The following is a 144,179-nucleotide window of genomic DNA, read 5'->3' on the forward strand; positions in this document are numbered from 1 at the left end:
TTTTTAAAGAATTATTTATTTTATTTTATTTATAAAAGATTTTATTTATTTATTTGAGAGAGAGAGAGAGAGAGAGAGAGAGAATGAGAGAGAGAGCATGAGAGGAGAGAGGTCAGCAGGAGAAGCAGACTCCCTGCAGAGCAGGGAGCCTGATGTGGGACTCCATCCTGGGACTCCAGGATCAGGACCTGAGCTGAAGGCAGTCACTTAACCAATTGAGCCACTCAGGTGCCTGACATTTACATTTTTATCTTTTAGTGTGTTTGGTAATTTTGTTTAAGTTTATCAATATTGTTTTTCTTTTATTTATTATGTCATTTATATTGATTGAACTGATGATAATCCTGATAGAGGCAGAAAACTTGCTACAAAATGACTTTGGTAAAAAATAAATCAAGGCTAACATTTTAAACCTATTTGTCAATAAACATATGCAACTGAAAAACTTTCATTAGTATCAGAGAAAATTAATTCTAGGGAAGTGCAGTGTATTTACAAATGATAGCCATCTATACTTTATGAAGTTCATGCTGGGCCAATGGCCCATCAGGCTTTGCAGACCCTAAACATGTAGGACTGGATGAGAGAAAACCACTGAGCATGGATTCTTTGGGGCCATTTAATCATAATGAACTTCATTAAAAATGATAATTTATGAAACTCCTGCTGGATTTTTTTTTTCCTATTCAGTTCCATTTCTATTTTTTTTTTCTTTCTAGTTCCTTTTTCCATGAGCATGGTCATTGGAACAATGCATGTTGTTCTAGTTTCAGAGAAGTTATTTCTGATTTTCGAAACTAAAAGTCCAAAATTGCTATCCACTGGTCACCCTAGGCACTATAGATACAGAGAAAAAGGTAAGACAAAACCTCTGCTTTCAAGTGATTCTCAGCTTAAGCCCATTTGAGTCATTACCATGGACACAGACATTTGCATTAGGAATGTTTTATTGAGCAATGTCAACCAATGAGGGCCACTGGAAAATACCTACTTAGGAGAATACCTTGTGGACTATTTTAGCTCTTCTGTTCTTTGTAACACTTGAAGCAGAATAAGTTTATGTACTTACTATTTTGTCATTGTGTGATAGATAACAGTGAAGTAAAAGCCATGAAGAACTAGTCTAGGTTTTAGGCCCTGTAAACCACAATCAATTTGATTTAGCTCACAAAGTAGTTGTGAGTCATGGTTAAGTGATTGTGACATGTTTGAAAGGCAAACTATGTTACAGAATAGAACAGCCCTCTGAAAAGGTGGTTGCATACAGTTTTGTAAAGATATTTGGAAACTTTGGTCTGGAAAAGACCACATCACAGAGAAACTGTTATCTGAAAGTCACACTGGTGACAAAAAAAGCTTTCGGTACATATCTTAGCAAGATCTTGTATGTGCTCAAATAGCCACCTTCTTTTGTGACCACTGGAGTTAATAGTCTAATTATGTGCCTATGAAATATTATGACAGACTTAAGGGTAAGTAGAAATTTAGAAGTCTTGGCAAGGTTCATAATTCTCTGATATTTGATTTTTTAAAAAAGATTTTATTTATTTGAGAGAGAGAGAAAGTGAGAGCACATGTGAGAGAGCACAGGTGGGGGAGAGGGAGAAGCAGACTCTGGTCAGGAAGCCTGATGCAGAGGTTGATCCCAGGACCCTGGGATCATTATTTGAGCCCAAAGCAGATACTCAACTGACTGAGCCACTCAGGCATCCTTGTTTTTGTTTGTTTGTTTGTTTGTTTTAATTTGAGAGAGGGGAGAGAGAGAGCATGTGCGAGAGGGGGCGGAGGAGTAACAGAGGAAGAGAGAATCTCCAGCAGACTCCCGGCTGAGCACAGACCCCCAACACGGGGCTCGATCCCACTACTCTGAGATCATGACCTGAGATGAAATCAAGCGTCAGACACTTAACTGACTGAGCCGTTCAGGTGCCGCTCTGATATTTGATTTTATTTTCAACACATGATAATATCAATAAATTTCACTTTGGGTTCATGTTATAATTCTATTGTCTTCTCTTATGACTAAAAAAATAATGGAAGCCCTAAAAGGACATATTTAAGAAAGCTGAGAGGAAAGATGTTAATTTATTTGATATAAAATGCAGCATTCTCTATGGTCTAGCTCCTAACTTTCCAGTTTTAATTCTTGCCATGTCTCAATGTACACTTTTTTTCTTTTTTATTCATCTAAGCCAACCAGCTGGCAACAGTTCCCAATGTTCTAATTCCTCCTCATTGGTGTACATGTTTTCTTCTCATGGTGCTCCTTGTATACTTTTAAATAACTGCAACAGCCTAGAGGACATTACCAGAAAGATAATTACATTGCTCTTGGCCCAGTTGGTCTCATAGAGGCTGAATTTCTTTTTCCTTCTCGTCCTGTTCCTTTTCTCTTCTTTACTCACACTTCCCTGGGCCTTTTTGACTCACCTTCCTTGTGACCGTTGGATTCTCTGGGAAGAAGATATGGAGACTCAGTAGAAAGTGCAAAAGGGGAAGGAAAGGAGGAAGGAGGCAGAAAGGAGCTGTCAGACTGAGATGCTGACCCGATGAAGCTCAAGAGAAGTCTGGAGCAACAATTGCCCCGTAGAGGGTCCCACATTGGGATGAAAATAGCCAGCTTCCTATATCACTTTGTTGTTCAGTCACTGGCTATAGTGTCTTTCCCTGTCCTCAGATAAGAATGACTTCAGCTATAAGGCTGAGACAGACCCTGATATAGTTAATGATATATATCATTAATGGCTGGAGGCTGTCAGTCATATACTTCATAGCTTTCCGCTGAGCAGCCTGTCCTTTCTTGAAGAGGAATATCTCTCTTTGCCACACCCTGCTCCCAGGATCCCAGGCCTACATTCGAGATACAGCAAAGTCTTCAATATCTCCAATTTCTGTTTCCATCAAGAGGATATTTTCCTCTTCTAGGAAGAGGTCTTAGATTTTCAGGTTTAAGATAGTCAAAATAAATCCCCTTTATTCCAGCTGATTTTAAGAACTCCTTATAATGTGACCTTGTTGGCAAATTTGAAGGCTATCTTTACTGTGTCTCTTTGATCTTTAATATACTGTAAGAAAAAAAGAGTGAGGAAGAAGAACAATTTAGATCAAAGGTCACCTTCTTTGTGGAGGTTTTTCCAAAACTGTCCTCTAGGCTGAACTCACTATTTTTCAACTGACCTTGGATAGGCAGCTGTGAAGGCCTCAGGTACAGCACTTAGCATACCGTGTTCTAGTACTAGTTGACTTTCTTCTCTGTTTCTTCATTATATCGGATACTTTCTTAGGGTGAGAAAATTCCTTGTCCCTCTATCTGTCTCTCACTCTTGGATTTATAACAGATGCTTTGGATTTGAATTCTGTAGTGTGACAGCAGTATCAAACCCACTGTGATATAAAGCTGTATTATCATTAGAGATTTCCCAACTATTGAAAAAACATACTCACTGCTTAAACAATACTTTATAAAATGTTTACAGTATGTACATATTGCCAAATACAGGAAATAGTGAATACTTTTTAAAGAAAATAAAACTTTATATTATCTAAATATGAACATTTTGTTTCCTTTGTGTTTTCTAAGATTTGGAATTTTTTTTTTTAAGATTTCATTTATTTATTTGACAGAGATCACAAGTAGGCAGAGAGGCAGGCAGAGAGAGAGGAGGAAGCAGGCTCCCTGCTGAGCAGAAAGCCTCATGCAGGGCTGGATCCCAGGGTCCTGGGATCATGACCTGATCTGAAGCAGAGGCTTTAACCCACTGAGCCAACCAGGCGCCCCTGGAATTTTTTTAAGTTGGCATATATACTGTTGTATCTAATATTATCTTTAAGACATTTGACCATGTTATTTAATATTATTAAAATTATTTAATTATTTTTCTATTATTGGAAATAGGGTTGTTTCCAATGTTTGCTTTTATGTATAACCTGTCATGAACTTCCTTCAGTATAAATCTTTATTCTCATCTGTGACTTTTTCCTTTAGGAAAAAACAGCAATACACTTACTAATCTTTGTTCATGTTGTTGAATTACCTTCTGGTTCTTTGTGTTTTAACTGATATTTCTCTTAAGAGCTTGAATGTTTATTTTATATTTTATTAGTCATTTATATGCCAGCTTCTATAATTTTTATTCTCATATTATTTGTCCATTTTTAATAAAAGTTTTGGTGTCCTTTTTATGAGTCTGAGTAAGTTTTTAATATATTATTAATATTATTATTGTTATTTTAATATAGTAAGTATTACTAAATGTGTCATTGTTGATATAAACAGTTTTCTCAGTTTGGATTGTCTTACAATCTTAGGAGGTTTTGCTCTTCCAACATATATTCTAATGATCTGTTTGTTTCTAAATTTAGAAAGTGTTTATCTGTTCTGAGAGCAGTTAGTCATTATTCCCATCTGTTTTCTGCTTTTATTTTTAAATAAAATTTATTTTAATGGATGAAAGTTTAAGACCGTGATCCAACTTAATGTGTTCCTCAAAAGTGTAACTTCCCCAAAACCTTTGGGTAATTCATACATATTAGTTTCCAATGCTTCTTTTCCATCTATTATGATCTTTTTTATTTTATTTGTTTTTAAGGTAGTCTCTAATACTCTGTTGATTTGTTTGCCTGTTCTTGAAACAATATTTGCAAATGTTTTATGGATGCTTGAAAAGAAGGCATATTCACTGTTAATGAGAAATATACATATATGCATCTATATATTCAACATTTGTTTCAGGTACATTCAAACACCTTTAAAAATCAGATAAGTGATATGACTGTGCTGAACAGCCAAATGTAGTTCATTAGGAAGTGGTACCAATGAGGTTGGCAGGGAGAGCACATACCTAGCCTAGAGACAGAAAGTCAAATATTAAAATATATATAAATATATTATATTATATATTTAATATTATGTTTATATATTTTTATATATGAACTTATATAAATATTTGTATATGATATATTTAATATATATAATATATATATATATAGTACTGATATAATTCCTCAGCCTCAGGTATGTTTATAGAGTTACTTGGGCTTCTTATCTCTAATTTGCATAATCCAGTCTGACTAATTATTGGGAAGGAGAATTTTATTTAAAACAAAACAATTGTGGGGCACCTGGGTGGCTCAGCTGTTAAGCATCTGTCTTCAGCTCAGGTCATGATCCCAGGGTCCTGGGATCCAGCCCTGTGTTAGGCTCCCTGTTCAGTGGGAAGACTTTCTTCTCCCTTGCTTGTGTTCCCTCTCTCTCTCTCTGTCAAATAAAGAAATAAAATATTTAAAAACAAAACAATTGTAACAGCCTTTACTTTCTGAGAGGAGGTATGAATGATGTATATATTTTATGGGAAAGAGACTATAATGGGAGGAGAAAGGAAAGACTGAACTTTCAAGGCTTCTGTTAATTCTTCTATGTTTAACTCAAACCATTAGTTCATTTGCTTATCAGAACATATGATCTAATCTTTGGACTTTTGGAAGCTAAAGTACTGTGCAAATAAATGGTTGTGAGGCTTGGGATTGGCACTTAGGGGAGCAGAGAGAGAAATTAGACAGCTTATCTTTATTGAGAAGTAAAATGATGAGAAGTTTTTGCCAATATGTATTTAGGTCTAAATAATACTTTACAAATACATAGACTGCTATCTAAAGGGAAAAAAATTCCTTTGTTGCCAGATGAGATACCTTGGACAGCAAATCACTTACCATAACATAAAGACAAGCCAGGGAAAGAACCAAGAAGTGCTGGCTTGATCTATGCCAGAGAACAGCCACAGGTTAGCGTGAAGAACTCATGTAGGAGGGAAGTCCATGAGAAATCAACTCTTTTCAATGCCTTTCATTCGAAGAGACCACTGCCAGCTTCCAAAAGGGTAGCGTAAACTGGAATATACCAACAGGGAGCGAAAACTGAAGGGGATTTTTGGGTGGAGAGAAAAAAGGAAATAAAGGAAGAACATTTTATTTTATTTTATTTTATTTTTTTAAAAGATTTTATTTATTTATTTGACAGACAGAGATCACAGTAGGCAGAGAGAGAGGAGGAAGCAGGCTTCCTGCTGAGCAGAGAGCCAGATGTGGGACTCCATCCCAGGACCCTGAAATCATGACCTGAGCCGAAGGCAGAGGCTTTAACCCACTGAGCCACCCAGAAGCCCCAGGAAGAACATTTTAGTTTGTTTTTGTTTTGTATAAGTTCAAATAAGCACTGCTTATTAAAAGCTGGATCTTGACTGGGTGGAGTTAAAATGAAGTTCTGATTTTTCTCCAGTCAGTGTTTTTTCAATATTTATCAAATCTTTGACTTCATTCTTTAAAAGTTTTGTAGACAGATTCCATAACTTTTGGACACTCTCAGATTTAAAAACTCAATCAAATCAAGTTTAAAATAACCTTCATACTTGATCTAAAGTTTTACTTTCCCATTTGGGAAAATGGGAACTTCTTAAAATCATGATTCAAGGGTCTTTGCTTCTAGACAAGAGGAAAATAGATTGAAAGTTTAATGTTTTAACTGGGCATGTTGTCCTTCTTTCTTTGTTGGCTTGTGCTGGTTTTTGCTGCTCCCCTGGTTAACCCTGACAGGCTGCTGATGGTGGCCTTTCTTTGTGGAAGGCATTGAAAGAATTCATCTCCCATGGAGGGGCATGGGCTAGTTCTTCACACCATCCTGTGAGGTCTTCCTGTGGCTCCTTTCTCTGGCATGGGGCATCCTCTCTGGCACAAACACTTCTAATTTCTCCTGCTCAGTTCCCATCCACACTGGTATATACCATAGCTTCCCCTTTCTGGAGTCCCTTAGTCTGGAGTGTTGCCTTCTTTGATGAGGTATTCTCAGAAAGATCTCATGATCAGTTCCTCTTCTGGTGTCCCCTGGACCTATAAGAAATCTATACACGCTTGGAACAGCGAATGCTGTTGTGGCTGCTTTACTGTCATCATCTCTCTTTAATTCATAGGGACAAGTCATCAAGTCTTAGCAGAGAGCCATTCCCCCAGTGCAAGGCCACTTTTCTCTTTTTGGAGGAACTAAAAAAATTCTATTCAACAATCTCTGAGAGAATCCCCTCCTGCCGTCTTGGCTTGAGGGCTGGGACACTACATTTTCCAATGACTACTCCACATACTACAAGCCCACTGACTTCAACAACCTTCCCTTCTCTCCCTCCAGTCAACTCTTTATATAGGTGGTTGGTATGAGGTGGGGTGTGGTGGGGATAGGGCCTAGATGAGGGTGGTAGGCTGATGCTTCTACTTTTCATTAGATCTTGTGAGAGATATTGATGCCCCGAACCTCTTTAGAATATGGTATAATAGTTTGTTTTGTATTCAAGTTTGAACTCTAGTAAGGTTAGTGTACTTAACAAATTAAATTAATAAATTATACAGTTGCATAGCCACCTTGCCTGAATAGTTCTACTCAATATTGTTGCATGGAGAAAATCATGGAATAGAATAAGGCAGAATATCATATTCCTGTGGTCTGTGTAGAATCCAAGAAAAGGAATCATCTTGTTACTTAGTGTCCTTGCCCTATTCTTTCTTCTGCCCTGGAAGGTTAAGCTGGTTCTTGTGAGAGGGAGTCAAAACACTTGAATCTTTATTTGCAGATCAAACACAGAGCTTTCTAGAGTGTATGCTGTGTGGTGCTAATAAACTTGTCCTCCAAATACGCAAACAAACAAACAAACAAACAAAACACGCAAAAAACCCCCCAAAAACCCAACCCCCTTCCCTAAACCAAAAGAAAAATACTGGTGTTTGTAGTGTTTGCCACTTTCCAAGGTGTAAATACTTTCACCATGTGGATTTCGATCTACTTATGGATTCAGTCACTGAATAAGGAGTAGGAAAGAGGTTCACATAATTGTTTCTGTAAGCCAGTACAAGCTGGATGCAGGGCCTCACTGTTTAACAGGTATGACTCTATGAAGTTGGATGGAAATTATGGTGCTATTTGTAACCCTTCTGATATGTTCTACCCAGCTATTTGTTAGAGCTATCTCTGGGAAAGAGAGAGGAATAATTCTTTTCTGAGATGAGGCAAAATGAAGTAGACCTGAAAACAGAGCAACAAGGAAGTGTTAGGACAGTTTTCCTGGGAGAAGCAGAGATATGTAACAAGCCAAAAAGCTAGATTTACTAGAAAAATGGGTGAAATTCACGGTTGTGGACAGCCAAACACTAATGACTTTTAGGAACAAGTTGCCTAGTGTGTGTAAATAGTTTGTTTATCAGGGCTGTAATTCTACCTACTTAATTGCCCCAAACTTTCACTTAAGATGACTACACATGAAAATGGCCTTTGTGAGCTGTTGTTAGATCAATGGAGAAAAGGGTCTGTGTCCCATGTCTGGGCCAATGCACAGTGGATAAAGTAGAATGAAACAGAAGGCAAGAATCTAATCAGGTTCAGAGGGCAAGAATAAAGCTAGAGGGTTTTTTTAAAGATTTTATTTATTTATTTGACAGACAGAGATCGTAAGTAGGCAGAGAGGCAGGCAGAGAGAGGAGAAAGCAGGCTCCCTGCTGAGCAGAGAGCCCGATGATGTGGGGCTTGATCCCAGGAATCTGAGATCATGACCTGAGCTGAAGGCAGCAGCTTAACCACTGAGCCACCCAGGCACCCCAAAAGCTAGAGGGGTTTTTGAGGAGGAAAGACCTGGGAATTCCCAGAGGTGTTGGGGGGGGGGGCATTAAAACATTGCTTGATGTATAATGGGGGTGTTTACCAATTTTACTGACAGAAAGATAACCTTAACTGACATCTGAATATTATTTATGCTACTGTTAAAAATAATTATGACCTTATTTTTATTTATTTGATCTGCCCAAGTTTGTTGTTATTATAACTGTGTTTCTGTTATTTATGCATATACTTAATAGTCCTGTTTCATACATGTTTTTGTTATAGTATTTCAGGCACTAAAATTCAAGGCTATTACAACTTATTTGTGAATTATCAAGATACTTTTCTGGTTTACCCAAGAACTTGGTGTGCTTTTTCATTTGTTCAGATCTTTTGTATCTCTCAGTCAATATGAAAATCCTTCTTTGTAGATCTTATATTTTCTTCTTTAACATTCTGAAGTGTCCCCTAATATTATTTCTCCCCTTCTTTTGCTGAAGTGAAAGACCTGAATTTCAGCTGGAACATGTCTGCCCAGAATTAAGTCTTCATTTCACATTCTTCGTTGCAGGTAAGCTAGCTATTGACTAAGTTTGGGACAAAGGGATGTAAGTGGAAGGGGTATACACAACTTTGAGGAGTGTTCAAGGGAGAAAATATGTTCTCTTTTCTTTTTCTTGTGGTGAGAATGGGACCGTCTAGCTAGAGCTGAAACCAGGGAGGAGCCCAGGACTCCTAGGGGGTCTGTGAAACAGCTATTCTAGTCTTGGACCCCTGACCACTGGACTTTTCATATGAAACAATAACCACTTTTGTATCTAAGCTACTGTTTATTTGGGCTTTATGTTTCATGTAGTTGAACTTAATGGTAATTTCTTTACTAAGCATTGGTATTATAATATTGGTATTATACTGCATTGTAAATGCAATATTTTTCCCATTAGATCTTCTGATTGGTTATTTTTTTATATGTAAAATATATTGATATATTCACTTTGGACACCTTACTATGTGACTGAATTTTAACATTTAGCAATTAGGGAACAAGGACGGAATACAGAAGAAAGGGGAGGCACTGGCTTATGTGATAGCTTTAGCACTTAAAATATATGGGAGGGGGCAGTGTTTCTTATAACAATAGTGGAGATGATTTTCATTTGTTAACTGATACAAAAGTTTCACAGCACAAGAATGACAGGCTCAGAACAGTCAGCTACCAAGGTATATTATGAAGACCAAAAAGTTTACAGAGTAGCATTTAAAGAGAGCCACCTGAACTGAAAATTAGGTCTGAACTTTGATTATGAGAGTGGCAGATTTATAAGAGATTGAATTCATAGGCCCAGCTAGTATCCTATGTCTATGTCTCCTTAAAGACAAAGACATCAAATCTATTGAACTGAAATTAAGTGGAACTCAAGATGCTCTTGAGAACCACGAACCCACAGATTTCCATGAATCTCCCAGGAGGGAGTCTAGCTCATCTCCCTCTTGATAGAGGTCAGCAATGTCCCATTGCATGGAGGCAAAGATCTTATTTGATATAGATTTCTTGGAAAAAAACAAAAACAAAAACAAAAACAAAAAAAACACGTTTATTCTCCTCTGGATCTTTCACTACTTAACACTATTTTTCTTTTTCCCTCAAAGCCAGTAGAGCCAGCCCTCAGCATGGTCTTTCTAAGGAACTACTACCTCTTCAGGAGACATGTACTACGAGCTATGGATCATATTTATCAGCAGGAATCAGAGAAAAACAACAAACAAAAAACATGTGTGAGGATGGAGCGTGAAGATGCTCAACAAGAAGGGGCAGAATATAGAGCTGAGTAGGGGTAAGCTTTGCCTTTCATTTTTTCTTCTCTTTCCAGCAAACCTTTTTGTTAGGTGTGTTAATTGGTTTTACTTTTGGGATCTAGATCTTAGGTTTTGGAGACAGGTGTTCATGATGATTGGAATTTGCAAGGAGTGCTATACCTGGATGATCAGAACGTGAAGAAAGGAGATTACTTATGCATTGGAAGAGCTGTGGTAGATATGTGTTGGTAGTGTAACAAAGCCAAAGCACTGTTTGAGGGAAGAGGTAGAACAAGAGAGGTGGAAGGAGAAGCAGTTGTGGGGAGAAAGCAGGTTACTTGATTAAATATCTTTGAAGATGAAACAATTGTGGATTGTGGCGAGGACTGGCTACCAATCTGGTTGTGGGTATCCGAGTTGAAAATGGAAGAGAAGGTTACATGGAACCGGTAGGCCAGTAGGCTAGGAAACTTAAGGGCTGAGTTTGTTAAAACAGCAAAGTTTTTCAGGCAGATGAGAGGATTTAACACGGAAGGAAAACTGGGCCAGAAGACAAAGACCTTCGTTTCATTTGATGACAGTAAGAAGAATGGAATGGAGAGTATAATAAAATTGCATGAATCTTAAAGAGCAGGTTTATATGACAGGAGTGGAAGTAGGAATGGTCTGGAAACAAAGATACATGCTGTTGAGTTCTAAATCCATAGAAATATGGTGGAAGAGAAAAATATTTTCTTCCTGTGTTCTCTTGTATAGAAAAATATTTTTTTTTTCTGCATCCAGTCAGATCAATCTTATTGTTTGTAGAAATTACTTCAAAATTCCAGCAGTATCATTTCTGTCAGTATGAACACATTTCAGATGTAAAGTTGTGAGAGGCCAATTCATGGAGCTGCCAACCCTCTGCTATCTTAAATGGAAGTTTAAATAAAATCTTTATTATATATGTCAGTACATTTTATATATGTCAGTGGGAAGCCATATTCAGTTTATATAAATGTTAAGATTTTATAATGTTCTGTAGCTATTAATGGCTTAAAACAAAGTGATACCAATGTAACTGGACAATCTAATAAAAAAATTCAAAACCATTTTTTAAAAACAAATCTGGTTATTTAAGTTAACCAATCTGTTAATTTCAATACTAGTTTAAGAGCACAGTTTTTTGGCCTTTCAATGTTTTCCGTGACAGCTGTTTTCTTTTATTTGTTTCTATTTTTGCCCATTACTCCATAGAAAACAATAAACAGAAAATTCTGAAACAGATGGCTACTATTGTATTTTGTAGTTTATTTTTAAAATATGCTACCCCAAACATCTGCCATAATCTGGAACTAGTTTTCAGAAAATGAGTTTGGCTTGATGTTTGATGTGGACCCAATTGGAAATGATAATGATATATATAGTGACAAGACAAACACTAGGGTGAGCATTTTGCTTCTGTGGAAGCATCTGAAAAAGTTTCTGATGTTTTCTTTTATTTTTTAGTTAAATTCTACACTTGTATCAATAATCTATTGAACTGAAATTAAATCTTTGTACTTTCATTTGTTTCTTTCCATCAGACCTCTACATTTGTCTCCATTTTCTCACCACATCATACTTTATTTTATAGGTTTAGTTCATGTTAGAAGGCTAGGGTTTCTGTTATTTCTAAGTTAGCCTCACTGTCCTAAAATTTAACGTATAGACCTCAGTAAGATGATCGGGATGCACATTTAAATAAGTACTTGCTTCCAAGTTTACTTATTAACAATATGCATGCTTTTTCTAGGATTATCATGATAAATTTGATATATTCAGACATTACCTAGATCATCATTTTATCACCTTGAGATTTAAGGTTCTCTGTTGGTGTTCTAGAAAACAGAAAGAGCTTGCAAGTCAGAGAAGGTTGACTTGCTCATTCTTCTTAGAGAACATAGAAATACTAAAAAGATATTCATTTAGGATTTTAGCAAATATGCACTTATGTTAAATTAATACAGTTTACCTAACAAATATATGTATCACATGTTATATGTGCATGTTTTGATATATGTATTTGTTGATATTTGAAATTAATTGATTCTTTTAGGAAATACTGAGATCTTACTATGTTTCAGATACTAAATAGATGTGAAAAAAACAGACAAAATTGTATTCAAATGGGAAGACAGATAATAAATAAATAAATGTACAAATAGTATAATTTTAGAAAATCACAAATGCTGAGAAGAAACATGAGAGTAAGTGAATAAGGAAGACTAATAGAGATAAGAGCGTATTATATATATATTATTTATTCATTTCAGAAATTTAAATAAAATCAGATATTCACTGCACAAAAATATCTAGAGATTTTTAAAGATTTTAAAGCTTTGTCTCTGCAATTGATATAAAAATACTAGTACTTTTATTTTCTTTTTCCCACTCCAATCATTATTATTTGCAATCTTTGCCTAAAATTTTAAATTTGCAATTTATACATTAATTTTTCCCTTTGTAAGCCTTCATAGGGAGCTTTGTGTAAGGGGCAGACAGATAAAGAGTTGAAGTTGGTGCATGAAAAAGCATAATGGAAATAGAAATAAAGCCTAATGTATAGGTATTTAATATTATGGTACATAGATCTGTATGAGATCTGGACGTTAAATTCCACCTTCTATTTATTAATTTCCATTTAAAATGCATTGGTCTCATTTGCCTTATCTGCAAATAAAGATGGAACATTTTCTAAATTTGAAGATTAATGGTTGTATAATAAAACCAATTCAGAAAAACTTCAGATCTAATCATTTTGATTCTGTGAAAAATCAAATTTATAATTAATGTTCTAGATAATGCTATGTTTTGAGGTTTGTAAAAATACAATTTACAGATATTACTGTAGCAAATACTATCTCTAAGCAAGTATCTTTTTTTTTTTTTTTTTTGCCTAGATCACATGGTGAGCTTGTTTATGTCCTGTATCTAAACTATCAACAAATTTATCTTTTACTAATTTCAAACTTCTATTTCCTGTCAAAGAACCATCACCTTTAGTTTTCTTTACTTAATTAGCATTAGCATTTGATTTTTATGGGGATGCTTTTCCCAAAGAAAAGAAACTGCTTTTGTAACGCTGAAAGCAAAAGAAATGGGAGGACACCATGAATTCCTTTTATTGAATTCACTTGGCTTCTTGTGACCACCTCCTTTACAATGCTCAGAAACCCCTCACTGATAGCCTGTTTTACATGCTTAACTAGAATCAGTACAAAGCTGGCCTGTTTCAATTCATGTTTCTTATTTTCTTCTGTTTTCTTTTGTTGTCTTTGTACATCGAGACATTTCTCAATCTCTTAACTCAGGTCCATGGAGGGCTCTTTAAAAAAAGAGCCCAACTGGCTGGCCCATCTGCTGATGGAGTGTCCTGGGACAAAGATGAGGCCTTGCTGGCCTCCCGAGGCCATGTGTCCCAGAGCTCAGGGCCTCTCCAGAAAGCCTTGTGGAGGGAGGCCTCGCTTTGGGGTCCGCCTGCCCCAAGGTGGTGAGGAGAGCTCTGCCGCCTGCCCTCCTGGGGCCTCCGGGCACTGGCCATGTCTGAGGCTGCCTGGGTTCCGGCTGGACGCAGCAGGAGTGGGCCACCCACCTGGCCCAAGGGGCTGCGGGATAGGGGGTGGGTTCGGGAGGGTCCGGCCCCCACCACCTGTGCCCCAGCCTCACATGGACTCAAGGGTGTTGAGTGGGAACAGGTTGCGGTTGGTGGACGTGGAGAAGTAGAGCTGCTTGCTAAGGGTATGGTTGTCATATGGGCTGCTCAGCCCCAGCGTCTGCTCAAAATCTGGCAGCTGCCCCATGAAGCTGAAGTTGGGGGAGATGTTGGACTTCTTCCTCTTGACCAAGTCGTAGGCGTCATTAAGCGACAGTTTCATCTTCTGCACCAGGTAGACCACGGTGACCCTCACCGAGTGGCTGATAGAGATAGACATATTACCATCTTATTTGCAAGTTATTTCAATAATTTGGGTTGTAACATATTGGAGTCAAAAGTGTAGAAAAACTATTAGGCCCTGTTTGCTTACCTGCATTGTTGAAAGTAGGCATATTCTAGGGGAGAGGGTTATGTTTATACTTTGAATGTTGGAGTTTTCCCAAAAGTAAATAATCCATCCCTCTCTTTGGCCTATATTCTTTAGATGCGTTCAGTATAATTGTGAATAGTTCTTTTATTTGCACGAGAGGGGAGTGTGCACACAACCTCCTTTTAGCCACTGCTTAGGCTGTGGTCTTTGCTAATGCCAATTAACACTGGGCCCCGAAGTCTAGGAAACCAAGTAATGCAGTGAGTAATGATACTCACTAATTCTACATTCATGAAGCTTCTTTTGTTTATTTCCTAGTATAAAAGAAGGGCAATTCTGAGTTGAGGCTTGAAGTAGTAAATGTAAATGTAGTGTCTTGAAGAACAAGTTATAACCATACTTCACCTTAAATTCATGGGATAATTGATATCTATGTGTTAAATACAGTTCACAAAGGTATTATTCCTCTGCTTTGAAAGTAGTGTTATGGAAAATTTGGTGCACACTTCCTGTTTGTTGATCTCTTGCATTATCACATGAAGCAATACATTTGTTTGTATAATACCTTTTTGTAGAGTTAAATTTCTCTAATTGTCCCATAAAGTTAATTGATTCAGTGTTGCTACACTAATAGAAATAAATCGGTAATCTGCCTATCACTAATAGAATGCATTAACAAATTAATCTCAATAGAAGCATCGGCAAAGTAAAGTTGTCATCTCTCATTTTTTCATAATACTTTTGGTTTTAGTCCTCTTTTTGAGGTAATGCAGCGGCATTTGGTAATGATTGATTTGGGCCATTAATGACAAGTCCAACTAGGTTTTGGTTCATCCATTTTCCCTTAGTCCAGGCAAAAATGCTACTACAAATAAACATCAGGTCTGAGTGATTTTTGACAGAGAGAACTCCAAGGAGTCCTGGCTTGTTATATGTTTGTCTCTTCATCTACCTGACAGGAATGACATAGCTCCATGTGGGGCCTCTGGACCCTGAATTTAACATGTCCAAAAATCTAACTGTGAGATAACCCTTTTGGGGCACTAACTTGACACCTTGAAATTCTGGTACAGTTTCAGGGGTCCCTAAGGCTATCTGGGTGTTGGTGAAGAACGACACATAGAAACACAAACCCTTCCTATAATACCACACACAGACGCTTGTAAATGTGCATCTCTGCATGATGTCTCTGTGTGATGTGGAAAATGACAAAAATGGGAGAAGAAATTGTGCTGATGGGATACTACCTTCTCTGATGACAGTAGTTTTCAAAACTTCCTTTTCCTGGCTGTGACAAAAAATGATTTTTTTTTTTTTTTTTTTTTAGGTTTCTGTTTTTAGAGGGTGTGGGTATAAGTCATGGGTGAACTGGCATCACACCAACCGGAAGATTTTCCAGGGCACATGGCACTGATTGCCCCCTGTTTCTGCTTTTCATTTGATTCTCTTGAGGATTCTGTTTTTATCTCTGCAGGAAGGTATTAATTATCCTCCACTTGTACCTCCTATGTTTCTAAAAGCAAAAATATCCAAAGCAAGATTTTGAGTAATTTGAGAAACTCCTTCATAAAATAGAAACCCGGTGAATTTATTAGCATGACTAAAATCATTACAACAATCTGTGCATGTCTGCCATGTTTTTGAAGGATAAACTTTTTTTCTTTTGGGCCTTCTGTTAATTGTCATCATTGTGTAACATTTTTTTCTTCTTTTGTAACTCAATCAATTTGTTTTTAGATATTCATACAGACTAGGAACCAAACTTTTTTGGGCTCGAAGTTGTGAGATAAATTTAACCTGTGAAGAGTTCAATGTTAACATTCTTGTTGCATTTAAATATGATGAAATTACTACAAAAAGGGCAAGTTTCTGGATCTATTTTGGTACAAATGTCTGAAGCTTTCCTTGTGTCTCCCATTTTCTGAAATCTCCAAAAAGAGATCACTTCCAAGCTGCTTGTAAGTAGCTCATTACCTTAAATTCACATTTCATTCTATGCCATCCATTCTGCCAGAGTGTCTGTCTCCCTAAAGTATTATTTAGACCAGGTCCCTCTGCTGTTCAGTGTCCATTATCCATTTTCTAATGCAAATATCATAGCCTATCAGGGCTTTCTGTAATTTGGACCTATCAAGCGGTGATAACTGGTTAATTGCATTTTCAAGTCTAGTGACATTTCTGTTTTAATATTGGGAACTGTTCAGCAACAATCGTATCACTTGCTTCCATAAACATATGATTTTACTAGATCAGTTATATTTATCTGGGCTATATACTTATAAATGTAAAAAAAAAAATTAACTTTTTCAAAGTATACCAAAGTCTAATTCGTGAAACTGCTCCAAGATCCTGGCTCAGTAGATCTCTGTTCCACTCCTTAGACATTGTTCAGTTAAGTTGAATGTATATACCAACCTAAAAAGTTGTGCAAGAATATTCAAAGATGCATAATTTTAATAGTCCAAAGGCAAATTAGTTCCTGGTAACTACAGATAGAATTTATAGATTATAATTTTGCTAGATTAAATAAATCAATATACAAAAATCTATAGAAATGCTTTGAATTAGGGATACCTGGGTGGCTCAGTCGGTTACTTCTGCCTTTGTCTAGGGTCATGATCCCAGAGTCCTGGGATCAAGTCCCGTATCAGGTGCCTTGCTTGGTGGGAATCCTGCTTCTCCCTCTGCCTGCTGCTTCCCCTGCTTATGCTCACTCTCTGTCCCTCCCCCTCCTCTCTGACAAATGAATAAATAAAATCTTAAAAAAAAAAAATTGCTTCGCATTTGAAAGAACAATTTAAAAATTGAAACAGAAAGATACCTTATTTGAAGTAACAATAAAAGAAATTTAATAAGCAAGGTATTCCTATATGGAAAAAAATTACATTATTGGAGAACTTTATATAAAGTCTAAACAACTACAGAGTCATATTATGTTTCCCAGGGGAAAGAGTTAATACTATGAAAACACAAAATTTCATAAAATATTATTTCATTTGGAATTACAGTGGAGTGAAATTTTCACTTCCTAGAATGAGATAAACAAAGCCAAATTTCATATCAAAGTATTATTGTCTGAGAATAGCTATGCCATTTTGTAAAAGGGCCTAGAGTACTGATTTACTGGATATTAACTACTCCAGTAATCCTGTAATTCAGTTGCTTGTTCAGGGTAGTCTAATTGCTATAACCAGCAACCCTCAAATTTTAGTGGCCAAACACAATTATTTTCTATTCTTGTAATCGGTATTGTGAGGTGGGAGGCTTTTCCCCAACAGCCAGTCAGGGCCATGTTGTATCTGTCAAGAGATAGAAACTGTATCAGTAATTTGAACAGGGAAATTGTAAATTGGAGATTTGTGAACTAGAGGGATTAACTACTAAATTATAGGAATAGAGGATTGGCAGATATGGGAAGTAGTTTTTACCTCTAAGGCAGAGGCAGGGTACTCAGGAAGGAATAGACTTGGAGGAACCTCCCTTTCAGCCCCCAGATGCTGGGAGACCGAGCTCTTGGGAGAGGCTGTGGCTGTGGCCAGTTGAAAGGTGGGCAGGTTTGCTGAGTGCACAGGCTGGGGCTGGCAAGTACAGAACCTCCTGCTGTGCTGGTAAGACTTAGTAGGAAGCTTCCTGCTTGAGTCCCAGGGAAGCTTGCCGGGTGGGTGAGCGCCACTAGAGGTAGGGCACACTCTTTGTCACCATGTGCTGCAAGAATCAATAGGAAAAACAACCCCAGAATCAGGACCCATTCCCCTTAATGGGTCCCTCGAACACCTTCTGCTGACAAGGTGAGCCTTGTGCCCCCTGGCACAGGAGACATGTTTGTTTATAGGATCTGACTTAAATGTAACAAAGCAGGGCAAAGAGAGGGAGATTTGGTGCTGAGAAGCAAAATATTGTAGACCAGCAGACCTGAATTCCTTCTGTCTTGTGGCTTTTCCTTCCTTCTGAAAGTCTTCATTCTTCCAGAGATTAGTATAAAGATGGAGAAGTCTCACTTTTCCTAAACTTCCTTGGTGAGTAGTCACTAATCTCATGGGCTCACCTAAATGCAGGAGGAATGAGAAATATGGTCTAGTGGTGTACCCAGGAAGATGAGGAAAACACAGATACTGATGAGCAATTATCATCTCTACCACAACCTAATATCGAAACAATATGTTACCACCCTAGAAAAAGACAACTAAATCAGGGAAATAGAATAAAGGTCAATGTATAGTAAATAGTTCCAAAATTAAAAATAAATACATTCATTGGCTCTTTGAAAATCTTGCTTATAATAAGAAATAAAAGCGTTATTATGGAAAGATATTTATAGAGAGTTATTTATCACAGAATTTCTTTTGTAATGGTTTACAAACACATTTACAAGCAAAACAAACAAACACACCCATGAATGTCCAAGTTGAATCAGTTGTGGTATATCATACTAGAGAACATAATTCTATAATTTAAAGTAAGTTAGGTTCAAATTTATGAACTGGAGAAATGTTTATGTTAAATGAGTAATGCAATGTTTTAGGTAAAATTCCATTTTTATAAAAATACATAATCTTTAGAAGTCTATGTACATGTCTGCTTGAATATATTTGTATGGTCAAGGAGAAAAATGCTAACATTGATTACCCAATGCAGGGAGTGGAAAAAGAGGGAGGGAAATCATTAACTTTTATTTTAGCTTATTTCATTATAGACCATTAGCATGAATTTCTTTTCTAAGACAAAATAATAAAATGTGAAATGAAAAAATAAACCTTTATGGTACAAATAAATGTCTTAGGTCTAGAAATGCAGGCAAAAAACTTCCTCTACTGAAATGTTGAAAGATCCGAATTGGAACTAGTTACTTGGCTCTCTACCTGCCCGTCTGACTTTGAATACTTGAATGAGAGAAGTTCTCTTAATAGTTAGGTGACATTGCAGACATCCTAGCATTTGGGTGATAACTGTTTTCAGCTAAAATAATGTGTGGATATATTTATACTGAATATGTGAGAAGGCAGTTTGGATATAATGATAATGTAAGTTGCTATATATTTAGCATGCAACATTCAATTATGTTAATTTTAATATATATATAGATACATAAATATATGTGTATGTACACATATACATATATGTATATATTTATATTACCTTGTAGCAATCTTTCTTTTTAAAATTTTATTTATTTATTTATTTTTATCTTATAGCAGATTTTATAGTGGTCTTAAAAGGAAAAAGTTTTATAGATGGAAGAAACTAAGGGCTTAAGTACTTGCATAGTTTTCCATAGCTAACAAGTAGAGTTGGAATTTGAATTAATTCTTTCTGACTCTTAATTGCTGCATTAAAATAGGCTCCCTATGGCATTTCAAGTGAACAAATGCTGTTTTTATATTTTAATTTGCTATTAGTAACACTCAATGGGAAATTTGTTAGTGTAGGAGGACCAGGTGTGAATGGATTTTCTTATCAAGCTCTGGAATGTTGATTAAAACTATCCTCTGGGTAGAATCTGGTCAGAATCAGCTGGATCTTTGTAATTGATTTTGTTTATTGTGGTAAAATATACCAACATAAAAATTACTACCTTAACCATTTTTCAGAGTACTTTTCAGTGGCATTAAGTACATACATATTGTTGTGCAAACATCTCCTCCATCCATCTCCAGAACTTTTTTTCACCTTCCCAAAATGAAACTCCTTACCAACTTCTCTTCTCCCAACCCCTGGCAACCACTATTCCAATTTCTGTCGCTATAAATTTTGACTGCTCTACCAACTCTGTGGAATCATAGAGTATGTGTCCTTTTGTGACTGGCTTAAAGTATTATCTTCAAGGTCTATCCATTTTTTAGCATGTGTCAGATTCCCTTCTTTTTATATTTGCATAATATTCTATTGTATGCATACACCACATTTTGTTTCTCCATTCACCCATCAGTTGGTACTTGGGTTGCTTCCATCTTTTGTCTATTGTAAATAATGCTGTTATGAATATGGGTTTTACAAATACCTGCTCAAGTAGCTCCTTTCTTTCTTTCTTTTTTTTTTTTTTTAATTTAATTCCACTTAGCTACCATACAGTGTTATATTAGTTTCAGGTGTATAATATAGTGATTCGACACTTCCATTCATCACCCTGTGCTCATCAAGACAAGTACATTCCTTAATCTCCATCACTTAATTCACTCATTCTTCCATCCCCCTTCCCTCTAGTAACCATCAATTTGTTCTCTATAATTAAGAGTCCGTTTCTTGATTTGTCTCTCTCTTTTCCTTTTGCTTGTTTGATTTCTTAAATTCCACAGATGAGTGAAATCATATGTCTTTTTCTGACTTATTTCACTTAACATTATATTCTGCAGCTCCATCCATTTTGTTGCAAATGGGAAGATTTTGTTCTTTTTTATGGTTGAATAATATTCCATTGTATATATACCACATCATTATCCATTCATCAGTTGATAGATACTTGGGCTGCTTCCATATCTTGGGTATTGTATGTAATGCAGTTATAAATAAAAGTGTGCAAATACCTTTGAATTCGTGTTATTTTGTCTTTGAGTAAATTCCCAATAGTGCAATTCCTAGATGGTACAGTACTATTTTTAACTTTTGAGGAAACTTCATACTGTTTCCCATAGTAGTTGTATCAGTTTGCATTCCCACCAAGAGTGCATGAGTGCTCTTTTTTTTTTTCCACATCCTTACCAACACCTGTTGTTTCTTGTGTTGTTGATTTTGGCCATTCTGACAGCTGTGAGGTGATAACTCATTGTAGTTTTGATTTGCATTTCCCTGATGGTAAGTGATGACAAACACCTTTTTAAATTTTGAAATATTTTATGTATTCATTTGTTTGGGAGGGGGCAGAGAACAGAGGGAGAGTGATAAGCACGGAGTCTGATTCAAGGATTGATCCCACGACCCTGAGATTGTGACCTCAGCTGAAATCAAGAGGTGGATGCTCAACTGACTGAACCCCCCCAGGCACCCTGATGATAAACATCTTTAAATGTGTCTGTTGGCCATCTGTACGTCTTCTTTGGAGAAATGTATCTTAATGGCTTCTGCCCATTTTTTTAATTGGATTATTTGGTTTTTGGGTATGGGGTGTATAAGCTCTTTATAGCTTTCAGATACTAACCCTTTACCAGATAAGTCATTGGCAAATATCTTCTCCCATTCCATAGGTTGCCTTTTAGTTTTGTTGATTGTTTGCTGTGCAGAAGCTTTTTATTTTGATGAAGTCCCAATAATTTATTTTTGCGTTTGTTTCCCATGCTTTGGGAGACATATCAAATAGCTGCTTTCAGTTCTTTTGGGTATATGCCCAGAAGTAGAATTGCTAGATCATGTGGTTATTCTATTTTTAATTCTTTGAGGAACCACCATACTGTTTTCCATAGCAGCTGCACCATTTTACATTCCCACCAGCAGTGCACATTTCTCCACTTTCTTGCCAGCTCCTGTTTTTGTTTGTTTGTTTGCTTGCTTGCTTGTTTGTTTGTGTTTTTAATAATAGCCATCCTAATTAAAAAATGGTATCATTTTGGTTTTGATTTGCGTTTTCTCAATGTGTAGTGTTGTTGAACATCTTTTCATGTGCCTATTGATCATTTGTATATCTTTTTTAGAGAAATGTTTGTTCGGCTTGCTTGTTTTTTGTTTGAATTGTTTGGTTTTGGTTGTTGAGTTGTAGGAGTTAACTATAAATTCTGGTATTAACCCTTTGTTTTGTAAATATGTTCTTCCATATAATGTGTTGCCTTTTTGCTCTGTTGAAAATGTCCTTTAATGCAGAAAATGTCCTTTAATTTTGGTAAAATCCAGTTTATTTATTGTTTCTGTTTTTGTTGTTGTTGGTATCATATCCAAGAAATATTTTCCAGCTCCAATGTCATGAAGTTTTCCCACTGTTTTGTTCTAAGGGTTTTATTAGTTAGGTTTTACATTTAGATCTTTGATCCATTTAGAGTTTATTTTTGTATATGGTATAAGGGAAAGGTCAAACTTCATTTCTTTTGCGGTTATCCTATTTTCCCAAAACCATTTGTTAAAAAGACTGTACTTTCATAAATATAATGATGTCAGTCCATTTACAGGGGAAGAAAAATCAAAAGGAATAGTACTAAAATAATAAAAATCAAGTCACAGTTATTAGGGGATTTAAAAACAAGTTTACATGGATCATGTAAATATAATTTAAGTATTTTTTAGCCCTAATATTTTATGGCTAATGAAGAAGTAAGGACTAATATATTTTTTTATCACATGTCATATTCAAGACAGTTATATATACTTCTCCTTTAATCCTCATAATCCTAAAGCCAAAATAGAACTTGAACTCAGATGTAACTCCAAACTTCTGTTTGTCTCATATAGTGTTGGAGTCATTTTTAATATATATGTGAGTGTGTATGTATGTGTGTGTGTGTATATATATATGTATATATATGTGTGAATACATAACATATATATGGAGAAAACAAACCATTAAACTTACTTTATATACAAAATGTATATCTAAAATACCAGAAATTAGTTAATTTTGGGGGAAATAGCTATATAGTTCGTTGTGAGGCTTGAGGATTTCTGTGCTAGTCATCCTTTCCAAATGGCTGTAATATTTAGAATGCAGAGTCTTGTTTTTTTTTTTTTCTCCTTCTCAGATTACTTTGTGACCCTCTTTCTATTTCAATACATCACTGACCTGAAACTAATGGGAGAAAGAGAAGCTGAAAGTGTGGTGTTCCAAGTGAAAGGTGGATAAACACGGGCCTTTCGCTTGAAGTAGTTGATGGAGCTTCCCAAGTACAGTCGTCAGACCTGACAGCCGAGTGATCCACTCTCAGTGTACCCCTCAGTTTATCTTCAGCTCTTCAGGCACTAGGCAGTATTTACGGGCAAATCAAAACAAAATGAGTGTCCTTGATTTTTCAAGTATGGATACGTTTAGATGATTCTTTGAAATTTGTCCTTATCAGTTTGTATTGATAAAATTTTTTAGGAGAAAAAGCAACTTGAGTAAAGATTTGGGGATCCGTCTTTTTCCGAGTGAAGCATTTATGTCAATCGGAAGGGAAGAAAGTGTTCAGAGACTTGTCTTAAAAGGCTAGATAGGAACCCAGTGCCATTTGGTGCTAGGCCCCACTGACAGATTTACTGCCTGCTCGGAGCTGCGGCGGCAGCGTGATGGGAGTGGCAGGTGAGGGCTGCAGAGGAGAGGATTCCCATGCTCCGTGCACGTGTGTAACTGGCAGCATCCAGGGTCATGGAGGGGCAGGCCTGTGTTTACAGTCAGGATTTGTGGTGGAAAAAGAAAAAAAAGTTATTTTTCTTTTATCCCTTACAGCAAAGAACTCTCCACATTGCTTGCCTAGGAGACATTTCCGAATGACCGAAACAAAAGACAAGCAGGGGGCTTTAGAACTTGCCTTAGATGAGTTCTGCAGCATGGGAAGAAGTCAGAAATGCCAAAAATTAAATTAATCACCCCCGTCTTAAATAAAAGGCTCTTGATGTAAATCAATGGCAGTTAGGGCATGGATGTCTCCTTTCTGTAAGTAACAAACTATGCAGAATTTCGAACTTACTCAGTTCATAAGAATTAAACATCAGTCTAAAACCTATAGTGGATAATTGCTAGAGACCTACTGCTGAAGTGCAATAATGCTACCTAAATTTATTATAAATGGTAAATGCATCTAGTTCAGACAGAAGAGGAATTATTTCAGTAAGTGGAGTTGCAGATTCAAAATATCTTATGATCAGAGGTTGTGTGTAAGTGTAGATAGACCACCATTGGAGCTAACGTGCCAATGCAAAGAGAACTCTGCCCAGTGTTGGAAAGCACTCCTTCAGTATGTGTTAATATTCTTCTTTTTTATTTTTTATTTTTGGAGAGAAAAAGAGAGAGATTGAGTGTGAGTGAGCAGGGGGAGGTGGGAGGGACAGAGAGAGAAGCTTAAGTAAGCTTCACACTCAGAACGGAACTGGACTTGGGGTTCAGTCTCACAACCCGGAGATCATGACCTGAGCCAAAATCAAGAGTCCCACACTTAACCGACTGAACCACCGGGGCACCCCAGTACGTATTAACATTCTGAGATGCTCTATACACTACTCACTTTACTAAAAAAAGAAAAATTTGACCCAATTTATTAGGGAGCCTCTTCACCCCCCGATTCACTATTGAAGCACATCTTCGATATTTAAAATTGGTAATTTGGTAACTTAATTGATAGTTAAGTTTTGGAAGCTAAAAATACCTTCAGTACTTTAAATTGGTAGCTACTAAGGGAGCACATTTTTACAGAAATATACTGTGCGGTCAAATTTGCTGGTAACGATTCTGTTACCAATGCAAGATGTCTTAATCCCAGTTTCTTTATTTAAATTATCAATTGTTAGATTACTTGATCCCGTCCGGCAGTCACCAGGTCTCATTTCTTTCTGAATCCTTAGTCTCCAGCCTGAAGCCCGTCCCATAGGTGTTGGGTGAGTGCATATTGAATCTGTGTTTAGAAGGAAACTTCTCAGGCATTCATGTCACTGCTCTTGTTCTTTTGAGTCCTGGGCTCCTAAAGCCATCACACTCAGTGGCGCACTTAAAATGCTGACGATTGCTTTGATGTGCCTGGAGAAGCAGCCAAGCTGATTTTGCTTGCTATGGGTGGATATGTTTGTGGAATGGGGTAGTTTTTAAATCATTTGATAATAATAACAAACTGCTGCTAGCAATGGGAGTTTGCAGAGCAGCTGAGTTCAGCTTTAATTAACTTTTATACTTAACACGTGGAGCGTGTGGTTTGTGGTGATAGACGGGAATGGTATTACAAGTTAATGAGTTATGAGGAAACTCTTAGATGCAGAGGATAAAGACCTAGACCAAGAACTTTTAGGGAAACTCAATTGAGCTACCTCTTGCTTAGTATCTGTAGTACAATGAAAAAAAAAAAATCCAAACCCACAAATATGGCACTTTTCATGCTACATTGTAATTATCTGTTAATGAATGAAGTTTATTTTCTATTTTTTTCCAAATCTATCTCTCTTAATACAGTGTGTTTTTTTAAAAAAAGATTTTATTTATTTATTTGGCAGAGAGAGAGACAGCGAGAGAGGGAATACAAGCAGGGGGAGTGTGAGAGGGAGAAGTAGGCTTCCTGCTGAGCAGGGAGCCCTGTGCAGGGCTGGATCTCAGGACCCTGGGATCATGACTTCAGCCAAAGGCAGACACTTAACAGACTGAGCCCCCCAGGCGCCCCAGTGTGTGAGGTTTGCAGTCAGGTAACATATCTAATTTATCTTGAACATGTATAATTTATCTTTATCCAGTATCCAGGCCACATGACCTTAACAGATCCTCAATGATTATTTATTAAATTAATAAAACAAATGAGTGTGAACAGAATCTTATATAGTGTGTGTGTGTGTGTGTGTGTGTGTATACCTACATAGAATCTTATATAATATATAGATACTTACATAGTATCTATATACTCTATAGTGAGTATTGGAAAACTAAATAAATATGTGTATATGTGTGTATGGATTGACTTATATACTATGGATAATTTCATGTAATTATATATTTTTTAAATATAGTATACGTATATGATGGTGTGTTTTGTTTTGTTTTGGGCTTTTGTTCATAGTAAAATAACTTTCAGTGCAATGGGCTAGTTGAAAACTTAAATGAAGATAAATTCAAAATTAACTGTCTAAGAGCTTGAGAGTTTGCAAGACTGATACATAATAATGTGCCAAAAGTTTTGCATCCACTGATTTTAGCTTAGTAATCTTTGGAATGCTTATTCTTTAGGGACACATGTTGCTCCCATATTTTGAAAAAAGAATAAAAAGAAAAAATGCAAACAAGATCATGTAGAATGACTTCACTATTCATTAAGGAGGAATAGGACTAAAGCCATTTATATACTTTAATATGAAAAGAAGGCTGGGGCCATCTTAATTTTGTTGTTTATGGAAGCTAAACACATGGCATCACTGTATGAGGGCCACCCCTCTCCTCCATACAAATACAACTCAAAATTTGGGGCAGAATAAGAGTGTGTAGGTGATCTGATTAGGATAAACTCGCTCCTTAACAGGCTGCCTGTTCCTAAGGGGGAAAAAAAAAGCATTAAGCATTTTTAAGCATGTTTCTTTAAGAACCTGAGAAAACGGGATGGAGAAAGGCCATGGACCTTGAGGGCGTAGATGTCTCTTTTTTTTATGGTACTATGTCTATTTCAGCTGCTTTGATCCCTTTGTCCTGAACAAGCTTGTTACATATTTCCTAAGATGTATTTTTCTTATCACATCACATTTGGTCATTTTTAATTATCAAATAGTTTATTTGAGACTTCATCAGAGTGACAAGTTGCTTATTTTACCTCGGTACAGGATAAGTTGAGTGGAATGTCCAGAATGCATACAGTTGGAACCACAACATGTACTTTTTGCTGGAACTGTACATCATTTCTGCGTTTTAGCAATAAGCATGGGTGTGTGTTCAGGCCTGGAATTCAGTATAATAGCAGCTAGCAATGTAAAGTCTTGCCTTATTAATACTACATATAACACAAATTGTAGCCATATTGTATAGAAGGGAATATTGTGGGGATTTTGGAATTGAGAATTTAATTCTGTAATTAAGTTATTCATAGTGCCTCTGTCCCCCTTCCCCATGGAAGGACTGGTTCTTAAGTCCATTTATTGTCCTTAATTATGCCCATAGTCAATATTAATTTTGCAGTAAGTTATCAAACAAAGGTAAATGAGGTCTCTTCTCCAAGTCTGTTTGTTAGAAAGCTTTCAAGAGAGCTATTAAAGAGTTTATTGGAAAAGTCCTTAATGAATTTAGCCTCTAATTTAAGATACATTTATTTCAGCAAGCTTATATGCATCTACATTGTCAGCGCAAAGATACAGTATCACTTTAATTTTTCATCATGTTAGCTGGTGATGTCAGAAAGAATGCTCTTTAGTTCTCAATATTATCTGATTTATACTTTACTATGCACAAATATCCTGTTGCATTTTTCATTTTTTTTTAAGATTTTATTTATTTATTTGACAGACAGAGATCACAAGTAGGCAGAGAGGCAGGCAGAGAGAAAGGAGGAAGCAGACTCCCCGCTGAGCAGAGAGCCTGATGTGGGGCTTGATCCCAGGACCCTGGATCATGACCTGAGCCGAAGGCAGAGGCTTTAACCCACCGAACCACCCAGGTGCCCCTCCTGTTGCATTTTTCTAGTAAGCCAGAAATTAGTAAGAAAGCTGACTCAGGATCTGATACCAAGTTCTGGACTAGGGCAAGTTTCTAACTGCTTGGTTTTTACAAATACATCTGCCATAAAAATATACTGATACAGTACTGAGTCTTAATGGAGGAAAAGAGTAATTTTGTTCTGTTAATAAAATGCCTTGCAATTTTCCTGTTGCAGGGTAATAATTTGGGGTAAAAATGAGCAGGGTAAAGCAATTCTTTTTGATACAGACTTGAGCCTGAGGTATTTTAAAAAGACATGAGACACAGTCGCAAGTAGATCACTTTGACAGAATTTTTTTTGTCCAGGGTCCAGTTAGAAAAATAACGTGTTATTTTGAGGGACACTTGAAGAAAGTGGTAACTCCAACATTACCTTGGAGCACAGTATGTGTGTAAATTCTACAACTAATAATTCTTTTTCTTAAAACACCATATTTTCTGGCTTTCTTTAAAGGAAGTTAGATTCACAGAGCAATACGTTTCCACAGAGTCCTTGAAAGTTTTAAATTAAATTTTGAATTTTGTCCAGAGAGCAGTCTCAAGACTATAATTTTTGTATTTTTATATGTACTATCAGTAAACTAGATGAGAAGGAATGGGGTCACCATTTGTCCTCACTACCGTGGCTTGATGGGCTTTCATTTGTTTTGTGTAAAGTATATGACTGTTTATCAAATATTTCTATTAAATACCTAGTCCAGGTTGCTGTTGGTCAAAACTTGACTGAAGAAATCAGTTGATGAGGAGGAAATAAAAAGCGAAAACGAGAAGAAAGTCAAAATTCCAAACAGAGGAACTGATCTCTACTAGAAAGGCAGCCTTTTGAGGCTTGAAAAAGAACTGGGTGTTGGAGGCCCTCTCCTCTCTCAGATGGTTGAGCACAGCAGTGTCTGGTTGGAAAAAATCTCACCACAACACGTACATGGCTTGTGTGGTAATCCTTGCAGTGATCTGAGAAGTTTCTGCTTACTGCGGTAGCCTGCTGCGTTCAGCCTTGCTGTAGCCTAATGCAACAGGCTGTATTTTGTTTCAGAAAACTTGTTTCGGCTGCAGACTGTTTAAGAGCTACATTGGCGCTTACTACGATACTAATGTTACTCACTTATATTTGTATAGTATTTTAGGGCAGTTGTGCTCCAAGGGTGGCATCTGGTCCAGGAGCAGGAGCATCACCTGGGAACTTATCAAAATGCATGTTGCCAGGCCTCACCCATGACCTACTGATTTCGGGGCTCTCGGGGTGGGGCGCAGCCATCTGTGTGTTAACAAGCCTTTCAGCTGCGCGGAAGCATCCTAGACCTTGGCAGAAAAGGACTTGGAGGCTCCACAGTGCTCTCACTTTGGGATTAGGTGGTAGGACAGTGAGTTTGTTTTCAAGAGTTTAGGGAAGTTGATGGACGTGCTCGAGCTCACTCAAATCTAAGTGACAGAATTTGGACTTGAATCGTACTCCTTTTGCTCCAAATCTGATCATTCTTTCCATCCCCTGCTTGCCACGCGTAATTGTCAAAAAGACTCAAACTGTGGTGACTGGGAGTTTGGGGCACAGACTCAGGCTCTTGCCAAACAACTTCATGCTGGTGAGTGCGGTCGAGGCTCTGGGAGTAACTGGCTTAAAGGGGCAAGATTATTTTACTTCCCTTCAGCGGGTAGGCAGGAAATGTGAATCTTAGCATAGCTGTAATTCCTGTCAAATCCAGAGAATCACGTCATGGATCTGGAGATTCCGAACAGGGCATGCTTGTTCTCTGCTGAGATAGATGCCCACCACAAGGGTCCTGTGATTTATTGCCACGTCCACGATTTTCTCATTGCAGTGATGATACGTTGTAAGGGGCATTTATGGCTCCCTGCTGAAAGTATGAACCCACACTGGGCAATAAGGCATGGTGCAGAATTGTTAAATTAAATGACTTAATTTATGATCTACAACGTTTATTTGGAAAAACTGATCATGCTTTAGTTTCTGTACTGATGCCACTTCGAAAACAATCCTGAGGAATTCTATTTATTGCTAAGTTTCCCCAACCTTTTCTTTCTGTTTGCTTTTTTTTTTTTTTAAAGGAAAGAAAACCTTAACACAAAACCAAAAGATGATTATCAAGTTCCTCTCTTTGTAAAACATCAATTAGTATAAAGGGAAGAACCTACATTATACATAGGCGCCTGGGTGGTGTATGTATAATGTCAGTTAAGCATCTACCTTCAGATCAGGTCATGATCCAGGGGTCCTGGGATTGAGCCCAGGCTCCCTGCTCAGCAGGGAATCTGCTTCTCTCTCTCTTCCTTGGACCTTCCCCCCTGCTCCTTCTCTCTCTTTCTCAAATAAATAAATAAAATCTTAAAACAAAACAAAACAAAACAAAACAAAAAAACCCCAAGTCTACATTATACTGACAATTCCCTTACTATTTTGCCTCCATAATGTGTATATTGAAATGTGAAGTACCTGAGTTTCTGAAAGATGTTGTTTTGGAATGAAGCAGAGGACTAATTATACTAAATTTTAAAAATTAGTTATAAAAATACTTCAAAACTGGGTTTTGGTTAACATTTTAACAGGTAGTTTTCTCCAATCTCCCTTTTTGTAACTTCAAATCTAATTTCAAAAAAAAAAAAAAAGAAGAAGAAATCTGGAAAAAAAGAACAATTTCCTACTTGCTTATTTTTTGCAGTGTGGTATTCAAAAATGATAAAAAATAGTGATTATGATATAGTTTATATAGCACTTTAAAATTTTTATATAAATTGCATCTATGTATTTTTGTTTAATTCATAAAATAAAAATGTGATTTAATTTTTATCATGTCTTGATAGGTGAAAATAGTAGTAATGAAAGATAGTTGGAAGAAAGGCAGGCAGGGCAAGGGCTACCCACACCTCCGCCCTGCCCCCAATCCTAAGAGGAAACCACCCTTAAAAGGAATTTACAGTGCCTTGGAAGGAGCCCTCCACCCTTTCACATGTGATAGGTAAATGACAAAACCTGATTGGGTGACAGGTGACGGGAGGGTTAATCAGATTAAAAGAGTCCAGCCAGCAAGCCCATAAAACCCCCTAGACTTAGAAACCCCAGAGGCAATCTTCTCAGGTCCCCTCCCTCTTCCAGAACTTTGTACTTTCAGTAAACTTTGCTTTGCTACCCACCACTCTTCGTCTGGTCTATCTCTTCAGTCTTCCAAGCAGTGTGACCAAGAACAATGGAACTAAAGGAAAAAAAAAAATCTTGTAACTCTAGAATTTAGGGGAGTGACATGAATTTTCAAAACTGTGGCAACTTGGGCCCTCTTGAAATCCCATTCACTTTCCTCTATACTTAGCCCACTGTAAAGAACATAATAATATGCTTCTGGGCTCTAACTGATGGGGATATTTTATTGGTAAACATATAAGGGATTTCTTTTTTTTTTAAAGATTTTATTTATTTATTTGAGAGAGAGACAGTGAGAGAGAGCATGAGTGAGGAGAAGGTCAGAGAGTGAAGCAGACTCCCCATGGAGCTGGGAGCCTGATGTGGGACTCGATCCCGGGACTCCGGGATCATGACCTGAGCCGAAGGCAGTCGTCCAACCAACTGAGCCACCCAAGCGTCCTGTAAGGGATTTCTTTATATCTATGATAACATTTTACTTTTTCAAAAAATTATAAAATAATCTCAGTTTAAAGAACTGTAGTAGTACCTTGTTCCATTTTTTTCCTTGAAGTAGAGTGGCTATTTTATAGATAACTTTGCTAAAATTAAAAATCCTTATACTTTGAAAATTATGATCATTCACTCAGAGTACATTGATTCTAATGTAACTTTACACTTACAAAATGTAGCAATGGAGTAAATCACACTCAAAATTTCTTTCTTTCTTAATGTTTCCTTCTATCTCTTTCTTCCATGTTCCTATTTTCCTTCCATATCCCATTTAGGATCCTGAATTATAGGGCCAATTATAAAAAAGTTTGAAACTCTAAGATTTGTTTCATCTTTAGTATTTTTTTTTTAAGATCTTATTTATTTATTTGGCAGACAGAGATCACAAGTAGGCAGAGAGACAGGCAGAGAGGCAGGCAAAGAGAGAGAGAGAGAGGAGAAAGCAGGCTCACTGCAGAGCAGAGAGCCCGATGTGGGGCCCGATCCCAGGACCCTGGGATCATGACCCAAGCCAAAGGCAGAGGCTTTAACCCACTGAGCAACCCAGGTACCCCTCATCTTTAGTATTTTTGATTCTGGTTTGTGTTTCTCACATAATTGGCAAAGAGGAAGAAATATCACTGTTGGACCATAGAGATTTACTGGTGTTCAGGACTCCAAGCCCCACTCCATATTGGTGTAGGGTACAGTGGAGTATGGAGTAATCTCCAATTACTGAGTTAAAAAAAAAAAAAAATCATAAAAGTCCAGAAAGCCTGGCTTATGGAGAACAACTAGAAAAACCATTTGAGATAATCTTACATTTTATTGACAGCAGTGAGTACTTGATCTGAAGCCAGAGTCAGTTATTAAAACAATTTTTAAAAATTATCTTCAAGGAAAAGAATATGTATTATCAGTTGAATTAAGTTGCTGTTTAAGCAAGCTGTGGTTTTGGAGGCCACCACTCCTGGCTCACCCAGCTAAGAAAAATGGGTTAGCAATATTGGAACTGACAAATTAAATATTGCCAGTAATCCATTTAGTCTGATGTTTAGTGTCTATCAGAAATCTCTTTTGATTACTTCTAAAAGACTTCTTTCTATAAGCCAAAAAAAGAACCATTTTTAGCAAAATATCACATGGAATATCTTATTTTTTCCCTAAGGCATTTAAGTATAAGTAATTATTCCATGAAATGTTACTTCACAAAGGTTAGCATGAGCTAGAAGAGGAAAGAGCCATTCCTTGTTTACTGGCCTCTTTCAAGACTGAAACACATACAAGAGTTTTATTCTTATTCAGGCCTTGAGAATTACCCCAATCAATTGCTTACTAACGGACCTATAAGAGAACAGAGAAAAGCATGACACATAGCACAAAGAACATAAAAGCTGTCAGCTGAAGTTCTTAATGAGGTTGCATGCCATATTACTAATGAAATAGAATGAAACTACAGTGCGTGTGTTTCTTTCATTTCCTTATGAAACAATGAACACGGGTCATTAGTTTTCCTTTCTCATAGGGAGCTGCTGTGGTAGATGATGTTGTCCAAAAATGGCACAGGCATTATTGATGGTCCCATGAGGTCTTCCAGAACTTTGTCAACCCTCATCGAGAAGTAAGGTCTATTTCCCCTTGTTTTGAAATTAGGTGAGCTTTTGTGAAAAAACAAAGAAACAAAAGCCATGAACAAAAGACAGCTGAGTGATAGACTTCCGAATGCGTGACTTCTGAAGTTGTAAGACCGGTAGAGCCTACCCCTGGCTCTCTCTCCTTTGGGTCTTTCGCTGTTGGAAGCTAAACACCATGGTAGGAGGAAGCCCAGGATCCACAACGGAAAAGCCACATCTAGGTGTTCAGGTTATAGCTCTGTCTGAACTCCCAGCCAACAGCCAACATCAACAACTAGACGCGCGAATGAGTCTTTCCGTGTTTTCTGCTCCCCAGCCTTCAAGCCACTCCATTTGATGCTAAGTGAATTAAAGATGAGCTGTCCTTACTGGGCCCTTAGGCTACTGCAGATTCATGAAAGAATGCGTATTTGAGGTGTTTTTTAATATAACAATAGATAAATAAAAGAATACATGTTCCAGAAAAAAAATTATGACAGCACTTCACACAATTACAGAGATAGAAAAAAAAATTGTGGCACATACATGAAATACTTCTGAAAACCTGATCTCATAAGGGTTAAAATTGGTCAGAAACTTATAGATAAGACAAGATAAGGAAAAATTGCCATCTCTGAACATCGTTTTCCTGCTCTACTCAACAACTCTCAACAGCATTTTAAAGATTATTGCTACTTCTACTTCCCAATGTCCCAGCTCTCCCAGTCCCTTTTGGAATTCCTCTAAGTCCTTGTTTGTAACAAGGAGAAGCAATAGTATTTCTGGGAAAACAACAGATCCCGTGACGCTCTTTGTAGAACACCAGCACCAAAAATCCTAGATGTAGCTCTGAGCTAAAATGGGCTAAAAGGATAACCTAACTGAAACAAAGTGGCTTTTTCAGATGCCACTGAATTAGTTACACCAGTCAGCTAAGTTTAGTTGATTTTTGACTATTTAGTTGATTGGATGACTTTATTTTTCTTTTTAATGTAAAAAGCTAATCAGCGGCTAAACATCAATCATAATAGGAGTTGATGATTGATAATTACTTTATTTAAAGCACTCAGAATATTCCCTCCGCAGAGTAAATACTATTTGTGTATGCATGTATTTTGGTTATGATTATGATAGTCAAAACTGTTATTATTTATTTAAATATTAAAGTAATGCCCTGCTATGATTCCCTACAGTGAATCAGGAAAGAATTAAAAAACAAAGTAGTGCATCTACCCTTCAGCAGGAAATTAGAAAATTACTGTGTAAGCTTTCAAATAAATTAAAAACAGTTTAGAGAGATGGTTTTTCTAAAGTTGTAAAGCAATGGTTTGCTTCACTGCTGGAGACACTGCTGACTGTGAGTCAGGATTTCTGGAGAACCATGCAGCCTTTATAGCCCAGCATTGGATACACAGGACCCCTCTAACTTCAGACAATTCTGTTGCTCACTTAATTTCTATGTTGCAGTGGCCTGAGAGTATGTGACTCTCAAACAACAATAACAACAAATCAGAGAGCTCTGTACAAAGTTAGAGAACAGTTCACAAGACCACACACTTTGGACACCAACTGCAGAATTTGGAGGTTCCAGAGACCACCCTAAGTTTTGCTAGTTCCCTAGAAGGATTCCTTACATTCACTGAAACCTGTTATACCCAGAGTTGCCATTTATTATAGGGAAAGGAAAAGGTTTTTTGTTTGTTTGTTTTTTTAAGATTTTATTTCTTTACTTGACACAAAGAGAGAGAGAGAACTAGCAGGGAGAGTAGAAGAGGGAAAGCAGTCTCCCCACTGAGCAGGGACCCTGATGCGGTACTCGATCCTAAGACCCCAAGATCATGACCTGAGCTGAATGTAGTCGCTTAACCAACTGAGCCACCCAGTTGCCCCAGGATCAAGATGTTTAAAAAATCAGCCAATGGAAGAGGTTCATGGAGCAGAATGCAAAAGTTCTACTAAGGAGCTTCCAGTGTCTTTTTCTCATAGAGTCATGGACAGTGTTACTTTTCTGGTGATGATGTGTGACAATACACGCGGAGTACTGACAACCAGGGAAACTTACCTAAAGTTCCATCGTAGAGTTGATTGCCCGAGTGTTTGATCTTTAATCTCCAGCCCCTCTGGAGGCAGAGCTGATGTCTTTAGTCTCCAGCTCCAACTGAGGCAGAATGGATGTACATGGCCCCAAACTCCCATCATAAGTCATATTGTTTGAGAGTCTTATGTTTCCCAAGCCCCTAGTTTAAAAAAGACACTTTTCTAAAGATCATCTATCAGACGTGGGTCAAGTCAGGACCTCTTTTTGGGTAAGATTAGTTTTTTCCTACCGATTCTGAAGCTGAGCTAACTTGGGTGACTAAAGATCTGATCTGTCTCTTTTTCTCACTCCCTGATAGGGAAAGGTGTTGGTCCTGATCACTCGAGAGGTGTCACAAAATAGGTTTTTTTGCCTCCTCTTAAACAGTAATGTTTTCTTGGGAGGGAAATAATGGAAGCTTGTGGCAGATTTGGTTCAGCTTTTCAAAAAGCACATATTCAAAGGTGAATGTTCCGGTTCTAATGCAGGAACCTGAGGCCTAACTCAGTCGCTAAACCGTAGTTTTGTCTTTTAGGCATTACACTAGCTTTACTCTCATGAATCGATACTGACTCTCTTCTTCCCCTAAACACCATCACTTCCCTGTGTCCTCTCCCTATCACTGTACAAATGTTAATTAGAAGATAATACTCAGATATAAATAATAATCAAAATCATTTTTTTTCAAAATGGGCTTGGTGAATGATCTGACTCAAAATTCTTAGTACTGAATTATTCAAACGAAGTTTTTTGCTTTACTTTGTTTCACTCACTTATTCATTCAGAATCTATTAATCTCCTGTGACGTGCCAGGTACTGAGATGCACACAAATATAAATGCAATATATCTCCTCCCTAGAGTGGGCAACTTTGTCAAAATACACATGACCTCTCTTTTCTATTCTCTACTCCCTCCCCTCCTGTGTTTTGTTAAGTCTTCAGGATGGAGTAGAAAGTGCTGAGAAGGTGAATGTGTATATACAAAGAGTCTGAATGATCCACATGCCTCCTCTCCAACCACTGGGAAAAACTGCTGTTAGAAGTTTTCAGTATATAAATAAAATCTTAAAAAAAAAAAAAAGGTGGGGGGGCACCTGGGTGGCTCAGGGGGTTAAAGCCTCTGCCTTCGGCTCAGGTCATGGTCCTAGGGTCCTGGGATCGAGCCCCGCATCGGGCTCTCTGCTCAGCAGGGAGCCTGCTTCCCTCTCTCTCTCTGCCTGCCTCCCTCCCTACTTGTGATCTGTATTTGTCAAATAAATAAAATCTTTAAAAGAAAAAAAACAAGTTTTCAGTATGGAGGGGGAGATGAGATGAATAAATAATCACAGCTCTCCAGGGGAAGCACTAAGAGGGATATGTTCAAAACTTTGCTAAGTACATTAAAGCGTTTGGCGAGCACCGTCAGAGTGAAAAGGCAAATTAGATTTTCTAGATTTTCAGGAAAAATAGAAGAGAATTAAAAGGACAAAGACGTGTTCAGGTACTATTAAAGTTTCTGTTTTGTTTTGATTTGGTCCTGTGAGTGGACGCTTGTTAGACGTTTGGCGTGGATTCTTTTCCTGATTAGATTAAACGGTGAGTTACTGAGCGTGATGGGTGTTCTAACCATGGTCCGACATACAGTTTCAAAGGTGAATCAAATCAGGGAGCTTTAGAATAGTAGCAATCTTAAAAATATTTATAATCATTCATTATAAAATTCCATTCATAGGCATTTAACTGTAAGCAGAAACAGAAGCCTTTTTTTTTCTTTTTCATTAAAAAGAAATCTATATAGTTGTAGCCTAGAGAGGATGAAAGTGTCGGTTTTTACATTTAAGGATTTGTGCTTTATGAGCCTTGATACATTAATGCTTCCTCTGGGGCTCTTCTGGATGAGCACATTGCACAGGTGGCCCATTGAATTTATAGACACAATAACTAAACAGGAGAAATAAGAGGCCAGAGCATTTGAGCATTTGTGGCACATGGGCTGCAGCTGGCTTGGCCACTTAACAGCCAACATAAGTTTTATGTGACAGAGCCACTTACTAAAGCACAGGAGACACTCTTTTTCCTGGGATCCCAACCTATTGCTTTTTTCCCTCTTCCCTTCCTGAGGCACAGATCAGGAGAGGCCCTGAGAGCTGCTTTGTCAAACTCCAAAATGAGCAATTAATTTACAATAATTTATAATCTTCCGAAGCTCCTTGAAATGAACATCTGTTAAATGCAACTTCGCTTTGTAACATTCTAAAACTTCAATGAGTTAAACAGTTAAGGGGCTTGGAAACTTGAAAAAGGTAAAGTGCCTATGTCTGAAGTAAGTTTGAAAAAGACAGGGAACTGGTATTTTATCATCTAAATTATAAACACCCCTTAGGTGTGGGGGCGCTTTGACCAGAATGTCCTCAAGACCATCAAGATCTCTACTGCCAAACTGCTGAGAATAAAAAATAAAAATTATTATACAGACACACACAGACTCTAAAACTTGAGGCTTAGAATTAGTTATTGGCAAATGTTTTTAAAAATTCTCCTACAAAAAATTATTATACAGACACACACAGACTCTAAAACTTGAGGCTTAGAATTAGTTATTGGTAAATGTTTTTAAAAATTCTCCTACCGGTTTAATCTAAGCTAGTGTCATATTCCACATGGGGGTGCTTTATTTTATTTTTTAAAGATTTTATTTGTTTATCTGTTGGGGGAGGGGAGAGAGCAATAGGCAGAGGGAGAAGCAGGCTCCCTGCTGAGCAAAGAGCCCTGTGTGGGACTCGATCCCAGGACCCTGGCAGACGCTTAACCAACTGAGCTACCTGAGCATCACTGTTTCCGTTGAGTATGGGTCCTGGAAAGAGAGGAGAGAGATGAAAGTATGAGAGAAATGGAAAAAGAGAAAGAGTAATATATAAAGCAAGTGTAAATGAGAAATAGGGGGTGGTAGAAAGAGAAGAGGCAAAAATACTGTTTCTTTTTTTTAACCTTTGCATATTATTGGTGTACAAGACAAGTTATGAAGATACTAACCAATTTATTTTTTCTCTATTGTTATTTCCTGGGTCCAAACCTGTAGCCATACTCTGGTGCCCTTGGAAAGTTTGTTTAGAGGGCAAAAGTGGAAGTTGTTCACAAACAACCTGTGTTTTTGGATTTTGTTTTCTAGAAGCTTGAGCTCTTTGAAGAGGGAGAGATGAGAAGGAGGACATTCTTTGAGGCTGGGGTGGGCCTGGACTGGGAGGCAGGAACCCACAGCTGCGAGGTGGAAAGACCTCTAAGGGCAGTGCTGACAAAATGGGTCTTAGAGATGGGTCCCTGGCCTCTGGTTTCCAGCCTCCTCCAAGGCTCTCTTGCGTTACATATGATGCAAGAGCAGCAGGTTACCATGGCCCCATCTAAGCTTGGACAAAGGACATCTCTGTACCGACTCGTTCAGAGAAAAAAGCAAAGGAGCCTTCCTGATGTACTGACATGGCATGGGACCTCTGGAACATTATGATGCTTGTAGGGAGGAAGGGAATCCTCCCAATAATAAAGGGAAAAATCCCGTGCATTCCAGTGGGATGAGAGTTCAGATTAGAGTGTGTAGTTTCACATTTCTCTCTGCTACATTTGGTGTGTGGGCTTGGAATTTTCTTTTTAATAGCTCCCAAGTATATCTTACCCATTTCTTGTTTTATTTGTAGCAGAGAAAAACATTTACAAATATTTTCATCTCCATCTTTATAGATAGATATAGCTATGGCTACAGGTTTAGATATATGTGTACAAATGTAGTTATTTTTACCCCCCCCTTTCCCCACAAATGATTTTAGACAATAAAGATGCTTTGTTTAGGGGAATTATCAACTCAGTGACAATCTCCTTTCCACATTGAGTAATAAAATATAGTTAAAAAATATTGTAGGACCAACTGATTTGAGACAAGAACTAAATTTAAATTTATCCATTGTTTAAGATACATGGTTTATTTAAAAATAAGAATTTACAAAATTCTGTGGGTTAGGTAGTTGGTATTTTCATGAGCCCACATCATGAAAATGTTAATGAACTTAAGCTTTGAGGCCAGATGTTCCTGAGATTCAATTCCAGCTTTTCTAAATGCTGTCTGTGTAATTAGGCAAGTTACTTTATTTTTTCCTCAGTTGTATAGTATCGTTGTGAGGATTGACTGTAAATGTGGGGTGAAGCCCTTGAGCGGTGCCTGCGGAGACTTGATGTTTAATGGTTAATAATACAGGCTAGTTTTCTTCCTACTGAAGAGTCCTGCTTTCAAGAACTTAGGATATTTCCATGTGAGGGAAGCTATCCATATGTCACAGCAAGTCATAATCCCCGGTGCATTAAAGTTAGACTCCTAATAATCCCAAAAGAACGCACTTTAGGATTGCTGCTATGTGTACCCAGAGAAGTAAATCTATATTTCATTGGGATGTGTTATAAGTCAAATAATTTATGACTTCAAATTGACACTTCTCTAGACTTACAATGAAAAATGGGATTTTTTACTCAGCATGATATGTGTTGGCTTTCTTTGTCCAAAATGGTAATGGGTGGCACTAAATTATTAACATAGTTTTTCCATTTTTACCTGTTACTTCTACATATCTGTGTATGTGTGTGTGTGTATGCACATATGCCCGCATTCATGTCCATAAAGAAGCCGGTTACTTTAAACTCAGTACCTTAATAGGTGTTGATGTTATCACATTGGCCCGATAAACACTGTGTACCAGTTTATTTCTATTTATTTACTTATTTATTCATTCATTTATTATTTGAGAGAGGGAGTGAGTGAGCAAGCAGGGGGAGGAGCAGAGGGAGAGGAACAAGCAGATCCCACACTGAGCACTGGGCCTGATCCCACAACCCAGAGACCACAACTGGAGATGAAATCAAGAGTCAGATGCTGAATGGACTCAGCCACCCCGGCACCCGCTGTGTACCAATTTAAAAGCTAATTCAGGGTACATAGAATCCATGACAGGATTAGATAATGCATTTTTAGAGCATTTTTATGCAATGCATGACATATGCTGACAGAAATCATTTTTCTTAAGAGACATCCTACAAAGGGTGATATTTGCAGTTTTTAAAGAAAAAAAATAGTCTTGATTTGCTTCATGTAATGTCTACCCTCATTCAACATATTTATTAGAAATAGTTATTTTCTTTTGGGAATTTATTATTGCTCATAAAAGTAATTAGAATAACTGAACATGTATAATGGAGTGAGAAATATAAGCTGATAAGTAACAATTTATTATGCTTATAAGTTCAAAAATACACCCCCCCCACACACACAGGGTGGTAAGATGGTCCTTCCTCACTAAAAATGGGTGGAATACTTGGTCAGATGGAATGGTGGTGTGGTTTCTTTACTGACTGCCTTGGTAAGTTTGTTTTCTTACATAAGGTTTGAATATGGATCATGGAGTTGTTTCTCTTGTAAATGTTCAGAGTTCTGTCTTTAACGCTCTCTCTATGCTGTTATCTGCCAGGTCAAGGCAGAGGCTGAACCATGGGAAAGTTAGCTCTGAAGACACATGCTGTCCGTGGGACACATTCTATTTCACCCTAGAAATAATGAGCTTCTTTGAACCACAGCTTGTTTTCTGTATCCTGGAGTTCATGGCAGAGGTGGGAGGCACTCAGCATGTCCTAGGTCAGGGTTTTACTGAAAATGATTTTTATTTTTTCTTGAAGAAGTCATGGAGGAAAAAAAAAAAAAAAAGAGGAGAAGGGGGATGTAAGCTTACAAAGTAAATTGTTTCAGTTGTGAAAATTGCCTTAAATGTTTTCTTAAGGCTCATAGAGAATTAGTTTGTGGCAGCAGAACTGACTCAAAAAGGTCAGTATCCAGTTGATTTTTTATAGAACTTCACTAATTTAGCTAATACATTATCCTATTATTGGGAATATTTGATTGCAAATAATAATTCATTGATAAGGCCTGCTCAAAAAAAAAAAAAAGATTTAGATATTTTGAGCAGAGTCAAAAAATAGATTTGACTAAACTTTAAGAATCTATTCCAAAATAAGAGTATATGCACCACTCAATTGTATCAGCTTGTTTACTGTGTCTTTATAGTCTACTTCTCTAGCTGAGAGAACAAATTTTTCAGTTTCATTCTGTTCTAAAAATGTCAATTACGTATTTATTCATTCAGAAATTCTGTATCTCTGTCATATTCCATCACCTTTGCCATAAACTATATTTTTATTTAAATTGTATTAAGTATAAAAATAAACAGAATTAATCTATACAGTTTTGAGCTTTTCATCTAAGAATATTGAATTATTTTTTAACATCAAGGGAGTACATTATATCTAGCATTGTCCAATTTTATATTTGTGGTTGGGCTCATTTCTATACTTATCAAGATAATTTTTAATCTTGTTATTGTCATTTGTGTAATACAAGTCAGGCATACAACGTAATCTGCTTAGCTTCAAAATTTTTGATGAGGATACCTCTATATGTTCAGCAAAGTAATTGTTAAAATTGTTAACAGAATAAAGCCACGCACACAAAGCCATTCACTGAATTGAATAGCATAGACTTGTGATCTATTTAAGTGGCTTAAGTAATCTACCTCTGTTTAACATAAAAATTATATTTTTAATATGAAATTTCAATTTTTAAAAATATTTAGAAATGATTCAGGTAGTCTTTGAAGATCTTTATTGTCTCCATGTCATTTTATATGGTAAAATTATTATACCATTCATTTATAAAAGTATGGATTATTAATATTAATGTCTGGCAGAATGCCCAATAAACAGGTTTCATTTCCTAATTACATTAGTACATATCACTCCTCCCCTGCAAACTCCACATTCCTCTGCTTCTTTTTCAAAATCTAACTCTTGCTCAAGGGTTCTCATCAAATATTTTCTATTGGGTCTGTTCCTGCTTGTTAAGTTTGTCTAATATTCGGCATAGTTGCTGAGGCAATGAAAGTCAATTTTGACTATTCATTAAGGATCCGTAAGTCTTGTCATGAGGAAGGGAATAGCTCTGTCGCTCTCAACTTTGAATCTGACGTTCAGTAGATGAACACTGATTGCACTAGCTTTCCTTTTTCTTAACTTCTGGGTTTCATTCCCATCCTTAAAATAAGTTTCTAGGAAAATGTCAAGGAAATAAAAACTCTTCAAAATTGATAAGAAGAATATCAATTGCAATTGCATAGTGTATCTTTTTTCCCCCCAAATTTAAGTTTTCTTGTATTTTTATTATCCAAATGTGGATCCCATGATTACTAGTTTATAATCCAAATACAACCCAAAATGACATCTGGCTCTGAATATCAGGCTGATTTGGACCTGACCCTTGCTAATCCTTTATTTCTGAGAACTCGAATTCTATATTTAACACCCAGTCATGCTGGTGGAGGCATTGTCTCATTCTGTCTTCTAATTCTATCTCACATCAAGATACTATTTGCCTACAGACAGGGATTATCACTTTCCAGATTCATGTCATTATGACCCTACCTTCTAAAATGTACCTTGTGTATGGTCAATTTGGGCAGAACTCCGGGGTCATGAATCCCGCCATCCTTGGGCACTCGGTTTAGTGTTGGTACTTTTGCTTGGATCCAACTCCAAAGTCATTTCCCTTTTCACAGACTCAGAATCATTGCAGTTCTGAATACCTGCTTTTTCATGGCAGCCTACTGCTCAGTTAGCTTCAGACATTTTGTCTGAGACAATGAGGACAATGACATTATTATGTCTTCTTGGACAATTCTAGCTTAATTATTATTATTTTTTCCATGCAGTTTGCAATTGAATTTCAAAATTTTAAAGGGCAGGAATTATGTGTTATTATATCTCTTATTGTTGTTGCCACCATATGTTTTTGGAAAAGATCCAGATACATGATTTAATGAAATCTGGTATTTTATAAATTGTATCTTATAAATAAGATGTCTTGTAAATCCATCAGAGCATGGATTATTTGACATATATAGTATTCTGACTAGTATGGCTATTTCTAGCATAGTTTCTTGTATTCGGTATTCAAAATCTGTTTCTTGGTTGATATCTGTGAATACTGCCTAAAATGCATTGTCAAAAGAAACATTTTTTCTTTCTTACTTTGTTTAAAATTATGGTCATGATTCTCAGGGAACTTTTGAATAAATTGCTCTGTTAAAAATTCTTAGCATGCATGAGTTATGTTTGGGGGACCCTCTTCCACTGTTTAAATAGAACAGTCTTTTCAACACAGCACCTGAAGGGGTCACTCATACACAGGACAAATAATGCTCTCAGTGACACAGACTCTTGATTTGAATAGTAAAATGTCTGAGTGGTGGTAGGAACATTTGTGTGGCTTCTGAGGACAGAGCAGTTAAATTCTTTCTGGAAATAAAAGTTGTTCTCCTGATGAGTATATTCAAACTTAGGAACGTAAGGGATAGTCTTCTTAACAAATTTGAAAAGTTTTTATTTCCTTGACATTTTCCTAGAAACTTGTTTTAAGGATTGAAATGAAACCCAGAGCACATAAACATTAGAGAGATTAGACTTTAAAAGGCTTTGAAGAAAATGAGGGCAAAGCTTTTTTCAGGCTTTTACCCTCTGTTTTCTCAAAAAGAAAGGGTTTTTTAGGAGCAGGGTTAAGAAGGGTTGCAATTACATAGTGTATCTTCTTTTCCAAATTTAAGTTTTCTTGTATTTTTATAATCCAAAATATAACTCAAGAAAGTATACTCTTGTCTCATGCTTATTACTGATTTCACTTCTAGGCAAAAATATACGAAAACAACAGCTTTTAGCAATTAGATATTGCTATGATACTCTTTTTGTGATACTAATATTTTCCCATTAAATCCCATTATCCCCAATAAATCCCATTAAAAAATGGGATTAATTTCACACAAAGGGAGATCACCTTGAGAATTCTGCATTTGTATGATTGTTGTATATTTATATTTATTCTGTTTTTTTTTTAAATAAAATGTGTGTGCCTAAAAATCCTAGCACAATAAATACATGATAAAAGTTCTTGCTTTTGAAATACTTCAAGTCCATCTGTGACCAAAAATTAGATAGCAAGTCTAATTTTTTCACATTTTCTCTGAGTAGGTTTCTTTATTTCTAAATTTAAATTAAGGTTGACATCTTAAAGTAGTTTTATAGACGAAAATACAGTCATAAGTCTAGGTTCCTTATGTTTGACACTTTGATTTCTCTAAGCAAGCAATACTCATTGATTACCTAGAAGGTTTCTTTATGCTTTGCTAATTTGATAGACCCGGCAATTTATTAGGTGTTTCCTGTTTTTAACTGTAGTCTGATTCTGAAGGAAATGAGCAGTGTCTGTGGCACAGCAGATGAGTCTGTGTCTGATGAGAGCCATGTGGGCCAAACTCTCATTTTTCATAAATGCTGTCATTTTACAGATGTACGACCTTTTTCTTCTTTCTTCAGAGGAGGAGGGGCTGGGGGAAGAAGATAATGCACAGGGTTCATTTGAGAAACTCTTGTAGGCAGATACACAAATCATGTCATGTAAACCAGAACAGGCTAAGGAAACCTCACATCTCTTTTCCGAAGACAATAACAGATAGGACAGAGAAAGATGGAGTCAAAGATGATTAGGAAAACAGGAATGGTTAATGGATAACAGCAACGTGGCGCCAAGCTGTTCATTCCATGTCATAAAGATATGAAGCCACACAAACAGAGGCCAGGTAAAAGGTCTTTGAATGCATATCCAATCAATGCACGTGTAGATTTGTGCTTTGAGACTAGTTGATGGAGAGTAATATGAAGCATGGAGAAGTTACTCAAAGCCAATGAAGCTATTCTTTCCTTACAAGTTGCAGTCCTTGTAACCAGGGCTGGCTTCATGGACCCGTGGTGTGATCTGTGGAGCCACACAAGACTTGCCTCTCATTCAACGCTCTGCTGTTTTCCCACATGCTCATTTTGCACTGGGTCCCACAAGTGATATAGTCATTCTTGAGTCTGCCTAGTAAGTTTTCTTACCAGTTTTCTTATGTTTGAGTACATGACATTTTACTTTTCAATTCTGAAACCATAGGTTCACACCATCCTCAAAACCAGGGTGGTTTAAACGGTCATCAGCGAGGAGAGACCTCTTAGTCTATTTTCTGCCTAACATCTGACCTACCTTTACTTCCTCTAGGCTTGGGGGTTTATTTAAGCAAGGTTACAACTGACGAAAAGCTGTCGTATCTGGAAGATTTTCACACTGCACCTCATGTTTATGATAGAATTTTTAAAAAATTAATTCTTAGATTGTGTTCTCAAGTAGAAACTCTGTTACAGTCTCTAAACTTGAACTCTCCCACACACTTCACATTTACACATACATATCAAGGAATTTTTTAAAAGATTTTATTTAATTATTTGTCAGAGAGAGAGAGAGAGAGAGAGCACAAGCAGGAGAACAACAGACAGAGGGAGAAGCAGGCTCCATGCTGAGCAAGGAGTCTGATCTAGAACCCAGGATCCTGGGATCAGTACCTGAGCCTAAGGCAGACATTTAACCGACTGAGCCACCCAGGTGTCCCGTTAGCTAGGAATGTTTAGTGATTAAAACTACATGTTATTCAAGATGGAATTGGGAGGGAGACAAACCATAAGTGACTCTTAATCTCACAAAACAAACTGAGGGTTGCTGGGGGGTGGGGGGTTGGGAGAAGGGGGTGGGATTATGGACATTGGGGAGGGTATGTGCTTTGGTGAGTGCTGTGAAGTATGTAAACCTGGTGATTCACAGACCTGTACCCCTGGGGACAAAAATATATGTTTATAAAAACATAAAAAATTAATTAAAAAAAAGGTGAAGGAAAAACAAACAAACAAAAAAACTACATGTTATTTTAAAAAAAACCCACAATTTTATTTCACAATATAAAAACAAACTGGATCAGGCCTAAAGTTTTCATACATAGAAAGGGACATAAATAACTTCATAACATCTCCTTACAGAAATGTCTCCGCTGTTTAAAGTCTTCATTTGAAATAAAAGATCCTAAACCATTATCATCTCACCATTAAAAATTGTTCGTTGAGATTAGTATTAGTTTTTACTTACTCTTGCTAAAATATTTTGTAATATCAAGCCAGTTTCTGTTTTGTGAGTATGTAAGGCTGTTTGAACAGTGAGTCCTGTTGCTAGATTATAAAGTCAGTTTCTCATCTCCATTCTGGAGAACTTTTTTGTTCAATTCATTTACTTGACTAGTCCTGCGGTAAGATGAGATATGATGTAACTGAGGAAAACCCAGTGAATGATCTCACCTGGGGTTTGACTTCATTATTAAAGGGGATTCTCTAATGGGAACTTCTGGGGAGCGGCCCTCATCTACCTCACGTACATTACAGACTGCACGGGGAGGCTGGGAGCCTTGCCTCCTCCTCCTGTCTTGGATGGAGGAGTTAATGTTTATTTTCAGAGGAACTATAGAGAGAGACTCTCTTTCCCTTCTGTTGATCTTTTTCAAAAAGAAGATAACACGCAATGTGCTACACAGGTTGTATGTGACGATAAATGGGAAGAGAAACTCTGATATCAGTTAAATCAACTTTATACATTCATCTTAAAGAACACTCAATCAATCTAAATGCTTTCCGGTAGTGTCCAAACAGAACATGAAATGACAGTTGCCAAGCAATTTCTATTTTACAAATCAATCCCATGCTAAATTGAGGTATATGGTAAAAACGGCTAATCTATTGCATAGTTTTTTAAAAAGACTCTTCCCTTCTCCCAACCCAAACTGTTAATTATTGCACAGTCAAGGGTGCAATTAAAGGCTGGAGAGATTTGTCTAGTGAGATAACAGAGGGAGGAAAACAAGGACACATCTCTCTCTCCGAGGTTACATCACACTTGATAGCTCTCTCATAGATGCTGTTGTGTTTGTTCCTCAGCAGAAGGTCCCAGTCAATAGATATGTAAAAATAAAGAGCAATTGAGAGGTACATCTGCCTGATTATTGGAGATGAATACATCCTATGAAAGGCCTGAAAGATTCTCCTCTATCCAAACATCTCAAATGCAACTCTAGTTAATATCTCTGGAAAATGTCATTGATTGCAATACAACTATCCAATCACATATTTATTCTAAGATAAGGGGCTATAAACTCACTTCAGATAGAATAGCAAGTCTTCTAAGAAACAAGATTTTCTCATAAGATTTAATTTATCCAACAAAATCGAGCTAAGACTCTAGAAAGATAACACTCTAGAAAGAACAAAGATAAGCTTCTTATAAAATATCCTTTTATTTCCATTACAAAACTCCAAGGCTCTAAATTATAGCTCTAAGGCGACTTGTGTTTGTTTTGGCAAAATTTTTGCCATTACTTAGAAAAAATTCATTCACCTAATTTTCATCTTCCCTACTTCAATTTAAAAAATCATCTATTTCTGCAAATAAATTTTTTCTCCTTTTACTTTGTTTTTTGAACCAATATTCAACTCCTTTTCAGAATCTTTTGAAGTTACGGCATTTGAAACTAGACAAATAAATCCTCTAATTCATTTTTTAACTTTTGTTTTGAATTATTTCTCATTTATCTAATCTCTGTTAAGAATCTGCCATTGTATATTTAGTTTTGTTACACTTACATGTATCTTTCAACAATACCGTCTGTCTTAATACAGGGAGCATTGATTAAAGTGTTCCTAGAAATTAAGTACTTTCTCCTATAATACTTGCTGTATTATAATATAGTTTCTATATACTTGACATTAGGAACAATATATTTTCATCTATTTGATGAAATTTCTATGAAATATATAAAGTACTACAATGATAGATAAATCATGGTGGTGTTTTGAATTGAGTCTCAAGTTAGGTCAAAAAGATATTTAACAGATTTTTTGGTAAATGGAACTATCACAACTATGTAGTTCTCTATAGTCTTATAATTTAAAGGAAACATTTTTTCTTGCCACGAAGATTGAATATGGCCTAAGAAATGTATGACATAGTCACAAAATAAAGTATCTAGGGGGTAGGAGCTGGGAGAGGTTGGGGCTTACAAGTAACTTTGTTTGCAGTATTTTACAAAGGTTCAGGTATGTTGAGACTCTAAATAACTTTTTCCCTTTTAGTAGTTCATGATAAATACAGAGAATTTTAAAAGCGAGCTGTGGAATTTGAATGAGTGGGCTTTATGTGAATGTAAAAACCCTACCTGGGAACATTACACAGGAATTGATCCTTCCTTCAGAGTTTTGCCTTTTCAGTTAGGTCTGATATGCATGTGTAAAGATTTGTATGAACTGTGAAAACACTGGGTTCTCCTCGTGTGGGATCTTCTTGAACCATTTTAATACGGCCCACTTAATCTTTCATTTAGACTGAATCTTCAGAAAGGCCTACAGATCCCAATTTAAGGCTTACATGGCTACTCATACAGATTCCCAGTATTTAGAAAGCTCAGTTTGACACTGGGATAGAGCATATTCCAACTCTTCCTTCTTAACAAATGCAATGATGTAATCTAATAGGATGTTGAGAGTCCTCATTTTGTGTGGCATCTGGTGGGCAGCAATTCGGGGTTGTTATAAAATAGCAAACTTTCCGCGGTATTTATAAACTCTAGTTTTTAGGCTTTTTGTGCAGGAAAACGCTGAAAACGAAATACAAAATAGTATCTCCGTTTTGCTTAACTATAGGGTTGTAAAATTTAATATTCAAGCAACACGCAAATTAGAAAATACCATCGTAGGAACTGGTCAATCAAAAAAAAAATCCCATGATTAAATAATTTGTTTGATAAGCATTCAAAGAGACCCCCTCATTCTTTCTCTTTTAGGCACAGATGTTTTCCTTCTTATCTTCTCAGGCCTAAGGCGTTTCATTTGCATTTTATTTGCCTTTTGTCCTTAATGGAGGAAAAAAAAAAGAAAAAGCAAGGAGATAAGAGAAAGAAAGAAAAAAAAAAACAGTTCCAGATACGGAGCAGTAACCAATTCCTTGGTGTTAGTCTGTGCTTTTGAATATTTTATAATTTATAAACTGAAAACACATTATGCTCTACTTTTCAAACAGGCCATGTCACATGCCTTTCCTAAACCTTTTAAGACAGAAGGCTTGTGACTGGGATAAAAAATATGCATTCTTTATTTCTACATATCTCCTGCAGTGCTACATTGTGGGATCGGAAGAACAGAGGAGGTTAGAAGGAGGTCTAAAGTGCCCGCTAATCATTTACAGAGGCAAAACCGATTTTAACTGTTCACTTGCACTGAAAAAAAAAATAAGTATATATGTTGATACTTTTAAAAATATCTGGGGTGTATATTATCTAGAGAAGTCCTTTTCCTGACTGCCTAATCATCATCTCAACACGCATTTTTAGAGATGGTCCTAAGAGATTCGTTGAACCTCATTGAGTTAAAGCCAACTCATCAATTCTTAGCAGGAATATAAAGTGAAGTTGAGTCCTAATAACTTCTGGAGTGTAAAAAGAAATGCTGACCTCTAGTCTAGATGTCAATTGAAGCAAAGTCAAGGGCCAGCAAGTTTTGGGAAGAAATTTATACATCACTGATAAGAGATGAAGATTGTCTCTGTGTTTCATATCCTGGAATCCAAGGTGGTGGTTCTACATCTGCTTTTGTAGACCAGGACCAGTCGTTAACTTCCCTGTCTTTAATATGCTTTGCGTGCAGGAGAATTTTATGCTGGCAAGTTGCTTTTCTGGAAAGAAAATTAAAGCTACGTTAATGTAGCCTATTAGCCAATTGCTGCATGTATGATAGAAATAATTTCAGTTTGCTAAGAGGAAACAGCCCAAGTTAGCTGAGGACGGGATCTGGAAATAGAATACTGAAGAGAAGGGCAGAGCCTGGCTATTCTTTGAAAAGGGTGGCCATGTGCCATGTAGCTTCCGGACAACTGCCCAAGAGCCAGGCCGTGCAGGGATCCTGTAAACCTTCAGCCCTTGAGTTCTGCGGTGATAAGGGAAGCCTCTGGATTAACAACCCTGTCAAGGGTAACCCTCTGGAGTGCTTATTTGTTTAGAAGAAGAACCTCATTCATCATCAGGGAGTGATAGAAATGGGGGCTCTCTGACACTATATCTGAAGGCTACCTGGATGTATGGGCTCTTTTGGCACCGTGAAAAGGAAGAGGAAGAGAAAAGACACGATTGCTATTCAGTGTCAACATAGTATTAAAATGAAATGCATTATGCATGTTAAAAAAAAGTCATTCATTACGATGCCACTTTCATCTCTTTTTATTATAAACCTCTTTGGGGAAGAATTACAATTTGCCTTTTAATTTTTTTATTATTAGATCCTTTGAAGCCTGTTTTGTCAATTGATTCTTTTCATCAAACATGTGGATTTGATATTTGTTTGCTATAATAAGTAGATTATAAATCCATATAAGTTTTCTTTTTAAAAATGTAGTTTCAATAGTGATTAAAAAAAAAAGCAGGTTTTGGGATAACTCCAGGTTCTTTTTTGATAGTTTAGATTTTATAGTGTTATAAAAAAATGGGAAAAAGCTCAAAAGCAAATATTTCTGTCAGTGGAAATTAATGATAATAAGTGACATAAAAATTGAGTGCCTTGAGTATAAATAAGAATAAGATTACTTGTTAGGTAGGTAAAATTTTAGGTACTATATTTTAGTTATGATTGGCAATTAAAATTAAATTCTGTGATTTTGAGTGCATCTGTAATTAATAAGATTTTAGTTTTATCTAGAAAAAGCAGATAAAATATATTTCATCTACAATTTGTACTTATATAGTATATAATTCACTACTATATAGTGATCTATTCCTATATCCAGAGTCTATATATAACCTATAAAATACAAAGCCTACCAGCACATTCTAATGTAACTATAGTTTATTGAGAATTATGTGCTAGTAATTATTTCTTTATAGCATTTCCTGCAAGTAGATATTGTGGTCTTACTTTATAAATAAGAAAAGTGAAGTTTGATAAGTGAAGTGACATTAAATAACATGTCCAAGGCCACACACCTATTAAGTGGCAGAAACAGGATTTGAAGGCACACCCACCCAGTTCAAAGCCCTTGCCATTTACTCATAGTCACACTGGCTCCCTTGAGTATATGTACACGCATCCATCTACAAATAGCATTCTCATTTCTAATAATATTGTGTGCAATGCCTTCTTCAAAGAATTGTTCAGATACCTTAATGGCATCAAAGAGAAGAACAATGGAAAACCAATACAGTGGTTGATTCTTGTTGCCCTCTAAGAATCAAACCCAATGCAAGTGATTTAATGTTGGAAGGGAACAGACTGATACCAGAAAAAAAAGAAGTGCTATAGGCAATGTTTCTGATACCATCTCACAGATCATTCTGTTTACTCCACTCCTTCCCAACACCCCTTACAGTCCTCTACATTTTTGCTTTACTCAGATCTGACTTTCTCAGAGTCCTGAGGGTTCCTGGGTGATTATGGGAAAAATAGATTATCTTAACTACTCTAGTTAATATGGCAGTTAGCTAATTTACACCTCTTCTGAGAAACATAACAATAACAGAACCAAGAAGAAGAAATAATAAGAATCACCACATGAACTGTCTATCCTCTATACTGAGTAAAACTACTTACCACCCCTGTTACGGCCCTCAGCCTTCCCTCCCCTTACTACAAGAAAAGAACCCCAAAACTGTAACAGCCACAAAAGCTGACCAATTTACTATATTAGTTTGGCCACTATTTCAATGAGACTCTCACCCCCACAGATGGCTTTACTGTTCATTAGAGGAACTTCCCTAAAGACCCACCAAATCATCAATGGAAAGCATCAGAACATAGTTAGGGACAGGCAATTGTATCCTAACCTTTACTTAACTGTAAGCAAGCTCTTTAACTTAAAGATCAACCATAAACCAGCTTCCAATTCCCAACAAATGTTGACCGTGCCTCCTTCCGGCTTCACGACACTGTCAAAGTTTCTGCCAGGGTTTTCTTTTCCTTTACTGGGGTAAGCAATAAACTCAACGATAGATCATGTCAGTAATATTTGAGAATAGTAACTATTTACATGACACTTAGCATGTGCTAAGTGTTGTATACCCCCACACACACTTATACATTATCATTTTATCCTCAAAACAACACTATGAAGTAGAAATTGATATTTTCCCCATATTATACATGAAGGACCTGGGGCCCAAAGAGGCATTAAGTAACTTGCCCAAACAACACAGCTCAAGTGGCCTCCTAAACTGCTTCTTGTGTATACTAGCTCCAAAGAAATGGGTCTTCAGGAACCTCTACAGTATGGACTGTTAAAGAGAAATGGATGGAATTGTGAAAGCAGATGTAGGGAGACAGTTGTTAACTGGATATTTGTTTCACATTAGATTAGCTGCTGTCATTGTCTCTAGCCAGTACTGGCCTTGCATGAAGTAAGTCAGGTTGCAGGAATTAGTGCGGCATATCAGTTGAGGAACAAAGACTGTTCCACTCGATGTCTGAGTAAGGTATAATTACCCTAGAGAGCAGTCCTTCAGAGATGGTTTTCTATACCAGCTCTATCCATAATTGCAGAATGTTCTGCTATGCTTACCTCTAAATAAGAGAGGACTTACTTATAGGAAAAGCATTAAAGGCACAGAAGAAAAGAAACTATGAATAAAAAGCTCACAACTTCATTCTCTTGAGTCATGGACTATGCTCACTGCTCTAACAGGAAGTCATTATGATTCATTAATGGAAGGATGACTGGGGTATATCTTTTCTTGACGGTCTATCAATTTTCTGTCAATGAACTTCTAAGGAAATGGCCCTGGTTATATCACCTTTACTGGTCTCTCTAACTTAATGTTCTCTGACAATACACACATTCCCTGCTAACAAAATTCATCAAGTTCTTGGATTTGGATAGCAGGATACACCTGTATGTTTCTTGGTCTTCTCTGCCTCTCTCACACATAATTTCTCTCCAACCCTTCCATCTTCCTACTTCCCCTCTTACTTTTCGTGGTACTATCACAGTTTTGTGTTAGTTCCTTTGCAAAGGTGGTGATGAGTTGACATGTGTTTTGTGAACTTATCATCTGTGGAATTAGACTCTGTTGAATAGCTGTTTGGTAAAATGTTACCTGGGAATGACACTTCTGACCATTTAGCTTCCTGCAAACCATGAGCAAAGAATTTTGATAGGAATTAGTATAAAAGTAAATATAGGTTAAAGTATAATATATTTAAATATTTCTATTTTTAAAAAAGATTTTATTTACTTGAGAAAGAGAGTGCATATGCATGTGCATGTGTGGTGTGTGTGTGTGTGTGAGAGAGAGAGAGAGAGCGAGTATGAGCAGGGAGGGGCAGGGGCAGTGGGAGAAGCAGACTCCCTACTGAGCAGGGGGCCCACATGGAACTCAATCCCAAGAGCCTCCCAGGTGCTCCATTTAAATATTTCTTAAATCGTTTATCCTATATAGCTGTCAAGTGAACTGTTCATTAGGATTCTAATTGTCTCTGTGTTATATATCCTATATCTCTGCAAATACAGATAAAAGCTATAGATAGATATGTCTGTGTCTATTTCCAAATTCTCATACACAATAGTATGTTACTCTTCCTAAATTAACTCCCCTGCTCAAACTTCTTTTACCTTCTTTCATCTACAAATAAAATCTAGAATGTCTTCTGAAGCTCAAGTCTCAGGAGCTCTACCTATCATGTGCTCTTGTAGTTTTCTTGAACAGTACATCTCAAACCTTAACGTGCACACGAACCTCTTGGAGATCGCGTTAAAATACAGAGTCTGATGAAATAGGTCTCAGGAACGGCCTAAGATACTACAGCTCTCACAAGCTCACAAGTGATGTTGATGATGCTGACCCCTGTACCACGCTGTGGAGTAAAAAGAATCTAGACTCTAGAGCCTTATCACATTAGCCAACAGTCATTTGCTGTGCTCATTACACCTTTTCAGTCTTTGCCTTCTCTGCCCCTTGAATTTGTCCGTTCTCCTACCTTCCTTCCCTTTCCCTTTCCTTTCCTCCCTCCCTCCCTCCCTCCCGATTTTAGAGCATGAGCACACGTGCAGAGGGAGAGGGGGAAGCAGGTTCCCCACTGAACAGGGAGCCTGATGTGGGGCTCAATCCCAGGACCCTGGGCTCATGACCTGAGCCGAAGGCAGATGCTCAACCACCTGAGCCACCCAAGTGCCCCTGTCCGTGTTCTGTCATGTATACCTCTTTTTTTTTTTTTCCTGAGTTTTGTATAATCTACAGAAATATAAGTGAACATGATTAATTTCTCAGAGGGCACAGCATATCCTTTCAAAAACCACATCTCAGTGCCCTTGAAGGGAAATCCCTCGTTCTCCAGTTTCCCGAGTAAACACATTTCTTTGAACCACTCCCTTAATGCTGTCAAGAATTCCAAGGACATGGAAAGACTCTTTGGATGTGGTCATGAGACACAGGGACAGTTTAAATCACTGAAGGGATGGCAGATGGAAAACACTGTCTTTGGCTAAAAGAAATAACACTCCCTATAAAACTATTAAGAAATGTACTATAAGTGTTCCTTCTCTCTTTCTACTAAGGAAAACAGGGCAGTCTCTGGATGAACAAATCAAATGATTCTGGCATTTAAGAAATAACACATCCTGGCAGGTTTTGCAGATTAGAAGTCATCCTATTTCTGCTCAGACTCTTCTGAATGAGTGCACCTCTTCACCATTATTCTGGAGTGAAGGCCTTACAGCTCAAAAGCAAGCTCCCCTAGAAAGTGCTAATTAACACACAAAAGAGTCACTGCTGTTTACACTTAGAGCGTCCAGGCTTTTTGGCCTCCAGGACGGGTGGGGCAGCAGGCCCTGGCAGGTTGTTGTTTGAGCCAAAATTAATCCCAGCACTGAGTGGGAGCTCATCATTCCCTAACAGGCTCCCCTCCGGATTGATAAAGCCCTTCTGGCCTGGCAGTGCACAGTCCGCACTTCCGGGCAGGGCCGCAGCTTCCTAATCAAGGTGAAACTCCCCAGCTCACCTGCTTAAATGGTCTAATCCTAAATCAACTTTTAGATGGTCACGAAACAACTCTGAGGACGCCCTCCAGCAGGATTCCATGCAAATCTTAGGTGAATGAGACCTAGGCTAAATGAAAATGATCCAACAAAAGATTTTAAAATGTACAGCAAATTCTTTACCTAAATCATATTTTAATTCTACTCTCTGAGAATTAAGGCCAGAGGTCATCTTCAGTGATGATGTAGGACTCTCGGGCTTTACCCAGGTTGCTGTGGTAAAATCTAAAAAACTGGTGATGAAACAAAAGCTGCCTTTTTTACTAAATTTCCTTACCCCCCTTTTTTGATTTACTGATGGCACATAGTATAGTGCTTAAGATCTTAACTTCTTGGGGCTGAATATTCTTGCTTCTAATTTATCTATTCAACAATACACACTCTCAAAATATGTACTGTTTTGTTATGAGAAGAATCATGTTCTTTCAAGTGTATTTTTCTGGCTTTTGTAAAGAAATAAACATATTATCAGTGCCCTGAAGTTCTAAAATTTAAAATACAAATTTCTACATACCCATCAGTGTACTGATTCAAAATTTCTAGAAGGAAGCCAGGAAACTGTATTTTTATCAAGCCCTCCAGATCATTCTGATGCATGCTGAAAATATTCTCTGTGTGTCTTATTGAAGAAAGTTTCCTTTTTTATTTAAAAACTTCTTATCTGAAATAAGAGAATAAAACACACATACAGCTCAGTGTTCGAGAGGGCATTGCAATGGTTTTTCAGTGATGAAGGGGTCACTCAGATGGCTAGTGGACCACCACCCCCAGTGGCTCCACTGGCATAGAGCTGGGGGGAGGGCGATGCGGGGCTTGGTGGGGGAGTAGATTAGTGCAGAAAGATTCAAGGGAAGAGGGCAATTGGGAATTCTTATGAGTGATTTTGAAAGGAAGGAATGATTTGAGTGGAGGCCACATGGTTTAACTTACAATGAACCTGCAGGTTTTGAAAATCGCATGCTGGATTTCCTCACAAACATACATCAATTTCAGGGAACAGGAGGCTCTGCTCCTTGGTATGCAATCTTTTGGGAGTTTTTTCTCATTCAGTACAAATACATAGAAAATATACATTAGAGTTGAGAATTTAAAAATGCAGAGAAATAAAAAAGCTTTCAATAATTTAATAAAAAGCACGTGGGTGAATGTACCCTCGAGTCATTTTCCATTTAAATTATGAAACCTTTGAATTTGCTTTTAGGAGGATAAGCACAGTGTTTCTTTGGCATTCTCTCCCTCTCTCTTTTCTTCATTTTTTTTTTTTTTAAACCTGCATGTCATTTCAGAACGAAGTGGTAGCAATTATTTTTTGGGACCCAAGCAAGCAGTAGCATTTAATAGGAAGCATGACGCATGGTACAGAGTGAAATTGGGGTTGCCACCCAAAGCTCAGTCTTAAGCACTTGTCTTTTCTAATGCACAAATACACAGGAAAAGAAGAAATATGAACACACAGATATATAAGAGTATTATTTTGCTGTTTTTTTTTGGAATTAATGGAATACACAAAAATCTCTGGTTTGTCTTGTAGGAAGTTTAGCAAGTTTCTAGGATTAAATGGCTTTCCTCTTCTGTGAAGGGTCTGATGTAAACCCTTGTATCAAGGCTTAAAGTCTTAAGGCTGTTAGAAGTTTCCATCAGTCAGTCTGTGTGTCAGTGGATCAAGTCAGTTGCTGATCTAACCTAGTCATTGCTCTCTGGAAAAATACATCAAACTAGAGAAGTATTTTTTAATGATGAAGGAACGCTGGGGCAATGAAGGCCTGTCAGATGATAAAATGTGTTTTCTAACTGGCAACATTTTATAGCAACGTATTACCACAATGCTTTCCTAAGTAATTTTAAGTGTTGTGTTTGATGAAGTGGTGATAAAAGGGAGATGAGCTGTCTTTGGTCATCCATCCTTTGTCCCTGCCATGAACTGAAAGTTTCTTTCATTTCCATGGTTAGAAAAGTTTGTGTTCTATGTAGATTCTTCTTGAATAGTTGATTTTGCACATTCAGTATCAGCAAAATTTAATGAATGGAGGTAAATTTTGTTTTACTTTCTCCTGCCTTGTTCTCTTTTATAGAAAGTTGATCTACATTTTTAATATTTGAAATGTCTGCATTTTGTGGTACCGTATAGGATGTGCAGAGGGATATGTGTGCTCTGTTAGTCAACAATTATTTGACACTGAGTGCCAAACTGTGTACTGTATTCAGTGAAATGTTAGCAAAGAGGCAGACAAGGATAGAATATAGATAAAATACCACATCTGGCCTTGGCCTTGGCCCTCTAGGGGTTTATATGGTATATTTGAAAACATATGATTGTAGATCTTAATAAGCTTGGTTGAAGGCATACAAGGATACATGTGCTTTGCATGCCAGGGAATTCTTAAGAGGCTGCTCTTATAGCTCATGTCACAAAGTTCACTAAAGGAATTTGCTAATGATTTAACAATGTTGTTGAAATTGCTTTGTTACTTTCTAGTTAGACTGGCAAACGTTCTGTGAAGCATTTTACTCAACATTATCACGTTCAGTTCCAACAATGGGGTTCCCATAAGACTGGTCAGCTTCTCTCCTCCAAAGTTATGGTACTTTTGTCAGATATTCTCAGGAGCTGGCTTTGGCTATAGAAAGTAAGTTGATTAATAGGTATGTAAGGTGGATTTTGACATTTTCCTTGAGTCTGAATGACTGTATCCCAGAATTGATTTAATCTTTGTCTGCATGTCTGGACAGATCAATGCTAATGTTATCCACATTTCCAACTGTTATAACTAAGTTTTTGAATCAAAAGCATTTCAAAATAAAGTCTTAGTGTGGGCTTTAAAATAACAAGAGTTTTTGTACATGAGCAAAAGGTAACAATAGGAAAATGACAAACTTGGCTTTCCAAGGGGAAAGCATTTGTTAGAAGAAATTTCATCACTTGTGACAGATACAAAACAGTAATATGGTAGTTTTTTCAAATCTAAAATTTTCTCAAGCCAAAGCCTGAGAATAAGTCAGTTACTATGAGTTTCAGTCTGGAACTTTAGGAAGAGTAACTTTCTGATTGAGCCCCATGGATATTATAAATGTGCCCAGTGCTTCTTAGAAGAGCCTCATTCGGGGGCGGCTGGGTGGCTCAGTGGGTTAAAGCCTCTGTCTTCAGCTCAGGTCGTGATCCCGGAGTCCTGGGACCGAGCCCCGTATCGGGCTCTCCACTTCTTGGGGAGCCTGCTTCCTCCTCTCTCTCTGCCTACATGTGATCTCTGTCTCTCAAATAAATAAATAAAATCTTTAAGAAAAAAAAAAAAAGAGAAGAGCCTCATTCATATGTAACATCTGGCTCAGCATTTGCTTCATTATATTAGCATTTTTTATCAAAACCTGGTACTGATTTCCTGGTGCTACTTTGTATCTCAGTTTAGATGTTTTAGGAGTTGGGATATTGTATCTGCTTTCTTCTTTCCCTCCTCTTAGGCCTCCCCAATCCAGATGTCATTTTTTTTTTTTAACTTGAACACAGAAAAGTTCATTATTTTTTCTTTAGAAGGAGCTTTGGGGGGGGAGGTTAGAAAAGAAGACCTTATTAAAGCTTATAAAATACTTTTAAATGTCAGATATATGGAAAATTCACCTTATCAAAGCTTTAAGAAAATCAATTACTGAATATTAGCCTAGATGTTAAACAACAGAACAACTGATTCTTCTGTCATAGTAGGTGAGAGACATTTCCTCACTTAGTTTTTAAACAATGCTTTGACAACGTATCTTTCCATAGATGCCGGTTTCTCTAGCCAAATGACCTGACTTGATGGTCATGGGGGTCAGGGGTGCATCTCATCTCATGTTTGTAGTTGAAGAAAACAAGCTAATAAAAGTTAGCTTGGTTAATTTTTTGTAGCTGATACTATTTGTAGAATGCAGAGTTTATCATTTGGGAGGAGGGCAAAATCATGACAGATAGAAAACAAACACTGAACTCACATAGCAAAAAAACAAGCAAAACAAGACATTAGTCAATCACATAAGAAAATAACGTCATGAGGTTGCCCTGAGCAAGGATATCTTTCCTCTGTTTTGGAAAAGACTGGCCACCCTGTTTATGGTAGTAGGTCCTTCTTGACTTGATTTATTCACCTTAAAATTTTTCCAGCACTTCTCATTTTAATCAGTAAAATTTAAGTGAAACACATTTTTTCTAGATAGAATAACTACTGAAGGTTTCAAATTTTTTGATTTATGCTAAACTTCATAAAATACATGGAAGGACATTAGATCTTTACTAACATCAAACCCTGAATGTCTTATAACTGAGGAGACTTATCAAGATTTTATCTAATGCTTACCAACAAATATTTCCTTTTTTTCCTCCAAAATATCACAGTTTACTAGGGAATTAGGATCTGACCTCCTGTCCTACTATAATTTTTGTGAGGAGAGTACCAGGTTTTTAGCCTTGATCGCCTTCATTTTAAACAGAGGATTAATAGTAATATGTAATATATAGTAACTCTTCATTATGTGCCAAATGCTGTTTTAAGTCCTTCTTGACTTTTCACAGTAATATTATGAAGTCAACATATTATTATTCCCATTTTATAGATGAGGAAATTGAGGCAAGAAAAAGAAAGTAGCTTGTCCAATTAGTAGATTAATTAATAGCAGAGTCAGGATTTGAATCCAGGAAAGCTACTTTAAGGGAGAAGTAGTACATCTATTTTTAATCATTGAATCCCTCTGCATTAGAGGCCTTCAGGGCATAAAGTAGGATTAAGACAGATGCTCCAGGGATGTCTGGGTGGCTCAGTCGGTTAAGCCGCTGCCTTCAGCTCGGGTCATGATCCCAAGGTGCTGGGATTGAGTTCCATGTCGGGCTCCTTGCTTGGCGGGGAGCCTGCTTCTCTGCCTCTGCCTGCCACTCTGCCTGCTGGTGCTCTCTCTCTCTCTCGCTGACAAATAAATAAATAAAATCTTTAAAAAAATAAAAAAAGAGAGATGTTCCAGTAAGTAGCAGATGCTTCATATTTATATGTAGATTCTAAAACTCTTATCTGCTTCCATAATTTTCTTTAGCCCTTTAGACTTAGATTAAAAGTAATAACACGTGATATTGATCCTGGTGAACTTTAAAAATGTTTAACAATTGAGATCCTTCCCAGTTAAGCTGAAATTTAAGTGTTTTTTTTTTTTTTTTAATTTATTTATTTATTTATTTATTTGACAGAGAGAAATGACAAGTAGGCAGAGAGGCAGGCAGAGAGAGAGAGAGAGGAGGAAGCAGGCTCCCTGCTGAGCAGAGAGCCCGATGCGGGACTCGATCCCAGGACCCTGAGATCATGACCTGAGCCGAAGGCAGCGGCTTAACCACTGAGCCACCCAGGCGCCCCTGAAATTTAAGTTTTTGTCAGTTTGGCATAATTTATTTTAGGCTTTCAGAGTCTGGGCCTACATTAATATGTGTAGAAAGAGTTAGAAAAAAAAAAAACCTAAAAAAGAAAATTTAAGCTTCATGGTGAATTGTATAGAAGGATATTAACATGTAGTTAATGTTGGTTTTCCTTAGGTTCATATAAAACAAAGTAGATGTTAACAGTACGCATGTATATTGGCCATTTAAGTGCCAGATACAAAGATGGTGATTGAATAGTTTTTTATTGAGCATCATTTGGATATACAATTTTTGGAGTGTCAGACATGGATACTTCATAATATTTTGCCTGTTCATAATTATTTTTATAGGGGATACCAACACATTTCACCTCAAATTATTAAACTTCCTCTGATATAAAATTATTTTTGTAAGAAATTGCTTGGTACACATGGATCTCAGTGTTAAATCCTTCAGGTGAGATTGAGAATACAAAAATTCTTATTAGTTTGTTCTATCATTTCTAGAATATGTACATAAGAACACACACGAGTGAGAGAGAATCTGTATCTCAATGTGCGAGTGAGAAAACAAAGAAGATAAAAAAAAAAGGTCTGGAATACTTCCTTTGGAGTGAAACCCTATTTCCCACATGGTGATCTTTTTAGAAAGTTAACTATTGCTGCATTCTTCAAATAAATAACTCAGAATAATATCCTAATATAAACCAATACACCAAATGCATTCTGTTTGATGTTGTCTTTTGCTGCCAAATGTGGAGATACTTTTTCCAACATCTATGGAAGATAAATTATAGCAAGGCTAAGAAGTTTGTTTTAAACTATGTATTTAGGGGGATATCTTATTTAAATTTTGAAATAAGCAAACATTTATTTGCTTCTTTATTTAAAAATACTGTGAAAAGAGACACTGTGCTGTATTTCTGTCTTCCTTTTTTCATCATTTGCCTGCCCTTTCTGGTCCCCATTGTTTTGGGGATGCCTAGACCTCCATAACTCCTTGTGAAGGATTTCTTTTTTTGTAATTGTGATAAATACACATAAAATAAAATTTGTCATTTCTAGCTATGTTGAAGTGTACACATACATGGCATTAAGTGCTTTTACATCGTATAATCAACACCACTACTTCCAGAACTTTTTCATCAACCCAAACAGAAACTGTATAAACAATAAACTTCTCCAACTCTTCCCTTTCCTTAGATCCCAATAACCTCTATTCTATTTGTTGTCTCTATGAATTTGCCTATTTTAGGTATATTGTATAAGTGGAATCATACAGTGTTTTTCCTTCTGTGCCTGGCTTATTTCACTCAACATAAAGATGAACCCTAGGTTCATCCATATTGTAGCATTTTTTAAGATTTCGTTGCTTTTTAAGGGTGAGTAATATTCTGTTGGATGTATATACCACATTTTCTTTATCTATTCATCCTTTGGTGATTCTTGGGTTATTTCCACTTTTGGCTACTGTGAATGATGCAGCTATGAATGTTGGGGTAAAAGTCCCTACCTGAGTCCCGGCTTACATTTCTTTTGGATGTACACCTAGGAGCTGAACTGCTGGGTCATATAATATTTCTATATATAACTTTTTGAGAAATCACCAAAAGTGTTTTCCGCAGAAGCTGAACCATTTCACATTCCTACCAGCGATGCTAAAGGGTTCCTGTTTTGCCACTGTTCCCTGTTTTTGTTTTATTTTGTTTTGTTTTGTTTTGTTTTATACCTACCATCCTAGGAAGTGTGAAGTAATTTCCCATCCTGGTTCTAATTTGCATTTCCGTAATGACTAGAGATATTGCTTGTGAAGGATTTAAGTGTTTTGACCAAATTATGATAAACCTTGCAAGAGCCACATTGATACTCACTTGTAACAGCTCCTTAAATAATTGGAAATCAAAACTTTTCTTCTTAAAATTCCCATCAGTACAGAAAGGGACAGCAGTATGGGAGGCAGCACAATGTGTCATAAAAAATATGATGCATAAGTGAGCAGAAATTGAATTCAGATCCACTCCTTCACTTGTAAGCAATAAGACCTTGGGTAAGATTCTGGGAAATAGCAAACAGTTACTGCTTGTAGAATATTATGAGGCTTTCATGGAACTGTGCACGTATATTTGTTCTCTGTAGTATCTCTCCACTTACAACAGTGCCTGGGGTATCATAGGTACTGAATGTGTATTTGCTGAATGAATGAATGCTTATAACACCGCTCAATTAATTATAACTATTCTCATTATTTGATAATCAGAAGCATGTACCCTTCATGTAAACAAGTTTAAATATCAGATCTCAGTTTGTTCATTTTTATAATTTTAAATGTATCTAGTATATGTACCATATACTTATATATACATACATTACGTATAACTTATATTTCTATATAGAAGTACTTAATATACTTATATATCTACAAGTATCATAGATATCATTTGATAAATAACTTATCAAAATATATATTAGGTAAAGCTATGGCACAGAAAAGTTTGAAATTTACAATACAATGTTAAATTTTAAAACTTCTCACAGAAACAAATACTGAGCAGTTGAAAAGAGAACTGGAGAACCCACTTCAGTTCATACCGCTTAAGTTTCAACCTCATTTAAAATATTTCTTAAATGAGAATTTGATTGTTTTCTTATAATCTGGATAATGTATACTCAAATAAGAGTTACTAGAAATGTTTTGGGGTGCGTCTAAGTGAATGAATTTGAGGATTACCATCTCCGTATGCACTATTCATTCTTAGAAGGTGAATTGTTTAATGTCGGTATCTGTGATTCGTAGAGACAATCTCTGCCTTTCCCTTGGTTTTTCAGGTATTTTTAAGCTATTCTTCTGTGTTTATCTGTTTCTTTTACAATTTGTGTTTCTTTAAAGTCACTCAGAGTAAACAGTGTCTTTGTATGCATCATGAAAACAAGGTAAACTGACCAGTATACTAACAATTAAACCTTCCCCGGATTTTTGTCATGTGTTTAAACAAGATAAATTTGAACCAAAACTCTATACTCCTTTACTTTGTAGACAATTAGCTCTAAGCAACAATTAGCTCTAAATAATTAGCTCTTGCGCAGTTATTTTAAAGAGCCTTAGGAAAAATCATCTTTAAAGGTTGTTGCTTAAAATTAAAAACAAAAACAACTCTTGATAGATTCTGTTATACGAAATTATTAGCAGAAGAACTTTCCATCTCAAGTTAAATGGATTCTCAATGGCTCCTTTTTATGAAATGCTGATTTCTTCTAAGGGATGAACTTTTCTTGGAAAATGTCCACATTCTTTAACTGAAGCTTTTCTATTTTGCTTGAATTATATTTGGAAAATTATCAGTCAGTATGTTCTTTTCTCTCTCTCTCTAGATGGCAGCATTTGCCTTACAGACTATCTTCCCTTTCTTTTTTGGACCATCTTTTTTATGAAGGCGTGACACCTGGGGAATAAAAATGATGGCTCCCAGACTAGGTGACTAAATGCATGACTGCTTGGCTTATTAGTGAAAGCTGAGGTTATTATTTTGCAAATCTTATTTGTGTCTTCTCAGCAAAAATTCTGAATCATGCAAATTTAGGGGGAAGCATTCCTAATGAGATGAGTAAATGTTAAATCTGAAGGCTTTACTTTCCTCCCCTTTGTAGTATATTCACCTGGGATACTGTAATTCTTCCATCTTAGAACATTACTAAGATTTTTACCAATTTGGATGAAACCCAAAAGTTCATGAATGTAAAAAAAACTTTCCTAGACAAAGTAATCTGTGAAAACATATATCCATTTGATATGTGGACATAGAAATAAAATCTTCAAATTTTTTGAGATTTGCCCATCTTCCATGAAGATTATTGATAGGAAATGTGATGATAGCCCACAGGATTTAAAAGTAGCTGAACTAGGGCGCCTGGGTGGCTCAGTGGGTTAAGCCGCTGCCTTCGGCTCAGGTCATGATCTCAGGGTCCTGGGATCGAGTCCCGCATCGGGCTCTCTGCTCGGCAGGGAGCCTGCTTCTCTCTCTCTCTCTGCCTGCCTCTCCGACTACTTGTGATTTCTCTCTGTCAAATAAATAAATAAAATCTTTAAAAATAAATAAATAAATAAAAGTAGCTGAACTATGCCACCATTCGTGGTGGCCTCCAGGGGCATCAGATTTGTGCAGCTGCAGGGTCGGGCCTGGTTAGTACTTGGAAGGGGGGGAGATTTGTGCAGCTGCGTATGGTTCTCTACTTAGAAAGGCTCTGAACCTGAGCCCTTTCATGCTCTACTGTAACTATCTAAAGATTCTTTTTACTTTAGCCATTTCTGCTGTATTTTTACTAACGGTAACTATCTCACACTGACAAAGCCTGACTAGTGAATGTTAATGCTAATTCCTATTACATCATCAAGTAGGAAGTATACAAAATGTTATATGATAACTGAGACCTCTAGATATAATTAGAAAGCACTCACTTAAGTTTCTTGAATGTTTCAAGTCCCAATCTGGCAAATGCCAAGATTTTCTAAATTGATGTCAATAAAGGCGTAATAAAGATGATTGGAAAGAGTGTTCCTTTTTTTTTTTCCTTTTACAAAACTGAATATATTTCAACACATTTGTTTCAGTGGTTCCAATTGGAATCCAGAAATCCAGTAGCACATACAAAAGAAGGAAGACAGAAAGAATTAGGTGTACTTCATTTTTGTTCTTTTGGATTAAGTATCTTACAAACTGTTAATATGGCTGGAGAAATGCAGTAAGAATATGGTGTTATTCCCAAAACAAAGGCAAGAGGGGCAATCATTTTTTTAAGCGAGTGTAACAAATCAGGACATTGAGACTTAAGGAAAAAAAGACTCATTAATTTATGGCTACTCTAGAAAAAAAAATCCATATTCATTTTCATCTCAAGTAGTATTATAACACAGCACATGCACTGAGATATTACTGCCTGAACAAAATAGTTGTTTTTAAATTGTTTAAGAAATTTAAGGTGGAAGGGACCACTGTTAGAGTTGCCAAGTTAAATTTATGGCTGTATGACTTTAACTTACTTCACTGGCACGTACTGAAATATGCCATTTAAAAGTGGTTGACTTTTTGGATGCTGAATAAGTAAAGAGCATGTAAGCAACCCAATAACCCCTATAAATTAAGGAAGAGTGCAAATAATGTCCAGTCTCCTGTTTATCTCATTGATAAGTTCCTAGATACCAAGGCATAAGCCAGAATGATCCTAGAAAGCTTGTGAGCTTTAGAGGTGCTTGTATGCGCAAGAACTTTGTGATAATTAGAAGAAAAGGAAGGGGGACATTTTCTCTGTATACTTAGATGATGGGATTAGTAGGAGTAAGAGCAGATCAGGTTTATAGGATTATAAAAAGGGATCTTAAAATTTTACTCTGAATTCTTAGATCTGCATACAGTTTCCCCTAAACCTGTACACTATGTGGTTAAAAATGAATATAGAGAAAAATGTTATGCAAAGGTTGCTGAGAGGGGGAACGAACATTCATGTAGTACTTCTCTGGTCTGAAACCTAAAGACAGCCACGGCCTCTGTGACAGGAACTAGGGTACAATATTCCCATTTCATAATGAGTGTCTTTGGCTCTGTTTTTAAAGGTGAAGTTTTTCATTCGGGCAAGTCAGTGATAAACCCTGAACTTATACCTAAAAATAAGGAGAAATCATAGTGCTTCTACCATGATACATATACATGCCTTAAACATCGACAAAATACTATGTCCTAAGGCTTTTTTGTTGTTGTTCCAAGGCTTTTAAATACTCTCAAAATATGAAGTGACCACAAAATTAGGAGATTCTAAAAAAAGATGCCAAAAGGAGAAAATAGAATTTTGTGCTAATTAAGCAAGAAAAAGATACTTTCCTAAGAGTCTTTTCTGACTACATGTTTGGATAGAGGTAAGAGAGTGGTATGAATCTCTGTCATTATCGGAATAACTCAAAGAGATAAACAAAAGTTATCTAAACAAACAAGTTATAATTCTATTCCATGATGACATTTATAGGAACAGTCATTTTTCCCAAGCTGATAGATTATCAAGAAATACATAAACATTGAAATGAATTACATATTCTAGATATATATAAAAAGGAAAGACATCGTCGTGTAATCAGGCACATATGCATCACGCATAGTTTCTTTCTGACTATAACCCTGTCTTCTTCTTTTTTTTTTTTTTTCCCCAGTTGGGAAGATACATCTGTTTCTTCTCCCTCATTTGATATGATCCAGTAAAATCCAAGCTTTGGAGACGCTTGCCTGGAACATCAGTGATTACTTGATTTCTCAGCACATAAATCTAACTCCAGTCCTTGTTGGGCATATATTAGTAATGAGGTAACTCAGCCTATGGCATCATCTGCTCTTTACTTCCTCCACCAGGAGACTTTCTGTAACCTGCCACTTTAACACTGTCAAGACCGATGTCAATTGTTTTCCCAGATCAGCATGGTGGAGAACTATACACTGTTTAAAGAAAAACAGAAATGGCTCTGGAGGTTTGTAGTGTTTCTGAATATCAGCATTGTGAACACTGAATGCTAACCTTCAAGTTAAATTCTAAAACATGATGCCCTGGAAGATTCGATTGGAAGCTGGATGCCAAATCTCTGTCAGATTTCTTCTGTAATACTTAAGTAGATGCCTCCCATACACATATCCTTTTTTTCTTTCCTTACCATGTCTTCCTTTTGAAAAAGGTTTTGCAAACTAAGACTCTTCCTACATTTCATACAGATTAAAACACTTGCATAATTATATTCAAATTTTTCTATTTTAGTTTGAGAACATTGACCAGCCTTGCCATGGGGCACGAGTGCATCATCTGAGGATGAATTTTCCTTTTGTAAGAAATGATATTGGTTTTTTTGATCAGTGTAGTGGAAGTGAAGACATTGTTTGTTGTGCTGAATTGACTGGGAAGGACTGAATTCATAGGCTACCTGGATACATGAAAAACTACCTATGTAACAATAGTGTAGAGCATATATATTTAAGTGTTTTTCACATACTGTGTTTTAGACTTTCTGCAAGGCCAGCTCCATGGGCATGGCACTTACACAATTCCTTAGGACTTCACACTGAGTGGGATCTTCCATCTGATTTATGCCTTGCTGTTGTTGTCTTGCAATTCTTAATGATTCTCAATGGTTTTTGGAGTGGGTACCTAAGATTTTCATTTCTCCCTGGACCCCACAAATTATATATCTGGTCTTGACATCCAGTAATAATTTCTTTCAGATTTTTGGCCTCTAGGTACATTGCTACTAGTAGGGAAAGCTGGTTATTATCCATGAGAACACAGTGGCGATTCATTAAGTCATTGGTTTAGATGGAGCTCTGACCTTGAAAGAAGAATACAGGTGTCCAGTGTTCATGAAAGATTGTTCATAAAGAATAACTGTATACATTTTTCCATTGAATTTCATCATAAAAGCAAAGATTTGTTCTTACAGACTATTCTGTCAGTGGAGAACTTGAAATCCTTTGGTGAAGAAAAGTTTAAATTAAGGAGCTTGCCTTGTCCTTCATCAGTGTTCTAGGATCTGCCTGTAGTTTTCCTCACATACTTCAGTTTGAGATCTTTAAGTAAAGCAATTTATTATACCATTTTAAAAAGTAAAAAGTTAACATAGGTTTGAAGCCCCAGCTGCTTTGCCTTCTGGCAATCTAAGATTTGATTAACTTCTTGTTCTTTTTTTTAAAGGATGGCCACTGAGGTTTTGTTTAACCTAACTTCCCAGCAGTCCATAAAACACAGTTTCTAGTTGAGGTCTTCTCTTACTTGTGCTTTTATAGTAGATTTTTACTCAGTATTTTTGAACTAACACCCCCCCACTTTACTTTCTACCTGAAACCATCATCTCTTCAGACTATGAAAATATCTTATTGTTGTTGCCTATCTATTTGTCGTGACTTTGCCTTGGATGGTGATAGCAAGGACCAGCAAAGAGAAGGCCAGGGTTAAGAATGCAAATACTTCTGGTGAAAATGCAGGGATCTGAATCCTGGACTGGGAAAAAAAAAAAAAAAAAGGCAATTATTTTCAGGCTTGCCACTGTTGGTCTAAGAATCTGTAACTAGTTATCTAAAAATGAAAGATGATTATAGAGACGGGAAGAGGTGAGAGACAGGCACCATTAGCAAAAGAATCAAATTTGGTCTGAGGTCTTGATGTCTATTCAAGAAAGCTCAAAATAAGTAATGATTGGAGTTCTCAGTAGACAGTTACTCAGAATCAATGAGGTTAAATAGTAGTTGTTTAGGACCAGTTCATGAAAAGACAGAATCGGGGGCAAGAAATTCAGTTCTGGATGGGCTGAAATAATCAGGAGGAAGTTTCACTTCTGTAAGAGATAGAGAAGACAAAGCAGGAACCAGTTATTGAAGAAAAAGCAAAGAACTAGTTATTAAGGTGCTGTGGCCCCTAGCTAAACTATCTTGATACCCAATAGGAAGTTATTAATTCCGAGATTATAAAAAAGTAAAATTTGCTGTCATTGTCAAGTAATGCTGATGCTTGTAAAACTTCTTCAGAAGTCTTTTGAGAATGTGGGGAGCCCCATCAGCTAAAGCCACAGAATTCTATCATTCAGTTGGTATGGACTAACCATTTATTATTTGATAAAATGTAGTGCCAGCAAAGCAACCAACCAACCAACCAACCAACCAAACAAACAAACAAAAAAACCACAAAAAAGATTATTGGCTATTCAAGGAGGTAAGAGAACGTATTTACCTAATTATAATGATGGCTTCTTCCCTCTGTTCAGTGATTCTTTTGGGGGAAGCTATGTTTATTGTGGTATGTTTATTGTAAATAAGGATTGTAAAGTCTTTTAGGACAACAGAGATCATATTTAAGCCCTGACCATGGTCACAATGAAGGATTTAATCTCTGACTATAATAAAACCAGGCATTTTGACATTTTACCATGGTAGCAGGAGTGTTTGGCTTTGTTTTTGCAGACTGGCATGGTGCCATTACTTTATATCCCCCTGAAATAGCACTTCTAATACCCGTGCCTCCTTCCAGTGCTCTTGCACTGGTTCAAGACTAAGAAGAAATGGCCCAGCGCCAGCTCTAATTAAGCAATAAGACACTCCAGGCGGTACATTTCTGAGGATTACTGCATGCCTGCCTTAAGTGTGTCACTACTCAAGAAGGGCAATCATCCTTTAGAAAATGCATTCTCTGAAGTGACTTACTGCTGTTTGGAAGAGGAACTTTTATAACCTGGAAAGAAAAAAGTATTTCCCATGCACTGCACAGCATTCTCTGTGTGTGGTTTTCTTATACCTTTGAAAGAGGGGAGCAATATTCACCTGAGAACATCAGGTGATTGTTCTAGATAGCCACGAGACCCTTTATCTGGACCAGATCTAACCACGGACATGTGCTTGTCTGATTGTCTTCGTACAGCACGTCAGAACACAAAATGGATAGGTATTAAACCTGAGGTATTTTTGCCAGTTGTGTGAAAGTTTCCTCACCAGACAAATTTTAAAATGACACTACACTTCTCTCACTTTATGTTCAAAAAGACAAGAGTTACAAAATGAGTTTTGATGAATTGAGGACAGTCAAATGCTTTAGTTTTTAAGTGTCTAAGAGGCCTGAGATATAGAGTAGTGGTTATGAAGCTATCCTTTCAATCCAGAATGCTGTCAGAATGCCAACCTTGACATTTTTTAGCTGTATACCCTGAGAAAATTATTTCAATTCTCTATTCCTCATTTATCTCATCTGTAAAGTGCGTGTAATAAGCATACCTATCTTATAGGGTTGTCTTAAAGAATGGATGTGATGACATATGCAAAACAATGTAAGTTGTTGGCACATAGCAAGGCAAAAATGTATCTCTTGACTTTTTGAAAATGATTATTATGTTTAAATTTACCAGTGATCCTCAAGGGACATTGAGCAGGGAATAGAATGACTCTACCTTACTTTGTATACATTGGGAAAAGTTGCCATCTCTAGATTTCAACTTCTACATCTAGACAATGGTCAAAAATTCAGGCAGCCTCCAGGATGGCCCTGGTGATCCCAGTCTTTGGTGTTTACACCCTGTAATCCCCTCTCCTTGGAAGTGGGCTGGACTGAGATGTTACTTCTGAGACTATGCAGCTTTTGTCTCAGAAGCCCTTTTTAGCTGTCTTTCTCAGGGTACTAGCTACCACGTCATGAGGACACACTCAGGCAGCTTACGGAGTGGCCCCTGGGGTGAGCAACAACATGAATGAACCTGAGAGTAGATGCCCACCCTTGACAAGCCTGATGTCACTGGAGGCCCAGCTGATAACTTGCTTGACTGCGACCGACCGCAGGAGAGATACGGAACCAGAACGCTAGTTACCTGCACCCACCTTCCTCACTACAGAGACTGAGATGATTAACATTTCTTGTTTTTAGCTACCATGTTTTGAGGTAATTTGGGTTATGTAGCAATAGATAACTAATACTGTCAATAAGCTAACATATGTGGAAGGTATTGAAATGCACAACATGCTTGTAAAATTGACATATTAATATTGTTAATAGTGACCTTAAAGAAACTAAGTCATAGAAACAAAAAGCTATTAAATTACATTATTTTAGGGACTCCTGGGTGGCTCAGTTGTTAAGCATTTGCCTTTGCTCAGGTCATGATCCCAGGGTCCTGGGATCGAGCCCCGCATCAGGGTCCAAGCTCACCCTCTCTCACTCCCCTGCTTGTGTTCCTTCTCTTGCTGTGTCTCTCTCTGTCAAATAATTAATTAAAATCTTAAAAAAATTTTTTTAAATTACATTATTTTATTGCTTGCTCCATATGTATTTGTATCATTAATTAACAACAACAATGAAAGTCTGGGGAGATATGGGTGCCTCCTTGTGCCACACACCATTATGGTAATAGCAACAAAAATACACCAAGCATCCCTGTCCTTTTGAAGCTTACATGTGGCTAAATAAATAACAGAAAAAGTATTTTAGATGTCAATAAGTACTTATAAAACTTAAGCATGGAATGGGATAGGGAGCACTTGCATACAGATTATGTGTTTTTGTTTTTGTTTTACAGTTCTAAAAAGGTCGGCTAGGATGGGACCCCATAAGAAAGCAATATTTAAGTCATCACCTAAAAAGTAACAAGCCTTGAGGATGTTGAGGAAAGAATGTTCCAGGTGGAGACAATAGCAGGAGCCGAGACCCTGAGGCTGGTTTTTCCTGGTCTTTGAGGAACATCAGAAGGTGAGATTAAAGGGGCATCCAGAGTCAGGGCAGGTTCCTGTAGGCTGTTTGAGATCAGACTTAACTCTGAGCAAGGTGGAAAATCAGAGGGTTCTGAGTCCAGTTTTACAGGATCATAGCATGATCTGAGTCCAGTTTTACAGGATCCTTGGCTGCTGAGTAGAGAATAGACTTGAGTTGGGGGTGTGGGTGGAGGGAAACTACAGTGGCAGCCAGCAGGCCAATTACTGACATTAGTTTAAGTGAAATAATAAAAAGTAATTTAACTTGGTGGTAATTGAGAAAAAGATGACCTAAAATTTCCTTTCTTTTATAAATATATAGAATTAACTTTGTTAAATTCTCATGAGAAAGACAATGTATTTAAGTATTAACGCAGTAGTAAAAAATGTTATTTTAGTCATGCCACTTGATGGGGCCTAGCCTTCGGAATAAGATTATGGATGTATATCTAATTTACTCTGAAATGATTCATCTATACACACACACACACACACACACACACAAATATATATATATATACACACACACACACACACAAACATATTTATATATATACATGCATATGTATATGTATGAATGTGTGTGTATATACACACATAAGTATATGCATATATGCATGTGTATATGTGTGTATATATTATACATACATATATAAACTCTCATGTATAGTTGCAAAGAGTCTGTGTGTGTTTATATATATAAATATAATTATAAATATGGATGTAATCGATATGAATGTGGGTATACATATACAAATGTGTGTACAATGGAAGAGAGCATGCAAATGTCACAAAATGTTCATAACTGATAAATCCAGGTAAATGTGTTGGTATGCTTATTTACTACTTTTGCAACTTTTCTGTAGTCCTGAAATGTTCCAAAATAGGATGTTAGAGGAAAAATGCATCAGAATTGTGAATTCAGTCAAAACTGATTTTTTACTAAATACATAAATATACCATGGTACAAATAAAAAAGGAATAAGATTATGGCCTTGAGTCCCTCACTTGGGTGTTTACACACTGATTAGACTAAGCTCAACACTATACAGTTAAATCAGATTATGGATGCCAGGGGCTCTGGCCCCTCCTCGCTGATTACTTTGTAATTTAATGCTCATAAACACTTGCAAGAAACCTTATTTACTGGCTAAAAAAATTAAGCACTTCAGAAAACTTGCTAAGGGGAAGTGGGGAAATTAAAATTAACAGGTAGAGTATGGCTTTGTAGTGGAATGATTTACTTGTTTGATATGTGCACTGCTTAGAATAGTGATTCTGTACACGTCTCAGACAAGATATGTTATTCCAGAAGCCCAGAGCCAAGTAAGTAAACAATCAACGTGGACAAGAATGCTTCAGAAGTTTGATGCATTAAAATCGTTATTGGTGTGCTACCATTAGTTCTATCATAATTCTATCTATTCTTGTCTTTGTTTATTGAACACAGTGTTGAAACATTTTAAAAATTATTTCAGTTTTATTGAAAAGAAGCCAAAGCGGATGGAAAAAAAAAAGAAGGGAAAGGGATAAAACAAAACAAAAATTATTTTAGGTCACAATAAACTCCAAATTTTCATTCCCAAATAAATTTAAGCAACATATTTTTTGCTGTGATTAGCCAAAAGTTGTAGTAAGAATGCTCTTTTATTATAATATTTTATTTTTCTAAGAGGATCACCAAAAAGTACGTCAGATTTCTACAGACTATATGAGTCATGAGAATAACCTAAGCTTTAGTCTTCAAGATATTTTGGGCAACAGCCAAGTGTGGTAGATATCGAAAACAAATCATGTGTTCATCTTAATTAAACAAAACAAAACAAAAATAACAAAATTCAGGTATTTGTAAATATATACACAGTTTCTGAAGTTTTATAAAATTTATAAAAAAGCCAATGCTATTTTAATTCAACATATCATGCCCTTATTAAGTTGAGAAAACTAAATTATGGTACATTTCTTTCCATATCTGGTCCTTAATAGAACTGATATATGGCGATAGTTTATGTTCTTGGCATAAAATTTTACTAACAATAATTGTGGAGAGCAAATGGAAAACTATTTTTCCATTTCCAAAAAAAGGACTCAGAGTCTCGCTAAATTTTGGGGGGGTCAATACAGGTGAAACAATTTTACTTTTATAATAACTACATGTGAGAACTACATGTGAGAACTAATGTATAGTATGATCAAGTTAAAATGTTGCAGTTTTAATGTTAGTTGATGAACAATAAAAATGGTCATTGAAGTCTCTTAAGAGAGAAAGTCAAGATTATAATTTTTGTTTTAAACTAATGATTTCATCAAGTGACTTTGGAGATGGGGAAAACATGTTCTTTTTATCTCAGATTTAATGGGTATGTTGTTCAGTTCTCCCATGATGGCTTCCTAGAATATATCTTTAATTTGAGCTAGCTTATCTTTATAAAGGACCCTTTTTCTTATGCTAATATACAAATGAATATTTTGTGGTAGCTCACCACAAGGTTTTGTCCCCCTCAACAATATCACTGGCGAGTATTTTGCTACCTGAGCACTACTGATCATCAGTTGCTTGGTGTTTCTTATTTTAGCAGGGCTTATTTTAGCAGCAAAATCATTGGTGGCATGTGAACACAAATGCAGTTTTCAAACAAAGTAGCAAGTCTCTCCAGATGTCAGGTAGAGTAAGTAGCCTCTCAACATCAGAGTAGCCATATTTAGTGGGGGAGAGGCCTCTTTAAGCTCAAGTTGGCCAAATAATTGAGGTATATATCTTTATGTACCTCTATATGTATATTCCTGAACAGGTGATATTCCTCATACATAAGAACTACAAATTTATTTCAGTATATTCTTCACTTTATTTTTCTGCCTTCTGTCTCTAATATTCTCTTTAACAATAGATTCTCTTCAACAAAGGCCTTTGCTTCATTTATCATTGAGATTCAAAAATTTGAATCCATCAATTTTCCCTAGTCTCTTGATGAATTCAGTTCTACAAAAACACTAAGAATCGTGCTGTATACTTCTGAATGAAATTAATTTATCAGGTATAGTTTTTTAAATTATATGTTGTTCCAAATAGGGAATAGGTAGGTGTTCTTGGGCCTGGGTTACCTATTGAATGTGCTGGAAAAGCTTAAAAGTAAATGATTAGAACCTGTACTAGAATTCTACTGCTGTGTAATACATTATTAATAATTTAGGAAACTTAAAGCCATACACATATATATAATATATATATATATAATATAACAGTATTAGCTCAGTTATGTAGGTTGGACATCTGGGTGTAGGGTGGTTGGATTCTTTGCTCAGGGTCTCACCAGACCAAAACCAAATGTTGACTGGGGCTGTGGCTCTCATCTGGGCCTCAGAGTCATCTTCCAAGCTCACGGGCTGCTGGAAGAATTCAGTTTCTCACATTTGTAGGACCGAGGTCCCCATTTCCTTGTCTGTCAGCTGAGGCCCCCTTTCAGCTCCAAGAGGTTGCCCTCATTTTCCACCAGATGCTCTCTTCATCTTCCAGACAGCAGTAGCACATTGGATCTTTCTTGTGTTGTGAATCTCCCATACCCTCTTTTGCAACCAGGGGGAGAAAACCTGCTTTTAAAAGGTTCATGTGATTAGGATAGGCCCACCCACATAATTGCCTTGTCTTAAGATCAGTTGATGTGGGACCTTAATTACATCTGCAAATCTCCTGACAGTAGTGCCTAGATTAATGTTTCAGTAATTGAGAGAAGGTTTCTGTATACCAGGGAGAGCAGGATCTTGAGGGAGGGTTTTTCTTAATATTTTGCCTACCATAAAGCTTAATTCTTAAACTGCCTTGATTATGAACCATGTCAACTTCCTGTAAATTCCTTTTAATACATTTATTAATCTGGCATCAAGAGTTGTGTTTTGCAACCTCATTTCGTGATTTTTGAGTCAGCTATTAAAATTTCACTTCTCTTTCTGTGGGGAAAAAATAATAATTTGCTTTAGGACATCTTCCTAGTTATGAATGCAACATGTAACTGACATGCATGTTCAAAAGGGGAGAAATTGAAATAAAATTCTGTAGAAATGAAAGTATTCTAATTATCACATACTTTTCAGTGTCACATTGATTTAGACTCTAGGCGGGGATGGAGATGTTGGATGGAGTGGGGATGAACCAGTCTACATATGTGGTGTGAGGGGTGGTGAAGAGTTCTGGGGGTGTGGATACATATAGAAAAGCAGCAGTGTCCTAGGAAGCTTTGCTTAACTTCCTGATTCCTTTGTGTTAAGACAAGAAGTTAGAGGTGGTGATGTTTAGTTACAGAAGGTTGAACCGTACTGAAGAGTGGCCAACTTTTCCATCTCATGATTTTGGCATCATTTTGAGTTTGTTCTTTCCTTTTCCATCTTATTCCCATGTCCCTCACTGAGGCCTGATCACCTCCTGATTGGTTTACCACTACAGCCTTTTTCCTCACCCCCTCTCCCCAGGCTTTCCTCCTCTAATTCAGCCTACACTCAACTGCTGAATCAATCTTCCTAAAACATTGCTGTCATCACATTAGTTTCTTGATATGGCAGGCAGAACGGAGCAGAGAGAGATAAGCTGGGAGACAGGAGGCCTGCTCTCTGGTCCTGACTTGACCACTGCTGGCTGGATGCCTCCTGATCCCCACTTCCTTCTAGGCAAAATAAAACTAGTGGAGTCATAAAGTTCCCCCCAACTCTAAAATCCCACATAGCTGCTAGTCTTATGGATGAGTCCATAGAAACCTTAACCCATATGTTTCTGCCTCCATCCCCTGTAGCCCTTCCTCTCCTGAGTGACCTGCACTTCTCAGCCCTGTCTCCTTACAGTGATTGCAAAACTTGTGGGCAATATGATGTTAATCCTCTGAACTATTACTCACATGTGCCCAGTTGGATTGACCTAGTTCCTCATTTATGTGAAACTTTCCCCGGTGTTCTCAGTTTATACATTGCAGTTCACACCTCTGGAACTCTCAACCTTTCTCTTTCTTGTGGACCATCTAAGTAATGGTAACCATAATATTAGCCAAAATTTATCAAACACTTACCAAGTATTAAGTGCTACATTGTTTTCTTCTCCTTATTTTGTTTATTCGTTCAACGAGCCCTATTTTTATTCCTGCTTTACAGATAAGAAATTTTCCAGAGGTTACCCTGTCGGTAGATGGTGGAGTCCTAGTTCCTAACAAGATCTGCCCAACTCTTGAGTCTGTGTTCTTAACTACCAGACTGCACTGTTGATGATGATGTTTCTGTTTTGTTTTTTTCCCCCTCTTATATATTATATTACTAGAAATTCTATCTTACACTTTTTGTTAAGTATCACACAAACCTGACCTGTGACAGTACACATAATATAAATTCTTGGTAGGAAATAGTGGTTAATTTAATAGAGATTAGGTAGCATTTTCTCAGGGCTGGGCAGTTTCTAATTTGGTTGTTCAAAATGTGTTAGGTCTATATGTCTTGATGAAGATAGTAGTGCATAAAAAGTTAATTAATTTTAAAAATATAGAATATTGTGATAAAAACAATTTGTATATTTATATATTTTTAAAATGGCTGTCTGTGTTTACATTTGTACATTTTTAAGGGTTTTATTTGTTCATTTTGGAGAGAAAGAGAGCGAGTGAGCACAAATTGGGGGGAGGGGCATTGGGAGAGGGAGAAGCAGACTCCCCGCTGAGCAGGGATCCTGACTCAAGGCTCCATCCCAAGACCTTGAGATCACGACCTGAGCCAAAGGCGATGCTTAGCTGAATGAGCCACACAGGAACCCCTACATTTGTACATTTTTTTAATTAAAAGACTATAAATGTGTGTGTATATACTTATGAATTATTTTTAAGTTAATATAAAAAGAATTGAGAAGGCTGTGCACTAAATTTTTAATATTGGGTGCTTCTGATGAGTGAGATTGAAGGGAAAGAAGAAGAGGCTTAGTTTTTCTTTAAACAAAAAAACAAAGATTGAATCTTGGACCTTAATTTTTTATTAATGGTTTCATTTGGGATTTTTATATAGTCTTCTTCCCTGAAAGTATTCATTTTTGTTTTATCACATAGTTGGCTGATTTTGAAAAAGTTGAATGTCAATTTTTCTTAATATTTATTATGAGAAGAATATTATATTGTAGTAAGTGGAAAAAAAAGAGTTATTTGGCATGTTTCTTCAACATACCTTGTCTAAACTTCATAACTGTAGGGTTGACATTTAAGATTGTGAATTTTACTTCAAGTTCAATCAGTCTCTTCTTAGAATGTGTCTGACCTATTGTTGACTTATTCTTCACATGAAAGATTTGATATTAATTAATTAATTAATTTGATATTAATTAATTCAAAAGTCTAGCCATTTGAAAATGTTTCTGGGTCCTTTTACCAATCATGCTTTCCTAACAAAGAATGCCAGAAAACCAATATTAGAAGACTAGAGCTAAACTTTTTGAGATCTAATATTCTCAAACATTGGCTGTAAAATTTCTATAATTAGCATGACCCCTGGATAATGTCATTGGCTATTTGATGAAACAGGGCATGAACTCTTCTTCTGCCATGCAGGGGACCTGTAATACTACCCCGAATGATGCCTGGGAATTTTAAACTACGAGATAGGTCTTATCTAAGAAATTCAGGGAGAGAGGCATTTGTCTACCCTACTGACTTCTGTTAGCAGATTTATGCCGCTTAAATCAATATGTTTCTACCTTCCTATGTAGCCCCTATACTTACTTCTTAGATTAAAAGAAAAAAACAGAAAAAAAAGATACGTTTGATCCCAGTTTTCATAATTAAAAATGTATGATAATAATTTTTTAGAAAACCACTCTATTTAATATCCTTTGTTACACTATTTTTTAACATGCTTAAAGATACAAAGATGCAAACACACAGAAATTTATTGACTTTGCGTGCAGGACTAATCATACATTTTAAGAAAACAACTAGAATTAAATTGAAATAAGAGGCTAATAATGAGATACTTTATTAAAAACATTTCAATCAGAACTCATTATTTCTTCATAAACAGCTTTTCTAAGTGGTCATTGTTTTAGTAATTATAAGACCATTATCTTTTCTCTTACATCAGTCTTGACTAAAGATCAATTAAAGGAATGAATGTCTCTCTTATAAAGATAAATACCGTTGGAGAATGGATGATTTTTAAAAATCGCCTATTGTAACTAAAGGTTTGCTTTTTGATTAAAAGTATCTCTAAAACAAATAACCTGCATGCGTATATGTGTGTGTAACTAATGCAATTAATCTTCATGCTAGATTAGCTTGATAAAATATTGACCTAATTTGGGATTAAAAGATTATGAGTAACATTTTGCACTGAAGGCTCTAACATGCCTCATGTCAACGCAGTAATGACAGAATTAACCTCCCAAGGCCTCTTCAACTGGGGCATTTCTGAGCTGCTACTTGAGCAGTGTTTAGATGACCTACAATGGCTGGCGCACAAAAGGCCTCATGATGCTGTTTTCTCAGCCAGCTGAGCTATTTCCCTGATTCAGGACTGTGCAAAGGGAAATCATATTTAAGAGACATTCTAGTAGTGTCCAGCTTCTGCTTGTCAAATGAATGTTTTAATTTACTAGTAAAACACATCTGGAATTCTTTAAAACATTTTTAATTTTAAGCACAAAAAATGCCATTTATAAACATTGTATAATTGCTTACAAGTGTCAGACATTTTGCTTTTAAATGTAAAGACTTGAAGGTAGAAAAAATTTCCCTGTTCTTTAATTCTCTTTTTTTGTGATTTTGGTTACAGTTTTCTGATAATTAATAAGGAATTCTTATTGACAGCTTAGTGTGGCTAGAGATAATAGTGCCTGACTCCTTTTTCTCACTGGGCTTGCTGTGTATGATACATAAAATTTCAATCTGTAGTTAATGCTCAGTTATCCTTGGCAGTAAGGAATGAAGCTTCAGTTATCTTTGGCAGTAAGGAATGAAGCTGTGTAACAGATGAACTATGTAGATGATTAAAAATGATTTTTTTAAGAAAAACAATTGTGAGAAAAAGAAAAGCAACATTGGTATAACCTCTAATTATCAAGTAGAATAAAATAAAAACTGGCTAATAAGCCCTACATTCTTGGCTGGATCATATCTTCCCTTAATAGAGTTTCTAACTATCTAGATCCTGATTTTCCTATCTGTCTAAGCACACCGAATATTTGGATGGAATACGGATCGGAAAGACCCATTCTTTTCACTTAGAAGTTGGTAAAAGTGCCACATATGTGATTATGTGAAAGAAGACCATCTCAGGTTAGGCCAACCTCATGTGGAGGCATTCTAGTAATGATGTTCACAAGGGACTTTGAAGGTTTTAAGTCTAGGCTTTATGAGATAAAATGTGAACCAGTCCCTAATCTTCCTACCATTAGAGCTTCCTTCTGGATTTCAGCAATCAAAAATCTTTATATGAAACATACATACAGTATTATTTTTGCCAAGCTCTATAACACCCTGTGGCTTCTTCATACATAGAAGTGACTTCCAGAGGAGAAACCCAACTCATGTAATGACCAAGCTAAGAAATCCATTGTCAGTATTCCCTAGAAGTACATTTTAAGAAGAAATAAATATACTACCACATTTGATGAGTCTTCTATGGAAAGCAGTATGTTACTTTGGGATATGAGAAACAATAAAGTGAGCCAACTTGTACTCATTTGTTACTGCTTTTTCCTAAAAGTGGAAAATTCCTATCATCAATTAAGTTTATCTGAATTAGTCAATATTTAATGGCTTATATTGGTTCAATATATGTGTCTAAATGTACCTAAAGATACTTCAAAAAATATTTATTACCAGGGGTTCTGAGTCACTGTGAATGGAGGGCTGAAGACATGACTCTTTCAACAACATCTTACCCGCTATTCTTTCTGCATCATTACTCATTTCCTTCCCTAGTTCAGTAGTGTTTTTATTCATGAGTGACTCACAATCTTTTTGGAGTCTCTGCCATTTTATCTCTGCAAGTATGTAGCACGTTGAACCAGTCCTCATTGTATTTCATATATAGAAACTCAAAATGAAAGGAAAAAATAACAGAAGACATTGCTATTTTGTCAGAGTTCAACCCATTGAATGTGGCATATATGGAAGCTTATACTTAAGATGTTTTCATAGATTAAAAGACTTAGCTATTCTTGCTTCTCAGCAAGTCAAAAGAAAAAAACAAAATAACTAAAGGGTAAAAGAGATTATAATCTTTCTGTCAGTTGTGATTAATTGTTTCCACAAAATGATCAGTGCATACAGTGAAAAAAAGAGTAGACAAACACGAAGTTGTAATTTGTACTTGTGCAAAAAGTTCTACTTTTGTACAATGCATGAAATTAGTGTGTGCCAATGAAAAGAACAGAAAATGTCTGTTTTTCTGACAGAACTCGTTTCTATATATTTTCAATATTATTCAGTTGAGCAGAAATTATTGGATAAGTGTTCCATGATATTTGTACTGCTTACATACCATAAAGACAAAGAACTGGGCTAAAGCAGATTGAAATTTTCTGTCCACATCTCCTTGACTTGCTTGTGGATTTGAGATTCTAGACTTGCTTCTCCTTCTCAAATTCTTTCTCTTCAGTTCCTGGTCATGTCATTATCCCAGTTCTTCTCATATTCTCAGATTCTCAGATTCTTTCTACTTCCTTTCCTTTTCTGGGTCCTCTTTTTTTAAAAAAAATATTATTATTAATTCCCTACCTATTCTGTTTTAGGTTTATTTTCGTCTCTTTTGTGGTGAGCTCATTTATTCTCTTGACTTTGGCTATCTATTTTAGGCCAATAGGATCATAATTTACCTTGGTTATTTCTGAGGAGTGGGATTATGTGGGCCTTTTTGTAATCGCTAATTGAATTTAACCTCTAATTTGAATTCTTTTCAAATAATAGTAATTACTTTTAACATCAAAAGTAATGACATTTTTATGCCAGCTCTGAATGGCTTACACTGACTGGTAGGTCAGGTCTTAGATCTTTTTAGCAGAATTTGTAAGTTACACTGTTTTTTTATTTTTTTCCTCCCTCTGAGTTAAAGTACAGTTCAAACACCTGCCCATTACCACATTTCCAGGGCCTTCAAAGTGTGTACTAGGGTGTTCTTATCAATTTGCCATCATCTGCAAATATCTCGTCATTCTCTGCATTATTTCTGCATTTATAGACTCCCCTGCTGCATTATGATGTCCCACTAGAGGATATGATTCTTTATACACTTCTAAGTTATTTCACCATTATTTAACCATTTTCCACTTGATTTATAAATTCCCTAAAGTCTGCAATCTGTAGTGAGGATAATAATGGTAAAACACAAAGCCAGATTATTTCTTTCTGCTCAAACACTTTCAGTTTTTCACCAGTTCATTTGAATAAAAAACAAGACCATTTATAGGTATACAATCTTAGTTCACTTCTATGTGTATACCCACAAGAAATGAAAGCAAGAACTCAAGCAGATACCTGTATAGCAATGCTCATAACAGCGTTATGAGCATTAGCCAAAGGCTGGAATCAAGCCAAGTGCCCACCAGCACATGGACAGAATTTTGCACATATAAACAATGGAATATTATTCAGCCTTAAAAAGAAATGAAACTCTGATACACGCTACAATGTGAACGAACCTTGAAAACATTATGCTAAATGAAATAAACCAGACACAAAGGACAAATATTGTACGATTCCATTTATATGAAATTTCTAGAGCAGTCAAATTTATAGAGACAGAAAGAGTGGTTACTTAGGTCTAGGATAAGGGGGTGATGGGAAAGTATTATTTAATGGGTGCAGAGTTTTAATTGGGGATGAGGTAAATTCTGGAAGTGGATAATGGCGATGGTGGCACAGTGTGAATTTCGGACTCAGTACCACTGAATTGTATAATTACAAATGGGTAAAATGCCAAATTTAGTGTTATGTATATATTTGCTCTAGAAAAATATTTTTTTAAGTATAATAAAATTATAATAAAAGCAATTAATAAAAGTATAATGCAAGTGAAATAAAATTAAAAATAAATAAAAACCACACAAATAGCTATTTGTCATGTGTCTGCATAGACTGTCAAGTTACATCTCCGGGTTTGAATTATGATTTCTCAATTCTTTCTTTCTGTTCTATCTTTTAGAAATGTAAGTTCTAAAACCTACTTGCAGGAAGAAGTAGGAACAAAAGGAAAACAAAGTTTCGAACAACAAAAAATCAAAGGCGGCAAAGCAGTAATTGAAGTTCGAGGTCTTTGTGTGTCTGTGGAGAAATGGCCTAGGTGTTTTCATTCATTCAACCTCTCAATTCAATGTGCCACGTCTGTTTTAGGTTCTGAGAGTCCAGCAGGAAATGAGACAGATAAAATCTCTAACCCAAAGGATAATTTTAGGTACTAGAAAGTGCTACGAAGATAGATAAAGCAGGATAAGGTGATGGAGTGATGGAGTGCGTGTGTGTGTATGCATACTTGAGTTGTTAAGATGGGATGGTGATAGACAGAGAGAGGTGGGAAAAAATCATGACTGTTTAGCTTGTCTCCATTCCACATATTACTGTAATAGTTTCCCATGCTGATGGTGCTCATCCTGAAGTTCAACGAGGACTGCATTTCAAAGGGGTCTCTCTCTCTCTCTCTGCCACACACGTGCACACAGTTCTTTCCTTGGGTCTTTGGAAACATGACTTTTGATGATGGGCCTTTGCAAGGATGGTAAAATTCACATATCAGTTCGTGTGTGAACACTGCATTAATTCAACTTCATACACCTGTTTCTGTGTTGCTCTGCCAAGTCTCTCTTAGCAATATTGACAAGAGGGAAAATAATATTTCCTCATGGTGTCTATGCATGTTTTTCTAAGGAGATTCCCTGAGACATTTATTGCTATTGCCTTTTGTTGTCCATTAGCGCCTGAGTTTATTGTAGTTAGAATATATATTCTTTTTTTTTAAACTTTGTATACCTCCCAACATTTTTTTCAGTGTCTATAGCAGAGTGTTTTCTCAGTAAATATTTCTCAAATTGAACTGAATCCATGATTTGAAGGTTTCGCTTTGCATGTTAGAGGTGGTCAGAATTTCATGGTTGTGTTATTATTGTTAAGATATCTTAATCAGATTTTTCCTCCTCTGGAATTGTTATAATTATACAAAGTAATACTTTTGAGTCTGTCAGCCTACAGAATTTGAGAAGCTAAAAGAAGTGTCTTATGCAAAGTCTGTAGATCGGGCTCATTTAGTGTTGTTAATGAACAGAGCTGTCACCTCCAGTGACACATACCTCTGGTGCCCCTGCTTTCTGGAGTTTTTCAGAGCATCTTATTCTGCCTTGATAGAATCATGAGGCCTTTTCAAAGGTGGGTGGGAGGGTGGATTTAGATGTTGGATCTTGACATTTTATGTTTTATATTTTGGAGGAAGTTTCCATGGAAGCTCTGAAAATACTTGTGTTCAGAGAATAAGCCATTTTACAAAAAGATATCTTGATGGCCACTTTTTCATGCAGTCATATTCCCTTAAAAGTTTATGTAGGGACTAAATAGTTTTCTTTATAGAATTGGACAGAAACTAATCTTGAGGTCACTCAGATTCTTCTATCTAATTGTTTTAGGATCTGTATTGCAAACATTTTGGAAGGTATTTCTGGATACATTTATCAGATTTCATTTTTTAACTGTTTTGAAAGTTAAAATTCTTTTCCTCTAATACCCAGCAATAGAACAAAAGCATGCTTTCCTAGTCCTTCAATACTTCCCCAGTATTTTGTCCTTAGCCTTCCTTACCTTTGGGATCCATCCCATGGGCCACCTTATATGCTATCTACATTTTTTTTTTCTTTTTAAAAAGATTTTATTTATTTATTTGACAGAGAAAGAGACAGCGAGAGAGGGAACACAAGCAGCGGATTTGGGAGAAGGAGATGTAGCTGAGCAAAGACATTCCCACTATTTGCACTAATGGTGCCCATTTTCTTGATCCATCTGTCTTCAGTATATGCCTAGGTCCCTCCTCTTCTCCCTTTCCTTCCTCCAGTCTGGTCTCTGACTGGCTTCCCAGCCTACTCTCACATCAACATTCTTAAACTGATCTTCTAATTACAAACTCTTAATCCTGGATTGTCATCACAATCTACTTTCTCTGCTTCCGTGCCCAGGCAGCTGAACCTACTGAAGAATAATCTCATAAATTTGAACATCAACCATTACAAAACTACTGGCCCCAATTTGACCAATCATTGTAACATGCCCCCTCCCAATTTGTCCAGTTTGATCACTTGAACATTGGCCACTTTTCTCATGTGACACATTTAATGTTTTCCTCCTGTCAGCGAATGACCTCTTGATTTACTGAGAAAATTGTGCTTTTCACAACTGTTTTGCAAACTCTCATTGTAACTTGTCCTTCTACCTATAAGCTCTTTATATCAGGACCAAACTAAAGTCTTTTTCCTAAACTCAAAGGATACATCTATCCATCCTATCCTTTGATTTCATTCTATACCCATTTTGCTGGAATTTACTCCATTTTTTGAGGGTCTAACCACAGCTTCAAACTCACCCTCTCTAAAAGGATCTTCCATATGAGTCTGTAGGAATGATCAAATCTTTCCCATTCTAATAAAGTATTTTGAACCCTGAACCCTACAGTTATTATTCCTTTTTTCTTCTCCTTTTCTCATCTAAACTTTATAAAGGACTAGTTTTCCCTTTTGCTTTAATTTTTCAGTTCTCTGAAATGGGATTTTATTTTTAACCACATATTGAAACATTTATTTTTATATTAAGGTAACATCTATATATTTAAATGTTCTAAAACCAATAATTGTTTTTCATAGTTACATTACTCATAGTTATATTACTGGGGCAGACACTGTAATATTAATTATACCTATATTAATATTATTTATGTATTTATAATTATATTACTGGGGTGGACACTGGACATAAAAAGACATATATTGCTTTAGGTAGCATAGACATTTTCACAATATTTATTCTTCCAATCCAGGAGCATGGAACATTTTTCCATTTCTTTGTGTCTTCCTCAATTTCTTTCATGAGTACTTTATAGTTTTCTGAGTATAGATTCTGTGCCTCTTTGGTTAGGTTTATTCCTAGGTATCTTATGGTTTTGGGTGCAATTGTAAATGGGATTGACTCCTTAATTTCTCTTTCTTCTGTCTTGCTGTTGGTGTAGAGAAATGCAACTGATTTCTGTGCATTGATTTTATATCCTGACACTTTACTGAATTCCTGGCATCACAATTCCGGACTTCAAGCTCTATTACAAAGCTGTCATCATCAAGACAGCATGGTACTGGCACAAAAACAGACACATAGATCAATGGAACAGAATAGAGAGCCCAGAAATAGACCCTCAACTCTATGGTCAACTAATCTTCGACAAAGCAGGAAAGAATGTCCAATGGAAAAAAGACAGCCTCTTCAATAAATGGTGCTGGGAAAATTGGACAGCCACATGCAGAAAAATGAAATTGGACCATTTCCTTACACCACACACAAAAATAGACTCAAAATGGATGAAGGACCTCAATGTGCGAAAGGAATCCATCAAAATCCTTGAGGAGAACACAGGCAGCAACCTCTTCGACCTCTGCCGCAGCAACATCTTCCTAGGAACAACACAAAAGGCAAGGGAAGCAAGGGAAAAAATGAACTATTGGGATTTCATCAAGATCAAAAGCTTTTGCACAGCAAAGGAAACAGTTAACAAAATCAAAAGACAACTGACAGAATGGGAGAAGATATTTGCAAGCAACATATCAGATAAAGGGCTAGTGTCCAGAATCTATAAAGAACTTAGCAAACTCAACACCCAAAGAACAAATAATCCAATCAAGAAATGGGCAGAGGACATGAACAGACATTTCTGCAAAGAAGACATCCAGATGGCCAACAGACACATGAAAAAGTGCTCCGTATCACTCGGCATCAGGGAAATACAAATCAAAACCACAATGAGATATCACCTCACACCAGTCAGAATGGCTAAAATCAACAAGTCAGGAAATGACAGATGCTGGCGAGGATGTGGAGAAAGGGGAACCCTCCTACACTGTTGGTGGGAATGCAAGCTGGTGCAGCCACTCTGGAAAACAGCATGGAGGTTCCTCAAAATGTTGAAAATAGAACTGCCCTATGACCGAGCAATTGCACTATTGGGTATTTACCCTAAAGATACAAACGTAGTGATCCAAAGGGGCACATGCACCCGAATGTTTATAGCAGCAATGTCCACAATAGCCAAACTATGGAAAGAACCTAGATGTCCATCAACAGATGAATGGATCAAGAAGATGTGGTATATATACACAATGGAATACTATGCAGCCATCAAAAGAAATGAAATCTTGCCATTTGCGACAACATGGATGGAACTAGAGCGTATCATGCTTAGTGAAATAAGTCAAGCAGAGAAAGACAACTATCATATGATCTCCCTGATATGAGGAAGTGGTGATGCAACATGGGGGCTTAAGTGGGTAGGAGAAGAATCAATGAAACAAGATGGGATTGGGAGGGAGACAAACCATAAGTGACTCTTAATCTCACAAAACAAACTGAGGGTTGCTGGGGGGAGGGGGGTTGGGAGAAGGGGGTGGGATTATGGACATTGGGGAGGGTATGTGCTTTGGTGAGTGCTGTGAAGTGTGTAAACCTGGTGATTCACAGACCTGTACCCCTGGGGATAAAAATATATGTTTATAAAAAATAAAAAATTATAAAAAAAGAAAAAAAAGACATATATCACAAAATTATTAAATTATTTTAACTTTTAGTGAAAATTTATTTTATGCTAGAAAATTCACAACAACTTAAGTATTGCCTCCATTAGATATTCTTATTTAGGTTTGCAAGGATACAAAACAACAAGGTTTGCAAAGATATAAAAAAAGTAAGGTCATCCACAACAAAAAGTATAAATTTACCCAGTCTAAGAAAAATACCATAACATGGATTCTATAGGTTTATAGGGAAGTGACTGCCTTTTTTATAAAGAAGAGTAATGAAGTAATGTAGTATCTTTACTCCATTAGGAGACAGTGATCTGGCTTGGGGAGTTCAGAGACTCTCTAAATGTGTAGGGTTTTGGTTCTGCTTCCCACCCCTTCATCTTTTTCATTGAATGCTTATAATTCATCCAAGCTTGTATCATATAAGGTATCATAGTCACAGATAAGACAACTATTCATTGGCCTGAAATATTTGGTGGTTTCCTCCACTTTAACATGATAGGAAAGCTTAGAGAGCTGGGCCACATTCTATGCTGTAGGTGGCTTCACAGGAATGACTTAATAATTACCACCCACATAATACCTGTACAATTTTTCCTTCCCCTGCCAATCTTTTAACAGATTTAAAATTGTAAATATTTGGAGTTTTTATATAACTCCAAATCATAGCCCATTTGTTTGTTTTTACACTGACTCGTCTATGTACATAATATGAATGGCAGTTAAATAAAGTTCTCTTATTCTATAAACATCCTTTGAGGATGATGTTTTTCATCAGCTTCTTTTATATTTCAAAATGTTTTCCAAGCAGTTATATTATTCATGGAATTATTTTTCTTATTATTTTGCTATTTAAAATGAAGAAATATATTTTAGCTTCTCTTATTGTTTATTGTTTATATTTCTTCGGAAACAGGAGAAGCCAAAGTCTCTCTACTTTCACAACTAAATTCATGACATGCTTGTTTTGGGATTTAGAAAAAAATCTAGCACTGTGGAGCTTTCTAGCCGGGTGCTGTGGCACAGGGGCCTCTTGCCCCATCTTAAAGGTGTGAAGAAAATTGATGTCTTCAGCCATAAGGAAGCAGGATAGACTTGCAGCCAAAGGCAGCTTTCTCTGTTAAACCAGTGCCCAAGGAAATATGACCATTACCTTTGTATGCTACAATATGAAAATAATCAGGAAGCACTACTTTACAGTAAAACCAAACTTAGCTTGAGGACAGTTATGGAGCAAAACAAAATCCTAATTATTTATTTATGCAGCTGTCTGTATTACTACAGAACACTGAATAAAGATAATTTTTTATTAAAAATCAAGAAATAAAAATTGTTTTTGACAGTTATTGGTTAGTAATAAGAGGCTGTATATTGCCATGTGCAAGTAGTTTGATGTTCACTTTTAAAAGTGAGAATAACTTTATTAGGGATTTTTTTTTTAATAATACATTGCATAATGATGGTCGATGGTTGAACTGGTAAGAAACACAAGCTTGAAAGTGTGTTTATACATAAGGACTGGATTAATTGATTCTAATTCTAAAAATATCATATAATTTCAGGCCAACCAAGAGGTTTTTTTCAGTTGTTATAATGTGAAATAGCCAGTTTGAATCTATGTTTTCTAGTCATTATTATTCTTTTATGCTTCATGCACTAACATCAACTAGAGCAATATTATACAAAATAAAATTTCTAGCAGGTACTTTTCTCTTTTTCTAAATCAAAGTGAATTCAATAATTTTTGCATTAAGTATATTTCTATTGATTAGTCTTCAAATACTTATTGACGACCTGGAATTTAAGAAACAACATATGAATCTAGGGGAAGGGAAGGAAAAATAAGATGAAAACAGGGGGTAAACAATAAGAGACGCTGAACTCTAGGAAACAAACTAGAGGTTGCTGAGAGGTTTGAGGGTTACTGGAGGGGAGGTAGGTGGGGGGAAGGGGTAACTGGGTGATGGGCATTAAAGAGGGCACTTGACATAATGAGCACTGGGTGTTATACGCAACTGATGAATCACTAAATTCTACCCTAGTGAGTAATAATACAATATATGTTAACTAAATTGAATTTAAGTAAAGAATTAAAATATATATATATATATATATTTTTTTTTTTTTTTGACTACCTATTATTGGCCAGATACAGTGAGATGTCAGAGCAATGGAAACTCGACAGAATTCTCCTCAAGCTCACAATGTTAATTTGGGACTGTGGATTCTTTCTTTTTGTAATAATATATGCAAAAGTACACAGCCTGAGTTTATCCTGAGGAACTGAAATTTCATTTATACTGTTTCCTGTAGAGAAATAAACAAGCTCTTTTACTAAGGGAAAGAGAGGATTTGTTCTTGAAATCATAGAGGAGAGGGTCAGTGAGAGTCCTGCCGTCTTACCGTTAGGTCTAGGACTGGTAGCTCTTGTAGACCACAAAACTCTTCTCTAATAATGAACTCATTATGATAATTCACCTATAAGCCCAAATACCTGAACTTCCTCATCTTTGATATCTTGAAAACAGTTACAAATATTTCTTAGTTTCAATGGAGTCTAAGCAGAGAGGTTTTTTTTCTAATAAGGTAATTTTCATTGTAAGGAATGTGGAAGTAGATAAGGAAACTCATAAGAAAAGAACCAAAACCTACGTTACTTTAGAATGTCAGATTTGTTCGCAAGTGAAAATTGTATTTCACCAAGTATTCTCTAAGCATTTTGGTAACTCCTAGATTAGAAAAACGTAAACCCCTTTTATCGGGACCTAAATTTGTTTGTATTAGATTTATGTAAGTATTTACATCTATTAACTCCCTCAGATGGTTCTGGAACTGATGTTCAAGTCCTTTTGTGAAAAAGAAAATCCTATTCTACATTTATCATCGTAATAAATGTATTAATATAATCATGATTATTTACTTCCTTTTGGCTTTAAATTTCATTAAGTGATACCATTGTCTTAAAAACTTATTCCCGAGGGAAGAAAGCAAGCCCATGTCATTTGGCTATCAATGTCAGTTTCCTTTCATCCCGGGGGCCAGGTAGGGGGAAGGCTATAGGGAGGAGACAAAGCAGTGTGAGGAGAATGAAGGCTCTGTCTTTCTTGGAGGTGGGGTATTATTTTATGAATCCAATTTCATATCTGTCTTGCCATCTGTCACTAGACAGAAGAGATATAGGACAGTGGCAAACTCATGTTAAAAAGGCTGTCTTGGGATAACAAAGAGAAAAGTTAATGGACATGGATTTACAAATTATTAATGATTTTTCTTGTCATTTCTTGAAAAATGAAAGCTATGCACGCTGCCTCTTTCCCCAAACAGATTGCATTTTATTCCTCTGCAGTTTGTCCATCAGCCTTCACTCTGACAACATAATCCAGAACTAATCCAGAGCATTCAGTTTTCCTTGTTGGCTCTCAGGCAGCCTGCTTAGACAAATCCTGCTACCTGTCAGCCCTCCTGTGGGTGCCAAACCTGCTGCCAGGTTAACCTCTGGGGAAGCAGGAAGACCTGCTGATTTAACCCCAACTTCCCTTCCTGTAATCCACAGTAAATAGGAGGATGCGAACAGGCTAACTGTTTTAATCAGTCCTCGATCCTTTAAAATCTGTTTCATACGCAGCTTTAAGAACTCAGGCTATGAACATCCCTACGTAAAATCGCATGGCGGTTCCTCCAAAATGTGGGCCCTGGAGAAGCAGATGTATCAGATACAATGAAAGGTCTTAATCTTCCAGAATAGTTTGTGAAAATATATACATCACTTCCCTAGACCGCATCATTGCTTATAAATACTTCCTAATTGTCGGGATAAGATCAAAACTGATAGAGGAGTAAGAAAGAAAAGGGGGAAAAAAAAACCCAACCCACCTAATTCAGTAATCTATAAAGACTCACACTTTGCTAATTTCCGAAATGTTTGCCATAATTTACTTTCTCTTTATCCCCTGACTCCCCCAATACATGTATATGCACACACGTTAATTCTTATTGCATGACATTGAATTTGAATATTGTTTACAGATCGGTCTCAAATGATTCCAATATGAGCAAATAACCAGACAAAGTTTTCAAATGAGTAAATATAAATTAATGTTGCATGGCATTTAAATGAGTCACACAGAATTGATCAAGAATAAAAATGGAGCATATTGAAGTATAAAGCCTTTTAAAAATACTCACTCTTTATTCAAAAAGAACAACACATCACCTTCTCCTTGTTTGAATTCAAGGCACATCAGTCTATCTGCTCCTGCAGTGTCAACAACAATCCACAGCAGAAAAACCAAACCAATCCAAACCAAAAAAAAAAAAAAAAAAAACCCCAAAAAAACCAAACCCCAAAAAACCCAAAAAACAAAAAACCAACAACAACAAAAAAACAAAAACAAAACAAAACAAAACAAAAAAACCCAAAACCCCAAAACCAAAACCAAACTTCCATGAACATGGCATTCCAAGGCACACTTAAGTTTCACTAAGTTTAGCCTTCTGAGAAATGTAATAGAACGTCACTCAGCTCTTTCAGTGTTAGGAAGGTAAGATATCCCAGTTAACAGGGAGGAGGAAAGCATAGACCAGTTCCTGGGGAGAGAAACAGAGCTCTACCACAAAGAGGTGGGAATCACTGTGATTCTAAAGAGAATCTTTAGTCTTCCTTCATTTAATTGCAGGCTTTTCTTTAAGAGCAAGAAGGACAAGGCTTGACCCCCTTCCCACTTATTCCCTCCCACAGAGCAGAAGATGACAGATGAGGAAGGTTCATTATGCAAAACAAACACCCAGATATAGCTCAATGAATCCAGTGCACTTGTATGCATCTAATCACACAAACACAGACCACTCCCTTGTTGATTTCTGACCTAACCCGTTCTGAAATTAAAATTTTTATTCCTATTTAATCCTTGTGATGATGGATGTATTTTTGTATAAACAACTACAAGTTAAAACTGTGCAGTAGAAAAGAAAACATTTTATTTTTTGAATATGCACTCGTTTTTAAAAACAAACCTTTTGGTTTTTTTTTCTGTTCAACAGGTAATAAATCCTTGTATTTATTTGAAAATGGAATTTTAATTTTTTTTTTTGAAACTTCTTTGGTTTGTTTTTGTTAGCATCCTTTTCACCTCTCTTTTTCCATGGCACATATTCTTACTTTTCTTCTACACCTTCAAATTCCTATTTATTTTACTGGTGGTAAAGTTTACTAGGGTGTCAGAGAGTAATTTATCACAAAGCAGCTGACTTCGTAGTTAAGGTGAGAACAGGCATTAATTGTTAAACACATCCTATAAGATAAAGCGTGTTTCTGAGAGTAGGCAGTTACTCCACTGAGATTTGGAAGTAAAGTTAGAATAGATAAAATTGAAAAAAAAAATTGGTCACTGGAGTAAAAATCTTCAGTCTTCCATAAGATTATATTGATCACTATGACAAATGTATTTAAAAGACAACTTAATTATTGCACTGACACTCAGCTCCACCACCCACTAGCTGGGTAAGCAGGAAGGTATTTATTCTCTATGCTTGAGTCTCTCCTATAAATGGAGAGTACCTGTTCCGTAATGTTTCTGCTCAGATTGTTTGAAATAAAATATATATAGTGCCTAAGGAGGAGCCTGGTGTAGAAAATGAGCTTGGTGCAGTTTAGCTGTTATTCCTGAGGACAAATGGACTCAAATCTTGTTTAAACTTCCAGTGTAAGAATTATTTAGCCAGGAATCATAGGTTGGTATTCTGTTAATGAAAATGTTGAGTTTAAGGTTCATATTAGATGGAATATTTAGAATCTCTATACCAGAATTTTTTCCAGAGCTTTAGAGCTTTAGAAAATAGCTCTGATCCTTTGGGATACTGAGTAAATTGATTTAAAAACCCTCATATACCACTTTGACCTGAGATTTTTCAGGGCTTAAGTTGACCTACTTTTTGTTTGTATTTGACTTATTTACTCAGTGAAGAACACACGATGTTCAGAATAGTAAGAAAAGTGCCAGGATGCATCATTAAAGATATACATAAATATATATATCTATATATAGATACAAATCTATATATATTGAGAGAGATATAGCGTGTGTGTATATATAGTGTATATGTACAAATATCTTTATGCTTATATATCTATATAGTTATATATAAATTATTATATACTATATATAGTATATATATTAAATAGAACTACAAAAAATCAATACGCACACTGAGAAATACAGCAGCTTCATGGGTTTCTATCTGGTTTATATAAGGCAACTTCATCTTGAGCAGTTATGCAGTTTAGAATACATTGACTATCATATAATTGATCAATATGTTGTAAACAGATGCTAAAAATGTTATGTCGTTTTTGATCATCTTTCCTTTCTAAAGTACCAGTTGTAAGACACTATCTGGTTATTGATCATGTTTCTTATCAGCTCAGCACACTATGGTATGTTTGTAGTTGGTCTGTAAACTAAACAATACTGGCCTAATTCATTGACCTTTGAAATCTGGGTCTAAATGGAAGTAAAACAGGAAGACTGATCACACTTAAACAAGTCTTTAACTCAGTCTTGCTGTCTGGTAAAATCTGAAATGGTCACAGCCCAGAAAGTAAATGAGATAGTATAATTTACCTGAAGAAAAAAGAGTGTTCAAATCTATGGATGAAAATAGAATTTGAACTTTGCCTTTTTAAGTCAGTGACTTTTTTTCAGAAAAGAGGAATGATACTCATTTGCAAAAACTAGTATGAGGTGGCCATTCTCGGCCAGAATTTTGAGTCCTTTTTCGGCCAAGGGATAATAAGATGACCCTAGAATGGTGTGAATAACATGTGGCTCATTTTAATTTGGTGTGAAATATCTCAAAAATTTAATGTTTTTGTGGTTTGGGGCTTTCAGAACAAAAATTTGTCTAATGCTTGGAGCACACATCATTCAGTGACCACACATAAATCCTTTTACAGAATGAATCCTAAGTTTATATTCAAAAATACAAAAATACTCAAATTAAAAACAGAAGAGAGAAAGATCTAAATTAAATAGAGCCAATGAAACTAATGGGAGCCTTTGAAGAACAGATTTCTACATTCTTCCCCAGCCCCCAGAAGTCTGATACATATTCAGCTTGACTTCTATTTTTATTATTTTTAAAAAATTTATTTATTTGAGAAAGAGCACACAAGGGAAGGGAAGGGGCAGAGGGAGAGGGAAGGTCAGACTCCCTGTTGGGCCGGGAGCCTCAGGTGGTGCTGGATCCCAGGACTCTGGGATCATGACCTGAACTGAAGTCAGAGTCTTAACTGACTGAGCAACCCAGGCGCCCCACAGTTTGATTTTTTAAAATGAGATCATACAGTACTTATGTAAGTAACACACTTTCAGAATTTATCCCAACATTATTACTTTTATTACCTAAAAGGTACTCTTTTGTAGAATGTTCCAGTAAATATTTAGCTATCTCCCTTTTGAAAGATGAGATTTTTTTCAAGTTTTCACTATTTTGATCATTCAGATGTTTAATATATTTGCATTGTTTCAGACTTATTATTTCCTTAGGATAAATTCCGAGGGGTGAAGTGAATAGATTAGATTATATCTATTTTTAAAACTTCAATATATATTTCACATATGACCTTTTAAAAGAATGTATTGATTTATACTTGAACATCTTCTGCATATGATTATTAGCATCTATATTCCATTATGCTAATTACTTTCATTTTTTAATTGGTTTTTAATCCAAAAGATAAAAAAAGATATTTTATTATTTTAATTAGCACTTGTTTGACTAACGGAGTGGACAACATTTCAGATTCATTGTCCATTTTCTTTCTTTTTTGACTCCTCTATTTACTGCTGCTTAGTTGTCCACTGGTTGTGAATTTTTCTTATTTATCTGTGAGAACTTTTTATATAGTAAATATTTTCCACTTCACTTAGATATAAAATAAATATATGATATATTTAGATAGAAACTAAACTATAGTTTAACTATATAGTCAAGTTTATTTCTTCTTTTTACATTTCAATTTTACATATTTTGATTCCTAGTTTTATGGGATTATGATCAGAGACTATGGCCTCTCAAAATTTTGCTTTTGTGGATTCTATTGCAGTTTTCTTTGTGACCTAATATAGAACCGTTTTTAAATAAACATTTCATGAATACTTAGAAAACAAAATATGTTCTCTGTTGTAGATTGAATCCAATATATTAATCTTACATTGTTCAGATATTTTATATTTTATTCCCTTTTAATTTACTTAATCTGACAGAGATTGAGTAGTAAATTAAATTCTTTCAATACATTTATGTGTCTAAAAACTTCCAAAGACTTGCAATATTTGCATTATATATTTTGAAGTTGCTATTAATTATTGAAAGTTTATGACTTAAACTTTTATTTAGGATAGATTGTACTGCTTTTATCTTAAAATAACTTTCTTAGACAGACATAATATTCTTCCTTAAATTATTCTGTTATTCATATTGTTGGCTATATCTTCAAAAATTCTTTTTACTTTCCCTCTCTCCTGCCATTTATCTAGGATTACTCTTTTATTTGCTTGGTATTTCTGTATATATCTAAGTAAGTCAGAGTTTTAGTGGTTTATAGATAGCTCCCTTGGTCAGGTTTCGGTGTGAGGATTAGAGTTACATCAAAAAATACATTTGAAACTTTTTTTTTTCCTGTGTTAGATAGTATTATATAACCTTGGCATTATCATCAAAGTAACTCATCAGTAAATTATTTTGGTCTGAAACTGAGAACATAATCTCTGATGTACTTTCAATTTCCTCCATTTTATTTCTTTCTTCAGGTTCTTATTTTATGAATGTACTTTTAAAGTGTACGTATACTTTAAAGTTATATGAAGTTTCGCTTTTATTAGTACTGGAATATACAGAATATTGCTTAAAAATCTTTTGAATCTCATTTTTTGTTGTTATGCATCTTTCTCATTCTGATATGTGGTTCTTTTCATATAGTCTTTTTCATTATTTTATTTATCAGAAGTCTATCTCTTTTATTTTTGATACATGTCTTAATTAGCCTATTGCTAATATCATTTTGATTTAAAATTCACTAATTTGATATTTTCAATATTTAATTCCTCTAGATTAGGATCTCACACATTCTACTATGAATCTGAATTTGGCACTTGTTAACTGTGTGATTTTACACAACTTACTTAAACTCTCTGAGCCTCAGTTTCCCACTTGTAAAACTCAAACAACAGTATCTACCTCAGAAAGTCAGAGTTAAACTGAAGCATTTAATAGACTGTAGTAGAAGGGTGGTTGCTTAGAACAGAAGCTTCTTTGTCCAACTCTTGATATCAGCTTGGGTCATCATCTCGGGATTGTGAGATTGAGCCCCATGCAAGATTCTCTCTCTCCCATGCCCTTTGTCTCTCCTCCCCTAAAAAGCAAAACAAAGTAAAACAAAAAACAGAAGTTTCTATTGATATTGTTAATGCTTATATAATAATTGTAATTTTTTTTAAAAGATTTTATTTATTTATTTGACAGACAGAGATCACAAGTAGGCAGAGAGGCAGGCAGAGAGAGGAAGGGAAGCAGGCTCCCTGCTGAGCAGATAGCTGGATGCGGGGCTCGATTCCAGGACCCTGAGATCATGACCTGAACCAAAGGCAGAGACTTTAACTCACTGAGCCACCCAGGCGCCCCAATAATTATAATGTTTAAGTTAAGTGCTTGCTTCATTTATTTTTATTTCATAATGATTACCCTTAAGGATATACATTTCTCTTCACTAAGCTCTGGTTATGTTATGCAAGGGTTGAAATGTAGTGGTCTCAATTTGATCATTTCCTGAGTGTTTAATATGGCTTTTAAAAGTTATTATTTAACTGAATAATAATTTAGATAAGTTTTTTAAAATTCTAAGAGGGTTACAATTTGTTATTAATTTTCCTTTTTTGTTGTATTCTCAGATACAGATTTGGATAGGGCTTACACAATTTCTGAAGTTGGGGATTTATTGAGATTTTCTTATGGCTTAGTATAAATATATTTATATGTGTACATATATATGTATATATATGTGTGTGTACTATAATATTTTGAAAATATCCAATGAATAATTGAAAAGAAATTAATTTTAGATTCTATAGGATACACAGTTATAGTGTAACCTTATTATGTATCTTAATTTTCTCTGCCCTTATATATTATTTATGTATTCCTTTTGTTCCATTTTAAAAAGTAATAATAGAGGCACCTGGGTCGCTCTGTCAGTTGAGCATCCAACCCTTGATTTTGGCTCAGGTCCTGATCTCTGGGTTGTGATATCAAGCCCCGTATTGGGCCTTGCTCTCAGTGGGGAGTCTGCTGGAGATTCTCTCTCTCTCTCTCCCCATCTGCCCCCTCCTCTATTTATGTGTGCTCTTTCTCTCTCTCTGAAATAAATAAATCTTAAAAAAAAAGAAAAAAGAAAACTTACTACAATAATTATTTATGACATTTTTCATTATATATAATAATTTTCTTACCTTATCTCAGAATAGTAAGTTTGCTTCATGTTAAGATAAAATTAAATTTATTTATTTTTTTAAAGAGATTTTATTTATTTGACAGAGAGACACAGTGAGAGAGGGAACACAAGCAGGGGGAGTGGGAGAGGGAGAAGCAGGCTTCCCGTGGAACAGGGAGACCAATGTGGGGCTCGATCCATGACCTGAGCTGAAGGCAGACACTTTATGACTGAGCCATCCAGGTGCACCAGTAAAATTAAATTTAAATTTGGATTTTAAAAACTATATCTTGTAATTAAAGAAACTGGTTTCACATTTTTTTAGAAGGGGTAGGACAGAGGGAGAGGTAGAGAGAGAATCTCAAGCAGGCTCCACGTCCAGCACAGAGACTCCATTTCACAACCTTGAGATCATGACCTAAGCCAAAATCAAGAGTCAGGGGCTTAAGCAACTGAGCCACCCAGGTGCGTCTGGTTGCACTTTTGACAACTTTTGTTTGAACTTCCAGGCCTTTCTTCTCTTTAAAACAGGGTGCTTAATTAATTTTATTTTCATCTTTTTGTCCCATCTGCACATTCTAGGACAAACAGAAAATCTTATTCAATATCCTATTGCATGAGATTTAGGTGGTACTACCAATTTTATTTTTTCTCTTTGTCTTTTTTTGATACTCTGGGAATTTGAGAGAGCTTGGTTTGGAGTAAATGAGAAACAAAAATAAAACATAGAAATGAAAGGAGCAACTTGAAACTATAGGTGGATTTGTTCCTTTTTAAAAAAAAAAAATAACTCGCTGCTAAGAGAATGGAAGTATTGTAAACCTAGGGAAGAAAGTGGGAAACAAGGTTTATGTAGTAGTGAAAATTAGTCTCCTCATTTTAATGAATAGAGTTCATCGAATAAGTTATTTGTTCATCTATAAACATTCATCTACAAGACACGAGGTATTGTGGGTCACACACCTAGTGTGGTGGGGTATTTAAAGGTTAATATGACAGTGATTTTGCCCTTACAGAATTTGTCTATAGTAGAGAGACTACATGTGGTCATAATTAAGTAAATACAGATATGGAGAAGTTTCTATTTTCCTAGCAGCTGGTATAGAACTTCATTTTATGAAGAGACTCCCACCACCCCTTCCTCCCAATGATGTTTTTGATGATAGTTTGATGAGTTCACATCTGGACAGAGGCTAAGACTCTGAAGTCCTATTATCACCTGGGGCCCAGACCTTACAAAGAAGAGAAAGCCCTCTGCCTCGTAGGACATTTGGCCACGGCAGTGACCATTCCGGCTGGCTGGGTGTGAGAAGATAAGAATGCCAGGGGCTGACCAGTGGAGACGGGGATTTGGGGAAGACGGAATATAGTCGATAGGGATTTTAAACAATTTTTATATAGTTTGTTGAGGATATATAGTGTAAAACACTTGTCCTCTAAGTTGTAAAATTTTCTGTAAAAAAAAAAAAAAACTTTGCTTCTTATCAGTGACTTTGTCAAATGGACTTTTTGGGAAGTGCTGAAAAGTCTAGAGACTTGCACACAAGCTGGAGCTAAGTGACAACAGAAAGGGTTACATAGATAGATATTGGAAACCAAAGAAAAAAGGGGAAAGCAGACATTTGGGTAACAACAGATCAAAATTTTTGATGTGACAAAACTTATCCACAAAATTACCTCCCCACAAAGTAATCTAGAAAATCAAAAGATTATTTCTCATTGTGTAATTAGAAGATCCATGGAGACCAGTCATGTGAGATGGGTTTCTTTGGAAAGGGAGTTGCAGTCATAAGAGATATATTGAGGATATTTGTAGTGTGAAGATGAAAGTGGGAAGATCTGGAAAAGTTGACATGTACCAGGTTTGTTCAGAGAGCAGGGAGCAATTCAGCTTGTTCAGACCTTTAAAAGACGATATAGGAGAGTTTAGAAAATAATGCTAAATGTATATAAATGAGAAGATTAGCATGTTTCTAAATGTTATGAGACATATCAAATATAGTAGTAATATGTTCCTGGCCCAATTAATAGGCATATTAAAGTGATTCTTATGAAAACCTATGGTTTGTTTTATGAAACAAAATAGTTTTAAACTTACCTAGAATAATAGTCATATGAATGTATGTTCATAAAAATTGCATTGCTAAACGAAATGCAGATGAATGATTTAAACATTTCAGAGGTGGCTTCGAGAATAGGCTGATCAATGCAAGAGGGTCCCTTGAAATAAGTCGCTTGGGTTCAAGAAGACAGTAGAGCCGAATTGTGAAGGGAAGGCTTATTTGGTAAATGGTGTTAACTGGCTGTTTAGGGGGAAAAGAAAAGAAAATCTAAGTCCTAACATTAGACATCTTCCATAAAAAGTCATGCCAAATCAAATAGTTTAAAAATAAAGAAACACCTAGAAATAAATGCAATGTAATAGCTATGAAATTTTTATTTTGGGGAGAAAGGCTAAGCATAGGACTGGCAGATTTTAGAAGTAACTGTAGTTCTCATAGATCTCATGTCAATGAGACTGATTTAAACAAACAGGCTATAAAGAAATAGGCTATAATTAAACAGGAATTTGACAGAAGGAGAGTCCATTTTGAAGGTTTTTTTTTTTTTTTAAAGAAAGTAAACTACCTGCTCCCTCTCAGGGAGAGTCCATTTTGGCCTGTAGCAGTTGAAATCACATAAGGACCAGAATTAGTGCTTAAGAGAAAGAGAGGATTTGTTTAGAATAGAGTAAGTGGCTGGGGGGCTGGGGGGTGACTGTGAGTGGCCTGGAGCTACTGAAGACATTTGTAAGGCAGAGCAAATCCTATTGGCCTGCTGGGAGCAAAGCGTGCTCTTGGGAATCCCTGAGAGGTCAGATTAAGAAAGGCCTTGAGTCCAAAAAAAAAAAAAAAAAAAAAAAAGAAAGGTCTTGAGAGAAGCGCCTGGGTGGCTCAGTCAGTTAGATGTCTGCCTTAGGCTAGGTCATAATCTCAGGGTCCTGGGATCAAACTGGGCATTGAGCCCAGCAAGGAGCTCCTTGCTCAAAGGGGAGTCTGCTTCTCCCTCTGCCCCTCCCCGCTGCTTGCGTGCTTTCTCTCAAATAAATACATAAAATCGCTTTCTCTCAAATAAATACATAAAATCTTAAAAAAAAAAAAAGAAAGACCTTTAGAATCAGGCTCAGGAATGTGCACTGAAGAGTGTAGGAAACCTTTTGGAGGGTGTTGTGGGAAATTAGGTGTGAAATAAACATGGAGAGAAACGTGCTTAATTTTTGCTTTTAATGATTTTCCATTTGCTTATCCAGTCTTTTGCCCTTTCAATAGAAAATCCCCAGAGAGGAAAAGCTTGAAATGATCTTTCATTGAAAATGTCTTTGTGACCCCTTGTTCTGAGTTTGAAAGGTGGAATATACTCACAACAGTTAAATCAACATGAAAGCCAAATGACAGGAAATGAGCAAGCGCTTGGCATAATTGTTTTGTTGCAGTCAGCACCATTTATTTCTGATTGAGTGCATTTTCACTAATGATTCCAGTGTTGAACAAGATAAGGTTGTCTTGCCTCAGCTTGCAGTTTTCTAAAATAGTGAGCCATTCTCATGTTATATCTAGAGCAGCGAGTTATACGGTGGGCACCGCATTCAGTAGGTCACATTGAGGAGTCTTTATTAAAAAGCTGGTGGCTGCGAGGGGGCTCATGCACTCCAAAATCTCACAGCCCCAAATGAGTTCAGGGGTAGATGTATAAAGGCATAAACCACATCCTATTGCCAGTTTCTGAAATTGCCAAGCGCAGTACAGAAGCAAAAATGTTGAATTAAGCAGACATTTAGGGTAGGGGTGCATTTCCTGAAATTGTTATGTCTGGAGTAGTTTGCAGATTTTCTGTTAAGGTTGCAATAACACGGGTATAGTAACATGACTGTGTTATGAAATGCCCACTGTTTATAAAAATGGCATGACTTATACTAAGTCTGTTCCCTAGGCGTCTCATACAAGAGTAATAAAATATGGTGTAACACTTCTTGGTAATTACTATTTTGTTGATTACAGTGCTCCATGTCATCTCCTTTGCTTTTTTTTTTTTTTTTTTTTTTTTTTGATTATTTTGGCTCCAGTTCTAATAACTCAGCTTGCTTGTAACAGCTGCACCACAACAAAATGGTGATAAATGGTGAAATCTGGGATCAATTTTCCCAGAAAGATTGCTAAACTCTAGAAATGATTAATGAAAATGGCTAATATGTTTAGCTGTGTGTGTAAATGTAATAGCTAAACCAAGAATTTATATGTGTCTTATTTAATCTTTGAAACAATCCACCGAGATTGGTACCCAAGTTATATATGAGGAACATGAGGCTTACAGTGGTTCAGTAACTTGCCAGGATCACAGGACTGGCGAGTGACAGAGCAAGCATTTGAACCCAGGCAGTGTAACTGCAAATCCCAGGCCCTGAGCAACTGCATCATACTGTATCCACAATTTTCCTTATTTGTCAGGATTTGGTTAAATCTTATCTTCTTTCTGAAGACTTTTCCAATCCCTTACCTGAATTTACTCACTGTAATGTTTAGGCTCTTGTTAATTTTTTTTTTTAAAGAATTTTTTTTTTTTTTTTTTTTAAATTTGAGCGCAAGTGAGAGACAGACAGAGAGAGCGAGCACAAATGAGGGGCAGAGGGAGAGGGAGAGGCAGAAGCAGACTCCCTACTGAGCAGGGAGCCTGATGTGGGACTCAAACCAGGACACTGGCATCATGACCTGAGCTGAAGGCAGAAGCTTAACCGATTTAGCCCTCCAACTGCCCAAAGCTCTCCATAAATTTTACTTGTATGTTACTACAACGTGTCACAGTTTGGTCTGTATTACAGTTTTAAAACAAGGGTTGTAAATTGCAGATGGAATTCAGCTGATAGACTATTTTGATTTACTGACACAATGTTTTAGAGTAACTTGCTTTGTGTGCCTCTGGTTATTTAGAGTTCTTACCACTCCCTCCTGTCTTGTAATGAACTAGCTTTTGAATTTTGTATTTCCTGCCTGTCCTCTCAAAGGCTCTTGTCACTGAATTCTCTGGCTCGTGTATTTTAGTTCATTTCTGCCTGGTGTTTCTTCTATTCCTCCTCTGACCTCCCTCCCCAAACCTCACTACTAGATTGAAAGCTTTCTGAAGTCAAACCCTATGTCTTCTTCATCTTTTTACTTCCATCACCATATGCCACAGCATCTGCCATAGAGCTAGCGTTAAATACAAGATGTCTTTACAATCTCTTGGTCTATTTTTCTCAATGCTTAGTATTATGTAAAACTTCTATGAAAATAGGAGCACTCTAATGAAATGTTTCCAAGAAATTTTTGGAAGGACATTATTATCAGTAACCTTGACAGAAAGAATTTTAAAATGGCCTGAACAACACTTGTAAATCATCCCCTTGGAACTTGCTTTTGTTTAACAACACATATGCAAATTAAGGAAAACATTTCCCCTCAGGAGAGATGTTTAAATTAAGTCAAATGTCTCTTTGTATACCATTATCACTTCACCCACACCTGAGGAGGCCGGAAGCACAAGTACTTTCTCTTTGGGTTGTCCTGTATTAGTACTATGGGGTTCCAGTTCCATATCTTACACTTTTCAGAACTGATATATTTGCATTGCTGTTTCACTGAATTTTTTGAAATGTGGGTAGGGGCTCAGATAATCATTTTGAAACTGATGTAATTTTTAATGAGTTACTAAAATAATCATTGTGAATATTATGGATAAAGTTTATGATAGAATATTACATCAATGAATCAAAATGCAAAAAAATGAGTAAAAAATAAATTTAGTCAAACGTCTAATAGTAATCTCACCAAATAGCTATTTGAGAAACAGTATTTTTTTTCACATTGCTTTATGATTCTAGATAGACTCATAATGATTGCAAGTCATTATTTCCTATCTGACGGCACGTTATTTTCCTTATCTGCAGTAAGACTCAGAACAAACCTACACTAATACCATTTTGTTAACTGTAAATTACAAATCCATTCAGATCTTTTAAAAGATTACTCAATAATTTTCACCTTTTTTTCCTTTGTTCCGGTCAAAACCAACATTTTAAATGTGAAAGTCCTTAACATCATTCCAACCCCCTTATGTTTCAATGAGAGTCGGAATCAGAAGAGATTTTTTTGAATCTCCTAGATTCAAAAGAATTTTCTAGTCATTCTTTGGAAGAAAACATACTAACCCTACAACATCCTAAAAATAATTGTGTTCTGAAGTAGTTCTACTAAGCACATTATGTTTATAACTCAGCTGTAATGGAATATAAAACCACTTCAGGTAAATGAAATATGTTTTGGATGTGTTTCTTCCAATGATTATTATTTCGTTCAAATTATGGTGTAGTCATCGGACAAAAGCTGATTTTTTTCAAGATATGATGAAGACAATGCATCGAATTAGAAGAAATAGAAAGTATTATGGGCACTACAGTTGAATATGGGCAGTAGTGTTTAATCAAATCCTATGACATGTACTGTGGAGTGTACGTGTTGCCCCGTGATAAGCGTTTGCAGTTTCTGATACTACCAGCTTCATTGACTGTAAACATTTCATACGATACATCAAAAGATGACCTTGCTTCTGTGGGGTTGGAACAGTGGTTTTGGTTCTAAAGGGAAGAAGGCAAATTCATAAGGCCTATACTTTGGATACCCTTTTAACAGTCCGAGTTTAAATGAGAGCTATTTCCCTGCACTTATGGATAGAAATGAATCATATTTTTTTTTCTTTAAATCTTGGGGCAAACCATTTAAAAATTATGAAATTAAAGCTGCACAGTAATTGTCATGCATGGCTGGAAGCCGTAACCACTTCAGCCTTGGAAATATACTGCGATTGGTGTTCGTGTGGATTACATTTTAATATTATGCTGGAAGCTTAATTATAAAGGATTATTAGCAGATCATAAGAGGACTACAATGAAATAGGGTCGCACAGAGTGGAATATTATTAGCTGTCTAATCTTCAAGTCATATCTTTCTCTGAGGTTGACATCTTTCTTTAGTGCAAACTGCGGACTGGTTTTATAAGTTCTACCGGGTTTTTCCTCTGACATCTTTAGCCAAAAGTCTGTATTTGCATTGTTGTTGGTTTGAATTTTTTGTTGTCTGATTGTCTGGTTGGTTGGATTGCTCCTAGCCGTGTTCTCTGATCCTCAGAAGGTGAGCTTCTCGAATGTGATCCTGGAAAGCAGCTTGTGGACTTAGTGTATCAGCTAACAAGGGTTGGTTCAGACAAAATGAGGATGATCTTGGATAAGCACATCTCTATTTTATTTCTTTGGCAAAATTAAAAAAAAAATAAAATAAAAATCTTAAAGCACTTGGGACCCCTGTTTAAACTCTTGCAAATCCCACAGTAAAATTGCAGTTAGGCAAAGAATCAGTGCTGCCTGTTAGAGTTTTCAACAGATGATAGGAGTAGCAGGTATAAGCAACTGTCTTTTATAATGCAAGAGCATCATTGTCCTAAAATAGCACTCTGTTGACTTTTGTCATGTTAACTGTGGGAACTTTCCGGGAAATACATTTAGGTACTTGAGGACTATAAGTTAAAAGATAAGAGCAACTGATACAGTGAACAGCGTGCCTGAGAGGTAAATTGCATGGAGAAACTAAACATGACAGGCTTAGATAAAACACTTATTATGATTAATACCAGAAGGAGTAACAAGCTCATTTCTTTCTGCAGCCCCGGGAAACCTCACTTTTACCTGATAATGTTTATGACTCCAGCTCACTCACCCAATGCCCCACACTTTCTTAATGGCAGGCCACTAATCTGTGAAACATCAGGACTGAGGAATTCTTGCTTCTCTGATTTTCACCTTTCTTTGGAAGATTTACAAATCATTACTGTCAAATTCCCACATCAAAACTAAAGAAGGTAGACCGGGTTCCAAAAATCACTGAAACAAACCAAGATTTAATAACATTTGTTGTCTTAAATATAGCTGGATGTCATCCGCTGTTGGTGTGGGAATAGAGTATAGTTGGATTATTGCCAAGGGTAACAAATGAGGTAGTCTAATCAAATCGATATTTGGGAGCTGATTTGGGGCAAATATGAGAAGCAGCAAGAGATGAAAACTCATAGCACATTAGCAACCACAGAAGGCAAACTCATCTGCTTTTATTTATATCATAAATATGACATCTCTATCTTCTCAGAACTGTAGAATTCTGAAGTTGGGAGAAACTATAAAGGTCTTATGATCTGACCTACTACAGTCCTATTCCATCCCTGACATTTTCATCATGACAGTGTGATTATCACTTGAGGAAGCTCTTTGATTTTCTTTTTTTTTTTTTTTTAAGATTTTATTTATTTATTTGACAGAGAGAGAGAGATCACAAGTAGGCAGAGAGGAAGGGAAGCAGGCTCCCTGCTGAGCAGAGAGCACCACGTGGGGCTTCATCCCAGGACCCTGCGATCATGACCTGAGCCGAACGCAGAAGCTTTAACCCACTGAGCCACCCAGGTGCCCCAAGCTCTTTGATTTTCTAAATAGCCTTATTCTTATCTAGTTCTAACTACTATTGATTGACATCTGTGGGTATATAACTTCCACCGGATTGTTCCAGTTTGGTGTCTTGGCACTGTCCAAAAAAAGTAGAGTTCTTCTTTGACAAGGCAATTCTTTAAAACCTATCATGTGGGGCGCCTGGGTGGCTCAGTGGGTTAAAGCCTCCTCCTTCGGCTCATGTCATGATCTTAGGGTCCTGGGATAGAGCCCCGCATCGAGCCCCGCATCGGGCTCTCTGCTCAGTGGGGAGCCTGCTTCCCTTCCCCTCTCTTTCTGCCTGCCTCTCTGCCTACTTGTGATCTCTGTCAAATAAATAAAATCTTAAAAAACAAAAAACAAAACAAAACAAAACAAAAAACCTATCACGATTTCTCTAAAGCGTGTTTTCTACTTGTGGAAAATTCCTATTTTCTTCAACCTTTCTTCAGATGAAATGGTCTTTGGACAAATTATTTCTCTAAGAACATGCATCATTATTTTAATATAAAATACAGCATTCAGAGTCAATATGTAGTAGTATATACAGAATAATGTAGTTTACTCTTGCAGTAAAATCTGAAATTGTACGTTACCTTTTTAGGTAGTCATTTCTTAGTTAACACATATATAATCAAGTAGAGAATTGTGAAAGAAACCTCAAGGTTTTTTTTTTAAACATATATTAAGATCTGCTGCTGTTTAAATAGCCCTTCATTTGAGTTGTTAATCTTTAAAAAAAATCCATCTCTAGGACTTTAAAATTAATCTCACTAGTATCGGTCCAAATGTTTACCCATTGGGATCTTATGTAAAATCTTCCCTCCAACTTCATATCAATAAGTAAATTAATAGTCTTTAGCATTAATTATACAGCTATATAATCTAGTTAAGTATAAAGTATATATATACATATACATTTGTGTATATGTATATATACACTCTATACATATGTATATACATATATACAAATACATATATACATATATACAAATACATATATACATATATACATACATATATGTATATACACATACACACTTTATACATATGTATATGTATATACACATATGTATATGTATATATGTATATATATACCCTTTGGCAAAGCAAGCATTCAATAAACACCACATATAAACTGTATGAATGTAAGAAACGTTCTTGGTCTTTTGAATCTTTAGCTCTTAGGAAAGTGCTGATGCATTGGCACATAGTAAACAATAAAAACTTGTTAAATAAGTGAATAAATGGTCAGATATGTAAAAATTATAATGTCATTAGTATTTGAATGTGGGGATGGAAACTCATAGTGTTAAAAGCAGAAGGAATTTAGACCTAGAAAACAGAGGTACCCATGAAGCCCTGAAGGTGTGATCACTCCCATTTCCAGTGACATTAAATTCATTTGAAAGATAGCAGCCAAGAGAGATAGTTAACAAGAAAAATCCAAAAGGACGTACTTGTGTTTCTGTGTTTATTCCCTTTCACCTAATCACAGCATGGAGGAAGCCGCATGTCTTAGCTTGCTTCATAATTTCCCCTGGCTCAGGAATAGTAGGAAAATTCCCACATAGCCAGCAGGGCATAGAAGTTTCATGGAGAACCGACAGACACTAGACCACTTTATTTGAATTTCACTAGCTTTCTATTTCCTCTTTCTGTTCCAGGATCCAATCCAGCACACCACACTGGATTTAGTCATTATGTCTCCTTACTTTCCTCTGGTCTGAGACAGTTTCTCATTATTTCCTTATTTTTCATGAATCTTGACCTACCTGAGGAGTACTGGTCAGATAGCTTGTGGAATGCCTTTCAGTGTGGGTTTATCTGATGCTTTCTTCATGATTTAATTGAAATTTTATTCTATTTTGATCTTTTTTAAAATTTGTTTTTTTTTTAAATTTAAATTTAATTAATTAGCACATAATACATTATTAGTTTCAGAGGTAGAGTTCAGTGATTCATCAATCTTATAAAATCCAGTGCTCATTACATCATGTGCCTTACTTAATGTCCATCACCCAGTTACCCCAACCCTGCACACCCCAGCAACCCTTAACTTATTTGCTTTGATTGAGAGTCACTTAAGATTTGTCTCCCTCTCTGATTCCACCTTGTTTTACTTTTTCCTCTCTTCCCCTATGATCCTCTGTTTTATTTTTCAAATTCCATGTATGAGTGAGATTATATGATAATTGTCTTTCTCTGATTGGCTCCTTTTGCTTAGCATAATAACCTCTACTTCTAGCTATGTCATTGTAAATGACAAGATTTCATTTTTTGATGTTTGAGTAGTATTCCATTGTATATTTATACCACATCTTTAGCCATTCATTTGTCGATGAATATCTGGGCTCTTTCCATAGTTTGGCTATTGTGGACATGGCTGCTATAAACATTTGGGTACACGTGCCCCTTTGAATCACTACATTTGTATCTTTAGGGTAAATACCCAGTAGTGCAATTGCTGGGCCATAGGGTGGCTCTATTTTCACCTTTTTGAGGAACCTTCATAGTGTTTTCCGGAATGGCTGCATCAGCTTGCATTCCCACCTTACAGTGTAAGAGGATTCCCCTCTCTTTGCATCCTTACCAACATCTATTGTTTCCTGATGTGTTAATTTCAGCCATTGGTGAGCTGGTCTCTCATTGTGGTTTTGATTTGTATTTCCCATGATGCTGAGTCATGTGGAACATTTTTTCATGTGTCTGTTGGCCATTTGTATATCTTCTTTGGAGAAATGTCTGTTCATGACTTCTGCCCATTTCTTGATTGGATTATCTATTCTTTGGCTGTTGAGTTTGATAAGTTCTTTACAGGTTTTGGATACTAGTCCATCACGTGGTAAGACATTTGCAGATATCTTCACCCATTCTTATTCTGTTTTATCTAGGCATTTTTGTATGTTTCTTGGCAACTTGATCTATTTATCTGTCTCACTACCTTCCCTATGCAGTAGGCCTACCTTCCTCCCTATTTATTTTTTCTTTCCTTTATTAAAATACAGTGAATTATAATTGATCCGTTAACCAAACCAAATGAAAGCAACCTAACAACAAACAAACATAGAACTCCCTACTCCCCAGTTCCACAGTTATTTTGTTGTCCTTGATATTTTTGAGAAAACTCAGTTCTGGTTTGTGTTCTTGCTGTTCTGTTCTTTGATATTCAAGAGTCTCCAGTCAGGGCAGTCCCCTTCCAACTTCTGTTCACAATAATGCCTGTGAATGTAGATTAGTTTCTTTAGTTGTCTCTGGTACTGTTAAAGTTTGCTTTTATACCATATATAATTTTTATGGACGTCCATCCCCCTTGATTATTTGCTGTTTTGGGATTTCTAGTTTTATCTACCTTTTAGCTAATATAAGGATATGTCATGTTAGAGATCAGGGCACATTATTTACTATAGCTAGTATTTATTATTTTTTTTAGTTAGTTGAGTTCTGGTATGAGAATCCCTCCTTGCAAGCATTCTTGCCAGTTCCACTTTGTTCTCTAGTTCTTTATTATAATTATTTCTTCAAACACCAAATATCTTTTGGGTGCTGAGTGGGTATGGTATGTGCTAAAAGCTAAGAGGATACAAAAAAGAAATCACCTATGTGTCATACTTGAACAAAAACAAAAACAAAAAACCTTACAGTCTGCAAAGGAAGATTAGATGTATGCAAAAATAAATCAGGTAAACTGTACAACATAATGATTACTTTCATCAACAGCATATGTAAAGCATTATAAAACTCGTAATGAGCATAGAGATCATTGAAGACTATAACGAAGATCTGTGTGAGGTGAGCTTTGAAGAGGTTGCACAAAGAAGGAAATTGCATTCCAGTTCAAAGTTGTGACAAAAGAAAATAATAGGAGCATGGAAATGTGTCCTCTATTTAGAGAAAAACAAGTTGTCATTTGGCTGGATTGTAGAGTGACTTGAAAGAAGGAAACAGATACACAATGATATTTTAGAATAGGATGAAAGTTATGTCCTAGTGTTCAGACTATGAATTTTTGGGTTTTTGTGTTGCTAATGGAGAAACATTGAAGATTTTGACCTGGAGAGGTCAATCAAAAGTTTAATCAGCCAGCAAAAGCCAAAATAGATTAGAAAAATAGGGCCTCTAGAGCCTGGGAAAAAGTTGGAATGCTTTTTGAGAGGATAAAAATGGTGACACTTGTGGTTTAGATTAGGTAACAATGAGGTTCAGAGACAAAGATATATTCATGGGTTGTACAGTAGGGGACAAATTCAAGATCTTCAAGGGCAAAGGGGGAGAGAATTATCAACAAAGCAGATATGCAGCAGATATATAACATAATGGGTAATGCTGTTATGGTACTGTAACACCTGAGACACCCAAGTGTCCCTCCAGTTCACTGGTTGCTCAAACTTCTCTTCAGATCCAGGGTACCTACAATCCAGCTAACAGAGTAACTGCAGGGGCATGGAGAGCCACTAGGACCTGAATGGTTGGTGCCTCTTAGGAAATAGTGTAAATATCACCCATGGTGGTAGGATTTAGTAAATTAAGTTCAATATACCATTTCTTCACTCTTACCTCCTTAGCTTTTCAAAAATGAAATTTTCACCAAATAAAAGCAAAGTAAGAAAAGGCAGGGATTTACCAGTTGTTCTGCTATTAGCAGAAGACTTCCAGGTGACAGGCAGAGGTTGACATTTTCAAGCAATCATAAATATATCATGCTTATGGGTCAACTTTGTAATTCCAATTAGGAAAATATTTGTTTCTTAAATATAAAAATATTTTCTATCCTTTCAGCTCTACCTATAACTATACCATCATTATTAGTATTAGTCATAATATTACTTAAAATTTTTATACTAGCTGTGATGTCCATTTGTCTATTAGATAGGAACTTTTAGGAAAAAAATTTGTATCAAAATTATTATAATAATTATATATCATAATAAATACATATTTAAAAAGAGAAGTAAGGATTCAAAATTTGATAATATAATTTCAAAACCCAAAATGCTTACCAGTTTATTCTCAAATCAATTCAAGTTTAGGGAGAAGTGATCGTTTAGAAAAGTCAGGGTCCATGAATCTCTGTATTGTAAGAATCTTCAAGTACCAGGTTTGTGACTTATACAAACCATCTGAAAAAGATAAAGCATATTAGAAAAATGAAATCTTTGTTTATTTTTGCATCAGAGATAAGCATTAGAGATATTGACAATTGATAGATCTAGAATAAAAATAAAATTTCCTAGCACTTATCTCTATCAAGCCAAATCTCTAGAAATCTAAAAGATGGAATGACTCTGAAGATCATTTTTATGAGATTTGGCTGGACACTGAAGTGCAGTACTTTATATGTCTCTGTAAAGGTGTTACTGATAAGTGCCATATGTATGAAACTGTAAGGAGGAAACATGAGGTAGTTTGAATTTTAGTCTCCTCTCTTTAAAAGCGTTCAAAATTATATGACGGTTAAAGACAATATAGAACCAACTTATGTGAAAGAAGTACAAATGTAGCACTCCATCAAATCTTTTGTGTGAGTTGACTTTCAATAAAAAATGGAAAGGAGGTTATTTAATTGGAAAAGGAAATACTGCTAGAAGAAGAAAAAACTCATTAATATCAAAATCTTCTCTAGACCGTACTAAATAGAGGGAAGAAAAATAATTTAATTTCCAGTATTAAACTGTTAATAAATTCATGCAATGATTATTAATTGAGTATCATCTATATGCCAGGAACTATTTTAGGTATTGGAGGCAGAATAACAAACAATTGTCTCCACCCTCTTGAAGTTTATATGAATAAATAAATATTAATGAATATAAATAATAAAAAACAATCATGCCAGGTGGTGATAAGTGCTATGGAGAATACTAAAGTAGAGATAAGTGAAATGAAGAATGACTTTTTCAAATATATGGAGGTGGTGAGGAGGAATCTTGAAATTCTAAGCTTACACGTGATCATGCTATTTTTTGCTTCTATGTCTTCACACATTCCATGATAAGATATGTGACTAAGAAACCATCAGGATCAGAGGACACAAAGAGCCATTTGCCTTTGGGGCATGGGATTGTGTGATTTCACAGTTATTATGTCACTAACACTGTCAGATATGGTTGTGTCTAGATCAACTGAGCTACAGTGCATTAAAACCATTCATTTTCTTGAAGAGGAGATATTTATAAATTTACTACTCCATTAGTTCTTAGGTGAAGGACTAAAATGTTACTAACTAGAGAAGGCACTTTAAGTGACAGCAGGAAGGAGTGAGATTAATAGGTAGAGTCATCAGGGAGAAACTTGGGGAAAAAGTAAGCAGAGACATAATTATTAGTAAAAGAAATAATTCAGTTAATGTTTGTATCTACTTAGGACTAACTTCATACCTCTGAAAAAGGTTTTCTATGACCATTGTCAATTTGAAGAGACTGATTTTTTATTTCCTTCTGGAAGACATTACTAACCAGAATCAATGAAATCTCTAGAATATGAATGTATCTTCATGTATGGGCATAGATGGTGAAATACTTCTTTTATCTAATGGAGATATCACAGGTAATAAAGAACAAGGGAGAAAGACCAGATTTTAAAGATAAGATGGGATTCAATTTGAGGGTAGGCATAGAGTCAATTGGATGGAAGGATAGAATATTTGAAAAATTTTTATGGCAGGAATATTTTAGAAGTTAGTATTTATTTGAGGAATGGAACACACAATTTCTGACCTCCTTCTTGTTCTGTGTAACAAAATATATAAGTTAACTAAAAGAAAAAAGAATAGACTTATGAAGGGCTAGTGCCTCGTGATAAGTTGTTGACCAGATGTTGGGCATCTAATTGGCATGATTTATGGCATTCTTGGTGACATGACGTCTTACAAAGGTCTGGGTTCTCTCCTCACTGGTTGTCCCTCCCCAGATCTCTTAGATGACTGGTGGACAACTTGCACACACATGAGCCAGTGCAGGATAAAGACTATTTCAGGATGAGTTTTTTGGAAATAAGTTAGTTTTTTTAATAGAACACAGTATCTGTAACTGCACATGAACTTTGTTTCATTATTAACATCTTAAAATATATTTGAATACAATTTCAGAAATCACAAAAGATCAGATTACAACAATGCATTTTTAGAAAAAAAAGTGTTCTGTAAGATGCTTGGAAAACTGGATGGCTTTGCCTTTTATTATTTGGTTTTGCAAGGTATTTGCCTACAACAAAAACCTTATTTCACAATACCTGTCATCACTGTACTCTTTAGAATAGGAAGCACTTCTATTACAAAGGAAAGAAAAATTGTTTAGCATAAAAACTATTTCCAAAACAATGTAAGCGAAGCAAGATTTTTGTCAATATTTTTACCTTCTGGACAGTAGTTCTAGGGCATACATTTTATTTAGAATATAATTATTTATATAAAAATCATTTGGTTGGTTGAGCCAATTTGCTCTTACAACCATGTGGTAGGTAAATGCATATGTTCCCACTCACCCGACTAGTTCAGTGGAACAGTGGTCTCTGAAGTGGGTGTGCATCCCCAGCGAGTGTGAACCATGATCCACTGGGGTAGGAGAGGGTAAGATTATAAATCCCACTTATGTTGATTTTCATCTAACTGGAAAAATAATGAAAATTAATAATATTTAGCATGTCTCCTGACACTTCTGCTCCCCCTGTGTCTCGTCTTCAGCTGTGCGTCTTGAAATGTTAAGGAAGGGTAGGTGTTTGGACAGGAGCCTGCTCATGTGTTTGTTCACTTTTGTTTTATTGTGAGGTGCTGTAGTGTTAAAAGGTGCCATTGATTTTGTTATGATAAAAGCAAGACTTTTAAATTTCAGTATCATGAGAAACGTGTGAAATGACCCTGAAAATCTTTTTACCTCACAGAAATTCATCACTTACCTCATGAGTTGTCAAAGATGAGTTATACACATTCTTTTTCAAAACTGAAGTAAAGGCGTTCCAGTTTTCCTGACCTTTTTTTTTGTGATACCAAAAGGATGAGGAAACCATGTTATGTTAACAGGTATTATCAAAATAATATACCAGGTGAAGTGAATGGCTTAAGCAGTGCTTAAGAGATTAAGTTTGTTTAAAATAAACTTGTGATTTTGGAGAAAGCATTTTGAAAATTTGAATTTGAAAAATTTTAATCATTGAGTAATTTTATTGTCAAATAAAAAAATTTATTGCCAAAATCTATCACCTATAAAAACCATCAGAATTACACACTTTTTAATTTTTTAAGTTTGGAAGTCGAAATTTCAAACTTCTTTAAAATCTTCCAGATGAAGAGTTTCAATAGGTTTCGAATGATGTGCTAAAAAATATTTAAAAAGCAACATTTTTTCATGTAGTTTATAAGAATAATGCTTGATTTTGGAGCGACACAAATTTCCTGGCAAAATTTATATTCTACTTCAACTGATACATAATTATATATAATATCATCTATGTTATAGAACAATGTCGTATATGATCTAATGACATGTTAATAATAGATACTATGTATTCTATGGTAGGTAATATTATATATTTTGTACTAGAGATTATATATATTAAGGGACTGTAGAAATAGCTTCATGGTTTGATAAATGCAGACAATATACTTTGGTGCATGCCCTTCCATGTAGATACTTACCTTTGTGAAGTATCTCTTTTCGTTATGACTGCCATTAAAATCAAATATCTGTTTAACTTAATTAGAAAGAAAATTTAATGATATATTTCTACCTAAAGGTATTATCACTAATCAAGATTTCAGTGAAAGCAAGAACCTTTAATAATGTTGATAAATACATAAAATACTGTTTATTTCAGTTATAACTCATTATTATTTTAATTTCTGTTTTGTTTATGTTTAAACATGCACATTGTATTTGTTCTGAGTACACTCAGAATTTTTAATAATTTATTGAGTTACATTCACATAGCATAAAGTTAACAATTTTAAAGTGAACAATACAGTGGCATTAAATACATTTTTAGTGCTGCGCAAACACCACCTCTATCTAGTCCAAAGCATTTCTGTCACTGCAAAGTAAAACTCCCTGAGCCATTAAATAGTTTCTCATCATTCCTTCCTTCCCTTGGCCCTTGGCAATCACCAGTCTGCATTCTGTCTCTACAAATTTATTTATTCTGGATATTACATGTAAATGAAATCATATAGTATATGAACTTTTGTGTCTGGTTCCTTTATTTCATACAGTGTTTTAGAAGTTTGTAGTATCTGACAGTACCCCATTTTTTTTTATAGCTGAATACTATATCATTGCATGTATTATTATAATTTGTTTATCCATTAATCCATGATGAATATTTGGGCTGTTTCCACCATTTGGCTCTCATGAATAACACTGTTCTGTTTTTAATTCTTTGGGGCATATACCTAGGAGTAGAACTGTGGGGTCACATGGTAACTCTCTGTTGAACTTTGGGGGAAAGGCCAAATTGTTTTCCATAGTGACAAAACCATTTTGCATTCCCACCAGCAATAAATGAAGGGTCCATTTTCAGTGAGTATACTTTAAAAACAAACAAATATATTAGTGGTGCCCACCAAAATGTTTTCTACCAACTAAGAATAAAACTCTGAAAGGTCTGGAGCCTACTCCAGAGGGAGCACTCTGGCCCCATGTGAGGTGAATGTACAATCATGTATGTTTGTAGGATGGCGTAGGGCGGGAATGCTGTGGGTGTGTTCTCTTTGGCCTTAGAGTTGCCATCTGTAAATGAGAAGTTTCTAAATGAGATTGTAGGCTACCCCTAAGAACTCAGTAGGTCACTGGTCATTTATTATTCCTCAGGCTCTATTCTAATAAGCGTTTACATTTTATACCCAAGAGGAATGAAAATAAATCACAACCTGGCTTCTTATGAATTATACAAAAATTACATGTACTATTTGCTTCTCTCCCTCTCAGCACAATAGGCTGTGTTGCATTTATCTTACTGTAGATGCCTTTGTGGTGATTGTAGCCTCTTTTTTCCTTTAGGGCACCAGTGTTGTCGAAGATTAGTTGACCATAGAGTTGAGGGTCCATATCTGGGCTCTCTACTCTGTTCCACTGGTCTATGTGTCTGTTTTTGTGTCAGTACCATACTGTCTTGGTGATCACAGCTTTGTAGTAAAGCTTGAAATCAGGCAACGTGATGCCCCCGGTTTTGTTTTTCTTTTTCAACATTCCCTTAGCAATTCGGGGCCTCTTCTGTTCCATACAAATTTTAGGATTGTTTGTTTCAGCTCTTTGAAAAATGCTGGTGGAATTTTGAATGGGATGGCACTGAAAGTATAGATTGCTCTAGGCAGTATAGACATTTTAACAATGTTTATTCTTCCAATTCATGAGCATGGAATGCTTTTCTATCTTTTTGTGTCTTCTTCAGTTTCTTTCATGAGTATTCTGTAGTTTCTTGAGTACAGATCCTTTATCTCTTTGGTTAGGTTTATTCCCAGGCATCTTATGGTTCTTGGTGCTAAAGTAAATGGAATCAATTCTCTAATTTCCCTTTCCATATTTTCATTGTTAGTGTATAAGAAAACAACTGATTTCCATATATTGATTTTGTATCTATTACATTACTGAATTGCTGTATGAATTCTAGTAGTAGGGAGGTGGAGTATTTTGGGTTTTCCATATATAGTATCATGTCATCTGTGAAGAGTTTCTCTTCTTCTTTGCCAATATGAATACCTTCTATTTCTTTTTGTTGTCTGATTGTTGTTGCAAGGACTTCTAGTACTGGGTTGAACAACAGTGGTGATAGTGGACATCCTTGTCGTGTTCCTGATCTCAAAGGGAAAGCTGTCAGCTTTTCCCTATTGAGGATGATAATCGCTGTGGGTTTTTCATAGATAGATTTTTATGAAGTTGAGGAATGTTCTCTTGATCCCTATATTTTGAAACATTTTAATCAAGAACGGATGCTATATCTTGTCAAATGCTTTTTCTGCATCAATTGAGAGGATCCATGTCGTTCTTCTCTTTTCTGTTATTGATTTGTTCTATCACATTGATTGATTTGTAAATGTTGAACCACACTTGCATCCCAGGGGTAAATCCAACCTGGTCATGATGGATAATCTTTTTAATGTACTGTTGGATCCTATTAGCTTAGATCTTGTTGAGAATCTTGACATCCATATTCATCAGGGATATTGGTCTGAAATTCTCCTTTTTGATGGGGTCTTTGCCTGGTTTGGGGATATCAGGGTACCAAGGAATAGCAACAATCATAACAATATAGAGAAGCTGCCTGTGTAAAGCACATAATGCATTCTTTACAAACATAATTTTACTTAAGTCTCATTAGAACCAATCTCTTCTTTACAAAGAAGGGGTCTGAAGCGGAACGAGGTTAGTGGATTTGCCCCAAGAAGAAGTAGAAGAGCTTGGATTAGAACACAGATTTGTCGGGCACCTGGGTGGCTCAGTGGGTTAGGCCGCTGCCTTCGGCTCAGGTCATGGTCTCAGGGTCCTGGGATCGAGTCCCGCATCGGGCTCTCTGCTCAGCAGGGGCCTGCTTCCCTTCCCCTCTCTCTGCCTGCCTCTCTGCCTACTTGTGATCTCTCTCTGTCAAATAAATAAATAAAATCTTTAAAAAAAAAAAAAAAAGAACACAGATTTGTCTGATTCAAGATAAATGCTCTTTCCATTTTACTTTTGTTCAAGAGAAAAACTCCTTCCATATTACTTCTGAATGCCTCACCCAGGCATTTTACCCAGCAACTCTCTGACCTTGGCTTGATTTAGCTTTATTACACATATGGGGGGCACTGCTGAATTGTAAAATATCATTGACCCCATGAATAGGAGATTCTTTAAAAAAAATCCGTAATAATGCCTAAGATGGGGGAGCCTGGGTGGCTCAGTGGGTTAAGCCCCTGCCTTTGGCTCAGATCATGATCTCAGGGTCCTGGGATCGAGTCCTCCATTGGGCTCTCTGCTCAGTGGGGAGCCTGCTTCCCTCCTCTTTCTCTGCTTGCCTCTCTGTCTACTTGTGATCTCTCTGTCAAATAAATAAATAAAAATCTAAAAAAAAAAATAATAATGCCTAAGATGAACTCAGACAACCTAGACAGACTCAGTCTCTCTGTATTCCTTCTCCCCTGAGGCAGGTGGGTGAGGATTTGTTTACTGCACTTCATTAAACTCATTCTTTTGTACCTTTGTACATTTATTTCTGGTCCAGAAAAGCAAAGATCTCAGTAGATCTCAGGAGCTCAAACCCCAAGATTAATCATTCTTTATTACAAAAGAACCAAAGTCCTATTATATAACCATTCTACATTTCCTACGTTGTATTCAATCAAAGCATTTACAAAGATCAGGAAACCCCATCAAGGAGCTACAGAAACACAAACTGAAGGGAAGGACAGTGAAACCCTGCTGCAAATCATCTTGATTAAAAAAAAAAAAAAAAAAAAAGGAGTGAAAGCCCTGAGAATACCACAGGCTGGGGTCAGAATCCTGAGCACCAAGTTTTCATAATACGGCTAGATAGAAAAAGTATATAGAGCTGTTTACCCAAATGCCACTATTTAAGCATTGTGTCATTGTTTATAAGATTCAAAACTAACATAGATAAGTAGAAAAGTATTTTTCAGGAATGCACTGCTAAGACAATGGGCCTCCAACACTACTGAACTCACTTAACGGGTCACCACAGTAATGCTACTATTCAGCCATTTTCTCCAAAGACCATGTTTTACCTACTTGTCATCTCTGATGCCCAGCACCATATCTGACAGACAGAAATTACTCAATAAAAGTATGAATAATAATGGATACAAGAAGCAAAGATAAAATTGTTTCCTAAGGCAAAAGCTTTTTATTATGCATGTTTTAATGCCTTTAATACGAAGGAGGATATTCTAGAATGGTACAGATGTAACTACCTTATTTTCAACTCTAAGAAGGAGGCTCTAGAAAAAGAGAAGACATGCATAGATGATGCTTCTGCTGGCTACCTTTCTTTTGCTGACTTCTCAGGTACACTTTGGCCCTTCACCCTGCTCTCTATCTTCTTGGTTGGCCTGGAATGGACTGCATTCATGGGTTCCCTTGCCTTTGACTTATGGTTGGATTAGACCAAGGAAGTCATAGCAAGAGATGAGATAGCAAGAGGACAGTGAGTAAGGTTATTTATTCTTTTCACTTACTCCCCACGTGGTCACTGTGGGCTGACTGCTTGCCTTTTCTAGGGGGACTTTGCCAGAACTTTGCTCTTCAGGTTCCCGTAACTGCACCTTCCATTCACCCCTTCAGTTCTTGGGATTTATGTGTTGCAGAGAATGTGATCAATTGTTTTCTTTCTTTTTTTTTCCCCTATAAACCTCCTTGCTTTTAATAAACCATTTTCTAAAGCATCAGTTTACATTTTTAAAAGAACATACTTAAAAATAACATTTTTTGGATGACAAAAGTAAAGTACGTTTATTTTAAACTGCATAGAACTTATGGAGAAGTCCTTAGAAGAAAATAAAAATTCTTTATAAATCTACCATCTGGCTATATTACCACTCTGATGTATATTCTTGCAGTTTTTCTATGCATTTATATGTGTGTGTGCTTATAGACACGTGTGAATATTCTGGTTATATGTATTATATATATATAATATATAGTTGGATATATAAAACAATATCATACACACTTTTTATAACTTCAGACTTGTTTTCTTAACTTTCATTAATGCATTTATTATTTTTGAATTGTAATAATATAATTCACTAGGAACTGTTTATTTACATGTCTATTATTACATTTCTTCAGGAAAATAACATGGTTACTACTAATTTGAAACCCTCAAATACACATTTTACCTTCATGCTTATACATGACTTTACAATGTTTTAAATGTTGGGTTACTTTGGAATACACTAATCTGTCAGTAGGAGAGATTGCATCTCTTTCTTCCTTCCTCCTCCCTCCCTCCCTCCCCCCATCTCTTTCTTTTCTTTTCTTTCCTTTCCTTTCTTTTCTTTCTCTCTTTCTATCTTAAAAGATTTTACTTATTTATTTGTCAGAGCAAGAGAGCATGAGAGTATAAGCAGGGGGAGTGGGGGACTGCAGGCAGAGAGAGAAACAAGCTCCCCCGCTGAGCAAGGAGCCTGATGCAGGGACTCGATTCCAGGACCCTGGGATCATGACCTAAGCCAAAGGCAGATGCTTAACAGACTGAGCCACCCAGGCATCCAAGATTGCATAATTTCTTATGAAATTCTGTAGCTCTATTGTCTGAGCAAAGTGAATACATAATATAATTGCTATGAAGCCAAAGTTAACTAATTTTAGAAATTCAAGATCATATGTTCTGTCATCTGACTACTGGGGTTCCAAATTCTGACTCCACAATTTACTTGCAATTTTTAGAAATTACCAGGGCTTCACTTTTCTCGTCCATAATATGTAAATTACACTAGTGTATTCATTGTTGTGTTTTGGGAAGAGCTGAGTGTAAAACACATAGCCCAGTGTCTTGCAAGGAGGAGATACCTACATATGTTCCCACTTATTATTATTTGCTGTATCATCTCTGTCATCATCCGAGAGTGTCAGTTACCTATAATTCGCTAAGGGTTCTAATTTTAAAATGCCTTATTTCAATGGAAATCCTTCTAAAATGCATCTCTTTCTTTTCCGCATTTTTTAAGGTAGACTATCTTGTCTATTAAAACGTAACCCAGCATGTTTTAATAGACATTAATTTTTATTGACTTGTGATACCATTAGTAGATATTAAAGTATTTTGCTTTCTTCAGTTTTTTACTAAATGCTAACAAGAGGAAACTGCTCCATAACGAAGAAAGTGTTAAATACCAATTCTAAAACCATTTCTGGGTTCTTTATGAATTATACAGACAATAAGTTCCCTTGTACTGCTGTGGATTTTAGTGATTAAAGAAGGCTTCATAGATGGAATTTCAGTGGGATCTGGAAAAATGGACTTGTTTTTACTAATCCTCAGATGAAGTGAATCCATTTACACTATGGGCTCCATCAGTTTCAGGTGAATGCTCCCCAACAGCCACCTGGGGACAAGCCTATCATGCCAGAGAAATGGAGGCTAGGAGAGTTTCTTAACGACACTGAGCACAAACTGGCCTGTTGGGGGATTTGGATAGAGGACTTAAGTGCATGTCGCAGGCATCAAACTACCACTCCAAAGAACGCAACATTTTCCTCTTCTTCCCTCTTTGAGGGCAGTGCTCTGATGTCCTAGAGAAGGAGAGGAACTAACCCAAGAAACATTAACTTATGTTTCTGGTATGTCAAACAAACTTTAGGATTATTAACTCACAGAATGATGTCTCAGTTCTTGGCTTTGTCCGAGTGTACTTGAAATGGAGCATGTGTTTCACAGTGAAGTGATATTTAGGTAACTCTGTCTTGTTCAAAATTTCTGTTTTGCAAGGAGCAGAAATGGAAGAGTTGAGCTGAAAGTCCAAATACGAAATGAGCTTCGCAAATAATTCAAGCATTGTTGTTGGGGGCAGGGTCCAGATAAAAACAGGAGAAAGAGCAGTGGAAGATCAAAGCCGAAGGGGAAGCAGCGAGCTCGAAGGGCAAAGTCTGTCCCTTCAATTGTATGCACGTGCAGCCAACAGGTCTGCACTTTGATGATGATGATGGGGGATTATAAGCTTCCTATGGTATTTTTGGAGAAACTCTAAAAATCGTTTTTTCTAAATTCAGGTGAGGTTGACTCTAAGAGGATTAAGTGTGTCTCTATCAAAAAGGCTTTCAGGGATATGGGGATTTTAAGGCACTTGAAATAATCCCTGCAGAGCAGGCAAGAAAATAGTATCTTTACTTTAATCGAGTAAAAGGTATTATTAAGGAATCACATATGATAGATATAGTTCAATTTATTACATTTATACTAAAAGTATTTGCCTAGCAAAATTAAGCGATTCTTTATAAAACAGCCTGATTTATATATTTCTTCAAGTACTGCTGTATCATTTGTCTCAGCATACCTGTTGCTTACAATTTTTAAAAATGTTATCATTTGCTATTTTTTATTTTTTGCTCTGTCTCTCTCTCTCTCTCTCTCTCGGTCTGTCATTATCCCCCCTCTGGTTGTGTGGCAATGTGGAATAAATATGAGTTAAGAGTTCGATTGTGTAGTGAGATAGATCAAGATTCACATTTAACCCTGAGCTACTTATTCCATATATGTCTTTCAAGTTAGCTTCTCTGCTTCAGTTTCCTGATCAGTAAGCTGAGGATACCAACACATTCTTCATTGTTCTGGTGACAATCAAATGTGGTAGTCTGTGTAAGGTGTTTCGGTATATTCCATATATATATTGTGGGACATATAAAAGCCAGAACTTTTTTATTCTTTGAATGAGCTTTTATGATGATTCTTTTGACAGTTTATACTACATATTTATTGCACAAGCAAATTTATATTTATGTTCCCATTTTCAATTTTGTAGTTTGGTAAAGGTGATGATGATGATGATTTCCTGTGAGCAGATAAGAAAATTGAGCCTCAGAGATTTTAAGTCATTTGTAACTGCTAAATAGAAGACTTGAAATGTGAAAATATGAAATTGAGATTATTTTTCTCTTCAGTGGTATATAGTGATAAGCATGGAAAAAGAGAAAGAGTGATTTAAAAAAAAATTAGTACAATGCTATCTTTTAGAGCTCATTTCCCTAATTGTGTTGTACTGTGGCTAAAACATCTTGTCCTCACCTCAAAAGGCGAACAAACAGCAGCGGGAGAAATACTCACACGTTGAGTGTGTGGAAAGTTCACAAAAGGGGAAATGAGCAAGCATCTTCAATGTACCACTTTAAAGAATGAGACATTTTACTGTTGCCCAAAGGGTTCTTAAAATATGGGCATACCATATAAAATACAATTTAAAGGAACTGTCCAGTCCCTCTGAGATAAACAAATGACTATAGGGATTTTAGGCAGCTTAGAAGGCGAAACGGGGACACTCTCAGCCTCATTTATATCCTTGAAGGGAACTGCGGAATAGGGTATTTTATTTGGCTTTATTTCTACTGGCAGGGAAAAAAAAAAAAAGGAAGAAACATTATCAGCTCAGAAGGATTTTTCAGGTCTTAAGGATTAACCATTGAAAAGAACAACAATTTTATTAAAACTTCTTTACTTTAACCATCTATAAAGGATTGAAGTATGGATTCCAAAAGGTTTTAAAGTAGGTAGCAGAATCATTCATCTTTGCAAAAATCAGCCAGTCAGGACATCAAAATCTCAACTCCTTGGAAAAAATAATGCTATATTTCTTTCAGTTGAGTATTTTTATGCTGAGAACAAGATTAGAAGTTACATCATTGGTTAGGAGAAAATACTGGTTTTTTACTTCAAATGCACAATGTCACCCATCTTTTATTTTCTCTGCCTCTGTCTTGATTATTTTCTTAAGTGAAGGATAGGATAAATACTTCATTCTTGTTAATTTAGCAGTTTTCAAAATGAGTTAGTTCCCTAGCATCCTCAAACAGTGACCAATGCGTGTGAATTTAAACAGGCAATCTGTTGCACTTAATATCTTAATGGATGCTCAGATTTTCCCAATTTTGGTCACTGGAAGCCTCTTTTCCATCTGAATCTTTTTGGACATAACCTCAGTTGAGTTCCGACAGCCTTCTTTCTTGCTTGTTGACAAAGTTCACTCCGTGTGCTTCCTACTCTGAGACTGGAATCAGCTATTTCTTAAGGACCCCATCTTCTTTATTGTGGGCAACACATTTCAGAGACCCCAGTTGAATGTTGGAGAAACCAAACATTTCCTGCAAGATATTTTAGCATAGGTTGTTATCACACTCTTTAAATTATTATAATTATACTTCAGTGCCAAGCCAGAATAATTTATTTTTATTATTAATTTTTATTTTACTTTTTTACCTTTTGACCTCCTTCCCCCATTTCTCTCACCATCAAGCCTCACCTATGGCAAACACTGATCTCTTCTCCCTATCTGTGATATTGTTTTTTTTCTCTGCCTCAGATTCTGCATATCAGGGAGATCATACAGTATTTGTCTTTCTCTGTCTGACTTACATCACTTAGTGTAATGTTGTCCAGGTGCATTCTTGCTGTTGTAAATGGTAAGACTTCATGCTTTTTTATTGCCGAATAATATTCCTGTGTGTGTGTGTATGTGTACTACAATTTCTTTATCCATTCATTGATAGGCATTTAGGTTGTTTCCATATTTTGGCTATTGTAAATAGTGCTGCTATAAACACGGGGTTACATACATCTTTTTGAGTTAGTGTTCCCATTTCCTTCTGATAAATACCAATAAATTGCTGAGTCCTGTGGTAAGTTCTACTCTGAATTTTTTTGAGGTGTATCTTTAGTGGCTGCACCAATTTACCTCCCCATCAGCCTGGCACAATGTTCCCTTCTTTTTATATCCTTGCTAACACTTGTTATTTCTTGTCTTTTTGATAATAGCCATTCTAACAGGTGTGAGGAGATACCTCGTTATGGCTTTGATTTGCATTTTCCTGATGATTAAAGATGTTGAACATCTTTTCATGTGAAAAGTGGGCTTTTTTTTTTTTTTAAATTAATGGCTTTCTTTGTTGTGCAGCTTTTTAGTTTGATGTAGTCCCTCTTGTTTATTTGTGCTTTAGCTGCCTTTACTTTTGGGGTCAGATTAAAAAAAATCATCACCAAGAGCTATGTCAAGTTGCTTACCATCAATGTTTTCTTTTAGGAGTTGTATGGTTTCAGATTTTGTGTTCAAGTCTTTTATCCACTCTTTAATCCATTAATTTTTGTGAATACTGTCACATAGTGGCCCAGTTTCATTCTTTTGCATATGGTTGTCCAGTTTTCCCATTACCATTTATTTATTGAAGAGACTGTCCTTTCCCTATTTTATATTCTTGACTCCTTTGTTGTAAAATATTTGACTGTAAATATCCATGGGTTTATTTCTGGGTTTTCCATCCTATTCCACTCATTTTTCCCCCCTTAATCTCTTATAGTTTTTAGGATACAGGTCTTTTACCTCCTTGGTTAAATTCATTCTTAGGTGTTTTATTCTTTCTGATGCAACTGTAAATGGGATTTTTTTCTAAATTTCTCTGACAGTTTGTTATTAGTGTGTAGAAATACAGCAGATTTTTGTGTATTGATTTTGTATCCTGCAACTTTCCATTATGTTGAACAAAAGTGGTGAGAGTGAGCATCCTTGTCTTGTTCCTGATCTTAGAAGAAAAGCTTTCAATTTTTCATCATTGAGTATGATATTAACTGTGGGCTTTTCATATATGGCCTCTTTTGTGTTGAGGTACATTCCCTCCCTACCTACTTTGTGGGGAGTTTTTTTTTTTTTTTATCATAAATGAATGTTGAATTTGTCAAATGCTTTTTAAAGCATCTATTAAAATAATCAAATGATTTTTAGCCTCCACTTTTTTAGTGTGGCCTGTCATACTGACTGATTTGCAGATGTTGAATTGGGCTTGCATCCCTGCAGTAAATCCCACTTGATCATGTGTGATTTTTTTTAAATGGATCACTGAATTTTATTTGCTAATATTTTGTTGAAGATTTTTGCATCTATGTTCATCAGCGATATTGACAGAGTAATTTAGTTCAATAATTTTCAGGTAATTTTAGTTATGTGTACCTGTAAATAAAACATCCTCATGATACACTGTCATTACAGGTATAAGTATTTATTTATAAACTACACACAAGTGATATTGTATTAATGTATACCATAAAAAGTTAGCCAAAAGTAAAAAAAAAAAAAAAAGGACTTATAATATTTTCTTTTCACATTCCAATGTGTTGTAGTGTGGGGGTGGGAGAGGTGTGGATTACCCTCTATTCTAGAAAATACTGATCTATACTATGAAGATCAAATATTGCATGTTTTAATTTATGTAATAACTTTTACCTTACAATTTCTTCTTGTCAGTTTTGAAAATTAAATCAAGATCTAGTGATGATTCATTCTTTGATAAAAATTAGAAAGTGTTGAGATTCAGAAGAAGCAAATTCTGGATGTTTCTGTGATTTGACATTCTTTTTTTGACTCATAGGCCCAGTAGAATTCCTTGTTCTGACTGTTGTTCTAACTGTTTTGCTTAGGTACTTATCAGCAAATAATAAATAAGAAGTCACTATGTGTTCATTTCTATTTAACTGCTACTATTGAATGTATAAATAGAATCCTTTCACCCTTTCAAATGCTTGTGCTTACCTTATGTTGAAGTAGGTAGGGTTTTTTTTTTTTTTTAAGATTTTATTTATTTGAGAGAGAGAGAGAAAGCAAGAGAGAGACCATGACAATACAGAAGGAGAGGGAGAAGCAGGCTCCCTGCTGAGCAGAGAGCTGGATGTGGGGCTTGATCCCAGGACCCCAGGATAATGGCCTGAGCAGAGAAACTTAACCGACTGAGCCACTCACGCGCCCCAGAATTGGTAGTTTTTATAGATCCAGAAATTAATTAAATGCTCCTTAATCAGTTTGGTTTGAGGAAATGCTGAATTTTCATTTTTGATGATAGGTGTAAGACCTCTGGAACACAGTGTTTGGGGTTTTATCATAAACTGCATCTATTTCATTTTAGTAATACAATTTAATCTCATTGCCTGGGTGTGTGTTATAAACTATTGGGTTAATAAAAACTATATGGATATTATTTACTAGGTTTTGAAGCAAAACACCATGTTACTGTTCAGGAACAGATTATGTAATTCATGTTGAAAGATACATACTCTTGTATAAAATATAAAATACTTATTATGGTTAAGAATGATATTTGCTATATTTTAAAATAACTTTATTGGATTAATTATAGAGCTAGTAAGTATCATTCACATTTTGTCCCTGAATTTCTTTCACTGTGTAGTCCAGATTGGCAAACTGTAAAGAACCAAATAATAAATATTTATTTGAGGCTTTGCAGGCCATATGGTCTCTATTGCAACTATTAAATTTTGCTGTTGTAGCATCAAATTAGCCATAGACAATACATTAATGAATGACCTACACTGTGTTCAAATTAAACTTTATATCGGAACTGAAATTTGAATTTCACTTAATTTTCATTGTCACAAAATGTTTTTCTTCTTTTAACTGCTCCTTCTCCTCAGTCATTTAGAGATGTAACTCTAAAGCCATAAATGAAGAGGCATGTGTTGGATTTGACCTGTGAACCATAATTTGCTGATATCTGGTAGAGCCAACAGAACATAGTCCACAGATTGGATCTTCTATATGGCTACTAATTTAAAGGAACCCAGAGAAGCTAATTTAAAAAAATAAAATTTTAATTCCAGTATAGTTAACATACAGTGTTAGATTAGTTTCAGGTGTGCAATGTAATGACTCAACAATTTTATACTTTTCAGGTATACGATATGATGATTCAACAACTCTATGTATTACTTATGTTACTCAGTGCTCTTCATGACATTTAATCCCCTTCAACTATTTCACCTGTCCCACTACCCACCTCCCCTCTGGTAACCCATCAGTTTGTTCTCTGTAGTTAAGAGTCTATTTTTGGGGGGCACCCGGGTGGCTGAGTGGGTTAAGGCCTCTGCCTTTGGCTCAGGTCAGGATCTCAGGGTCCTGGGATCAAGCCCCACATCAGGCTCTCTGCTCAGCAGGGAGCCTGCTTCCCCCTTTCTCTCTCTGACTACATGTGACCTCTATCTCTCTCTCTCTCTGTCAAAAAAAAAAAGAGTCTATTTTTGGTTTGTCTCTTTTTTCAAGAGAAGCTAATACCATGTTTTTCAGAATATAGGTGCTTCTTTCAGTAGCAATCATTTGATGGTCAAGTATTTTCAAATATCTAAAGATTTTAGGCAGTAAGCACAAAAGTTGATATTCTTCTAAACTCAAATATATTATTACATTTTCTCTATAATTTTCTTGTCTTAAAGGGGCTCTTTTTCTGTACTTACATGCCTTAAGTAAGTTACAAGATTAGAATCATGCATGGAAATCAAACCAAATAGTCAATGACACTACTTTAGTTTATTTCACTCCCTGAAATTTATTGTAAAATGAACAATTTAATAGCACTTTGATTTTTTTTTCTTACATAATTTAATTTGTTCCTGACAATAGCTTGTGAGGCAGGTGTGGTTATTATTCCATATTGTAGCGGAGGAACTTTTATTTATTTATTTATTTATTTAAAAGATTTTATTTATTTATTTGACAGAGAGAGATCACAAACAGGCAGAGAGGCAGGCAGAGAGAGAGGAGGAAGCAGGCTCCCTGCTGAGCAGAGAGCCCGATGAGGGGCTCTGTCCCAGGACCCTGAGATCATGACCTGAGCTGAAGGCAGCCGCTTAACCACTGAGCCACCCAGGCGCCCCGTGGAGGAACTTTTAGAAGAAAATCTAAAAATGACATGATGGTGAAGAAGTTGGAGGGAGGACTTGAAGTACTATTCATCTGTAGATTCCAAAGCCTGGTCTCCTTGCCTGAGTAAGGGTATGGGGCTCCTCGTATACATGCACATGCACACATCTGTGTCTAAATGCCAACTTAAAACTTTACTTACCACTTATTTATTTGAAAAGAAATCAGAAAACATTGCGGAGAATTTATTATACAAACTTTAAATAAGCAACCTAAGGTAACTTTCATTTTTTAGTGATTTTTTTCAAGAACATGTGTTCAGAAGTTTATACATATAATCCAGAATCTTAAGCCAATATTTGAATCATCATCAATGCTTAAAGTAGGATCCTCAAAGTTTACTTTAAAAAGAAAACACTTTTATTTATCTTTCCTCTCCTTCTTCTACCAGTTTGGAAGAAATTTATCTGGAGAAAAATCAAGGAGTGTTGAGATCGAGCCAATCAGAGCAGATGAAAATGAGGCGCTGAGACCGATGAGGTAAAAATATACTGTGGACTTAAAAGTAGGTGTGTAAATATTTTTAATCAGTATTACTTGGAAAATAAAATATAACAACCACATAAAATTAAAAAAAAAAAATGTTTCTTTCCTCTAGGCATTCGAAGACCACACGCCTGAAAATTATTTGCTAAGTACGTTGCTAATTTTATACTATTTCAGGGAAATTAATTGTTTTCAACTTTATACTGCTGTGGAATTTAATAGCAACCTTATGACATTGCTTTATGGCAACAATTTTCAAACTGTGAGTCATGACACATTAGTAGGTCACGGAATCAATATGGCAATGTGATCAGTTTTTAAAAAATGATAGAATAAAAAAACATGCGTTGTTCTAAATAAGGATAAGTATTGTCACGTGAGACTTTAGCTTCAACTGTGTATGTTTGGTTATGTCTCTGTTAACGTGGTCTCTGGGTCCCCACGTGAAATGAATTTCTTACTATGAATGGTGGTCTCAAGTCCCTTCAAGGCCCTGGTTTGTGGAGGTGGTAACTCACTTTCACTTCTGCAGCTTGCAGTTTGTTGTGTTAGTTCAAACTCAAACCCCAGGTCTAATTATTAGTAAGTGATCCAGAACTTGGTTTAGAGTGCATTGATTGAAAATATGTGTTACCTTCTTTTGTCACCAGTACATTTAGCTGTTCTATTCTTTTTAAGATTTATTTATTTATTTAAGCAAGAGAGAGCACGAGCAAGGGGAGGGGCAGAGAGAGGGACACAAGCAAACTTCCTCCTGAGCGTGAAGCCCAGCCTTGATCCCAGAACTCCGAGACTATGACCTGAGCCAAAAATTAAGAGTTTGACGCTTAACCAACTGAGCCACCCAGGCGCCCCAGTACATCTGGCTGTTCCAAACAAGAAAAGCCCAGATTCAGAAGTTTGAACAGTTGTGTAATAATCGTTTATGAAAACATGGCAGATTCTTGGAGAAGTCAGATGCAAGAGAGGACCATAGATGGGAAAAGGCAATTAGAGCAAAAACACACACTGTACACAGTCAGAAACCATCTCACAAAAGCAGTATAGAGCCTTTACATTATTAGAAGAATATATAGGTTATGGACAGGAAAAAGTTATGTTGATTAGAATAATAATATGAATTAACTATTTTTTAAATGAGTAACACATTGATGTCCATGTGAAAGTCTCAACCAGTTGTTTGAATGTTTTTGGCTTGTAGAGATCAGTAAGAATAAGGTAAAGCTGTGGGATCAGGAAGCATAGTTTTGACATTTTTATTCTATCAAGAAAAAGAAAAAAATTAAGCAGCTATCACCCTTTGTAACACATTTTGTTTATTTAAAGGGCATTTTAACAATGAAAAAGCACAAATTACCAAAAAAAGAGTACTTTTTATTTTATTTAAAATTCACTATGTTGCCCTTTCTTTTCTTTTTCTTTTTCTCTCATTTCACTAGACACTGAAGAAAACAGTAACTGAGTTTCATTTGGTGACCACTGTTCTAAATTTCTTTCCAAAACTGTGGAAAGGGTGTGACTGCCAGTCTGCCAGTCTATCTATGTTTCTGTTCAAAAGAGGAAACACGAGACCTTGGGAACATGTGGAAATGCTAAATTACAGCTATACATTAACTAGCTTTCCAGCATCTGAGGGAAAGGGTGGTTCTCAAGTAGATTAGTACTTGAAGGGAGAAGCAGGCGGTTAGGTTAGTCAAATGCAGCGATGGATGGCTCGGTGATTCTCTATTGGTTATATTAGTTGATTATTGGCTCTGTATGAATGCGTAGGTATTTCCCATTATCTCTGTTTTTGGCCATGGTTTCACTGAAATGTTAGGCTCTTAACATGATATAAATCGCAGTAGGTAGCTAAAAAATCTCACTTATGACATACATTGTGTCCTACAAACTCACCTATAAATTTTACATCATCCCCTCAAGATAACTGACATAATTAGGATTGTCATCTTAACTTTGAAAACTTTTTTTCCCCTAAATCATGTTCATAATCTCCTTGATTAGTACTCTCTCATATACTGTAGGAAATGGTTCCAGAATTAGGTAACTTAGATTATAACTTGCTTGGGTGTGTTAAATCACTTAAAATATCTGCTCTGATCTGCCCTCTTTCTTTACCTAATTATGGGTGAAACTAATACCTCTCACAGAGATTTACATCTTTTTCTTTCAACTTTGAACTTGAAAGTTATTTTTCTATTAAAATTTTATTTAAAATTAAAATTTCTATAAAAATAAGTTTCACATTCAATTATCATTAGAAACAGTACATAAAACATTCAACAACTACAGGTCAAATGGTAGCATCATTATTCCTTATATCCTTTCTTTAAGCCTTTCTATTCTTTAGAAAACCAATGAAGGGGCTTCTGTGACTTACATTATCCTGTTTTTTTTTTTTTAAGATTTTATTTATTTATTTGACAGACAGATATCACAAGTAGGCAGAGAGGCAGGCGGGGGGGGGGGCAGGATTCCTGCTGAGCAGAGAGTGGGGATCGATCCCAGGACCCTGAGATCATGACCTGAGCTAAAGGCAGAAGCTTTAACCCACTGAGCCACCCAGGCGCCCCCATTATCCTGTTTTTTAGCAAAATCACATGTGTATTCTCCAGAAAGATTGCACTCCCCACCATACGGATCCCATAAACCTCGCAGCTGCCAAGTCGGATGGCGCTGGGCTTGTCAGTCCCACTCAGATATGATGATGGATGAACGCGGAGTTCTGTGGTGTGCTTCTAGCACTCCCTGCTTGGCTAGCTCACCCACGAGCTGATGAGCATTTCTTCCTAGGTCCTTCGAAGAGCCATACAGGTGTTCTCTCAGTAATGGAAGGAGTTTGTGCAGGAGATTGGGAAAGTTGGGGCAGATATTTTAACATGATTGTCATTTGGAGAGAAACTTACCCTAGACTTTCAGCAGTTGCTCAAAACCTAGTTCAGTCATTGGTAATTGTCACTGTCACATTGTCCTTACACTGGCTCCGCTGTCAAGGATAAATTAGGAAGAGAGCTCTGGGAGGCAAAGCACAGCTTCATTTGTCCTGCAAGCTTTAAAAGTGACTTTTAACACACAGTGTGTCTTAATTGAAAGCCAAATAGAATGAGTTGTGTATCGAATTTCTTTCCTTTCACATTCATCCTATGAAGCTATTCTTAGAGGAAAAATGAATAGGTCTACGTCTTCTCACCGGCCATCTTAATGGTGTTTGAAAGGGGGGTCTGACAGTTTGTGCGACTCTTTCTTCTACAACTCCAACTGAAAAATCATTCATTTTTCATTTACTTGTCTCCTATGCAATCACAGAAATCCCACTTTCTTCTCTCTAAGGAATCAGTATGGTCTCAGTGCAGTGTAGGAATTTCGGGGTATTTTGATGACTTATAATAAAAAGCATATTTAAAAATCATTGCAAACACTGTAAAAATCCTCTTTATTTGGTTTATTTTGAAAACATGAAGGTTAAGGATGGGTATGTGTACCTTAGGCAGGTAAATTAGGTCTCCTGATTATTTTTGCGAGGTTGATTAATAATTGACAAGTTTTATTTATTTAATAAATTTTTCATTATTTATAATAATGAAATAATTATAATTTCATTTATAATATAATGAAATGAAATAATGAAATATAATAATTTCATTATTCTCTAACTGAAAATTTTTCATTATTTAAAAGTTTTAAAAATAAAAACATTATCTAGTTAGTTTTATTATTCATCTACCAAGAATTCACTGAGCGCCTATAATTGCCAGACTTTAAGCTGGTCCTAGAAATACACACGCGAATAGAAAGTAGCGTCTTCCTCAAGGCCAGTGACTTAGTGACAGAAATGTATATTAGACATTATTGAAGCATTTGATATGAGAACATAACCCAATCAAGAGTTTCAAAAATCAGAGAAGTTTCTTTTACTCTCACAATTTCTTGGTGTTACTTCACTTTGACCAATAGCTACTTTTTGACCTTGCTTTTTTCAAAGTAGATCGAATTGTCTACATTAGTTTGATGAGGTCCTGGTCTCAACAGTACCAGAAAATCTCATCCTGTGCAAAGTATAGTGAAAATAATGCTGGTCTAGCAGCTCTTCACTGCATCTTTCTATGCCCAGTTGTTCACCTGTAAGACAGGGATGATATTTTCAAATTCCCAAAGTTGTTATACAGATCAAATGAGATATAATGTAAAAGCAATACAAATGCTATGTGGTATAAAAAAGGGTTTTAATTTGACTATTAGCCAATATTGTAAAATTTAGAAAATAATGTGGTTTGTAAAATTTCATCACTGAAGAAAATGGTTTTGAATGTCACCCTGTTTTCCTTTTACAAGAATAATAAACACGGAGTGCTTAGGAGTGTGATTTAGAGAAATTTAGCACTAACATCACAGTTCAAAAACATCTGGATATACATTTTACCATTTTCCTCTATATGGAAAAATTGCCCAATTTTAATGCACAGCTACAGTTTGCATTCAGGTGCAAGGAATTATTCTTCCAATATTTCAAGTTTATCATTATGAAGGCTTTATGATATTGATGGAGGAACACTGGACTAAGAATTAAATAAAAAAAAAAAAAAACTAGAGCTACTCATCTGCAATTATTTGTGTTATTCTGCTTAAGTTTCGGTTTACTCTTCTGAAGAAAATAGGGATAATAATTACCATTCTATTTACTTCATTAACCCGTGGGGATGAATAATTGGGTGAAGCCTGAAATGCCATAAAGATAAAAGGGGCTGTATCTGGAACTGGAGTAACAGGGCATCTACTGCACTGAGAGAGTTAAAACTGTGGTAAATGCAACTTTCCTAGAATGTGGAATTATTCTAATAGTAAAAGCTGCCCTGGCATTTCCTTTATGTGAGTTATTTGTACAGAAATCATAGCCATGATTTTCATTGCCTTTTCACGAGTCCTGGGAGGCAAGAGCCTCTGTGAGAACCTTATGGGTATGTCTGCCTTAGGACAGAACTACTGCCAAAGAGACTAGTGTTTAACCATCTACCTGGGAATATTCCAGCTAAACAGTACTCCATTTTTTAAAGTTTATTTGTTTTAAATGAATTAAATGTGAAACAGCACATGCGCATGCTCAGGTCAGAGAAAAATGGACTTTTTCCATAATGTCAGAAGATGTGGAATCTTGGTATTTGGACACATTTACACAGCAGTATTTTATGAGGGATCAGAAAAAGATGAAACTAGAAAGGATTATATATATAGCTATATCTATATTCCTTGGTGTAAAATAATTGCATGATGTATGGTAAGAGAAGCTTTAGAGTCCGTATGATAACAATGCAACAGATACGATTTCACGGAGGGGATAAGGCTTTGAATGGCTCGTCCCTATGAAATGTAAACCAAAACAATTTTTCTTCTCAAAGCAGGTGATGGAGCCTCAACAATTCCATAGATCTCCATCACAGGACAGCAAACTGCCTGCTCGTCCTGTCTCTTCCTAGAACCCCCTTTTAAATTGTTGATTGCACATAGTTGAGATAATTGGATGAGGCTATTAATTTTCTTATTGTTGGACTTGTTCTCTGTATCCACCGTCCCCAGAAGAGTGTCAGGTACTTAGGAAGAATTCCTTTATTACTTCTTGAAGGACCGAATGAAGAAATGAAATATATGAAAAATAACATAGTGTCAATCCCCCTATGGCAAATTTAACAGCTTTCCTGTAACAAGATTTATCTGAATATACAGCTTGCCTATTTGTTGTACAATTTTTGAGGGAAGAGATGGCAATTTATTTATCTTCCTATTGTTACACAATCCTTAGTGCCTTGTACTTGGTAAAACCTCAATAAATGATTGTTGAATGTATGAATATAAATACATTTATTTAAATATAATTTGGATATTCCTCATGGTATATCAACCTATAAATGAGTGATGAATTGTAACAAAAAAACCCCACATCCGTTCATGACTCCTTTTTAAAAGGCTATTCTCCATGTGAAATTCAACCGAAAATGACTCATATTATTATTTAATGTGTTTTGAAACTATAGATGTCTTTTTTCCATGAACAGAATGCTTTTCATAAATACTCAAGTTCTAAACATATTGATTTAAAATAATTGATTAAGTTTATTGGATAGGTTAGTCATTTTTGAGAAAGAACAATTTAACAGTAGATAACTTGAGAAGAAGTTTAAATGACTGATAGTGAAAATGCTAGCCTAAGGCATAGCTGGGATAGCATGTTCTGATTTTCTGTATCTCCTCAGATTTCACCTACAGTCTAATTTCAATTTTACATGTTCCCATACTATCATTTGGAATTTATTGAGCATGACAGACTTTGTTGAAATGAACAATCCAAACAACATTTGAACATTTCTTTTGCTCTGTATATCTATCAAATTAAATCTTAATCCTTTTCTTTTTTATAGTCATGTTATTCAACAGTGTCCTGGCCACACTTTTTCCTATGGTGTATTCTCCAGTTGCTAATATAAGATAGTTTAAAAAGCATATACAATTATTAGTTTGATGGTAGTGTTTTCCCTTCGTGATCCTATGACATAGGACAGTTGAGGAAAAGACCAACATAATCCCAAAGTTTATTAAATGACTACACAGTGGAAGAAGCTATGTTTTCTTTCTTAAGGGCTCCATAAGGAAATTGTGAAATATTAAGAGTAAGGATATAAGCTTTACTGAATAACAGGGAAATTTTATATAGGGAGTGGGGAAAAAAGTATTTTTAAATCAGAGAATTAAAAAAACAAATGTAGTGTGTGAATGTGTGTGTATATGCCCTAATGGGGGACAAAGAAGAAGCAAAAAAAAAGGTGATTAAGAAATAGTCTTGGGGCACCTCGGGGGCTCAGTCAGTCAAGTGTCTGCCTTCTGTTCAGGTCATGATCTCAGGGTCTGGGGATGGAGCCCTGCTTTGGATTCCCTGATCCGTGGGGAGTCTGCTTCTCCTTTTCCCTCTGCTCCCTTTTCCTCTCCCTGTGTGCTTCGGCCCCTGACTCGTTCTCGAGGGCACTCTGTCTCTCTCTGTCTCTCTCTCATTCTTTCTCAAATAAATAAATAAAATCTTAAAAACGAAATGGTTTTCACTGCTTTATAATTTTAAAAATGTGCTGTAAATTAAATATAAGCGATTCAATTTAAAAATTTGGTCAACACTCAGCTTTTTACCAAAAAAAAAAAAAAAAAAAAAAAGGAAAAAAGTAGGATAAGAGGTTTAAAAATTAGAAAAATGTAAAATAGATACAGGCCCTTTAGGCAGACAAACAAGAAAATTTTGTTCCAGTGTTTCATACAAAGCCCAGTAGTTAAACAAAGGGTATTTTTCCTCTTACTGCCTCTCCTTTGGTCACTTTCTTTATTTTTCTTTTATCTAGGAGATGGTAGATTTTAGTGTTTTCTTTGATGAACTTGAAATATGAGTATTATATGTGGTAAAAGATGATAAATTACCTTGTTAAGTGATCTTCTTTTTGATAAATTAACTCAAGTTGGTAAGTAAACAATGAGTCATTTTTTTTTCTTTTGAAGCCATTGTGATATCCAAGACCCCAAGGAGCCCAATATCATATAGTAATCAATTTCAAAAATGGTGAGAGACACTATCAGGCAGTTCAATCCATCAAGACTGCCAAAATGGTACGGTTTCTTGGCTTTATTCCAACTCTCTTAAGTGTGTTTTTCTTCAAACAAAAAAAAAACTTCAGAAACCCTGTATATATTGCCTTCTGAGTCAGACATTAACTCTATAGCTGGACTATTGTATTCTTCCACACTGACCTCGTATTTCTATGTGATATAAATAAAATATTGAATAAATATGAGGTAAATATTTCATCCATGATTTTGCACTGTTTTGTTACACCAGTTTTGTTTTTGGTTTCTTTAATCTTCCATTCATCAAGAAATCTGGTTTCTTTGCTTTTGTCTTAAACCTTCCTCAATTCTACAATTTTTCTCAATACAGCAGCCACAGGGATCTTTAAAACTTTGGAAGGACCATATCACTCCTGAGCTAAAAACCCCCAACAGCTTCTCATAGACAATCTGCAAGAGCCTATGTTAGTCAATAGAATTTTAGTATTGATATTTAGAATTAATTGAGGCTTGTTTTTTGGATGCTACATGATCCATTTCTGAAATAACAATATATGCTTAAAAGAATGTGTATTCTACATATATGTATTAGATCAAGATTGGTTCTACATATATGTATTAGATCAAGATTGTTGATTGTATTGTTTACATCTACATCCTTACTAATAGTCTCTGTGTTTGGTCTATCAACTTCAGAGAGAAGTACTTGGAAATCTCTTACAGTCCTTGTTGTTTTGTCTTAATTTTTTTGTTTTATTTTTGCCTTAAAGAGGTTGAGGCTATATATTTAGATACATTTACACTGATGGCTGTATAACTTACTTAGACCATTTTTTCTTTTATTAATGAATAGTGTCATATTTTCTCCCCAATGTCTTTTATTAATATCCTTATCAAAGCATTATTTTGTTAAAAATTTACTCGTTCTCCCCCCACCATGATTTTATTTTAACATGTCTGTTTATTGTGTTTTAAATTTATTTTTGGTAAATACAGTGAGGTAATCCAATCTCAGAATCTCTATGTCAATAAGTTAAGTTTAATTTATTTTCACTGACTATAATTGCTAATGTGGTTGAGTATAATTCTGTCATCTTGGACTATGTTTTTCCTGGATTTTTATTGATTGTTGCTGTTTTCTTGTTTTTACCTTTCTTTCTTTTTGTAAATTGGTCTCCTCTACCCCATTTATGATTTTGAAACTGAAACAGCCTATTTATATATTCTGTATCTACTTATACATTTAACTGAACGATGTCTAAAATTACTGAACATCTCGATCCTCCTACTGATTTTATTACTTTGTTTATTCACGTAAATATTTTAATAATACTTATTTTAAAGTCATTTTCAGATTGCCCTACTATATTGAGTATGGGATTTCTTGTTTTTGAACCTATTGACTTGCTCATATTATGTTTTCCCTTATTATTTAAAAATTTTAAATGTGTATTTTATGTTAACTCTACCGGAATTAAAATTAAAAATAAAAATTAAAAAATAAAGTACTTTTTAGAACAAACTTGAAAAATTAAATTGTGCATACTTTACTGAAAATTGTTAACCTGTGAGAATCTTGTGCATGACTTAGCTTGTGGAAGCAGCAATCTGCTCCCAGCATTATCTCTGTCCTATCTCTACAGGATTAATTGTTTTTTGACCCAGTTCTATTGTTTGCTTCTTGACACATTCTGTACATTATAAATAAGTATGAATCTGAGTTCTACAATCTTTGGAAAGGGTGGATATTCTTTTTTAAATTGAAGAATTTTTTTTTTTTAAGATTTTATTTATTTATTTGTAAGAGAGAGAGGGAGAGAGAGCGCACAGGCAGAGAGAGTGGAAGGCAGAGTCAGAGGGAGAAGCAGGCTCCCTGCAGAGCAAGGAGCCCGATGTGGGACTCGATCCCAGGACCCTGAGATCATGACCTGAGCCGAAGGCAGCTGCTTAACCAACTGAGCCACCCAGGCGTCCCTGGATATTCTTTTTTAACTCATGGCCCAGAATATGTGGTCTACACCTGTGTTACATTTCCAGGCCAATGTGTAGATTTGTATTTTTGAGTTCACTAACCCTAATTCTCTTTTCTTAGATGAGACAGTTCCTTTTGGTTTTTGTATTTTTAGGTATACTTTGGTTTCAAAGTTCTGGCTTCTTGTACAAGATCTGTAGTGTTAGCTCTCATCCTTACTTACTCATGAAAACCCATCTCTACTTGTACATGTGTTCCTGAAACCCTGTGTACTCAACTTTATGTAGTTTGGAATGCATATGTGCCTCTATCTATCTATCATGTACATGGATGATCGTTAGAATTTTGTTCCTATAAATTCCAAAAGACCTTTTTGTGTTTTATGGTATTTTGTTAGCACAATTTTAAGTCCTGATTTCCTTATTCTGGTTTCAGATGAACACATTTTATTCATAGTTATTTACATCTAAACATTTTTTCTATCTATATCTCATTTAATTTTTTAAGGTAAAATATTATAACTTTTGTTTCTAATTTTATATGACTCCTCTATTTGCAGAAGATATTGATACGTATTGATATAATTGGTTTTTAAATTTTTTTAATGGTTTAATGTCACTAAGTATATGTCCTTTATTTATTTATGTTAAAGGTTTATTTATTTATTTATTTATCCAAGAGAGAGAGGGAGAGATCATGAGCAGGTGGGAAGGGTAGAGGGAGAAGCAGACTCCCAGACTCCCTGCTGAGCAGGGATCCTAATGTGGATCTTGATCCCAGGACCCTGGGATCATGACCTAAGCCAAAGGCAGATGCTTAACTGACTGAGCCACCCAGGTGCAGCACTTTTATTTCTTGTCTTTTTTAAAAAAAATTATTTTTACATTTTTCAAAGATTTTATTTATTTGTCAGAGAGAGCACAAGCAGGGGGAAAGGCAGGCAGAGGGAGAAGCAGGCTCCCTGCTAAGCAAGAAGCCTGATGTAGCACTCAATCCCAGGACCCTGTGATCGTGACCTGAGCCAAAGGCAGACCCTTAACTGATGAGCCACCCTAGTGACCCTGTTTTTAAATCTATAGCCACATGAATTCTGGTGAGCATCAGGTGTGTAGGAAGAGACAACTCACACACACGTGTACACACACACACACATACACAGCAGGCAGGGCATAAGGGTCAACAAAGATTTTGATTAAATTAGATAAAGACGTAATTTCTGGCCCAGAGAAGTTAAGTAATGTGCCCAGGGTGACACAGCTAGTACATAGTGGTGCTGGGATGAAACTCAGAGTCTGGTTTAAGACTCTGAGCATTCTAACCCTCTACTCTCAGGGTGTCTGTGTAGGAGGCAATTCTGGCTCACAAACCCTGTGATGAGTACAAGACGTAATTTCTTATTGAACATAATAAGTTTGCACAGAGCAGGAATTCATGGGATCAATCTCACCTGAGCTTTCCTTGAGCAAAGAGCAAAGACAGAGACTTATAAATGCTAGATCTGAGGCGCTCTGTTCTCATCTCTTTATACTCACCATTTGGTGCACCTTATACTGACAAACTGGGTGTGTCTATTTCAGGGAAGGTTTACAAACATTGATTCTCCTGGATCTCGCCCCTGGCTCAGTGTTAGCAAGGCCATGTGGCCCCTTGGGAAGACCTAAGACTCTGTGCACAGGTGTTTTGAATCGTTTCTTAGCCTTCAGCTTGCCACTGTCTTGGAAAGCCTGTTTCTCCACAGATCACTGCTAATTCTGATTTTCTAACGATTTTATCTGGATAGTTCTGATAATGAATTTGATCTAAATCCTTTATCCTTCAGTAGGATCCAATGAGCAATGCTTATTGAGCACTGACCATCTGCCAGGCAGAATGAGGGTGCTGGGGAAGTAGAGGAATCAGGCATCTTTACTGTCTCAAGTGGAGCTCGCCGTGTGGCGAGTTTGTGTTGATTGTGTGTTTTTCTTTTCTGATTATTATCATTGTTGCTATTGTTGTACTTGCTATTACTATTATCAACGTTTTACAAATAGTTAAGCATCTGCTTTGATAAAAGAGTAAAATCTCCATAAAGACTGGTAGTAGATCAACTATTCTGCGATGATTAGGTTATGCTCAACTCATAATGCTCAGTTTGGGGCATTAGACATTATATTTTAAGGGAAACATAGATGGCCATTTATTCAGAAAGGACCGGGATGTTGGGGGAGATTTGAAGCCACATTATATGAAAATTTGGCCAAAGGATTGGAGAAATGGAATTGTTGATAATAACGTTGGAAAGACTTGTATTCACCAATCCTTTCTTCCCTTTTTCACATAATATGATGACATTCAGAGTAAAAAGACTGTCATTCTTTATTTCTGTCAATGTGAATGTGGTGTTAACTGTGGCTCTTGGTACATTTCCTCGATTGTCGCAGATTCCCAATGGCTAATAGGAGGGATCAGGCCCCTCCACTGTTTATTATTCACCAAATACAAATGCCTATGGCTGGCTAAAGTTGGTTTTCATAAAAGGATGCTAAAAGCTACCATTGTAAACTAGAGAAGGCCCTTCACATTTGTTTCTGGTCAAATCCAAATGTGAATCGTCTTTAATTTATTTATTTACCAAAGAATAAATTATAGCTTTTCACACTGAGAATAAACTCTTTCCATCTGTATCTTCTCAAAATTGTGTTGTGCCACGCATGGGGCTTTTGTGAGCCACAGATAGAGTCACATTTCTTTCTACTAACTGAAACAAGCTTGTAGAAAGTTAACCATCAGAAAGTTAAATATTTGTTATGGGTTCTACAAATGGAAAATATGAACATGAAATTAGTTTTTCTTTTTATTGAAAATATGATCTATCTGTAGAATGGTCGGACACCAATATAAAAATGATTTCGGTGCATGATAAATTCATAGCTCGCTACATCAATTTGGGGGAAGAGAGGATAAAAAATTGGAACTCTGGCTTGTTATCAAATTCAAATCATTACCAGACAAGATCATGCTAAAGCCCAAATACTGTGGTTTGGAACTATCTGAATATATTCCAAATTACCCTTGGAAAACATCAGACAGGTTTAGATTCATTGAGCTTGTATAAGAAATTACTCTTTGCTTGTACTAGCTCCGTCTGTTCTAAGCTGCAATGAACATGTCCCTCCTTTTGTCTGCAGCCCTAGGAAAGGTGTCTCACAGGTGCATGTTGGGCCACTTGCTGGTAAAGGGTCACTGAAATTCCTTTCCAACTCTAATTTTAGTCAGGCTCCTTTTTAGAGATTTGAAGAGAGCATCAGAATAGAAAGGCTAGAATGCTTTATTCCTTCATGTCAAAGGAAATTTTATTCATATCCCTCCCCTCGCCCCATTCCCCTGATGTATTTAAGCTTGGATAGACCATTTTGTACGTTGGTTCAAGGTTAACTTCAAAACATCTCTGGACACACCTTGCTTAAGTCCTGTTGGATATGTGATTTCAGTAAGTTAATGTTTATGCCGGCCCTAGTGAAGAAGTTGGACAGAGGTTTTTTTTGTTTTTTTATTTTATTTTATTTTATTTTTTTTTTTTGGGCACACTGGCCAGGAGATATAAAGTCTGAGATACTCCAGCACTTTTTCAAATCATCTCTTTCAATGAAAACTATTCGTAGTTTCATCCTTTCTCTCTTTGCTGTCTCTTCTCCTTCCCACCAGCACCTTCCAAGAGAAATTTGCACAGTTTACATAATGTAGAAATACACATTTTTAATCATGACATATTCAGAAGCCTTTGATTTACAAATAGTACTTGGCATGTATTGAGTTCTTAGGCCACAATGGGATATTACTGACATAGTGGAAACTTTAAAAATAATGTACATTTTTCCTCAAAATCATCATCTTCTACTTTGTTGCCTTACAAAAAATGAGGAATGCCTTTAAATAGTTTTGTTTTTCCTTATGAAGAGATGCAAATATACATATTTTCTATTTACTATGTACTTGCATATCTCACATAAGAGTTTATTTTCTAGTAAGCCTTTATATTGATGTGTAATCTAAGCCAAACAGGACAAAACTTTCCCAGTCTTAGAATATCTTTCCCTTTGTTTTCTTCCCCACAATGGCAACTTCACTTTATTTTTATTTCCTCATTTGCTCCCATTTCTTTCTCCCTATAGTGACACAGGGCTTTTCCAGAACACAAGGTGCGGTTCCCAGCTCCCTTTCCAGATGAGTATGAGCATGTGGAAGTCATATGTTCTAACATGTTCTATGGTGGATGCTAGGATATCTTTTGGAGATAGGAACATAGTCTTTGTCTTTGTCTCGTCTCTCATTTTGCTGCCCTACAGCGTGGCTATAGGCCATCTTGGAGCCTAAGCATGAGGCTACCCTTAGGAGTGTTAGAGCAGTGCCTGGAAAAACCCGGAGGGCTGCAATTCACATCGTGGTTCCTATGAATAGTATCCCTTGGAACTGAGTGAGATAGCAGCTTTAGAACCTGGGTCCCTGAGAGCTTCATGGGGTAGTGTCATTACACCAGTGCCTTTATCCCCAGAATTCATGTATGTGGGGAACAAACTTCTTGTGGTGGCCATCGTGAATTCAGAATGTAGTGTTAATTGTAGTTGAAGCTAATATTGTCTCATATGCTCTTTATCTGAAATAAGTTTATAGTCCAGCTGGAAAATGAATATGCATATTTATGAGGATATAAAACAACTGACAGATTATGTGACAACAGGTATGAATATAAAACTGAATTGTCACATATTAGTGGAGGTATTGGGTCTTCCACATCTTAGAAAATAGATAGAAGGTGAGAATTTCATAACAAATGACCTAAAGACAAAAATAAAATATGTTGAAGATATTCTACTAATTTTAATCAGAATTTTCATAGTTTTCATTAATAAATTTAAGATATTACCCTTCAGTTGTGTCAAAGTCAGGAGTCTCAAGCTACATATATAATATAACCAAACACTGTGATACTACATGTGTTGCTTTATTAATGAATATGTGAGGAATTCTGTCACTGAACAATTGTTTCTTCACATTGCCTTGTTACATATGTAGAAATTTTTTGTGTCTTTTCATCTAGAAACTTCAGAGTTCATTAGGCCATGATAAGTCAGATATACTTAGACATGACCCAATATGTTGGCATGCAGAAAGTGAGTAATTTTACTCACAAACATATTATTTGAAGCAATGCTGTTTGGGTTGTGTTCTACAAACAGAATTCTGATGAAATTCTAATGTACTTCCCATAAATAAATAAAATACT

General features: G+C 36.1%; 1 long non-coding RNA gene across 1 annotated transcript; it reads left to right on the forward strand.

The window, feature by feature from the left end:
• The first annotated feature begins 1,301 nt into the window (after positions 1 to 1,301).
• LOC309863163 lies at positions 1,302 to 114,462 on the forward strand. Its single transcript, XR_014310898.1, has 5 exons — positions 1,302 to 1,472; positions 10,283 to 10,467; positions 66,638 to 66,788; positions 71,516 to 71,685; positions 114,357 to 114,462. It is a non-coding gene; the product is annotated as an uncharacterized lncRNA (long non-coding RNA).
• The last annotated feature ends 29,717 nt before the right edge of the window (positions 114,463 to 144,179 follow it).

The sequence above is a fragment of the Mustela nivalis genome, assembly GCF_964662115.1.
Source record: "Mustela nivalis genome assembly, chromosome: 4".
Classification (NCBI taxonomy): Eukaryota; Metazoa; Chordata; class Mammalia; order Carnivora; family Mustelidae; genus Mustela; species Mustela nivalis.